General features: G+C 43.3%; 5 protein-coding genes across 16 annotated transcripts; 1 reads left to right on the plus strand and 4 right to left on the minus strand.

Annotated features, from left to right (window-relative positions):
• Positions 1-30,077: 30,077 nt before the first annotated feature.
• On the minus strand, positions 30,078-32,859 carry LOC103703021 (cytochrome P450 710A11-like). Its single transcript, XM_008785714.6, has one exon. It carries the CDS (start codon positions 31,944-31,946, stop codon positions 30,423-30,425), a length of 1,524 nt encoding a protein of 507 aa, XP_008783936.2. The 5' UTR covers positions 31,947-32,859; the 3' UTR covers positions 30,078-30,422.
• Positions 32,860-39,150: 6,291 nt separating this feature from the next.
• LOC103703022 (phospho-N-acetylmuramoyl-pentapeptide-transferase homolog) lies at positions 39,151-61,239 on the minus strand. 3 transcript variants are annotated; one of them, XR_015987409.2, is made up of 9 exons: positions 60,910-61,239; positions 60,717-60,791; positions 60,273-60,505; positions 58,153-58,603; positions 57,957-58,021; positions 56,161-56,354; positions 55,775-55,823; positions 42,603-42,811; positions 39,151-39,465 (listed from the first exon to the last, which is right to left on the minus strand). XR_015987409.2 is itself a non-coding variant. In XM_008785715.6 (8 exons), exons 1-8 carry the CDS (start codon positions 61,036-61,038, stop codon positions 39,286-39,288), a joined length of 1,536 nt encoding a protein of 511 aa, XP_008783937.1. In that variant the 5' UTR covers positions 61,039-61,239; the 3' UTR covers positions 39,151-39,285. The 3 variants fall into 3 exon arrangements, 2 of the variants coding, with proteins under 2 accessions (XP_008783937.1, XP_088578619.1); XM_008785715.6 differs by lacking the exon at positions 55,775-55,823; XM_088722493.2 differs by lacking the exons at positions 55,775-55,823; positions 60,717-60,791 and having other exon boundaries at positions 60,910-61,178.
• Positions 61,240-64,912: 3,673 nt separating this feature from the next.
• LOC103703023 (prefoldin subunit 6) lies at positions 64,913-82,598 on the minus strand. Its single transcript, XM_008785719.6, has 5 exons — positions 82,383-82,598; positions 82,215-82,285; positions 82,009-82,133; positions 81,806-81,866; positions 64,913-65,364 (listed from the first exon to the last, which is right to left on the minus strand). Exons 1-5 carry the CDS (start codon positions 82,459-82,461, stop codon positions 65,308-65,310), a joined length of 393 nt encoding a protein of 130 aa, XP_008783941.1. The 5' UTR covers positions 82,462-82,598; the 3' UTR covers positions 64,913-65,307.
• Positions 82,599-88,475: 5,877 nt separating this feature from the next.
• LOC103703025 (potassium channel KAT3) lies at positions 88,476-93,684 on the plus strand. Of its 10 annotated transcripts, none has more exons than XM_008785724.6 (11): positions 88,476-89,554; positions 89,656-89,871; positions 89,977-90,132; positions 90,208-90,265; positions 90,354-90,671; positions 91,370-91,609; positions 91,728-91,826; positions 91,951-91,983; positions 92,062-92,247; positions 92,353-93,064; positions 93,371-93,684. In XM_008785724.6, exons 1-11 carry the CDS (start codon positions 89,382-89,384, stop codon positions 93,481-93,483), a joined length of 2,304 nt encoding a protein of 767 aa, XP_008783946.4. In that variant the 5' UTR covers positions 88,476-89,381; the 3' UTR covers positions 93,484-93,684. The 10 variants fall into 10 exon arrangements, with proteins under 10 accessions (XP_008783946.4, XP_088578624.2, XP_008783945.4 ...); XM_088722502.2 differs by having other exon boundaries at positions 89,349-89,554; positions 89,656-89,683; positions 89,823-89,871; positions 91,951-92,247; XM_088722498.2 differs by having other exon boundaries at positions 91,951-92,247.
• Positions 93,685-93,822: 138 nt separating this feature from the next.
• On the minus strand, positions 93,823-108,435 carry LOC103703024 (mannosyl-oligosaccharide 1,2-alpha-mannosidase MNS3). Its single transcript, XM_089930926.1, is given in 9 exon segments — positions 93,823-94,113; positions 94,115-94,322; positions 94,400-94,580; positions 94,694-94,883; positions 98,194-98,454; position 100,372; positions 100,832-101,529; positions 101,532-101,801; positions 108,034-108,435. Coding segments are annotated over 9 exon segments (2,034 nt in total). The 5' UTR covers positions 108,115-108,435; the 3' UTR covers positions 93,823-93,969.
• Between the last annotated feature and the right edge of the window lie 9,900 nt (positions 108,436-118,335).

Below are 118,335 nucleotides of genomic sequence, written 5' to 3' on the forward strand. Positions count from 1 at the left end.
TTCGCGGAAAGCATTTTTCCTCCTGGGAATATGATTTCTGGGAAGAGGATGCCTAGAAAAGTACTTTTGGCATGTTTGGTTGACCATGGGAAAGTGACAAATTTACAAAGTACTTATGTTTGGTTGACCATCCACTTTTCTGGGAAAGTTATGTAAAATTTCTATTATGTCCTTAATAAAAATTAGGTCTTTAATACCTCTTTAATGATTATTTAATGCTGAAGAGCCTTTTTGGAAAAAAAATAAAAATGGAGTAATTCTCGCCTCATGGGAAAGTAACTTTCACATGTTTCTCATGAGAAAGATTTTTTCATGAAATGTAGGAATCATATTCCCATAGGAATACAACTTTTCCGTCTCTTTCCTTTGAAAACTCCAACCAAACAAGAGACGTCTTATTACTTTTCCGTCGACCACATTTTTCCTCCTCCTTTTTCTGCGAACCAAACGAGCCCTAAGGTTTTAGCCACCTAGGGAACATTTTAGGAATTAACATAGAAGGTTGAGGGGTTTAACCAGGCAATCAAAGTTACTCCTGCCCTCTCTCTCTCTCTCTCTCTCACAATAGCTTTATCACCGTTAGGTAGCTACAGTGCGTTGATTGGCTAAAGTTGATCATGCAAAATATGGGATCTTTTGCACGATCAATAATAAAGCGCGACCTAAAAGTTGACCCCTCAAAGCAGCAAGTCGCAAATGTCCTGCATGACCTTGCATTCCAGTCGCAATAATGTGGTATCGCCGGAGCTGTCACCCAAGTAGTGAAGCAGTCCAGGTACATGGATCTTCCTTCGGTATTGGTTGATTTGAATGCCTTGGTTTCACAGTTGCGTCGACAAGCGTACGTACCGCCTTTTCGCTTTATCTTTTGAAAAGTAACACTGGTGCTTGGAACACTTCCAAGTTTTGGCTTTACTTGACCCACCTTATTGCATAACGTGGCCACGAGGATTACATCAACATTTTTTTGAAGATCGAGTGAAAAAAAGGGGGAAAAATGGATTCTTATTTCCTTGGACATCTTGTGGAGGAGGCTGGCAGGCGGCACATGATGCAGCTATAAAGGGTCTGTCGGTCCAAGCGGGAGGCGAGCTCCGTTTCCTTTCATATGCATGGGGCTGCAACGTTAGACCCTCTGGTCCCATGTCTCTTCGTCTTTTCGTAGGACCTTTTCACGGGAGAAGCCCACTACGGCACTACTACTGCTTCCTTAGGGACCAAGTCTTCGTTATCCAAGGGCTCGGCCACGCTTTTTTTTTTTTTTTTTATTTGCTAAAAACGGGTTTTCATACAAAACGTGTACGAATACACCCAATAAAGTCAAAAAATACTAACTCACGAAGAGCCAGAGGCAGCTCCCCCTCCCCCACCCACAGGGTGTATCCTGAATGATGAGCCGCAAAGACAGCCACCCAGTCGGCTGCTCCATTGGCTTCTCGAAATACATGCTTGGCCTAAATGGCCACCCCAACCCCACACATCATCCCTATGTCCCGAACCAAGGGGTGGTCTGAGCCCTCACCCCTCAGCCCCTTTTGAATCCAGCTGATGACTGTGGTTGAGTCGCCCTCCAAAACAATCGAGCCAGCCTGCAAAGCCTGCCTCGCATATCGAAGACCGGCCCAGGCAGCTCGTAACTCTGCCCCGGGGACCGACGTGCCAAACAGCTGACGGCCCCCTACTGCCACGACTCTGGAGTGCGGGTCCCGTATCACAAAGCCCGCACCACCTCGCGCGCCTCCATCCAAAACCGATCCATCGAAATTGACCTTGAGGAAACTCGGGGGTGGGGGTTCCCAGGTGAAGAACACCATCTGAGAAGCTGCCGAAACAGAAAGAGAACCCCAGGTGTCCCGAGCTATCAGAGGTCCATCTGAAGAGGATCTGATCTTCAATGCCTGTACGCGCGCTAGCTCCACCACGAACCTCGGTGACACCCTGCGCTCACCGAGGGTACGAGCGTTCCTTACCAGCCAGATCTGATGTGCTGTGCAAGTCGCTCGAATAGCCTCCTGACATGTCCGAGGGCGGACCAACCACTGCTGCATCGTCTGTAAAAACTGAGGCCTCCCATGCCAAACCTCCTGCGGGAACCCTGCCCACTGCCATGCCGACCTCGCCCACGTACACTAGAAAAGCACGTGGTCGACCGACTCCTCCATACTGCATGTCCCGCACTCCGCAGGGATCTCACATCCTCGCCTACTCAGCGCTGCTCTCGTCGGGAGACGGTCCCACGCCACGCTCGACCACGCTTTGCTTGGCTTCCAACTATTTCAGTTTGACGGTGAATTTGAAATCTACTAAACCTGTTAGCTTTTCTGCACGTATTCAGAATAGGAAGCCCTTTCTTGCAGCATGGGTTCCCTCTAAATTATCTCTGAACCCCGCATATTATTTAAGGGGGGTATGCTGGGTTCCCTTTTAAAATTATATCCCATGCAATGTCCAATGTACTGGCTCAACGGTACAATGGGTCAATTTATTTCTGCCATTTGGACATTCTGAACTCGGAAAAAAGAAAAGGAAGTGAATTCGGCCAAGCATGCTACCCTCCTCTTCTGAGTGAACGAAGCTTTCCACCAAGCAATCCAACCCCTTCTTCCAAGCGAACGAAACCCTCCACAAGTTTCGCCTGACACGTCTCAATCCTGAGGAGAGGGGCTCCACCCAATATAGTGTAAAATATTCTTTCCTTTTAGTACATTTTTAGTTTTGATGGGGTTTCACATGATCAGCTACTCTCATGTTGAGAAACCTACTCCCAATTACACCTCCTCCTGCCCCGCCGCCGCCATCAAGACCAAGCCATCCGCACCCAACTCCTCCCCCTTGACCTCACCGCGATTATTCTTTAGATAGGTTTTGAATATTTATATAGGATCAAGAAACTCAAATAACAACTTTTGGATAGCCTTTTTGGATGAGAAACTAGATTGTTACACATAGTATCAAAGTGGATCCGATCGATTATGGCGTTTATGATTAGATTTGAATGGATTTGGACTTTTAACCTGACGAGGACGTCAGAGCTCAAATGAGGGAATATGCGATGACCCGTGCATGCATATATTTAGTTCCACATCAATTATTGGTTGGGTAAATCTTATATAGAATCAAGAAACCAAAATAATAACTTCCGGCTAGCTATCCCCCTCGTCGCTAGCATTGACCTCACCAAAAAAGACTAGCTGGAAGATATTATTTAGGCTCCTTGACCTTATATAAGTATTCAAAATCTATCCAGTATATAGTTTATGGGAATTAAATACATACCCATATGGAGCCATCTCAAAGGATGTGCATAAACTGATCCATTACCCGTTTAGAAGTAGGTTAGATAATATAGTCATCAGCCCATCTGAAGGTCTAATGCAGCATGGACCCTTTGATATGCATAATGCATATCGCGTGCAGTGCGCATGAACATCACATCGAAACCTGTGCTTCACATAGGCCTTATTGATGCAGATCCAATAATCAAATGGACTAAGAAACATCAGTCCTAACCCTTTTTTCATCAGTAGTGCCCGAGATGATTTAACCAGGCAGTCGATCACCATAATGGAATGTATCTATTCCATATTAACATATTCATCTCCAAATTGGTTAGCTCCACTGAACCCCACCTGACTTCCAATAGATTGATATGTGCCAGAAACGAGAAAAAACTTCTAAGTCCATGCTAAGTCAGTGAAATTTGGACGGGGATGCATAGTGTTGCTGGAAATTGGACCCGGGGGCAATCTTCGGTCGAGTGAGAGGGAGCAGCGGGTCACCACGGCGGGGCGGCGACCAGTCGGCGGGCGGCGTCCTCCGCTTGGGATGGCCGGAGAGAGGGAGCTGGGGGTCCTCACGGCGGGGCGGCGATCCGTCGGCGAGCGGCGTCCTCCGTCAGGTGTGCCTGCAAACAAGCCGGTGGCCGGGTCTTCCGGCGCCGGCCCTCCGACGCTCAAGTCAGGGAGGGGGCAAATAGTGTTGAAGAGGAGATAAAGTGTTTGTAGAGCGTGTAATTTCCCCCCCCCCCCGCCTGAGAAGCCAAGGTTCCCTTTTATAGGCGGGGGTCGGTGTACCTGTGATGTAACGAGGCGAGGCCGTAGTACGACTCGGCATGTTGTCCAGGTCGGCGCACGGTCAGGCGAATTATTACATCGATGTCGGCGGTGAGGTCGTCGTACGACCTAAATTGGGGCGCTGCCAGGCGAATTATTGCATCGGTGTCGGAGGTATGGCCGAGATCGGGGACTTATCATGGTTGACTAGACTCTGCTGGGCTAACTTGCCGTGGAGAGCCGAGGATCCGTAGATGTCAAGAGCCATGCGCATTAATTGTGGAGTAAGCCGGAGATCCGCATTAATTGTCGAGTAAGCCGGAGATCCGCATTAATGGTGGAGTAAGCCGGAGATCCACATTAATTGTAGAGTGAACCGGAGGGTTACAGCGGCCATGCGCAATAAATGCTGAAGCAGTGGCAGGGTATGATCCTCAGTTGGACCTCGGAGGAGTACGGCCGTAGTAGGTGGCTGACAAGGGGAGACCTTGAGCATCAAGATTTTCCTAGGTCGGATGTCTTGAGGTCGGGCGTTTCGAGGTCGGACGCCGACTTCGGCTGTTCAGGGTCGGCGATTGTGCGGCTTCTTGGGGGCATTCGTGTCACTTGGGGGAAAAATCTTATTCCCCCAACACTACCCCCCGACTTCCGAGTTCGAGCGGCTTGCGGGCTCGGACGTGGGAAGTAAAGTCTGTCATTAGAGTTAGGGGGCGAATCTCGTCCGCGCCCTCGTGTTTCTCGGAGTGTTTATGGCGAGACCCGCGCCCTTGGGCGTTTCGAGGTTGCTTTATTCAGCGAACTTATGGTGGAGCCCGTATCCTTACGTTTCTCGGAGTGGATGTAACGGAGGTGGCGTCTCTTGGATCGCCAAGACCGCTTCGTGCGGCGGACCCATGATGAGGGTCCTCGGGCTCAACGAGGCGACGCCTCGATCCCGTAATCGGAATTCCCCGCTCATCAATGAGTGTGCCGTTACGGGGTTCAAAACGGACACGCGGCATGACCTAGGATCGGACGCTTCCGATCTCGTATTACTGGATCATGGATCCGGCGAGGTGAAGGCTACGTCGGGGCTCCACGTGCCCCAGGGCCTTATTAAATGAGGGGAGCGGAGGTGCCGTCCGTTCGTTCTTCAAGGCGATTCGATTCTGCGGACCCATAATGAGGCCCCGAGATCCGATGGGATAGGGCTTCGATTTCGTACCTGATTTATTGATCCGGAGTGAATACGGTGCCTCGGTCTCCGAGGTCAACACGTGGCGCAATCTGATCGGGGGATGGGAACCGACCCTGCCGATCTGGACCGCCGAGGGGGTCTATATAAACCCCTCGAGTTTGCCCTAAAGGTTTTACTTGGCTGCTTCTTATTTTTGTTGTCTTTCTCCCTCGCTTCCTTCCTCAACCGAACCTCGCCGTCGGTGCCCGGAGCGATTTCCGGCGATGTCTAGTAGGTTCCTACCCTGCAACTGCTAGGGTTCCCCTTCCTTTTCCTTCCCCAGTTTTCATTCTCTGTTTTCGATTTCACTTCGCTCCTGTAAAATGGGTCTTGGTCCGGAGGAGGTAGGGTCCAGCCTGTCAGGGGAGGAGTTGGAGTTAATCCGCTCCCAGTTTTTCTTCCAGCCCGGGTTTCGTCTCGAAACTGCGGGGCCGGAAGACAGGGTGACGCGGCCGCCCCCAGGTCGGATCGCGATTCACCGCGAGACCCTCTGGGCCGGCCTGCGGTTCCCTGTCCACAGGTTTGTGAACGACTTGCTGGTCGAGTACCAACTTGTCCCAGCACAGCTCGCTCCGAACCCGTGGAGAACCATCATCGGGTTCCTGTCTCTGTGCCTTGGGCATGGGGTCCCGATTTCAGTGAGTATTTTCCGCCGGTGTTTTCTGTTGAAGAAGAACCCGGCGGACGCGGAGTGGCTATACTTTGCCTTCCGAGGCGGTATGTCGCTCTTCCGCGGGGCCCCTTCCTCTATACACGAGTGGAAGAGAAAATTTTTCTTTCTGGCGTCTGAGGCGCCGTGGGGGTTTAATCCGAGGTGGGGACACCCTCGGTTGAAGGCCCTCAACAAGCTCTCCGAGCCCTCGGGGAGGGAGCAGAGGACCCTGGATTCTCTCCGAGCCCTCGGGAAGGGCTACGACCTGACCGAGCTCCTACGGGAGGACGCCCTGGCGAGCGTGGGTCTGAGCTCGGCGCGCCCCGAGGGCAAGGGTAGTTACATTACTTTTTTTCCTTGTCCTTTGTTTTTACTGCTAATGGTCTAACACTTGATGATATTTTTGATTTCAGATATTCCCCATATGCCGACCAGCAACACGTCGCTTTTTTCCCGCCTGAGGAGGCGGGAGGCCGAGGCCGGGGGTGCTATGCCCCAGCCTCGGAAGAAGGCGAGGTTGGCCGGCGCTTCTACGTCGGCCGAGACGAGCGGCCCCGAGGCGGGGGCCTCCACAGCCGACCCGAGGCGGGCGCGGGTCGTCGACGACGCGGGCCCGTCGGCCCCTCCTTGCCCTGCCCCCGTTTCCCAGCGGGAGGGCCCGGCTTCGGGTTCCTCACAGCGCCCAGGGCCCGAGCCGACCAGGGGCCCTGAGGCAAGCGGCCCCAGGGTCCCGAGGCCGGACGCGCCGAGCTCCTCAAGGTACTTCGAAGAGGAGTCGGATGAGCCGGACTCCCCTATCCCTGTGGGGAGTTCGGCTATTCATGATGCTGAGGTCGCACGCGTCGTGTTTCGGCGTGCGATGCTTCCGGCGGACCGGGCCGAGTTCCGGAACATTCCGTTGGAGGACATTGTTGACAGTGCCTACTGCAACACTGCCCGGGTAAGTCCTTTTCTTGATTTCCTTAAAGTTATTAGCGAGTCCAGATGTTTTTAACTCACGATCATTTTGTCTCTTTCTTTACAGCATATTCACGAGCTCGATTCCCTGGTGTTCATCGCCCGGGGATGTCAGGAAGAGACCCGGCGGGTCAGCCGGCAATTGGAGCCGGCTAAGAAAAGGATCGCCGAGCTGGAGGCGGCGTTGGCCGAGGCCGAGGCTCGGAGGGCGGCCACCGAGGCCGAGCGCCTCGCTATGGCGGAGGGGCTCAAGGAGGAGAAGGCTGCTCATGCCCTAACCAGGTCGGCCTTGCGCGCCTCGGAGGCGCGCTTGGGGGAGGTCCAATCCGAGGTTGCGGGCCTCAAGTATGAGGACGGGGTTTCCCGCCTCCGAATCGAGCAGCTCGAGGCCCGAGAGAGGAGGGCACTCGAGCGAGCTGATCATGCCGTGGAGCTCTTCAAGGGGTCGCAGGAGTTCCGTGACATGTTAGAGGAGGAGACGGTCGACGGGTTTCTCCGGAGTTTCGAGAACTTCCAGCTGCAGGTGATCCGGTATTGCCCCCAGTACGACTTTTCGACGATCCGTCCGAAGATGAACCTGGGCTACGGGTCCGACACGGAAGACATTCCTGCCGTTTTGACATCCGAGGCGGGATTGTACGAACAAGACCCCGCCGAGCCTTCGACGAGGGCGGCCGAGGCGGACGGCGTCCCGGAGGCGGCACCGGCGGCCGAGACGGACGGCGTCCTGGAGGCGGCACCTGAGGCCCCTGCCCCCGACCCCGAGCCTGTGCCGGCTGAAGATCCCGAGGTCATCACAGTGCCAGACGATCCCCCGGATGTTGCTGCCGCCGCTTAAGGCTTGGCGCATTTTTTCATGTCAGCGGATGAGATCGTGGAGGCACAGGTGGAGAAGATGGATCCTTCCCTGATAGAGATGCTAAAGAAGCGTGGGCAAGACAAGTCAGGGAGAAAGAAAGGTGCTGACTTGAAACGGGAAGGGGGATGGCATGATCTGGGAAGTGCTAAGCCAGTTGGAGAAAACCCCGAGCCTGTGCCGGCTGAAGGTTCCGAGGCTATTGCCACGGACGACCCCGCGGATGTTACTGCCGCCGCTTAAGACTTGGCGTATTTTTTCTTTTTCATTGTATCCGAGGTCGGCTCTTGAACGGCCGACCTCCAATTTTGTAATTGGCCTTCCGGCCCTTTGTCAATGAAAAATACTTTTGTCATTTTGTGCTCGTCTTTTCCTTTCTTGTCGTGAATGAGGCTAGAGTCTTAGCTAACCGCCTCGACGACCTCTAACTCTGTATTTTAGTTCTCGGGCTACTTAACGAAGTTGCCCTTTTTCTGAGTTATATCTTAGCCTCCTCGGATCTTAGTCATTCCGAGCAAAGGGAGCTCCAAGCTTAGGTTTCCAGAAAATTTTCCTAAGTCCTATAACTCGGATCTTAGAATCGCAAAAGTCGTCACGTTCGGCCTTTAGGGAAATCCCAAGACATTGAGGTCGGGCCTTAGCCCTTCGAGTAGGACCGGGCTAGGTCTGTTCGTGCCGCTATTCGGGGGAGTCTAGTCGGGTTTCCGAACTTGACTTCCGGGTCCTTTGTAGGGAGCGCGGGCTAATAGTCGAATTATCGCCGAAGATTTTCATAGTTATTGTTCTCGGACTCTGCCGAGATTTTAGTGAGTAAGGCTGGAATCTCTGAAGATCGCCTTAGTATTTGTGTTCGGCTGGTGCACTTGCGGCCGGGACCGCTTTCTCAGCTAGACATCGGAGTCTATGTATGGGGGCCGAGTTGGGCCCTAACTTACGAAGACTTTGTTCAAGTTGAGACTTGACGAGTGGAGACTTGTCGAACGGAGCATGCGTAATGTAGTTAGGAGATCGGTCTTAAGCCGACCCATTGGAGTAGCCCGACTTTGGGGCGAGATAGGACTCCAACATTAGATGATTAGCGGTATATAGATAAAATTTGACAAGGAGGGCATCGAATTAGATGTACCTCTTGCATTCTCGGAGTTGTGTTTCACATGGCGGAGTAGGTTGCTTCCCTTCCTCGTCGTCCTCCGGAGTCATTTTTGACTTGTAAGGGGGCTCGGGCTTCTCACGGACCCGACGACACCCACCGAAGTTGAGAGGATCTGGGGAGGCTTTATTGATCTACAGTTCTTTTCGAGGTCGAGGGAGCTTGAGACCCTCTGGTCGGACCCCGGGGCGCCCCAACCTTAGTCGAGGAGTCTTGTGTCAGGTCGGTGGGCCCGTGGGCGCTCTACCGAAGTAGGGTGCGCGCTAGCTCAATGGCAGAGCTCTGCTTCAGAAAGTATTGTCCGCTTCGGGGATCGGGGATCGTCGACCGCTCCCGGGGGTCCACTTTGTGGCGCCCCGGGTGGAACCACCCTTTCCACCCCTCACGGCTTCGTCCCGAGGTCGAGGGAGTTTGGAACTCAGCGGTCGACCCTCGGGGCATCCCGACCTTAGTCGAGGGATCGTTCGTCAGGTCGGTGGGTCTGGGCACGCTCTACCGACCTGCGACGCTTTCCGAGGTCGAGGGAGTCTGGTTCTCTACGGTCGACACTCGGGGCATCCCGACCTTAGTCGAGGAATCGTTTGTCAGGGGATCGGGGATCGTCGACCGCTCCCGGGGGTCCACTTTGCGGCGCCCCGGGTGGAACCACCCTTTCCACCCCTCACGGCTTCGTCCCGAGGTCAAGGGAGTTTGAGACTCTACGGTCGACCCTCGGGGCATCCCGACTTTAGTCGAGGGATCGTTCGTCAGGTCGGTGGGTCTGGGCACGCTCTACCGACCTGCGACGCTTTCCGAGGTCGAGGGAGTCTGGTTCTCTACGGTCGACACTCGGGGCACCCCGACCTTAGTCGAGGAACCGTTCGCCAGGGGATCGGGGATCGTCGACCGCTCCCGGGGGTCCACTTTGTGGCGCCCCGGGTGGAACCTCCCTTTCCACCCCTCACGGCTTCGTCCCGAGGTCGAGGGAGTTTGAGACTCTACGGTCGACCCTCGGGGCATCCCGACCTTAGTCGAGGGAATCTTGCGCCGGTCGACGTTTCGTCGTCCTGCGATACTTCTCGAGATCGAGGGAGTTTGGGACTCTACGGTCGAGCCTCGGGGTATCCCGATTTTGGCCGGAGAATCTGAGGATCACAGACGACCCAACATTAGAAGAGAATTACAGTCATCAAAATGAGAGAATTATTTGCAAAAAGGAAGCTGAATCCATTGTCCTAATTGTCTTGAACCCCTAGGGGTTTCATTGGTGGTACATTCATAGATTCTCGGAGTTCCAGCTTCGCGGGATCAGAGTCCCCTCCAGGGACTTCAATTTGTACGCCCCTGGTCGTTGTACCCGGGCGATTCTATACGGCCCTTCCCAATTCGGGGCGAGCTTTTCTTGCTCGGTCGGTTGAGAAGCCTCGGCTCTCCTGAGGACGAGGTCCCCTACTTTGAAGAGCTTGGGCTTGACTCTGGAGTTGTAGTATTGGGCCGTTCGCTGTTGGTATCTTGCCATGCGGACCCGGGCGACCTCTCGTGTCTCTTCGACGAGGTCCAAGTTGCTCCTGAGCTGGGAGGAATTGGTGTCGGGGTCATAATGCTCCACCCTTGGAGAAGGCAGGCCGATCTCCAACGGAATGACGGCCTCAGTGCCGTATGCTAGGTTGAAGGGGGTCTCTCCCGTGGGCAGTCGGAACGTGGTCCGGTACGCCCAAAGGACATTGTACAAGTCCTCGACCCACTGTCCTTTGGACCGATCAAGCCTAGCCTTGAGTCCCTGCAAAATAGTGCGGTTAGTTACCTCAGTTTCCCCGTTTGTCTGGGGGTGAGCAACCGAGGTGAAGCGGTGATCAATGCCGAGCTCGGAGGAAAATTTTTTGAAATGAACATTGTCAAATTGTCGACCATTGTCGGATATAAGGATACGGGGTAGTCCGAATCTGCAGATTATGGACTTCCACACGAAGTTCCGCATCTTTTGCTCGGTGATCCGGGCGACGGGTTCGGCCTCGACCCATTTGGTGAAGTAGTCGATGGAGACGACCAGGAACTTTCTTTGTCCGGAGGCTAGGGGAAAGGGCCCCAGGATGTCGATCCCCCATTGGACAAATGGCCAGGGGGCGATGATAGAAGTCAGCAGGGCCGAAGGTCGGCGCTGGATATTGGCGTTTCGCTGGCACCGATCGCATTTCCGGACGAAATCCGTCGCATCCTTCTGGAGTGTGGGCCAGTAATATCCTTGCCGCAGGATCTTGTGGGCCAGTGCCCGACTCCCCATGTGATTTCCGCAAATCCCTTCATGGACCTCTCGGAGGGCATAGTCCGCCTCGGAGGGGCGGAGGCATCTGAGAAGGGGAGAAGTGAATGATCGACGATAAAGTCTATTCTCGTACAGGACATACCGGGGGGCTTGGCGCTTGATTCGGCGAGCCTCCGTCTCGTCATGAGGTAGGGTCCCGTCTTGGAGGTAGCAGACGAGCCCATCGATCCAGCTTGGCTCGGAGTCGATGCACATGGTGGGCTCGGGTTCCTCCGTGCTGGGGATCTGAAGATACTCGAGCGTTGTTCCCTTGGGAAGCTCGCTCATGCGGGAGGTTGCCAATTTGGACAGCTGGTCTGCCCTGAAGTTTTTCGCCCTGGGAATGTACTGAATATTGAAAGAATTCAGGGCAGATGTAAGTTTCCGCACCTTTTGGAGATACTTTTGCATGGATGGCTCTTTAGCTTCAAAGTCTCCTTGGATCTGGTTCACTACCAGCTGGGAGTCGCTGAAGGCCGTCAGGTCTTCCACTTTCAGTTCTTTCGCCAGCTTGAGCCCGGCGATGAGAGCCTCATACTCGGCCTCATTGTTCGAGGCCGGGAATTCGAGGCGCAAGGCTTGCTCGGCCACTACTCCGTCTGGACTGGTGAGGATGAGTCCGGCTCCGCTACCCCCCGAGGTTGAAGACCCGTCCGAGTGCAGGACCCATGGCTGCCTCGGGGCTTCCTCCGCGGATACGGGTGGCAACTCGGGGTCGTCCGGCAGAGTGCACTCCACGATGAAGTCGGCGAGTATTTGGGCCTTGATAGCCGGCCTGGGCCGATACTCGAGGTCAAATTCTCCGAGCTCAACCGCCCATTTGGCGATCCTCCCCGCACGATCCGACCTTTACAATATTTGCTTCATAGGCTGGTCGGTCAATATAGCTATTGTGTGGGCTTGGAAGTAAGGCCTGAGTCTCCGAGCCGAGATGATGAGAGCGAAGATGGTCTTCTCAAGTTTAGAATATCGGGTCTCAGCATCCCTGAGAACCCGGCTGGTGTAATAGACCGGCTTTTGGAGCTTGTCCTCTTCCCGGACGAGGACTGAGCTCACTGCAGCTGGGGAGACGGACAAGTATAAATAAAGGACCTCGCCCTTCTGGGGCTTGGTGAGCAGCGGGGGAGAGGCCAGAAGGCTCCGGAGCTCTTCAAAGGCTCGCTGGCATTCTTCTGACCACCGGAAGTCTTTCGGCCGTTTGAGGCTCTTGAAGAAAGGAAGGCAGCGCTCGGCTGATCGAGAGACGAACCTTCCCAAGGCGGCAACTCGCCCTACGAGCCGCTGCACCTCCTTAACTGTCTTCGGAGGCGACATCTCTTGCAGTGCCCGGATTTTCTCCGGGTTGGCTTCAATTCCGCGCTGGGTCACTATGAAACCCAGGAACTTGCCCGAGGTGACCCCGAACGCACATTTCGCCGGGTTGAGCTTCATTTTGTATCTTCTGAGCTTGACGAATATCTCGTCGAGATCGGCTATGTGGTGTTCCGCCGCTCGGCTTTTCACCAGCATGTCGTCCACGTAGACTTCCATATTTCGGCCGATCTGGTCTTTGAAAATTTGGCTGACCAGTCTCTGATAGGTGGCCCCAGCATTTTTCAGGCCAAAGGGCATCACCTTGTAGCAGTAGGTGCCCTTGTCGGTGATGAAGGCCGTCTTCTCCTCGTCTTCTGGCGCCATTCGGATTTGATTGTACCCTGAAAAGGCGTCCATAAAAGTTAGCAGTTGGTGCCCTGAAGTAGAGTCGACGAGCTGGTCGATGCTTGGAAGGGGAAAGCTGTCTTTCGGGCAGGCCTTGTTCAGGTCGGTGTAGTCCACGCACATACGCCATTTTCCGTTGGCCTTCTTTACGAGGACTACGTTGGTGAGCCAGTCCGGGTAGGAGACCTCCCGGATGAAGCCGGCTCTGAGGAGTTTGTCCACCTCCTCGGCCGCAGCACGTTGCCGTTCCGGGGCGGAACCCCTTTTCTTCTGCTTTACAGGCCTGCTGGTTGGCCTCACCTGGAGTCGGTGAACCATGACCTCAGGGTCAATTCCCGGCACGTCCGCAGGCGACTAGGCGAAGACGTCAGCATTGTCCCGCAGGAAGCTGACGAGGCGATCCCTCTCGCGGGCGCCGAGGCCGGAGCCGACCTGCACGGTTAGCTCGGGAAAATTTTCTTTTAGTGGAACTTGAACAAGAAGCTCACCGGGCTCTACTTGCTTCTTCCAGAGGGTGTCCCTCGCATCGAGGGTTTCTATGGGCAATGAAGGGCCCGTTGGCTGAATTGTCGCCTCGGTCGGTTGCTTTACTCCGTGGGCCGCCGTGTAGCATTGCTTGGCGACCAGCTGGTCTCCTCGGACCTCGCCTACTCCTTGGCCGGTGGGGAGCCGCATGAGCAGATGGTGGGTTGAAACTACGGCTCGAAGGGTATTCAGCCCTGGCCGCCCAAGGATGGCGTTGTAGACCGAGGGCAGTCGGACCACCAGGAAGTCCGTCCTCACAGTGCTCTCCCGGGGGGCGAGGCCAACTGTGACAAGGAAGCTGGTCTCACCTTCGATCGGGACCGAATCTCCGGTGAACCCGACCAGTGGGGCGTTGATCCTCCGGAGATGTCCTTCTGTCAACCCCATTTTTTGGTAGGCATGATAATACAAAATGTTGGCTGAGCTTCCATTGTCAACTAGGACACGCTTTACATCAAACTTATTTACAATCATTGAGATGACTACAGCGTCATCGTGAGGGGTCTCGACCCCTTCTAAGTCCTCGTCCGAGAACGAGATGACTTCATCAGTGCGTGGGCATTTCGGGGGTGCTCCCGGGGCGGCTGCTCCTGCTGAGGCCCCTCCAATCATGTTGATGGTGCCAGCAATGGGCCTGTTGTCGTCCGGATTTTCGGTTGGTACGACATCCTTCGCCGGCCTCCTTTCCTCGCGCCGGTTTCTCACGAACCGGTTGAGTACTCCTCGACGGATGAGTGCTTCTATCTCGTCCCGGAGCTGGAAGCAGTCCTCCGTGTCGTGCCCACGGTCTCGGTGGAAGCGACAGTACTTCCTGGGATTACGGAGAAATCCCGTGTCTCGCATAGGCGGCGGGGGTCGGAAGAAGTCCCGACCCTCGATTTCCATCAGGATCTCGGCCCGGGGGGCGTTGACGGGTGTATAGTTCTCGTACCTCCCCGGGTACGTCCGAGGCCGTGGTGGGGACCTCGGTCGAGGAGGGGTCCTCTGCTGAGGTCGCCCCTGCTGACGGGGCGGGCTCCTCAGTCTGGGGAGATTCTTCTTTCGACGGGGGGATCAGCTCCTTTGTCGGTCGCGCTCCTCGCGGCGCTTCTTCTGCTTCTTAGAGGCGGGCTCAATTGCTCCCCGCCTAGAGGCAACTGCCTCCTCGGTCTTGGCATACTTCCGGGCCCGGGCCAACATTTCGGTGAAGTCGGCCGGGAAGCTCTTCTCGATGGAGAAGAGGAATCGGTAGGAGCGAACCCCAGTCTTCAGAGCCGACATGGCTATCGACTGGTCTAGCTCGCGAACCTCCCATGTGGCGGCGGTGAAGCGGTCCAGGTATTCCTTGAGGGACTCTCCCTCTTTCTGTTTGATGTCGAGGAGGGAGTCTGACGTCCGTCGCTGGCGCCGGCTGGCAGCAAAGTTGGTGGCGAACTGCCTGCCGAGTTGCTCAAAAGAGGACACCGTGTTCGGCTTCAGTCCAGAAAACCAAAACCGAGCGGTCCCTCGGAGGGTTGCTGGGAAGGCCTTGCAAAGTATGGCCTCCGAGGACCCTTGTAGGGCCATGAGGGCCCGATAGCTCTCCAAGTGGTCGAGAGGGTCGGTGATTCCGCTGTAGGGCTCCATCTGAGGCATTTTGAACCTCGCGGGAACCGGCTCATCCTCGATCCGGCTGGAAAAGGGGGACTTGGTAGTGAACTCAAAGTCTCCCTCTTGCCTCGCCTTCTTGCTGTGGAGTGCCGCGATCTGGCGCTCCAGATGCTCAACTTTTCGGTCGAGCTCCCCTGCCTGCGGAATTGTTGCCGTGGTTTGCACCGGCTCACGGCGGTCCGGAGCTGACTCAGCCTCAGAAGGCTGGAGCCTTCTGTCGAGATCTTCCCCCGGCAACTCTCTCTGGGGGGAAGTTCGCTCCTCGTTATTGGCTCTGGAGGAGCCATGTAAATTCTGGCCGGGGAGAACCGGGCCGTTGGGAGGAAATTCCGGCGGGAACTGGGCCCGCGGGGGAAGCGTCGGTAAAGCTTCCTCGCGTCGCAGGCCCTGAACGGCGGCGGCCAGGGCCTGGACTTGCTGTACTAAGGCGTTGAACTGTTCCGGCTGGACCTGAGGAATTGGATCAGCCGGAGTTGGAGAATTCTGGACGGAGCGTCCAGGACTTTGCGGGGGACGCCGGGAGACGTTGGAGGCTCCCTTACTTCTCAACTTCATGACTGCTACTCGGGCCCTTCCTCTAGCGCCAACTGTTGCTGGAAATTGGACCCGGGGGCAATCTTCGGTCGAGTGAGAGGGAGCAGCGGGTCACCACGGCGGGGCGGCGACCAGTCGGCGGGCGGCGTCCTCCGCTTGGGGTGGCCGGAGAGAGGGAGCTGGGGGTTCTCACGGCGGGGCGGCGATCCGTCGGCGAGCGGCGTCCTCCGTCAGGTGTGCCTGCAAACAAGCCGGTGGCCGGGTCTTCCGGCGCCGGCCCTCCGACGCTCAAGTCAGGGAGGGGGCAAATAGTGTTGAAGAGGAGATAAAGTGTTTGTAGAGCGTGTAATTTTTTTCCCCCCAGCCTGAGAAGCCAAGGTTCCCTTTTATAGGCGGGGGTCGGTGTACCTGTGATGTAACGGGGCGAGGCCGTAGTACGGCTCGGCATGTTGTCCAGGTCGGCGCACGGTCAGGCGAATTATTACATCGATGTCGGCGGTGAGGTCGTCGTACGACCTGAATTGGGGCGCTGCTAGGCGAATTATTGCATCGGTGTCGGAGGTATGGCCGAGATCGGGGACTTATCATGGTTGACTAGACTCTGCTGGGCTAACTTGCCGTGGAGAGCCGAGGATCCATAGATGTCAGGAGCCATGCGCATTAATTGTGGAGTAAGCCGGAGATCCGCATTAATTGTCGAGTAAGCCGGAGATCCGCATTAATGGTGGAGTAAGCCGGAGATCCACATTAATTGTAGAGTGAACCGGAGGGTTACAGCGGCCATGCGCAATAAATGCTGAAGCAGTGGCAGGGTATGATCCTCAGTTGGACCTCGGAGGAGTACGGCCGTAGTAGGTGGCTGACAAGGGTAGACCTTGAGCATCAAGATTTTCCTAGGTCGGATGTCTTGAGGTCGGGCGTTCCGAGGTCGGACGCCGACTTCGGCTGTTCAGGGTCGGCGATTGTGCGGCTTCTTGGGGGCATTCGTGTCACTTGGGAGAAAAATCTTATTCCCCCAACACATAGTATTGCGGGCCTTCCGACCCGACAACAGCACAGTCCCAACCAACTGATGACAGAGAACGGTTCGCGTCCCCCACGAGGTATTGTCCGCTCTGGCTCCGGCCCGCGCGTCCAGCACTACAGGGGGAATTTTTTCCGGCCCGTGCGTCCAGCGCTGACGGGGGATACCCGCACGGTTTTGCCCTTCAAAGGGCGCCTTGTGAGGAAAGAGGTTTCCCCTCCTTATAAGGCGCAGATCTTTCCGCTGCCTAGTCGGTATGGGACTAAATTCAGGCCCTTCCTACGTCATAGCCCCCCCAGCGGAAAGGTCCTGTGCCGATTTTATCCGTGACAGCCCCCCAGGCCTAGGGAGAGTTTCTATGTGCGGGCAAGCCCTCCTTCTAGCGCCATCTGTTACGGGCCTTCTGATCCGATAACAGCACAGTCCCAACCAACTGACGACAGAGAACGACCCGCGTCCCCCATGAGGTATTGTTCGCTCTGGGACTCCGGCCCGCGCGTCAAGCGCTACAGGGGGATTTTTTTCCGGCCCGCGCGTCCAGCGCTGACGGGGGATACCCGCACGATTTTGCCCTTCAAAAGGCGCCTCGTGAGGAAAGAAGTTTTCCCTCCTTATAAGGCGTAGACCTTTCCGCTGCCTAGTCGGTATGAGACTAAATTCGGGCCCTTCCCACATCACATAGCATAACACAAACCTAGCTTGAGCTGAAATTTGCATGACCTCGGGGTGCCTCGACCCATACTAGCTTGCTCGAATTAATATCTAGCTAACCCTAGCCCATAATTGCGAGCTAACCATGCTCAAAGCGAGAAGGAAATCCGGCTAGGCCCATTCACGCTTAGCCTAGTAATTTCGTATGGTAAGTGAAGCCTGTTGATTGTTTGTCCCCGAAAAGGCCTTTGTAACTAACAAGCACAAGCCGAGGCCGTTCCGGGAGGAGGGAATTTGACTTTGTTCCATACACTTCACAATTAAGATAGACTAGCTCGTTAGAACTAAAAGTTTTCATAGATTTATATGAAGTTCTATCCTCTCTGATTCATTTGTGTTTGTCCAGTTCTATCCAATTATATAGATTAGCTTCTCTTCCAGACAACAAAGATCAGTAGTTTTTTAGGTTACTGTATTCAACAGTAAAGAACTCAAGCATAGCATTAAATTTTGGGATGCCTCGGCAATTGCGGCCAACATCCAATATTTGTTGTCGATAAGCTTCGGAGCATTCTTTTATCAAGCATATGAGTCCGTTGCAAGGCGACGAAGCCAATCATTTCTTTAGTCGATGGAACGGAGAGATTGGCCACAGAAAGCACGTCAGGCTTTAAAAAAACCGGCGGAAAACATGGCGGATTAACATGTAAAGCACCACCTCTTCCTCCACAAGCAAAAGGTACCGGACTTCTTCGTCTCCAAACAAATTCAAATTCAAATTCAACTACGGACCATGGAATGTACGGAATTATTCTTGTTTGGGGTCGGACAGAGTGGTCCAATTTTTGGATCATAATCACCTAGAGATTAAAGTGGATCAGATAATATCCATTTGGATTCATTTTCATATCTGAAACTATCCGGATATAGATAGAAATTTAATTAATATCCAAATTTGTATCCGTATTTTTTTTAAAAAAATATAATTATGGATAGACAACTGTCTGTTCCGTATCCAAATATTCGATTTTATTTATAACCATATTTAATATTATACATCACTCATAAATTTTTTTTAAAAAAATGATCATATTAATATGCAATTAACTTGATTTATCATCCACTTAGTAATATCTTTGATTTTGTGGTCATAAAGTTTAATTATCTGATTTTTATTTGTATTTATATTCATATTTTTGCTATCCGATTTGTATCAGTATTTATATCTGTACTTTCGGTATCCCATTTATATTCATATTTATTTAAAGCAAATATGAATATGAATTTTTATATCTAACCAACATCTGTATCCATATGAATTTTTGGATTATGACCCGTTTAATAAATGGGTCATATTCGGTAACAATTTTTTTTTTAATAGCTATGTCTTATTCCAACACATTGCGGCTTCCAAAGGCCGGTTAGATTTGCTCAGCTCGCTAATCAATTGTCACCATGTCCGTAAGGGGAGGTCCCAAGTTTGGTTCACTGGTGGCGACCCAACAAAATTTCAAGAAAAGTATCAACCAGCGACTGTGCCCTACGAGGCTCGTTTGGTTCGCGGAAAAAAAAGGGAGAAAAAAAATGTGATCAACGAAAAAATAACGACATACCTCTTGTTTGATTGAAGTTTTAAAAAAAAAGAGACGGAAAAGTTGTATTTTTATAAAAATATGATTTCCACATTTTATAGGAAAGTCTTTCCCATAAGCAACATTGAAAAGTTACTTTTCCATGAGGCGGGAATCACTCTATTTTTATTTTTTCTCAAAAAAATACTTCAGCATTAAAGAAGCATTAAAGAAGCATTAAAAACCTAATTTTAATTAAGGGCAAAATAAAAATTATACATAATTTTTTACAGAAAAGTGGATGGTCAACCAAACATAAGCACTTTGCAAATTTGTCACTTTCCCATTGTCAACCAACCATGCCAAAAGTACTTTCCTTAGGCATCCTCTTTCTAGGAATCTGTTTTTCAGAAATTATATTCTTAGAAGGGCAAATACTTACCGTGAACCAAACAAGCCCATAATAATTAAAAGATATTTTTATAAAAATTTAAAAAGCCGGGAAGGGCTATTCCATATCCCCTAGCTATTATATACCCATCTCATCTTCACTTTGGCCAAAATCAGGCACCGAGGCAAGTCAACTCATCGCTCGCATAACTGGGGATTTATTTATGCAACAGTCAAGGTGATCCGAGCTAAGATTTAATGATTATAATACAAAAAATCTTAAGACAAGTGTTTTTATTTGGAGTCGAGGATCGTGTTATCTTCAGGATACGAGATCACAGCAGCTGCCACCCTTCTGTTTGTTTTTTTTTTTTTTTTTTTTTGATGGAATGTGGAGGAAGTAAGGTACTTCTCCGACTCAATTTAATTAATTTGAAGTAAGTATGTATACAAAAAGAAAAAAGATTTGAAGAGATATAAAGAAAGGGAAAAAAAATTAAGGTGAAGCTAACGAGGAGATGCAACTTTAAATTTAACAGTATTCTTCAATCATTTTCTCCAGCCCAAGTGCTCCCAAAGATGAAAAGAGTAGAGGATCATTTGAAGAACAGAAAAAAGGAATGTTCTTAGACGTTTTTTCTTTCTTTTTTTCTCCAGATATGAGCTGTTCTTTCTAACATGACATTACTGATGCTTTGGCAGTTCTTGTGTCAAAAATTGTGACATATTCATTATAGTCTCAAAAATCTGGTACACAAATCTATCCTTCTTCTTTTTTTATTTTTGAGTGGGCAAAATTATGAATAAATTATCTATTAATAATTCAAGGCTTTGATCATCTGGTAACTCGGACCTAATTTAATTTGAAACAATGTTTTGAAGACAAGGTAACAACTCTATATGCTTGGGCCTAATAATTTTACTTGGAATAAGTATGTCTTGAAATTTATAGCAATTTACAGTGAACTGTTTGCGCTCATATCGTCTAGAATCTTGAGGCGTTCAACAAATTCTTGTTCATGCAATTGATTAAAACATGAAAATCGATATATTTCATCATAAAATTGAGGACTTATGATCGCTGAATTTGAGAAGTACATATAACAAGCTATTTTTGGGAATCAGATCCCACAAGCATCTGACTTTCCCGTTCCTATCCAACCACAAGATTAAATTCAATGCCATAAAGGACCATAGACTTGCTCCACAGTGCCCTCCCCAAAGTCAAAGCCGCCATACTGTCCTGGCTCTCCATACCCAACCATTCCACCCTCCCCCGCCCCAGCCTCCATGCACCAACCAATTACCCCCATGCCATCACCCACCTCCATGTCCACCAAATCAAACGGGTCATCCACAAGGCACGCTGGCGATCTCGAACCATCGCAGCTATCGAAATCCGACAGCATATCCTCCAATCCACCATCTTCGCTGTCGTCATGAGGACCGGCGGCGGAGTCGCCGCCACTGATCATCGTCGGATCGACATGGCCGATCTCCGCTTCCAGAGATCGCATGACGAATCTTAGCCGGTCATCCTCGGCCACGTCGGCGTCCGACTCCTCAAGCAATTCCCTGAGGAGGGTGCCATCGAACTCCGGCACCTCAAGCCTTTCTAGGACGTCCTTGTCCTCCAAGGTGCAGTCCCAGCTCTCATGAGACATGGATGCCATCTTGTTGGCTAAAGAAAAGAGGATATGAAACAATTGGTAGAAAGCTAAACAACTGGAATAGAGGAAGAGATGGGGGTCATGTTGCAAACGAGTCAAGGCTTGGCTTATATAGTGCGAGATGGGTCGTTATTCAAGCATCAAGGTGGCTTCCAGTTCAAACACCATGGCCATGTGCACCTAATATCCTCAAAACTCGCCTACTCACCTTCAATAACAAATAACCAAAAGGGACCCGCGTGGAATGGTGGCCAGGCTTAGGACCGTACTTTAGAGATAAGGCAATAAAAAGAAAGCATAGGAACACATGCGATGGCATTGGATGGCAAACAAAGACAAGGGAGCAGGGAGGGGGCAGCATCAGGCGACAACAGTGGATTCTACAAATGTTTTAGTGAGTGAGAGAAGGAAGGGATTGAGAGGAGAGGCAAGTGGAGCTGCCACTGTAGGAAGAAAAAGGGCACTCAAATCTGATAGGGATAATGGAGGAGTATGGTGATAGGATGGAAGGGTAGTAGTGAGTTAGAGGATTTGGTTTGTGTGGCTGCCCATGTTCTGACCAAGAGACAGCAACTCCGGGTGGTGGTGGTGGTGGTGCACTCCAAAGTTGCCCATTCTTATGTTGCGTCATAAAAGAGAGGGAAAAATCGGAAAGGGAGAAAAATTGACTACTAAACCCTTGGTTTTCATGAGAGTTTGCAACTAAGGATACAGATTAACTGTGGGAGTCCCATGGAAAATTTTTAGGGAGACTTCATGCTTGATTCTCTGTTTGACAACCACCGGGTCACTGATCTCTGCATAAGTGGCTGGCCATCTCACATCTAGTTCTTCACATGGTTAGGCCTGTTTTCACACCAGAGCTTGAAAATAAAAGAGTTCAGAGTGAATCACTGTGTATAGATGATAGAGAAATTAAGGTTTTATTTGTATGTAAACTGTATCTGACTTCTAAACGCATTCCGAAGGTTTGAGTACATTATTTTGCTTGCCAGTTAAAAGTAATCTTTTCTTTAATGTTTTCCCCATTTAGCCAGCTAGATGGAATCAACTAGTTTCTCCCCTCCCGACCACCAGTCTTTCCTTCTTTTAGTTTCTTCTTTGCTAGAAAAATTTGTGCTACTTGTTGATCCACTGCTTCCTTCCCCAAACACTGGATGATGGAGAGTTTTTCTTATAGAAAAAAGACAATCTTGATGAATCTAGCCTTTTTGCTTGAGAAATTATATCCTATACTACATGGCCATGGTGCGATGCACCACATCAATCACAAGCACTCTCGTTCTTGTGGACTAATCATCGAGATGAGTGCTTGATGCATAGGGCTCACAAGAACAAGCGCTTGTGATTAATGTGGTAGGATGATGCACTTGGTGCAGTATATAGTTTGCTGTTCTACTTAGGTCTGCATGTCCAAACGACAGTGTGCAAGGAATTAATGTTATTTTTTGTCATCTGAAGTTCTGAGATTAGCTGAGGTTCCCTCCCCACTCTTTTTTGATGCACAAGGTCCTCTCCTTGAGTCAATAAATTTATATATATCCCCATGAGCCAAATCACATGAAGATTTGGTACGTATCGTCTCCTTCCGGGGTCCAATAGGTGATAAAAGCGAGAAAGGCGCCGAACCCACGTTTGGTCACTGAAGCCACTAACCCCAAATAATTCCGAGTGGGGTCTCCAGGTTGGCCATGGCCATATACATCACGTCCCCATGTCTCGTGGGCATCAATTAGTAAAGAAGAGTATCATTACTATAATCAAATATTTGGTGCCGCTCACTTAACCCTTATGTTCCTTGAGCCAAGGTGGCATGAAGGAAGTGGTAGATTAGCAGGGTCGGCGCCACCCCGGCCATTTTTTCTAAAGAAAAAACCAATCATCAACTCCAAGCTATAAATGAAATCATGCACCGAATTAGAGTATAAATGAAATCAGACAAGATGAAGTAGAAAGAACGGATATGGAGAATGGTGACGAGAAATTGTCATTTTTTTTGTGCTGGAAACTTCTAAAAGTTCAAGCGAGCAATGCAAGACCAATTTAAAACTGAATGAGTAATTCTAAAGAGAACGAGGATTAGTGCCAGCCAACTGTTGTAAACAGCTTCTACTGTTGATTCCTAGGATTATTGCCAGTTTTCATTGAGTTTACTGGTTTATATTTTAATCCCGCTCATGGGATCTAGCTCCCTGCTTAAAGACTATTTAACACTTTGTTTCCTTCGACCGGGAGCACAATTCGAGGCAAAGATGACCTAGGAGGCAAGGCAAGTATTAGTGAATAAAATATTGGGGATAGGGAAGTCGATGAAAAATATTGTATATTAAATGCGTTCGACAGTTCAATTTGCAACTTTCTTTTGCTTGGAATCTTGTTCAGGTTAATAATTGAAGGCTTATATGAATGAATAATATATTAGAGGAGACACTTGTTGGGCAAAGGAGTGGTTAGTGGTGGGGATTGAGGTTGCATGAGAAAACCAATCCGCGTTTAAGGTGGAGGTGGTGGTCGAGATCCAAGGCATTCAAGGGAAAAAAAATTAAACTACCGACCTCTATGCATAAAATAATACGCCTGGTGTAGGATCCTGGAAGACAAAGTGGCTCGTTCAAGCATGAATATGCCTTGCTACGAGCCTGCATTAAATCTTTTATGGAGCTTCCACCTTGAAAGCCGAATTAATGCTGTCTCCGAGTTGTAATAAGAAATTGAAGTACCATAAAATGGCAAATGTTGCAAAAGTACTGTAGAAAAAGGTGGGAAAGGAGAGGAAGAGATGAAGAGAAGATGGAGATCTTTTCTTATTCAGTAGAAAACATTCATAGCCCACCTTTTATAAGGGGAAGGTGGCTATCGTATACAGCTCATGTACAGTTACAATGGCTATATTATCAGGTCATGCCACTAGCTAAGCTATTGTGCTAAAGCTAAGCTAACAAGTACGAAATAAGATAGGAAGGATTAACGGATACACCTGAGCTACTCTTTAGTAATGTTGTCCTCATTATCCAACATGTCATGTCAAAATTTAATTAAACAATGAAAACTTCGGCTGCAGTTGAATTTAGGTTCATGCACAGATGCTCCTATGAGTCGTAAATTGAATGCTATCCGAGAAAAGGTAATCTGTCGTTGGAATCATTGCTGGCAAATCGTGTTTGCATTTCCAACCATGCTATATAAATATATCTCTTTGAGGAAAGACTGGTGCAGCCTTGAATCCGTCATAACCTTCTAATTTATTCCATCCTAGTACTGTAGTGTTTGATGGACCACAACTTATCTCACTAGTCGTGTTGTATGTTACATGAAACATGTCTGAGTATCTTTTAAGACTTATTTGGCTCGTAGAAAGAATTTTTTCCTATAGAAAAAAAGCAGATAGGGACTTAGGACTTCAGTCTCACATCGGTCAAGTAGCAGAAAAGATTGTGTTTTATAAGAAGGGGCAAAATCTCTTTCCTTCGCGTGGCGCCCTCCTAAGAGGGACAAAACTATGCAGGATGGCGGCGCCCAAAGAACCTACTGAACCCTAGCGCAACTGAACCCTAGAGCGGACAATATCTCCAAGCTGAGCTGCTCCAGCAACCTTACTTGCGAGGCACCCTTCTAAGAGAGACAAAACCCTGCAGGGTGATGGCGCCTAAAGAGCCCACTGGGCCCGAGCGCGACCAAACCCTAGAGCGGATAATATTTCCAAGCTGAGCTGCTCTAGCAACCTCACTTGAGAGGTGCCTTTTGTGGGACAAAGTCGTGAGGGGTGACGGCGCCCAAAAAGCCCATTGGGCCCAAGCACGACCGAACCCTAAAGCGGACAATACCTCTCAAGAGGATGCGATCCATTTTCCTGCTCTAATAGAAACCTTGGGAAGTAAGTTGCAAGTTGAATTTAGGATCATGTGCTCCGATTAGGTGTAAGTTGAATGCTGTTTGAGAAAAGATAACCTGTTGTTGGATTCCTTGCTAGTAAATCATGTTTTGTTTCCATGGCTATATAAACATTTCTGCTGAAGGAAACACTGCAATACTATCATACAGCCATGCAACCATCACAACCGTCTAATTTATTAGATTCCAGTACAGTCATGTTTGATGGACTAGAACTCACCTCAGTGGTCTTGTCTCTTACTTCATAATAAGAGGTGTTGGATTTGAATCTTGAATGACGTATCCCTAAGTATCTTCAGGTTTTAGATCCTAAGTCTCTCTCCTCTCTCTCCACAAAAAGTTTTGTGGTGTCTGGTGTATCACAAAGGCAAAAGCATGCAACTCAGATCAAAACTTTTTATATAGTTTTTGGTGAGAAAAAAAATACAAAAGTAAAGCCATAAAATTTGCAGTTGCGGTTGAAATTTTGACCCATAGCCTGTTATTCCGGCTGATAACCATGTTACATTCAACCATAGATGGCCTTAGCGTTCAGTCTTGCTAAATTTCACAATGAACCTGAAACAAATACAAAATTGAACCAACTTGTCAAGAATCCATTTAGTAAATCTGTAGCCACAATTGTACAATCATTATATTGGCAAGATATTTACAATATCAGTAGCCATGGTTGTCAATCATTACATTGGCAAGAGATTTCCAATAATCCACCAAATTCAAATCAACATCAATTCGGTTGTCACAACTCATGGCTCGACCCCGTTAGGCCAAGTTCAACCCAATAAATTTGTTTTTTAGATCAATGTTTTGAGTTTTGGGTCTAAAATATGGCTCCTCCTTTGCTTATATTGGGGTTGCGGGTTGGGTTTTAAGATATCTGTTTTTATTAATGCTAATGGTGCCATTATATATATATATATTAAATAAAGAGAGAGAGATAAAGCCATCCGGTCTTTATTAGAAAAATAGAATTTACAGGAACTATTTATAAAAGAATTGCAAGAAAGAAAAAAATAAAAAATATTAATAAATTTTTTTTTATAAAAGATAGTGGTCCGTAAGCATTCCACATCAACATCATTTCTGTAAGGTCTACTTGGCATTGTTATTGGTTTTGTGTTTTTTCTAAGAAATGGTGAGATATCAACATAGTTTGATGTTGACCATAGTATTCGCCTGGGAACCCTGTCATTATATGCTTTTATTTTCTCCTTTTCGGAAGCAACAATGTTTTGCTTCCAAAAACTCTGAAGTTTTTACCACCAGTTTTTTTTTAAAAAAAAAAACATGGAAGGGTTTCATCATACATGCCATACAGTCTAGTCTATTTTTATTCCTGGTTTTTTGAAAACAAAAGCAGAAATCAAAAGAAATATCAAACGGGTCTTTAGCTATCTCCTCTTGCTTTTGTTTTCATATGGAGCACAAGACTGTACCCAACTACATGTCTTGGGTCAGATTAACTGACCCAATGGGTGTAAAGAATTCTATGGACCAACCGGCCCGATTCAGCTAGCCCAAATGGAAGTCGGGTGGGGCCCAGCCCGTTTGGAAGCCTGGTAAATTATCTCACATCTAAAGGCTTTTCACTAGGCTATGGCTACTCTTTGTTATTACTGGCCTGTAGCTGGTCAATCCAAAATTAGATTTTTGGCCTGTTCGGGGCTATCGCTTGCTGTAATCTTTAGGTGGGATTTTTTTTTTTAATCGTTTATCCTGAGAATCGAACCCGTGCCGCTGCCTCTAATACCACTGTTAGGACCGTTAGCGCTGCCATCTCACTAAAACCTGCAGCAGGTCATAGTGAAGGCTTAACCTTGGTCTTTAAACCGACCATCCCAAGCGCCTCTCCCGGCGTTCGATTGCGACTTGGCCCACACTAGCCTCCGCCAATAAAATTAAAGTGGGATATAGCCCTTGATCGGAAATGCTAGATTCATTGTAATCCTTTCAAGATGGATTTGTGTTTTCTTCCATCTTTTTTGTCAGTGTTTGGTGATACATTCACCATACAGTCATGCTCCATTCTGCTTCCGGAAATTCTAGAGTTCTCATTTTCGTTGATGAAGGATTTCTTATGTTTAACCATAGATGGAGAGTTTACCGCAGGACTAAGCTACAAAATAGTTACAACAGATGGAATCCCATCAAGTAATGTTGCTTCTCGCCTGTCCAACTTTAAAGGTTGTGTTAATTCAACATCACCACCTGAAACTGGCTAAAATACTTTGAAGGCTTGTGTAAGTATATATCAAACATATCAAAATGTATTTTGACTTTCATGATCCGCATTGACATATTTGACCTTCAACATGTACTTTATACAATTGGTTATTCTTATTTTGCCAATATACTAATTGATAAAATGAAGCTTGCATACATATAGATAGCATATACCCACATCAAAAAAGGGTGGCATATAAGCTTTATTCATCAATGTCTCCCATTGATTTTTGTAACACGATAGAAATTTAATTGCATGCAATCTTTATCAGACTACTTTCGCATAATGGGGGTCTAACATAGAGCAAACAATAAGCAAAACAATACCAATATTCCAGTCACTCCCACAAACATTAACATACAAAGAGGCCATCAACAACTAAAAGTAGAATTCATGGAATCCTACTATCAAAATCTGTTCATAAAACCAAAACAACAGATATATTTGATTTCAGAAACGTAAAGAACGGGGGGAAGAACCAAAAACTTAAATAGCTATAAGGATGGTAAGAAGGTGGACGCTGCTGCGGAAGTGATTGCGACGGCCAGTCGGAAGCAGCGGCCGGCGAATACGGCGGCAGCGGCCGCCGGCGGCCAAAGTGGCGGCACGTAAGGGTTCAAGAGTGATCGAGAAGGGTGTTCTGGACGTGAGAAGGGTGAAAACGTTGACCTGTGCTTTTGTTTGTGTGCGCGTGAGTACGGAGCGAAAAGTATAGCTGTCATTTCTACGCTTACTCAAGAATGAAGTAAAAGATTACTCACAATATGTATGGGGTCAAAGGTGGACTTATTACCATATCATCATCGTTATCATTTAAAGGATGTATATCAATAAATTATAATTAAATTTTTTATCCATAGGAAAAACATGACAACAAATTGATTGCAATTCAAAAGATCTTAATGTGTTTTGAGACTGTTGTAGGGCAAGACTTAAAACAGGGATTCAAGAGAATATCTCAAGGACCCCTAAGAAGAATAACATCTTAAAACAGCAGTGTTATCATTGAAAAACCTGAACACATAGAACTAATTTAGTAATCTAATTCACAATATATTGCAACTGCAATTTCTTTCTTGATGTCACATATGTGGTTGTGAAGGAAATCCAACATCCAACCAAACAAAGAGTAGTTGAATTCTAATCCACATTCTTATCTCACCAACTATCGTATATTGCAACTGCAGTATCCGACAGACCTAAATTAATAATAGATTGTAATCCCATTAGCACAGTTAACCTATTTGTTTCACCAAAAATATCCAATATTTATTCTTAAAAAATTAGTTTACATTATGTATTATTAAATTATAGGCTCGTGCGATATGATCATAATTCAAAAGCCACCTATGGGAATTTTTTGAGCCTAAGTGCTTGAGCCAAGCAATGAATTGTTAACTCTAGACTGTTCGGGCGAGCCAACTAATGAATTGAAGCTCTTCGTAGTCATCCATACTATTAAAAGTTCTAGTACGCGCTCAAATAAATTATATATGATAATTTGATGGAATTAACTTTGGACCAGATAAAATTTGAAAAAAGAAAAATACTCACTCAATTTCCAGATATATGCAGACTATCTCATCTTCTCAAAATTTCAATGGATTTTTCTCTCTCTTATCTCCGATCATCCTCGATTTCTTCATAAATTTATATTTTAGAAACAAAAATATGGAAGATATAAGTTACAGGCGCTCTTCCTGAACTTTCACGCGACGTGACAAGACCTGGTAGCTTCATAACCCTAATGCCTGCATCCTATGATTGCAAGGTCCAACTCCCACACAAAAGCCGATATTTTTGGGCTGCTCCATATATACAACTCTAACGCAGATTTTCAGAAGGTTTCTAAGTCAACCTTATTTGGACTTTTATTTTATGGAATAGATCAAAATTTGGGAATTGGGATGCTCAACCCAAACTAGCTCATCGAGAGCCCTAGTAATCGCAAACAAACAGTATCATTCATCAGCAACTTCTATTCAAACGATGAACATATCAACATGAATAGTTTTGAAAACAATGATGTAGGTATAACTGCTCTCATTCCTTTCTCTCGCATTCAAATTTCAAAAAAAATTTCTAATACGCCGAATTGCTTTTTCTCTATCTTGATTAATTTCTCTCTCTAAAATATTTATTTTTCTTAAACTTCTAATTTCCTCTTTAACAACCTTACACACCTCCCAACTCTATTTTCATATTAACTTATCAATTTTATTTCATAGATTTGGCAATATATTGTATTTCTTATCTAATCTAAATTTTTACTAATAAGCACACAGTTTGCACTTGTATGCATGCTAGCTTTAAAAAAAAAAATTATTGTATAATCATTAAAAATATGAAAATTTTGAAAATTAAGTTTGACATAATGTTGGCAACCAATTCAACTCTGATGGTGTATCATGCTTCATAATCTTTCTTTATCTCTTGTCTTCATTATTTTTGTTAAATTATACCAATTCTTATTTACTAAACCTGGGGAGCATGTGCATACATGCAGGGTGTTTTAAAAGAACATTGCCACAGGTAACTGAGCGTTCAATGCAGGTAAAGGCACATTTTTATCTTTTTGTCTTGTTTGATAATTGGATAGCATACAACTGTTTATACACCCATCAATATTAACTGCCAAAAGAAAACGATATCATGTATAAATACAAAAGAAAAAAAAATGATCCGGTACCTGTTTGGATGTTTCAATAAGATTAGACTGAAAATTCTGTAGAAATTGAATCTGCTGATCAATCTATCTTATATTTTCTAAAAATTTGTTCAAACTTAGTCTATATCCTAGCTTTTGGACTTGTGGTAAGAAAGAAATCATAGAAATTGAATTGGATAGTCTTTGATTGATACAAGGGTGTGTTTCGATGGATGGTCCAATTTATAAATTTTTATAGAATTTTTAGCTTAATAGTACAGAAATATCTAAATAGACCGTAAGTATTTATCGTTATGGAAATTGGTCCTTATTTAGGTAGAAGCATAAGCAACTCTATTTTAAAGATTTCTGATAGTAGAATATATTATTAGCTTTACAGTTCTTATCTTGGGGTCCAACTAGCCTTCCTTCTTAATGTGAACCAGCACGCACTCAGAATTTTCAAAAAGAAAAGAATCCACTAAAAGTCACAGAGAAATAAACATGGAATCAACAGTTGGTCAAGACAAAGGAAACCACAACGAAAGGACACCTCCCACTTCAGCAATCCTCCATTTGTTTGTTATCTGGATCAAACTGACTCCCTATGTACTTCTGGCAGACAGCGGAGCAACGGTACCGCTGCACGGCCGTCCTTCATTACCAGCAAACATCGGACCACCGAAGGTCTCAAAGAAATAAATAAATGGACCATCAAAACAACCCACCATTACACACACTGTGAGAAGAGAGCGACGGAGAACGAGACGAAGGAAATCCAATCTGGCCTGCAAGAAGAACGGCTCACATCAGGAGGGAGGGAAAGCGGGTGCAACGTTGGGAAAGGTACACCTGGCATTCATCCTTGGGGACTATGGTAGGAACGTAGGCGATGTCATCGCAGCCGTCCGTCCGGTGGCGCTTGAAGTCGATCAGCGAGACGAACATGGCGATGAAGAGGACGAGGTGGTTGATGGCGTAGCGCTGGCCCACGCATTGGTGGGGGCCGGCACCGAAGGCCAAAAAGTTGCGCTTGTAGACCCGGTCCTCCTGCCGCTCCTCCGAGAACCGATCCGGGTCGAACCGGTCAGGCTCGGTGAACCCCTGGAACGACGACTCGTATGCCGACGGAAACACGATCGCGCCCTTGGGGATCGTATACCATTCGGTCAGCGGGAATGGCTCTCCGGCGATGTGCGGCACCATCGTCGCCGGCGGCCGGAACCGCACCACCTCCCGCGCCACCGCCTCTGTGTACCGCATCTCGCGGAGCTGCTCGGCGCCGATGGGCTTCCCGGACTCCGGCGACCACAGCGCCGCCACCTCCGCCCGGACCTTCTCGAGCACCTCCGGGTGGGACTCCAGCAGCGCCACCGCCCACAGCAGCGACGAGGTCGATGCGTCCTGAGCGGCGAAGAGGAAGTCGAACAGGTGGCCGCCGATCTCGAGGTCGCCGGTCTCCGGCGGCGGGGGCGCGCCGGAGTCCGCTGCCTCGGCGATCTCACGGAGGCTGTCGTGCATCCAGAAGTCGACGAGGCAGGAGGGCTCCTCGCCGGCGCGCATCCGATCTTTGCTCTGGGAGACGCAGCCGGAGAGGGTCTGGATGAGGCGGGTGACGGCGAGGCGCGCGCGGCGGAAGGCGAAGCCGGGGAAGTCGAAGGGGATGGCCATGAGGCCGACATTGAAGAGATTGTAGTCCCGGTTGAACTGGTCGCGGGCGGCGGGGGTGAGGTAGGGGCCCGCGAAGACGGTCTGGGAGGTCTCGAGGTTGAGATCGCGGCAGAGGAGGCGGAGGCGGAGGGGCTTGGAGGGAGAGGAGAGTTCGAGCCAGCGGCGGAGGTGGGAAAGGATGACGCGCTGCTGGATGGCGAGGTATATGGAGAGGGCGCGGGGGGTGAAGTTGGGGGCGATGCGGCGGCGGAGGTCCTTGTGCCGCTGCTCGAACATGTAGATGAGGTTGTGCTCGCCGAAGAGCTTCTTGCCGAAGGGGTGGCCGATCAGGTGGAAGGCGTCGGGCCGGACGTTGGAGAACACCTTGTGGGAGAGCTCTGTGGAGCGGATGAAGAGGATGAAGCGGCCGACGAGGTAGTCGGCCGAGAAGCCGAGGCCGGAGGACTTGGCGAGGGCGGCCTGCCGCTCCCAGAAGCGGGTGGGGTGGCGGATCATGGGGACGGCGCTGCCGATGAAGGGGACGATGAGGTGGGGGCCGGGGAGGGGCCCTTTTTTCCGGAGGTAAGAGAGCTGCTCCAAGAGAACCAAGAGGATGACGCAGCAGAGGAGGTAGGGGCCCGAGGCCGCCAGGGCTCGCCGGATAGTGTCCCCGTCCATCGCCTCCTTCTCTCCTCCGATCTCTCTCTTTGTCCGACTTCTTAAATTGAACTACACTGGTATGGAAGGTTTGGGCTTGTCGTGTCCTTCTAGGCTCACTGCTGACGCCCACCGCTCCTCTCGTACGGGGAAAGGGCGAAAGGAGGGAGGAGACGTGGTTGGGTGCTCTGCGTGGAATGGCTTTTTGGTATCTCACGCGCGCTTTTCCAGCGCCCGGATTTTAAACATGCAAAAGGTGAGACTGGCTAGGGAAATCAAATCAAATCAAATTAGCGGAATTCAGTTTGAACATGTAACTTTTGTCCTCGTCAAACTTTAATAAAATTTGTGCCGGGTGGCTTTCAGCCTCCCTTCACAGTTCCCATCTAAAGAAAAGAAAAAGGGAATGAAAGAATGAGACGGCTACGCACAAAGAACGCCCACGGTCAGATTCTGGAATCGTTGAACCGTCTGTCCTCGCAGCGAGAGCTTAACCTCTCCTAGTCGAATTTCTCAATCTCCGACGGCGTCGCTATGCGGGAGTTGAGTTCAACCGTGAGTGGTGGATTTTCCGGAGCCAAGAGGGTTGAATTCCGGTCAATGTTCAAAGGACAGCAGCGCAGCAGCTTTTGGATCGTTGCGTCAGACGAAAACACAAGCTCGAGAAAAGAAATTTCAGGTGGGGTGGGTGGGCGCAACCACTGATACACGGACGCAGAGAGAGCGAATGGAGAGGCAGGAAACGAGAGGATCAGATAAAGGGCAGTGAAGAAGGGAGGAGGGGATCGAGAGAGAGAGGGCCAGGGGGTCGGTGGGGCAGCTGTGGGGAGAGGGCGTAAAACCCGACGGTGGCCGGGAGAGCGGACGAAGAAACGGACAAGTCACAAGGGCGAGCGCGTTTCAAGTTCCGGCTCCCTTCCTCGTCTGCTACGCCAAACCTAGCCCGCTGGGCTGTTCATGTGCCCGTGGGCCTGGCCAGCTGGCTTGGGCTTCGACCCTCCTGGCGGCACCGGCACGTGGGAAGCGGGCCTCCAGAAAAGAACTGGTTGTTGGCTTCACACAGCAAACAAAACGAAGTGGTGGCTGTAAGCCTGTAACGATGACAAGTGGTCGATTCTCGTGTTGTACGGAGCATCCGAGCGTGCACGGCATCGTGGCACGTGGAGGAAGTGCGGATCCATCCGTAAATAAATTGCTTGTAATGGGGAAGCGAATGGTGTACTGTCATACCCGCTTGGTTGGCGTAGCAGCTTCAACCTTTGACTGAAGCCTTTGCACGCTGAACTTAAATTAATGTCTACTGTTGGTGCAGTGGGTAGGCACCTCATCTCTCAGGAATCCAACCGTTGATAGGAACTCCGCGACAAATGAGACTTTTCAACTCAATTGGACATACGTCGGTATCCATATCTATCCTGCAATTGAAAACCTCATATCTATAATCGTCTATAGCCATTTTAGGGCAGACAGATCAGGTACACTTAGACGTAGTAGGTTACACCACGTCATGTCGAGTGGAACAATCTTCGCAAAAGTCTTACAATCAAGAAGAAGAACAGTATCTCCAAAAGAGAAAAATATGGCATAAAAAAAAAACAAGAAAAATGCAAAAAGGTTCGAGGAACCCTAACTTATAAGAGCTGATTTTAATGGAGATTATAATTTATATAAGAAAGAAAATTTAGCGAAATATATTGATTTGAGATATGCTAGAAGGGATACCTGAAGTGTGTGGATCTAGTGAACCCATGCAAAACTACAAGATAAGGAGATCGCAGAGGAGAAACTTTAACTAGTTAAAGGAACCCTAAAATACAAGTAAATGCTCAACCTCTTCCAAAAGGGAAGAAAAAGAAACCGTGATAGAATATGAAGTGTTTTGCATGACCCCTTATATACATTGCAACAAATCTAGTGACATTCACATTTAATCTAGTGAATATGTTAGTGAATCAGCAATAATAAACAAGATAAGAAGAGCTTAATGAGCATCAAGAGCTGATATATGGCAAGTGATGGTTCACCCACAAAACCTACCCCCCCGCTGCCTAATCATGGAGCATCAAAAGGAAGATTCATCTATACTTGAGTGTCAGCAAGGGATTCTAGGCATTGACATGAGAGTATCAAGGATGGTGACAATGCCGGCGAGGCATGAGGGCTCGACGAACGGATGAACGGGGGAGAGGGGAATGGATGAATGGATGAGTGACTTGGGTTATGAGGCAAGCTGGTGGGAAAGGAAAAGTGAAGGGCACTTTAAAAATTAAGGTTTTATTATATTGGATCGAGTTCAGGGCGCGCCTTACTTTTATAAAAATCCGTTACAGATTTTAGCATCAAAACCACATCTTTGTCACCTACTTTAAAAAGATTGGGTAAAACCTGTCCCATTAGAATTAGATTGGATTGAGCACTCGGTGGGTCAGCTTAACTTACCATCTCTATCCATGATCAAAAACTGTTAATATAATCAGTAGACACACATTTTTGAGAACTCTTTTTTCATAAGACTTTGGATGCAAATGTATTGCTCTAAAAAAAAAAACAACGGAACTGCTGGTAAGACATGACAACTATTTCTCAATTTTGTATCATCAGCAAGCACTTACCAACACTATGAACAAAAAGTTTTGACTCTTATCATTTTCATTGGTATAAATCACCAATTCACACCAAGATATCAGCCAATATAACACCGCACCGGAGAATTTTTAATCTTTCTTTTGTTGCCTTAAATATTTTCTAATAAATAAAGAATAAGTATCTACCATATTAGTTAATTCCAGTTTTATTATTTTGGATAAGATATAAATATCAAAATTCAACCTTCTATCTTGAACAACACAAATTGAGAGTTCAAATTATTTTGTTGTTGGTAATCTTGAGAAAATTAGCAGCTCATGATTTTAAAACATCTGAAGATAGGACTATCTTAGAAACAACACAGTTCATCAAACAATTGGCAATTTTGATATGATTTGTATTTTTTTTTTTTACGAGAATGTATATTATTTTTGATATGAAAATACTATTACCCCTCGCAGGCATGCTTGCCCCTATCTTACTGGCACGATATTATAGTAGAAATTAGCAGTTTTTGATTATTTTTTTTTTGGCACTAAACAAATATATTGATAAACCATCAAAGATCTATTTTAGCCGGCGCTTCTTGCGATGCTTACAACTAATCTCTCCAAGGAGCCGGATGATGCAAAATTAATTAATGCTTGTGAAAGTCTAATATAATTTTGTTACCTCTTTCTTTGATGTTACTTGTGGCTATCAATATCTTGGCATTAAAGTCATATAGTTAAGCTTTGGTAGACATCCCAAGAATGACCACTCTCCTTGCTTATCTTGGTCTATTTACTTCTCATACTTTAAAAATAAGTTTTAGTTATTCAAGTTTGTCAAACAAGACAGGGAGACAGAGATGTAATATTGTAATATTTCAATATCCGCAAAATTCATATGTACTGGCACCCAATTGTTTTTTTTTTAAGTTGCAACAGTAATAAGTATTGAAGCTAGAGGCTAAGCTAAGCTATTATCTAAACTTCCTTGGGTCTTTGTCATTTTCATAATCTTAAAATTCATGCGTTTTAGAACCTAGCCAATGTCTCTAAGTTGTCGTCCCATCGTCATGATTGCAAAGTTCCAAGTCGTCAGACAAACGAAAAATTAGGGTTTCTTTTGACAATATTTTATTATCTTGTTGTTATATAAATATATAATAGAACAATGGTATGACAAAAGAAAACTATTGATTCATAATGTGACGTGCTACCAAATTAATCAACAAAATTAGAGCTGCTCCAATCCCAAGCGGCCTATCCGGCTTAAATCGTTTTGAATAGATCTGAACCTTACTTTTAAGCTCGAAGAACTAGACTGGGTCCGAAATTCGTGCCTGTCCATTAAATAGGTCAGGCTTGAATATACATCAATCCGATTCAAACCTAATTTTACATAATATATAATATATACTATAATATAAATTATAAAATTATTTTTTTTGTTTTTGTTTATTTATTTTTGTTTAAGTTCTAATATTTTTATCCACACCAAAGATTCAAATCCACCCAAAAAAAAAAACATAAGCACTATAATTGGTCCGTGATTAATCAAATGAATTCGTATTGCAGTATCTTCTAGTTTATATAAGTTATGGGACATGTCCGCTTTAATATTATTTATAATAATTTATAACTTTGTCCAAAAAATATTATATAAATTTTTTAATTTATTTAAATATTTAACAAGCTAATAGCTAACGTAAACTAAACACACGCCCACACGGTTTTTACAGTAACGATTCCCCCATCCCCTCCCCCTCCCTGGCCTTCTCTTCCCACCTCCCTCTCCTCTTCCTCTTCCTCTTCCTCCTCGTCACCCATCCTAATCCCCCGTCGACCCCCTCCTACTACACCTCTGACCCCGAGTCCCAATCCCCGGTTGACCCCCTCTCCTCCTCCTCCCGTCCTCGCCCAACCTCTACCTCCTCCTCCTCCTTTCCCAATCCCACCACGCCCCACTCCGATCCCTCCCATCCCAATCACCTGCCGATCCCCTCCTCCTCCGACCCGCTCCCGTCCTCCCCCCACCTCCCTACCCTCCTCCTCCTCCTCCTCCACCGATCCCACCATGGCCCCCTCCCTCCTCCTCCCCCAGTTCATGCTCGTAGTTCCCGCCGGTGGCAGCGAGGCCGACCGCGTCGTCCGCGTCTCCTTTTCCACCGGCTGAGGCGAAGCTTGATAAGCAGCAGATTTGGGTCTGAAAAATAGGGCCGAATGCTAGGCCGGACCGGGGTCGAATCTCAATAAATAGCATGCTACTTTGGGTTGAGCTCAGTTCGAACCTGGCCCGACACGTTCATTGAGCAGGTCTAAATGCAGAATGAGCTAGCTGTCCAACAATAGCCCAGGTTACCAACGTGCAAGCACCACACGAGAAGAACAAATAGGAAGTCTAGAGGACTTCTAATATTTTTGTAAGGTATCATCCAATTGATGAATGCAACCACAGCCGGTATACAGATTTCTGTGGGAAGATTGATCCGACCAAAAAAATTAGTTGAGATTATGTGTATTTTTTAACGAATATTTATCTGTCAATGTACTATCCAGTTTGGATGTTGTTCAGTTGGTGTAATCAAACAAAACTCAATGACTGCTAGTCTCTTTGACTACGAGAGACTAACCGATGTTTAAAGCTTTATTTGAAAATGGACATTTCAACTACTCTTTTATTTTAAAGGCCTTTCTCCTGCAAGAAAAGTCGATAAGATGTGGACTCCTCTGAGACATCCGATTAAAAAAAAAAGCCGATATGATGTGATGTAGAAACCTATGTCATTTACTTTTGTGAATCATCTCAGACATAAGACCTGGACTTTCCACTGATAACTTCCGGCAGATGCACTTGGAACCGTTATGCGCAAGCTCCAGAAGAGGAATTACCCGAGACAAGGATGCCGACATTTGAAAACCAGCAAGCTGCATACGGAATCAAAGTCTAACATTTTGCAAATTTATGAGCTGTTTCGTTTCACTCATATAGCTATCTGATTTAGCTCATCCATTGATTAAAAGAAAATACCTATTCAATACATTCAACCTCTTTTCGTTATTTATTTTTTTAAAAAAGGTAAAAATTTATGTTCTAATGAATCACACACATAAATATTGTTATTGATATTTCATAATTAATAGATTAAACAGCAGTTGGACGGCCATCTGAATTTTTTTTTAATTCGATCCATATCGAAATCCAATGGAGGCAGTACTTACAATTTCGGCTCGAGTTCCAATTTCAGCTTGATAGCTATATATTTCCTTTCTTAACTGGATTTTTTAACTTCACATATAGCTCATCAGCTTGTGACTTCGCATTCTTAGTTTCGAGATTGAAAATCGACAGAACTGCCTTTTCTTAATCAGGAAGGTTGTCCACCTACAAAAAAACAAAATAGTAGGCAAGGCTAGCCTAACTCAGCGGCTGACTTTGATTATACTGTAGCAGACTTTCATCATCTTTTTCTTTATAACTCTTTCAAAATGGTGATCCATAAAGAAAAACTTATACCAAGATCACCTAAAACAAAATGGTACCCAAAAAACATTACTAAACAACTTAGAACAATTGATGTGACTGCTAATAAAATGAATATCTCCCCTAGAAGAAAGTAGGCCCTTACAAAAATAATTTAGTCCCACCTACCAGAACTTGAAGAGTTTCCCACGGACCAGCCCAAAACGTAGAGTGGAAAAACACAAAAAAAAAAAAACTGAGATAACCATCAGACATCAATACATTTGTGATGCCTCTATTTACAAAATGAGCACGTATGAGATGCTCATTTGCAAAGCTATTCAAACCGGCGCCAGCAGAGTTGCCATCACTCATCCACCGACTGCTTATTTATGATCAATGCACGACCATGGGCAACCAAAGCGATCAATTACTTCAAAGCGGGAGTCTGAAAAATAAAACCAATTCGATGATTTCCAGAGTTTAATGTTCCCCCATCCTTTGGAATCTAAACTATTCACAACGAAGAGAGACGCGTCGGTCATGACGTGTCAAGTATATGATTCTACTTGGCCCATGAGAAGGTCACAATAGACATGCATGTGTCCAACATAATGTCAACCGACTCAGAAACAATTCAGCATCAATCACAACTACAAGTCTACAATTTTTGTCAAAAATCTCGACATCTTTTTTTCTGTCAAAACAACTAAAACCATGCCAAAGAGCGCCCAGTTGCTTCTTTGGTTGATGTACTGATTGTCAAAACAACTGAACCATGCAAAGAGAGCTCTCAGCTGCTTCATAGGTTGATGTACTAGCATGGCAGTTGGAACCCGAAACACAGCAATTTACATTGCCCAATTATTTGGCAAAAACGAGTCTAGCCAAACATATCTTGAAATAAAAGACTGTTCTTGAAAGGAAAAAGGTTCAACATGGGAAACAAAAAACATGGCCCAAATCTGAGTGTGATGGATAAGGCGCATCTAAAGCTTGATTTGATACACTGCAGTACCAGAATCTATACGGTATGCTATCACAACCTAATAGCTAAAAGCTTCAAAAGCTACAATTCACGTCGTCTCGCATACTGTCACAATGCGAGGAAGTTTGCCTTTCAATATTCCAGGTGTCAAGCTTTTTAACTGAGAAAGCATGCATGGAAGTATGAATACAGCAAGAGTCACGATTTGATAACCCAACCAATGAATGATAATGGTGCAGTAAACAAAAAGCCATGTGTTGAATGCACTCAGATGAAATCATGAGATTCTGATAATAAGCAAAAGACACAAGAATAAGTAGATATGGAAGCTTTGCAAATTCAAGCTGAAATAAGACCAACATATCCAGCGAATAAAGCCAAGATGGATGATATCATGTATGCGCCAGCAACAATGAACGGTCCCTTTAGCCCAAATAATTTCAAGCGGTGATGCAAGGGTGCCATCCTAAAAAAACGTCTAGTTCCATACATGTGTCTTGTTGCCATCATGAAGAAAACCTAATAATATACAAAAACAGCATTCTCAGATTAAAGAAACAGAAAGGAACATGTTTAAAAACAGATGACTGAGATGATTAATGTACAGTAATGATAAAACAAACAAAAAAGGTATCAGAGGATGAAAGATAATCACAAGCAATTCCCATCATATTGTCAATTTTAAAATTCTAAAGGCAACAACTATTTCATTTATAAAATTATGACAAGTTTTTGTGAAGGGTCAATGGTATGCTACTAATACAACCTAGAAAAATAGTTAAACTCTGGTCTCCAAGACAGGCTTGCAGAACCAACAATATTTAACAATAACATCCATATGCCAGGCCTGCAGAGCAACAGCATATAAACCACAATTGCTTAACTTGTTATATTTTTAAATGGCTCCATCATGTGCAAATATTATAAAAAAAAAAACCTCCTGTACCGTTGACTGAACCAAAGAAAAAGAGGCCCCCTAGATGACTAAAACAACGATCACTATTCTCCAGTTTGACTAGAAAACACCTGATGTCTCTTGCATGAAAACCCTATCTAGCCCATATAATAAAAATGCCTTATGAAAGTAAGGAACACAGTTATATATATTTATTCTAGAAATTAGGGGGCACACCCTCAAACCACACAACTTAAGAAGTACGCGAAGTACACCATTTCTCCATAATTTGTCGGTCATTGCTATTTTTGAGTGCACTAAGGCTCAGTTTGGCATTGCTCTTGGTAGTAGAGCTTTTTCTAATAGAGCTTTGAGTAGTAAAGCTTTTAATAGAAAGCTGGTTGCTGTCTACTAACCACATTTCTGCAATGCTATGAATCTTTTAAATTTGTTTGGTACCCAAATTGAGAAAATGCTTTTAGTAACAGAAAATAACTATAAAGAACATTGCATAGTGCTTTCAATTATTCAACTCTTTGTACTAACAAAACTGTTATTATAAAATATTCTTAATTTATAAATTATTTATTTTAATTTTTAAATCTAAACGATTTAATAAATAATAATATTATTTTCTATAAATTATTATAATATTTTAATTATTATTATATTAAATAATAATAATTAAAATATTATTATATACTATATTATATTACATTGTACTTTGATATTATACAATATTATAAATATAATATATTATATTACAAGAACATTATATTATAGTATTACAATATTACATTATATTAATTGTAATGTAGTTATACTAACATTTTACCATTACAAATTACAATATAATATAATATTTATTATATTATATCATGATACATTATAACATTATTATAAAATATAATGTACTGTATTATACTAAATTGCTAATCATATCATTTTTGAGGGATCCCTCATCTTGATGATTCCAGGCTTCCCGGACTTGTAACAGACGGCTAGGAACAAGAAGAGGAGCTATAATAATATTTTATTATAATATTATTATAACAATATTATAACATTTTTAATATAATATTAATATAATATAATAATAATATATCACATTATATTATATTATTGTATAGTGTAGTATATCATCATATTTATTATGAATTATCATGGATATTTTCACCTTGCAAAATATTTATTAAAATGGAAACAACTTCTCCACGCATCTCAACTAGAGTTTTTGCCCAAAATCCCCAAATCAGAGCTTTTCCTAAAAATTTTTGCAGTTTTTAGAGGAGCAAGAAAGTTATTTCAAAATTTTTACCAAACACTTCAAAATCATCCAAAAGAGCTTTTAGCCCTTCAAGAAGCCCTTTTTGGCTAATGCTAAAAGAGACTTAAGTTACAACAATTGGAACATGATAATTCCGTCATTAGCTATGGCCATAGTTCCTTTTTAACTTTGTTTTCCTTTCTCCTCCTGACACAAAGGCAATGAAGGACAAACCCATGAAAACTACATACTCCAATAATAGCGGAAGAAGGCATCACAAATTGTAACTCTTGGCCCACCACATCAATGTAGAGGACCCACTCAAATACCAGTGCTTCTAACCATAACCACTTAAATACGAGGGTAGCAGATGCTGTTGCCACATGATGCACCTTGACCAATTGATGCAAACCATCCATTGCAATTATTAATCTTAATCAAATGGGAAGATATACCAAACAAACTTCAAGGAGACATGACTGCCTCAATATCTGAATTATTTGGACAAATCCGATGCTTATATGTTCATATACCAAATCCATTGTTATTACAGTTTTCCAATTTTGCATGACAAATGTGATAGAAAGAACACATAGATATCTGTGAATTATGTCCTATCAACATGTCATCATTCATAGATCTATGTAGGTATGTATGTCTGGGTGCTGTCATCATTCATAGAACATTGCAAACATTACACCCATTGTCAAATCCAGTGAACAAAATTGTTATAAACCATTTGATACGATCTATAATATCTAAAATGGCTATACAAAAAAAATCCCGCAAGTTTTGAACACTTCTTGCTTATACATCAAGGCATCCAAAAACCAACACATGCTATTGTGCCACTGTAACCATGAATTTGGGAGTCGATGTATAGGCAAGATATCTCCAAAACATGTAATTGAGTTTGTAATCATATCTAATGATTCTACTTTTATAGTCACTAAATTTGATTGTGAATGTAAAGTCCTCTCTTTACACCCTATACACCCATATACACTTTCCTGAAAATTAGATAACATGATGTGAAATATACACTTCTTTAGCAACAGCACATATTTTGAGGTACAAGAGAACTAACATGCTGATAATACCATAACTGTGAAGTTGCAAATCTCCCCAACCTCCTTGATAGGAGCCCCATGATGGTGCATGCTAGTCTAGAAACAAACACTACATTGTCCATAGTTGTAAAATTGCCGGTATGAACGTTGGTTATGAACGTGTGAGGTGTTATGCAGGTACTAAACAATGGACCATAAAACCTCTTCCAGTCAATGTACACCTTAAAGAAACGACAGTGGAGTTAAAAGTCTGGGAAATCACTTTTAAATCATTTTCCTTCCACAATTGTGACAATTATTGATGAACCAAATGAAATCAACACAATGGAGCCCAATGAAACCCAAAGATTCAGGTCTTAATCCAACATATTGAAAGAATCTACTGGTAACTAAGAAATAAAAAATTTGGGATAGGGGATCATACCTGCACCATGACCAACAACAATTCCAGGACAAAAACACCGGATGATATAAGCAAAGGGAAAAACATTCCTGTGCAAGCAGCAATTGCAGCAAGTGCTCCACCAAGAGCCAAGGATCCAATTCCACCCATATATACGGAAGCCTTATACCTGTTGTGGACAAGAAAGCCAATGCAGGCTCCTGCCATTGATGCTCCAAAAATAGCCAGTTCTGTTCCAATTCGGAAGGGGAAAAAAAGCCAAAGAATCAGACGCTAGAACATAGTTTTAAAAAGTCCAAATTCTTAGCTATAGCATACACTAGATTAAATGATATAATATTAGATAATGCTGGAGGCAGTAATGACAAGCATAAACTCTAACCATGGTTTCCAAATATCAGATTTGACAACTTACTCTGCAATACAAGATAAAACTCTTGTACTGCAACATGAGAAAATCTTTAAACTCCATTATTATCATTGTACTTGTACATGTGACCATACATGCAAATTGGCTTTTCTTCAATTCAAAGCAGGCTTTTCTTTTGTAAGTAAAAAAAATAAAAATAAACAAATAAACACCCCTCAGAGTCATGGTATGCTGTACCGATCGGTACCGGTCGGTACCGAACGTACCGTACCCATACCGATGGGTACCGGTATTGGTACGCCAATGTCGGTACGCCTAGCGTACCGCATACCGTACCGTACCGACACTCGGTATGCCTATACTAGTGCGGCACCGGTACAAGGTTCGGTACCGGTACGGCGAACCTTGCCTCAGACCGTATATCATTGCTTAGGCTCTGATGACTTATTCATGAAGGCCAAATTAAAGCATAGAAAAAATCATCACACAAGATCATGGACCAACAGGTTATTAAACAAGCATTCATGAATGAAAAAGAAAATTCAGATAGCAGTTTCTAAATCTCAAGGAAGCTGCATTATGTAGGGGCATTATCATCTTCATAGCATGTCTATCATAACAGGAGACATTTTCTCAACATTTGCCCTCTCTCTCTCTACGTGCGCACGCGACTCATTATTTGCATGAGCATATTTTATTATCGTAGAAATAAGATCTTCAATATAATCTAATCTGAGGTTGTGGATCTTTGATCATCCACTATAGAAAAATCATCCCCTTCACAAAAAGTCTATTCCAAGGTTTGTCGTCTCGGTACTGGATCCTGTACCAATGCCCCACTGGCACAGTGTCGGTACGGTGCGGTACGATACAAATATTTTTTACCGTACTGAATGTTGGTACGCCATCCGTACAGAATATCGGTACCGAACCGGTACGGTACGATACGCTCAGTACCGTCCAGTTCGGGCCAATACGGCATACCATGCTCTGGCTGATAATACAACTATGGAGGGGGCATCCGAATATGCCGGCAGCAAAATCTAACCTGTAAGATTCTCCAGACTGCATAGGGTAGTAGCCACCAAAAAATGCCTCATACGCACCATATCCATATCTGTATCCGTATGGATCAAAGGTTGCCTGTGGTTGCGGCTAATAGGATCCGGTATATGTCAGAACTTAATACGTCTATAAATCTTTCTCCACGTGCAAGGTCATCTGCAGCTACATCGTATCCTCTTGAATGACTTCAAAGAGTCTGTCTCCTATATGTAAATGTATCCTCACGGGCTCTACCAGATCGTGCACCATAATCCCTATTCTGTGTAGCATGCGTAAACTGAAACTCGTCGGTGAATTGAAGACCACCCTACGACTGTTTCAAAAATGATGGTCTCCTGTCCTCCACTTTCTCTCTGGCCGATAGATCCATGACCACCAGAACTGCTGCTCCTGATCTCTGAATGAGTGAACTGACTCCTCGATACTCTCTATTAGGGTTGCAAGTGCTTTTTGTTTTTCTTTTTTGGCGTGCCGGGCAGCTATCTTCTTATCCTTCGTGCCCCTCTCTGTCTGGCTGTGGGGATGATGTATGTCGCCCTCCTGACTGAGTTGATTGGGTAGCGTAGTGAGCTCGTCTAAGAATCTCTCGATCATATCTCTGAGAGAATATTTTGGGCAAGGAGTCATATGATGATTGGCTCTCCTGTGATTGTGGCTGATCAGCTGAAAGAATGCGTAGAATATTGCTCTCAGCCTATTGTCCTGCATCAACCCTAGCCTCACTGGCTATGAAACCGGCCGGTTATAGAGGCGATTCTCGCTAATCAAGCTCAGACTCCTGCTGCTGGCTCCTAAGCCATTCGACCATAATATTATCCTCATCATCTATGAAAGCACTATGGATCGGATCTGTATACTTGAGCTTCACTTTCTCCTAAATGAACTTCAGCCTCAACCTCAGATTGTAGTGAACATATACTAGTTGCGCTCCCAACCACTCGAGGAGACCGTTTGAAAGAGAATTCAGATAGCTAGCCGCTTAAAATTTTTCGCGGATAGCCCAAAATAAATCCACCATTGAGCTAAAAAATATTGAAAAAATTACATACAAAATAATACCATATTAGTAACCATCTAAAGCCAGATAAATGTCCTCCTGATATGTAACATACTTGGATTCATACTTTTCTTACTTACGATAGTTGACGAGACTCCAAAGTTGTCGTCCTCTCTAAATATTTTAGTCCGTAAAAAAGAGTTGTATTGTATTATGTTAATAATAAAAGATGTCAGTTAACTTACACATGTCACTTAAGTTAACTTACCTCTTCTAGACATAGGATCGTGACTTTTGGATCCGGCTCCATCTTTGTAATCACATTATGTAGAACGGCCAAAAGTTCGTCATCCATATCGATTCCAGATACGCTGTACTAAAGCCGAGGGTTTAGATAGTATGCCACACATAGAGTTCATTATTGTCTTAGTAAAATTGTACAAATACAAGAGCAATTTAATTTTTAATGTTTTTGCTTACATGCTAGATGCAAGTTCCTATCCATCTGGTAGTCTCACCACCGCTCAATGATATCGATATACTCGTGGGGATGCGTCGGATCTGCCTCCATGATCTGAGTCTTTGCCTTCTCTATCATGTGACAGTCTATCTAAAGGTACCTCTCGCTGTCCACTGCTCAAGCACTTCATACAATGGTCTGATAGCCTTTACTATCGCAGTGGCCCGCTGCCAGAATATCTGCTTAGTCACCAAATCCTCAACGCTGCTTCCTTCAGTGCCGGTCCTTGCATATCTACTTTTCTGCCGCTCGAGATTGGCAAACATTTGACGTAGGATTGCTTCTTCTCAAGAAGGCTATTAAGTGTAATGGAATTGGTAGCAAGCTGTGTGACTCCTGCTCTCAAGATCTCTCCCTGCATACCTCCTCATTAGTGAAAGAGCCTACATATGGTTATAAAAATACTTAGTGATGGTTTGGGTTGACTTTACTGTCTGTTGCATCCTACAAATCTTCGCAATGTCCATCAATATGAGGTCGATAATATATGCAGCACAGTCCAGAAAATGTGGTCGTCGCTCCATCAAGATCTCTCCAGTGGCTTTATATTGTGGCCTATCATCAATGATGACCTGCATGGCATTCTCCTCTCCTATCTGATCAATCACTTTCTTTATCAGTTTGAGGATATACGCGGCGGCGTCTACCTGATCAGAAGCATTACCAATTTGTGAAAGAAAGCCTTTGTATCACAATGTCACAAAGTTGAGCTCCGCCTGGTAGAACCAGTTCAACCATCACACAACACCATCAGTTCATATGTGGGCCACTTATTCTTGTAGGAGGCAATTCATTTCTCTACCTCCTTATTACTATCAAGAAGTTCACTGTAAATGTCTTTCGGGCTTGAAGGATCTATACCGAGATTAACAGCCTGTATGGCAGAAATGACAGATCTATAGTACGTATTATCTGCCACATTCATTGGAATGTGGCTGAAGTGAAATCATGATTCAATAGCTCGCTACATATCCTTCTTCTTATCCTTTTTCAGCATTGAGTCAACCTTCTGCTTCTTCGAATCTTTGTCAGAAAAGGCATGTGAATCTAAATCATGGATTGCTCCTCCAGGTGAAATATCTTTGGATGACTTCTTTTTACTACCAAAAGCCTCCAACATAGATGCAATCCGGCCACTGCCTTTGCTAACGACCTTCCTGACTAAGAAGGTCCTTCTGAACTTTGGATCTGCCCTGCTGCTCGCAGAACCGGAGCCTGACTCGTAGTACGAAGGCCCAAATCGAGCCCTATACCTAGCTACCTCATCCTGTTGTCACTAATCATTCAGGCTCACATGCATAGCAGCTTGGATCTGTGCCTCGTCATCTGTAATATATGCCTCCTCTGACTTTTTAGAGTGATAGAAAGATGGCTCTGCCGCTCGACAGTCCACCTCCGCCTTTTCATGGCAACCCTCTCCTTCGCTGGTTTGAAATAAGTGAAATGCTTCTTCATCAGCTGTCGAGCCTCCTCTAGGCATTTTCGGCGCATAGATACATCGAAATAACCACCATCTAATTGTTGCTTCAACCTGATTATTCCTTCTTTCTTAAACTCTGTATTGCACCAGTTGCACTTTTAATAGTACCGACCCGAGAGCATTTGCCTATGATTGCAGCTAATGTCATGCTCTAGCTTCTTTTTTTTATGGCTCTATTCTTGCATGTTTATCAAATACGTCATTTTATCAATTATTTAAAAATAGCAAAATTTTGTTATGACGAAGATAATTTTTTTACCTTAAAAAAATACATCCAATTTATATAATACATAATACTAATTTTTATATTTCTTTATTTATTTTTAATAATTTTTAAATTAAAAAAATATATTTAAATTTTATAAATTTAGAAAATATGATTTTTAGCTCAAAAATTGCTTCTGAATTATGTAATACATACTACTAATTTGTCATAATTTTTGAATTATTTATATATATTTAATTATTTTTAAATTTAAAATAATTTTTAAATATTAATATTTCAAAAAATTAATTTCAGCTCAGATCCATGTGGAACTCAAAAATGGCTGCTATATATATTTTTTCTAGGTTCTTGAGTATGCATCAAAGGCTACTTATTTCTCAATTTTTTCTAAATTTAGGCCTAGGCCATTATGCGAATAATCCTGTCGAAACTTGAATGAATAGACCAAATTTTTATGGGGAGTAGGTTGCATGCCCCTAAATATGTTTCTGATTTTACATTTTTTTTAATTTTTATTTATTTTAAAAAATTCTATTTTTTCATCCAAAAATATATTTTTAATTTTTTAAAATTATATATAATCCAAAAATTAAAATTTTTTATGTCATTGTGTAAATTGTCCATAGATCTACAACATATAATAAAATCAAGCCCAAATCAAAATTTTGGCCTGACCTTCCCATATTTTGCAATTTTCGAGCTATTTTTCCATGCCCTCAAAAAAAGAAGAGGGAATAAGATAGAGTGGGAAGCACACTCTGTTTTGGCTTGAATTGAATTTTTCTTTTGAATTGCTGAAGCGGCATGTTTTTTGAGTGGTTGGGATGTGGAAGCGGTAGAAATCTCTCCGCCGCTTTCATTTGCTGTTGGAAAGGCCTTCTCGGGCCTTTTTTTTTGCTAAAATAATAATAAAAAAAGGTTAGAGATAATAACGAAACCCTACTCCAAGCTGGAATATCTCATGTTGATAAGATGGACAATTTGGGCTTTATACTGGAGCCCAATTCTACAGGAGCTTCATCAGTCACAAGCCCTAAATATCCACATTCTCTTCGTCCCTACAATGCTACTGAACCATTAGCTAGGTAGTGTCACTCTGAAACTTTCCACAGTTATAACTACAACAATTATCTTATTTCTTGGCAGTTCTCGGGCCTTTCCAACTTCAATTAAAGCATCAGACAAGTCCATAGTGAGAGGCCCAGTTCGGAACCGAGTTGACTCGGTGCGCACTGGCTGGTTTGCACCGAGTTTGAACTGAACTGGCCGATTCTGGTCGGTTCCAGGCCATTTCGCACCGGTTTCGGTCGGTTCGGGAACAATTCTAGCCGGTTTTGGTACAAATTCCGGCCTGTTCGGGGCCAAAAACAAAAATAAGCGAACCGACCCGGTTTCACACCAAGTCGGCTAGGCACTTTCCGAACCGAGCTGAACGACCTTGTGACATTGACACTGAATTGGGCCATATACAGTGTGAATTTCACTAAAATCTAGTCCAGTTCTTAAAACATTGATCCACATAACATGTTCTAATTTATCTAAATCTAATCTCCATAAGAGATCTCATGTTACATCATGATTCTGGGTTTTCACGACACAAGCACAAACATAGATGGTCACCTCTATAAACCTTGAGTACGCACATCAATATCCTTATTGCCATTTTTAAGCTGAACATCCATTACTGTACATAATCAATTAATAATATTAACTTCATCTCTTCACACATAAAGCGCACCACCTAGTCATATGGTCTCCTTTACAGATAAAATCTGCCTACATTTACAGATAGTCACTAGAAAAATTAGTCATCCATAGCCATGGAGCAATCTTACAATGTCATAAGATTGAATTCATCATAAATATCAACCACACAGATCTAATTCTTCTGGTCTCTTGGACCAAGGCCTCCTCTTAGAGCCTGCTGCATAGTCTCCAATGCATCACCGACACAATATCACAACAGGCATACTGTAAGGTAGTAGTTTAGACAACGGTAGGGTGACATGGAACCAAATAGCTGCAGAGCTAATTTATGTTCAAATATGAAGTAAATGTGTCAAAGTTTCAACATGATACGGATCTTGACAGAATAGACAGCAAAAGATTGTTATAATCTCTTTAACCGAATGAAGAGAAAGTTGAGGAAAAAACTGAGACAAGAAGCAAAATAGTTTTAATTCTGCATCAATGTCTGAGCTAAAGCAGTAATCCTCATTTAAAAACATTAGTAGACTTTTTATCTTTCCCAAATAATGCTAATAGAAGCCAGCCCTATCTGCGATACATGAAGAAGAGAAGGCCCCAACCCAGAAGGACACATGAATGTCCTAAAGGACATAAAGAGGCATGGACATCCTTTCCTTCATTCTCTCTTGTCAAATAGTCTGTCCTTTAGTAAGCCTCAGTCACCAATAAGAGGCTGATGTGGCATAAGTTCTGATCCTATAACTTTAAACTCAATGAAACAGTACAAATGAAGCCATATATTCGTATACCATCATCTAAACAAGAAAACTGATGCATACACCCCTACAACTCGTAAACAATAGCCTCGAAACCCTATGAACATTGGTTACAGCAAAACATGACTCAAAACTAAAATACGGATGCACCCAGAGTTTTTTGCTTCACCTTTTACACATGATATTCCCTCTTCACCAACCTTAAGCATAAAAAAGTAAAAACCAGAATAAATCACCTACCTGCTTCTCTTCTTCCCAATCAATACCTCATGATATAGCTCTTTCATGTGCCCTACCAACTTCGTTAAGACTTATCTACAAGTCAACCCTATGAGACAACATGATCAAAGAGTCTTCCTCGCCAAAGATGCAACTTGTTCAGACATCAAATTTTAATGCAGACAAGGCAAGCATCCTCCCATGATGATAAGAATTTCCTTTGATATCACACATTAAACAATATATTGGAAGCAAATAAGAAAATAGAATTAGTGAAAGGGCTGGGCTCTCACCTCCATCTCAATCAATTATATGGAGTAAGAGAATCTCAACTGAGCCTCGCCATAGAGAAGAAACCTAGAATCTAAGCAAGCTATGGAGTCCCTATAGTAAAAGTTAATTAATTCATTTCTAACTCCAAACCTAACATTTCTAACAGCAGACATGCTAAATGCATATAAGGGGGCGTTTGGTATGGGGTGATCAGCCCAAGATCAAGGGTGATGGAGGTGGAGGTGATGAGATCACCGCGTTTGGTTGCACCACGGTGATCCTACGTGGCGGTGATCCTAAATCACCTCTACTTCTCAAATCACCCCCCAACCCAGTGATGGGATACCCGTCCTTGAGGTCGGGAATCCAAGATCACCCTATGGGGGTGATCCTAAGTTGATAATTATAGACCAAAATACCCCTCAACCAATTTTTATCTTGAGTCGTTACCTCTTCCCTATCTTTGCTCCGATCTCTTCCATCTCTCTGCCCTCCTTTCCAGCGAGCGTCAAAGGAGTCGGAAGGCATTCAGTGGCGACTTCCGGCGGAGATCCGAGAGGCCTCAAAGATTCAGGCATATACTCTCTGCTCTCCATCGTGTTCTTGTTTTTTTTTTTTTGACTGAATTGATCTGTAAAAAAGAAAGGAAGCTCCCCCTTGATGGAAGGGAGGTGGAGAGTTTCCTGGCCTGTAGAGGGGAGGGGGGGAGGAGAGGGAGGCTTTCTAAGCCTGACCAAAAGGAAGCAAAGGCCCCATATAAAACGAGAACAAGAGCTGCCTACGGGTCTTCCCCCTTGATGGAAGGGAGGTGGAGAGTTTCCTGGCCTGCAGAGGGGAGGGGGGAGGGGGGGTGGAGGAGAGGGAGGCTTTCAAAGCCTGACCAAAAGGAAGCAAAGGCCCCACATAAAACGGGAACAGGAGCTGCCTACAAGTCTTCCCCCTTAATGGAAGGGAGGTGGAGAGTTTCCTGGCCTGCAGGGGGGGAGAGGAGAGGGAGGCTCCTTACCTGATCCAGTGTGAGGCAAAGGCCCCATATAAAATGGGAATAGGAGCTGGCTACGAGTCTTCCCCCTTGATGGAAGGGAGGTGGAGAGTTTCCTGGCCTGCAGAGGGGTTGAATAGTTGTTGTGCTGTGATGTTGCAGTTGCTGCTTGAGTACTCGAAGGGGAGATGGTGGGACGAGATTTTTATTAGTTAGATGGAGTAAATTTCTCATAATGCCCTTGCCAGTGAATAGTTGTGCTATGAATTTATGCTAACCTTTGATTCATAAAATCGTTGTAAGGGATCTACTTAATTCCCAGCCTTGTCTTGACTATGATGATGTCCATTTATAAAATATGAACTGATTTATAATTTCATCTAATAGTTGAACATGTCAAAAAATTATGTAGATAGTTAAAGACATGAAAAAAGCTGACAAGAATATAAACTTGTAGGTATATATGCTTTACTACATAGCCGCATTTTTTTTAAGTGGTCAATGTTTCATTATAGTTCTGTATTATTAGAGAATTTGTGTCTGGATCCTTTTTTTCCTCCTCTCTATGGCTACTTGTTGGTTATTGTACCATGCCTGTGAATTTGTCCCTTTCCGGACAAATTCTTTCCTTCACCTTGACCATGAAGTGCCATGGGATAACCTATTCCTATTCTGGTCTTGCTTGACATGGTAAAGATAAGTTCATAGATAAGTTCCTTATGTGGTTTTCTTTTGAGATTAAAAGAAAGCTTGCCATGTAAAATTAAATTGTTTGCATTATTGTTTGTAGTAATGGCTCGATTTCCAAAGTCAAGGCATTTGCAGTTACTTGGTGTCTTACTTTTTCGAATGAAAATGATGGAGCACATATACTTCAGCATACAATTTCTTACTACTCTCATATTTAGGAATCAATATAATTTGAGATTAAGATGGAAAATGGATTTAGTTAAAAGGCAGGACATAAGTTCTATGAATTTGGGTAAAATTGTGTTTGATAGTGACTTAGCCTCTGTTGAAAATATACGGATGGATAAGAGAGCCTTTCACAAATTGTCATTTACTAAAAACACAAGGAAGACTCAAATTCTCTAAAAACATGGATGTAGAGGAAATGGTTGCCATAATTTTACATATAATTTCACATGATGTGAAGAATAGGATAATTAAGAGACAAGTCGCCCGTTCTAGCGAGACAATAAGTAGACAATTTCATGTTGTTCTCAACTCTGTGCTACGTCTCCATTCCATGTTGTTACCAAAACCCGAAGCTGTGATGGAGAACTGTACAGATGAGAGGTGGAAGTGGTTCAACGTACTCTTTACCACTACTTTTAGTTGTATCAATTAAATTATACTACTAAACTAAATAAACTATCTTATAAATGTAGAACTGCCTCAGAGCACTTGATGGAACATACATAAAGGTCAATGTAGAGGAGATCGACAAGCCTAGGTATCGAAGCCGCAAGGGTGAGATTGCTACTAATGTCCTTAGTGTTTGTACTCGAGACATCCAATTCATTTATGTATTGCCTAGGTGGGAGGGATCAGCTACTGATTCTCGAGTGCTTCGAGATGCCATTTTGAGGAGAAATGGCTTAAAGGTGCCCCAAGGTAAGTAAAAAAATGATAAATAGAATAGCCAAATTCTCATACCAAGTGATGCATTACTTATTTTGAAAGTAATTATCATATTTTACAATATACAGGTATTATTATCTATGTGATGCTGGATACGCAAATGCTGAAGGCCTTTTGGCTCCTTATAGAGGACAAAGATACCATTTGAATGAGTGGAGACAGAGTCAACAACCCACAAATGCTCATGAGAACTTTAACATGAAACACTCTCGGGCTAGGAATGTTATAGAGAGGTGCTTTGGGTTGCTAAAAGGAAGATGGGCAATTCTAAGGTCTAAGTCATTTTACTCTGTAAAAACCCAATGTAGAATCATTAGTGCTTGTCTTCTTCACAACTTTATCAGAGAAGAAATGCCTATTGACCCAATGGACATCGAGGTTGTTGAGAATGTCACTAGCTCACAAGAGGAAGAAGTTAGTGATAGGATAACCTATGTAAAGACAAGTGATGCTTGGGCTGCTTTCAGGGAGAATTTGGCGAATGATATGTTCGAGCAATGGATGAATAGTCGAAATGCATAGGCTAATATGTTTAATAAAATTTTTATTTGTACTTGAACAATTTTTTTCTGTTATTTTTGTAATGTCATCATCTATTTTGCTGTTGTTTTATCTATTATGTACAATTACTTGTGTCCAATGTGTGCAATATATTATTCTTTCTGTCTAATTTTTAGGATGGAAGAACAACTTTTTTAAGAAAATAAAAAAGCAAATACAAGAGCAGACAGAACTACTTCCTTGAAAAGAATTTGGACAAAGACTGAAGATGCAAAGCTGGTTGAGTGCCTTATTGAGGTAGTGAATGCTGGTGGTTGGAAGGGTGATAATGGCACATTTAAGCCACGATTTCACTAGCATTTGGAGAGAATGATGAAAAAAAGCTTTCTGGTTGTGGACTGAGAAGAAATCCACACATTGAAAATTATGTGAAGTTACTAAAAAAGCAATACAATGCAATTGCAGAAATGTTAGGACCAAACTGCTCGGGATTTGGATGAAATGATAGAGAGAAATGTGTGGTGGCAGACAAAGATGTTTATGACCTATGGATGAAGGTATTATATAAATATATGCTTTCTAAGTTTGCTTTCAACTTATGCATTTTCAATATAATTCTTCACTTGTTTGTATCTCTAAAATTGTTTAATAATTTTTGTTTTGTGTTGACAGAGTCATCCCCATGCAGCTGGCCTGAGAAACAAGCCTTTCCCTTATTATGAAGACTTGTCAATTGTGTTTGGTAAGGATAGAGCAAATGGGGAGGGTGCAGAGGATCCAGCTGATGCTTGTGAACAAATTGAGAAAGAGGAGGAAGCTTTAGGTGATATTATGAGTTTGGGAGATGATATGGATGCTGAGGGAGGTTCTCCGAATGCAATAGATTCACCGCCATCTATTTGCCAACCTACAGGCGTTGGTACTAGTACTGCAACAATTGGCAAGAAAAAAGGAGGCTTAGCAAGTAAAAAGAGAAAGCACAATGATACTATCATAGAGAACTTGGTCACTGACGTGGGAAAGATAAGCAGTGCATGTGAAGGGAGTAAGGAAGACTTCAAGAAAATTGCAAACTTTTTTGAGAAGGGGCAAAGTGATGAGAGGCGTATGGCTTTGTTTGAGGAGATTATGAAGATTGAAGATTTGAGTGAGGATGATATGTAGATTGCTGGCGAGGTCATTAGCAAAGATAAGATCAAAATTGACTTCTTTTTTACCCTGCCTCAACAGTTCAAGAAAAGATATGTGCTAAAGCAATTAGAGGGCGGTCCATATAAACCCTCATTTGACTTTGATCCAGTGTGATGCTACCTAGACCTCCTCACAGTTATACTTTAGATGTTTGTGGATTTGGTGGAGTTTTGATGTTTATGGCTTTTTATTGATTTGGGTGTTACAATTCTTAGTGTTATCAGTATATATGCTGCTGTTTTGCCTTTTCTATCTAAATTATATCGAGGACATTGAACCATTCCCCTTTCTTTTCTCATGATCAAATGGAAATTATGTGCTGCAACAGCTCATCTTGGAATTTTGCAATACCAAAATTGGCAGCATATTGCATTAAGGATAATTGGTCACACTGGAAATATGTGGCATTTCGCTAGATCGCTTGGATATTGCTGATTGTCCATAAGTAATTTGTCTCTTTTGGTCATTGCCGATTCTGCATTCTTAGTGTTAGCAGTATATATGCTGCTGTTTTGCCTTTTCTATCTAAATTATATCCAGGACATTGAACCATTCCCCTCTCTTTTCTCATGATCAAATGGAAATTATGTGTTGCAACAGCTCATCTTGGAATTTTGCAGTACCAAAATTGGCGGCATATTGCATTAAGGATAATTGGTCACACAGAAAATATGTGGCATTTCGCTAGATCGCTTGGTCATTGTCTCTATAGTAAAATTTATTAGCATGAATGGTCGTTAAAGAATCAAAAAGTTTTATAGGGGAATAAGCAGAAGAAACTTATTAAGGGCTACTAAAAGTAGAATATGTGACAAAATTACGGAGCTATTATAGGAATTAGCATATTGACTTACATTTTTAATTTATGAGAATTAAAAACACATAAAAAATCTAACTAAGATATATCAAGGGTATTTGTGGTATTATGTGGTCGGTGATCTTGGATCCCCGTACCATACCAAATAAGTTACTCATGGATCCCCAGGGATTTTTAATCACTGGACCATGGCCAACCAAACACAGTAATCTTAGATCACTGGGGATCAAATCACCCCAATATTCGGATCACTGGGGATCTTAGATCACCGTGGTGATCCTGTTGGGGTTACCAAACGCCCCCTAAAGGTTTCCCATAGCCATCATGAATTGAACTTGGAAAAATGGCCTAATGTAAGTTATATACAAGCATAAAACTTTGACGCAACTCCAATGATAAAATAAGTCAAAATTAATATCAAAAAAGGCACATGCAATTTATACCCATCTTTCTGTATAGGTGTTTTCCTTTTTTCATGACTTGTGACAGTACCTACACAATTAATGCTCTGTTAAGATAGAGTGCATCAGTTTCCCAGAAGATTCCTAAAAATTTCCATAATTTATTGCAAGAACAAAAAGAATAATGGAATGATTGACCACTTGAAGTAGTTAGCTAAAAAAACATTTATAAAGATGTAGTTGAAATTCCATCTCTCAAAAAAAATCCATGACAAAGGACCCAATATCTAGAAAACAGATAAGCTGATAATACAACGATTGGCAAGATAAGATGAAAATACAATCAATTTTAAAGCATGTTTTGGTCTTCCAAATATCATATCAAATGCTAGTCAAATAAATAATACGGACAAGTTAACAATACTGACTTGGACAAATTGGGAGAACAGCAATAGACATCCCTATAAATGCCAAGGCAGCAACCCCTCCAGCCAAGCCATCCAGTCCATCAATTGACTTCACTCCACTCCCCATAGCAACAAAACTAAATGCCGTCAAGACTATATAGAACTTCTCCATACAGACAAGGCCATGTGGTGGAGGAAGAGGAACCAACAATTTCCTTTATGGCCAATTGGGAAGCAGTAAATAAATAAATAAATAAGTCCATATGAAAACTTTCACATAATAACTTGCAAGTTGGAATATCATTACATCCACCATCAATAGGAATGGCAACGGGTAGGGTTGGGTCATGTTCAAGCAACATTATCATCCTATATCAAGCCCATATGAATCTAACCGAACTCGACCAATTTTCCAATAGGTCAAGTATGGCTGATGCAAAATCGATCAGGGATCAACTCGGCTAAGTTGAACCCAACCTTTTTGTCCAGCTTTTAGGAAGTGGTTGCCAATGCAATAAGAAAACCAAGCGGTGAGAGACGAGGATTGGTGGTGTGGCAACCACAACAACAACTGGCAGTCGGCGGTCATAAATGACATCAAGGAGGCTAATTAAGCATGAGATGGCTGAATCAAGTAATGGGTAAGCCAAATGTGCATCAGGGTGGTCAGATGATATGTATCAAACTAGTTGAATTTGGTGATGAGGTGGCTAGATATGAGTTGGTGGGTTGGATCCAATGATGGGGTAGCTAGATTTCAACTGAGGTGGCAATATTTGGTGAGGAAGATCCATTGGCACATTACATACTTAGATTATGGCTCTTACACTTTTACATATGATTCAGATATATACCCTCAGCCATCATATCCTTAGAGGTAGACTCCTACAAAGTATCCATCTTTATATGGATATGTTCCAGAGTTGCAGTATGGTGATGCCTCACATTACCCTAAGTAAGGATGGCTAGTCTTTTATCTGACATACTATCAGGAGATTTATCCTGACAGTACCAAGAGTAACAGGGATGAGCTTAATATCCAAGTTGGCATCATAATCAAGGACCTAATCATGAACAAGACCAAGAGGTGTACAAGCGCAAATAGATATTCCACATGGAATTAGTAGAGAGTTTGATATATTAATTTTAAACTCGTGAATGTATTTTGTGTAATATTGAAATATGGTTTATAAAACAGTCTTCCGATAAATATATTTCTATTTACATAGTTTTTGATCTTAGAGTGTGCTAGGGCCAACTTACCTTAAATATATTACTTTTGGAGTTCAAATGTGTTTTAAAAAATAGTATAACTTCTTAGATAAATTAAGGAAAAAAAACAAAAAGGGGCATCCCAAGCAATTTTCAAGATTTTTGACTAGGAGAGCTACTAGGACGAGGCAAGATGCCAAGCATTCCTATTTCTTAAGTAAAAAAATTGAAAAAAAGGCATCCCAAGCAAGTATTAAGATGCTTGACTAGGATGGCCATCAGGACAGGCAGGAAGCAGGGCGTCCCATTCAGTGGGAAAACTGAGATGCCCCATCCGGCAGTATTTAAATCCTTTTTTGTTACCATTATCATATTTGCAATAGATATTAACCCTTAAGTTTCTCAAGCCCATGCCTCAACATTATGTGCTTGAGATAATTAAAGCATGTTGTGAAAGACTATTTTATTTGTAAAAGCTGATTTACTTCCGTAAATTGTATATATTGATAATTAATAAGACCAAAGACAATGACATGTTCAGACCATTAATCAGTAGCACGTTACCAGCCACAAGTGTTGATCAGATTGGTTATGAGAAGCTATACATGCTGTATGGTGTTGATATGTTTGCTGAATCCAACCAAATTGAAAACCATGTCCCAACAGCTACCTGTTAACAACACCATAGAAACTATTGACAGTTTTTATTTGCATGTATAAATTTATGCAAAGGGCATCAACTAGTTCGACAGTGTGAATGTGTGTGTGTGTGTGTGTGAGAGAGAGAGAGAGATGCCTTACCTGTAAAAAGAATTTAAGCCATTGTGGCAGTCCATAATTGGGATTCTTGATCCAACTCAAAGTGTCTTCAAGCAACCCAATTACTGCACATGCAACAGTTGCTACCACTGCTCCATTTATTGGAGTGGAGTTGAGACCAGCAATGCCTCTTGCAACTACAATGCCTATTGGAAGAAAAAATAAGCCACCCATTGTTGGAGTAGCCCTCTTATAGAAATCTGTCATACGCCTTTCTTTCCTAAGTATCAGACGAATCTTCATGCTCTCAGCTATAGGGACATATAAACATCCAGCACATGCGGATAAAACTGCTGATAATGAAAAAGGGTGCGTCAAATAAAAGGGTTTCAGAGGAAGTCTAACAATCTTCCAAGAACACCAGTCGACGAATAAAAGAAATGAGATTAAGAAGGCTATTAATCCCATCGTAATCATGACTCCTAGCTGAGTCCTGGCATCAAAAGTACAAAATCAAGTCAGTAATCATTTAATAGATATGTCACTATTTGCCTTAATTATTCCCGATGACAGTACAGTGAATGTAAAATGTGTTCCAAATATTGGTGCTTGCATAGTGCTCTATTCACCAAAATATGGAGCATGGTTCCAAAAGGCAATAGAGCAATCACTATTTAGACTAGCACCAAAATACTAGTATTTGTTCCATGTAGCAAATTCTGGTTACTTGGTCATAAAAATACTGAATTGGGTACCGTGATTTAACAACTCTGATAGACTAATAATATTTCAACAAAAGAGAGAAAAGAAATAAAAAAATGTGTCCAGATTATCCTACCAAAACACATGTTAAAAGAAGCCCAGATGCATGAAATGAAAACAAGAGTATAGTTACTGGCAAATATTCCATGTATGCCTATCTTCTTTCTCTAAATATTAACCATAACATAGTCTTATCTTTAACAATAAATCATTACGTCTGATTCTGGCCTGTTTTAGCAAATTAATTAAAAAATACACCTAAATGATGAGCTAAAATAGTTCAAACGGAAGCAAATAGAAAAGCCATTACATTTTTGTTTAGGGCCAAGTTGGCACTATACCCAGTAAATCTAAATTTCAGTCACTGAGGAATCGGATCTTTTTTCAATGGAAATGCTCTATTAACAGATTATTTTCCCTTTCAATTTTACATTATTGGAAGCTATTGATTGGGGCGCATGCAGCTTAATTGATCAAGCGATTTGGACTTTATTTCAAAAAGTAATGTGCCATTACATTTTTGTTTAGGGCCAAGTTGGCACTGTACCCTGTAAATCTGAATCTCAGTCACTGAGGAATCGGATCTCTTTTCAATGGAAATGTTCTATTAACAGATTATTTTCCCTTTCAATTTTATATTATTGGAAGCTATTGATTGGGCCATATGCAGCTTAATTGATCAAGCGATTTGGACTTTATTTCAAAAAGTAATGTGCTGGGATATGTGGAAAAGGAAAGACACAGGATATGGCTGAGGACAAATGGGTTTGGGTGGAAAGAACTCTCACAAAAATAAAAAGTGCTCAGAATTATCACTTCTCAAAGCTGGAAAAATGATATTCCAAGAATCTCTTCTAATGAAAGTTCAAATAATTAGAGATAATTTAGCATTATACGACTGCTTAAAGACGATAGAAGAGTATTTCTACACCTACATGCACAATACGGAACCAATGGAAGAACTAATAAGCAGAGGCAAAGAACTCAAGATGTTAAGAGCGGTAAGTTAATATTTTCAAATTTTAAAATGACTTCATGAACATACCCATCAAACTTCTTATAAATTTCATCATGTTTGTTGGGTTGCTTGGAAAATGGCATATCTCTTGCTAGAGAGGAAACAGAGAGTTCTTTGAGGGGTCATCTTCACCTTGACTAATAATTTCTTTCCATAAGGGAACAGAGGCTCCATTACATTATTTTTGTTACATAAATACCAAAACTTAACCTAACATAAATATTTTTACACAAATAGTCTACAGTGTGAGCAATAAATCCAAACAGGAGATCCTATTTCATGGTCAGCAGAGCACGGCAGCCAAACTTTGAAAAACTCTAAACATTTAAACCAAAACAAAGCTCAAAATACACCAAGGAGCTATAAACTGCCAGGTTTTCACCTTTTCTTCCTCCGTCCTTTATGAATGGTAGCAAACCGGTGGGCAGCAACTGTCAGTGCACCATCAGATGTTTCCAAATGATCCCTGCTCGTCGGCAAGTCAATATCCCCAGTGAGGTTCAGAAAAAGATCGGTATCACTATCCTCACCCTCGCTCGAAGACAACATGTAAGAAGAAGATCCTTCAGAAATATCATCACCCTCTTCGAAAAGTGAGGGAATCGCCACAGAATCCTGCGCCATAAAACAGAATACGAACGAACCATGTCAAGGGGAAAATGCGCCCTGGATTTAGTTTCTAAACAGTTGGTGTTTGTTCAAACACCAAAAGAAAAGGATTTTTCTTAAACCATCAGGTAACAGTCACTTCAAGAAAGATCCAAGAAAGATGAAACCAAATAGAAAAGGAAAACAATCACGAAATTATCAAGAAAATGGCAAGAACCTCATCCATGGCCGCGACGGAAAGGAAAAAATGTCTGGGATCGCATCTCCATCTAACAACTCCAAATCGAGATGACTACATACACGAAAAAATTAACAGTTCCCGCATCAAGAACGCAACCTTCTCACCGATATCAACGAAAACCAATCGAAGATCACGAAAGAAACATATACGGGACGCAAAAGATGCGGACCTTCACATGGGAAGCGGATCGAAGAGCGATGGCAGAGTAGATCAGTGTTCTCGTCGCGGCTGGAAAAGAGGGCTTCAAGGCTCGTTGAAACCCTAGACAGACAAGATAGGGGCTCGCAGAAGAAGACATGACAGCGAGTGAGGAGGAGGAGGAGGAGGAGGAGGAGACGAGGCTTTTGGGAACGGAAAAGCGGTCACATGTTTCGTCGTAGGAGAGGGACTCCCGTCGCTCGGGACGTCCAAAAGTTCATTCTTGGAGACGAATACCAACCGATGGGCTCTGTTCCGACGAACCGTCCCGTCTCATTCTATGACGATGGGGGAGAGGGACATCGTTCCTGGCTCGGCTCACCACGTAGTAAAGCTTAGGACATCTTTACCGTGGCCCGCGGCACACGAAGGATTTCGATTCGATGGCTAATGACGTGAGCCGGCCGTTGGTTCCAGCGGGTCGGCCCGTCTTGACCGGGTCGTGATCGGGGGCGTTTGTTTTCAGATAAGTGTCAGAATATACTTAATAGAGGGGGTCACTACCGTATTCCTGATACAATGTAATGGATGGCAGATGTATCTTGACTTATGATTTTATTTTTTTTTGGCTGGGATTTTGACATGTGAGTTAAAAAATTATAGGTGTCCATTGACGCTTGAAAGTTGACGTAAATTAACCGAAGGATATCAGCTCGATGGCTTATGATGTGAGCCGGCCATTAGTTCTAGTGAATCGGCATGTTTTGCATGTGTCCCTGAAACGAAACTCGGGACAGCGTGGGAGGAGATCATCTATGCCAGACAAGTGCTCGAGACAGGGAACATCATTCTAGAGGGCGATTCAGTAGAGATCATTGAGTGGATTTTACAGGTGGGGCCGAGGAAGGCAGACCATTCCCTTCTAGTCGACATCTGGAGGCTATTGAGAGAGTGTGATACCTTATAGATTACGCATGTCTACCGAAAGACGAACAGAGCTGAAAATTGGATCGTCTTCTTTACTGCTCACCACTGTGGTGAGATTTTCTGGATTCGCTATGTATCTGTTCTTCTACATCTGTGGTGTATTCTTTCTCTGAATTCTCATGATAATATTCATACGAAATTAGTGTGAGCCGCCGATGTACCAAAAAATAAATCGGCATTTTTTTGACCAGGTTGTGATCAAAGTTGACATGCTGGGCGGTGAAAAGACTATTACCACTATCGTGCACGACACATTGACGGATTTGAGATTCCTGTTTAGAAATTTGTATCAGAATACAATTAATGGATGAGAGTTGCAACTGAATTAGAGATGGCCAGGTTCATGACATAATGTAATGGATGGAAGATATATCAAATTGCCCTGAGAGTTTTGACTTATGATTTTTCTTTGGCTGAGATTTTGACATTTGAGTTATAAAAAAAAAAACAGATGTGTATATTGACACTTAAAAGTTGATGTAATTCACCAAAGGGTTTCAATTCGATGGCTTATGACGTGGACCAGCAATTGGGTTTGGCACATCGGCACGTTTTAACCGGGTCGTGATCGGATTCGGTGTGCCGAGCGGTGGGAAGACTATTTCTGCTATCTTGCAAGTGCGGCGCACCAACAGGTTTGAGATTGATGTTTAGAGATCAGTTTCAGCATATAATTAATAGATGGGGATGACAATTGTATTAGAGATGGTAATATAATGGATGGCAAATGTATCAAATTACCCTGAGAGTTTTGACTTATGATTTTTTTTTTTTTTATTTAGCTGGGATTTTGACATTTGAGTTAAAAACCGGAGGCGTAGAATCTGTAGATCGACACTAGAAAGTTGATGTAATTGTAAGATTAGACCAACACATGCATACACACACACACACACACACACACACACATACACACACATACACCAACACATGCATACATACATACATACACACATACATATACACGTACACACATACATACATACACACATACACACATACATACATAAGGAAAAGCTTACAAACATGCCCATTACTACCTCCTGTAAGGTCCTAGATGTAAATGGTTTCCCAATCCATTCTTTGTATCTCATGCTTGCATGGCAAAATAAAAGAAAATGAAAGGAAAAGAAGGGAAGAAAGAGGAGAGAGGTATGTAGGAGCCTGATGCTCCTTTGAAACTCCATATTTCTTTCTTGATGAGTGTCTAGTGATGGATTAGGCTTTAAGGCAAAGGTAGCAAGAGGAGAATGTGAGTGATGAGGGAGATGGCCAACGTTGTTACCGCATCGAACATTCTCCTAGCGAGGTGGGGGTCCAGTGGGGGCTGCTACGCGGGGGTGGGCTCGTCCCTTCCTCCCTCCTTCCCCTTTTCTTTAACAAAAAAAAAAAAGAGCTTGTTAAAAGAGTACATATAGGGAGAGGAGACTTATTGTTTATAAGGAGAGAGAAGGGATTCTAGGGCATTTCAGTGAGCAGCGATTCCAAGCCATATCAGGTATCATGTTGCAATATTTAATAGTGCAACAACTTAATACTTGATTATTTCTTTTTCCTTAGGAAATATTGCTCTATTACGATTTTCTATTATAAGCTTTCTAATCTTTGCCATTTTCCAAGAGGCTTTAAAGGTTTTGCTCTCTTCTAGAATATGTGTTTTACAAAATTATGATTTTCAACTAATCTAAAACTACTTTTTCTAAAAAAAACCTTCTCCACCATTGATGTGGCCTAGATTCGTCAACTTGTGATCGATCAGACTAATCGACTGAACTAGTTGACTGGACCGACCGACCGATCAATAATGATGACCAAATGAGACGACCAACAATAATAGGCCACGTGCCTATGATTCAAAGCATATTAAAGGAGATCAAAACCCATTAAGAGGGGCGGTTACAGTCCCATGCACTTAGGAGGCACGAAGATGGTTACAACTTGTTCTGCACGTTAAAAAGTTATTGCACATATAGTATAGTTACAACCTACCCATTTTTTTTTAGCAATGGCTTTATGCCCGCTCTCCTATATATACAAGACATGGAGGACCTCCACGTACCTTTTTCTCTCTCTCTCTCTCTTACTCTATTCTACATAGCTTTCTCAGATCTTCAATGTTTTCCAAAAGCTTTACTAGACTTAAGTATCAGAGGATCCCTCGCCGATCAAATCAGGCAACTACGCACCAGAGGATCCCTCGCCGATTAAGTCAAGCAACTTTCGATGTTTTTTTCCTTATTTGCCAAGCAAAACTAACCACTCGTTGTTCGCTGGCTCATCCAACTCTATTAGGTCGAATTTTGCAGCCACAACCACTGATCTAATTTAGCATTTAATTGCAACAATATCCTCCAAATGGTTGCAAAAATCTTAAACCATTCCAAATTTCTCCATGGCTAGAGGATTTTCAATATTTTAGTAGTGTTTATGCAATATTTTAGTTGATTTTACATGAAAAAACCATATATATTAAGATTATCATATGTTCTTTATTCTACATTTGTTTATTGTCCATTTCGAAGTATCCAACTACTCTCCAACTTCTGGCATCCACATTCTTATTGAAATTTTTAATCTCCTCTAATTATAGAACTTGTGACAATACATATATTTCAATCACTGGTGGGCATTGCACGACTTCTATCACTGTTGAAAAATAGGGTACCCAATCATGCCTTGAGCACGCGAACTAGGACTCTTGGCAACCAGTGCTTAAACAGGGGTACCGCCCCTAGCTACAAGCATGAACCAAGTATTGGGCCTTTAATCCTGGTAAATGCTGTAATGAGCCATTCAAAATACATATGATTACAATGATGATGACATAACCATATGATACCATATGACAGACATCAATACAAGGAACAATTTAATACTCCCCAGTTACAGCTGTTACGCCCACAGACAAAATTTTCTTTCAAACAAAGGAAAAATCTTATCCCTCTGTGCATCCTATATTTTGGACATTACTTATCTATGGGCATGAGAACATGCAAGAACGCAAGATAACTTTTTTACATGGTAATGATGATGATGGCAAATCCAGCTTCGCACTGAAATTCTTTTTACATGTCAAAGCAATAGCACTGTCCTCATGACTGTTATACAAGATCAATTATTGTAACAAATCAATATGCCATCATAGCCATCATAGCCATCATAACTATTACAAATCGCGAAGCCCACAAAACCAAAATGCAGCATATTGTCATTTGTTGTCCCTAGTTTGGACTGCCCCCGGTGTTGAGTAACATATCAAGAGCAAGAAAGAGAAAAATCAAAACTGAATATGCACACCCACATATCAGCCCTAAAAGCTTTCCTACTGCAGTAGCTGATCTAATAGAACTTAATACAGACGGATAAGGCACTTTAACAAACAAAAACAAAACGGAGACTGAGATGAGACAAATGCCAACTAGTCATAACATAGAATAGCAAGCTAGGACTTGGATTTTCCAGCCTGAAGAGCTTGAATCTTCTGCTGTAATTTTAAAATCTGTGACAAAATAATTGACATTTGTTAGGGTACTACTCAATGATACAGGCACAAACAAAAAAAAAATGTAAGGTTGCTATTTCTTGTTCTTCCATTCATAGACTTGGTCAGAAGTTTGGCATTCAGAGAGTATCAAGGTAGGGGCATCCAAAATTCAGGAAAGATTTAAATTATCCAAAAAGTTTACTAAGAATTTGAATGTTTAAAAATTAGAAATTAAAAGCATATGCAGGTTTGCTGGTAAAGTTATATGTATTAGTTCACTCTAAAAACAAAAATGGAGTCAAAAAGTGCACGAAACAGCAAGAGTACCACCTCAAACAACAGCATATGGAATAGATGATTCATAATTCGTTGGAGGGGTGCCTAAATCACAAGATATTAATTTTTTATACTACAACTAAATCAAGAATAATTCAAAGAATTGTCCAGCAATATAAAATTCTAATAATTAGAAAAAAGTTTCTCTAAGCAATTTGTGAGACAATGTTACTGTTTCATGGTATCGGGACAGGAATTAGGACAAAAAGTTTAGCATTCAGCACTGTTCTCGAAATAAAAGATGAGAATTACAAAAACAAATAAGTCAATATTACATCCATATTTCCTAAAATCCTATTTTTGTCTCACAAATTCCCCATTTCAGGTCTCACAGTCCTTCAAAGAATCGTTCAGCAATATAAATTTTGTAAAAATTAGAAAAAGTTTCTCTAAACAATTTGTGAGACATTGTTACTGCTTCATGGTACCGGGATAGAAATTAGGACAAAAAGTTTGGCATTCAGCATTGTTGTCGAAATAATAGATGAGAATTACAAAAACAAATAAGTCAACCTTACATCCAAATTTCCTAAAATGCTTTTTTTGTCTCGCAAATTCCCCATTTCAGGTGTCATGGTCGTTCAGCCCTTACCTGTAAAAATATCAGACCCTGCCTGTACCATGGCAACTTTTGGGCTTATGAAACACACAAAATCATCTCATTTAATTTCTTTGAGGTACTTAATTTAAACTTCATAACAAAAAGTTCTCCACTCATTCAAGCAAGACTTCCCATAGACTTCCCATAGAAGACACCAGAAGGCACCATCAAGATTCAAGAAACTAGACAACAAACTTAAACAGAATCATTCCTCAATCTTAACGTAAACGTATACTGAAGGGCCTCAGATCTTACTTTTGACAAACTTGTGCAGCAAGATTTCAAGAAGGTCAAATACCCTCATGAGCTCAAAGATTAGTCAGTGATGCTGTGACACCTAATAGATGTTGGATGTCATTGAACAAATCGTTCAAACTTTCTTGCAGAGAAGCAGAAGGATAACAGGATTATTAGCTCTTCTATGTACTTGGGACTAGGTTAATCTCCCATTGGATACAAGATGTTAATAATCTGAGGCCAAGTAACTTATCATGCTTTGCTAGGAAATCTGGCTTTAAAACTGATAACTTCCAACCTCACTTGTACTGTACATCATGAGTTTCAACTACTGCAGCGGAAAGGTTGCTAACATTGGCTGTACACTGAAGGTGTTTAATACAAGGGAAAGCTGGTCAAAGTGAACCAAATAATAAACTCCAGTGAAGAGTGGAGCATCAGGCTGACTTGGATCATTTGCCAACCATGTACTGCAGATCCTATCGTTACCCTCATATAGGTAACTAATTCTGAACCACTCTTATAGCTCCAATCCCATGATGGCCTGGACCACAAAACCTAAATATAATGCTTCAAAACTTTCATGCTGTTGTAAAAAGCCATCCACTCCACCCCATACATGCACACATACATATACATATACATACATACATATATATAAAGCTTCTTGCACCTTTAGAGATCATGATTTAGACCTTTAGAAGATTTTGTTAAAAAATATATATGTTTGTTGGAGTGCTAAGTTCTTAGACATTTAATATCAAGAGTTGAATCAAAGACCCGTAACCTAAAACATGTCAACAGAAATATCATCAACAATTTTTCCAAAGGAGCCCCTTGTATTTTGAAAGGGAAATTTGATTTAATTCAAAGACATATTCCTTGGGGCAAAAAGTGAGATATCTCTTTTTAATTAGTTATCCATATGGTGTTGTGCCGCATTTACTGGCTTATGCTTAGATACCAATAGGTTTAGCTAAAAGCTTGAAACACATTGGACAACTAATTTACATTGCTATGCCTATAAATGTGTTAAACTAAATCATCCGCAGTTGAGATGCAAAAAAGATTTAATTTCCATTTTTAATTTAATTCAATATGTAAATGCACAATACTCATTTAACATCCTATGGGAAGAAAAATCTCTTCAATCTTTTGGTATTCCATCACATATGTACCTTTTCTTTAATGTGCAAAAATATGACAAAAAAACAGAGTTCAGTGAGGTGATATCATAGTCTTGCTTAAAGCTTCATGCTAATCAAACTAAACAATAGAGATGAAGCATGCCTTGTCAAGAGGGCATGAATGAAATCCCCAAGCGTGGCTCAACCCAAAACCAAGCAGGCCTAGTATGAAGTGACTGAACCAAGCCAAAGCCTAGGTCTACGTTCAATTGGATCCACAAACTTGATGAACTTCCCACCAATGCAATGATTCCCATCCTTCACATCTTTATTCCTGAAAATTCAGTTGTTTTGCAATAAAAAGGTATTCAACCTTCTTATTCTATCCTTGGATGATGTGATCTAAGACCTCACAAGCAATAACAATTTAAATTAACTACCCATTTGTTTCAATATTTAAGCCAAACAAACTTAAGACAAGCACAAATTAGCACACATAGCACCACAACCAGAACATATATCAAGAAGGGGCAAGCAAATCTTTCGAACCAAATCAATACTTGCCTTTAAAAGCATTCAAGGAAATCCTTTCAAGAAGTTGTTGATATTTTTTCAGCATCTCCTAGATGAACATTTTCTTCAGCCCTTGAAATTGGGTTTCCCATAAAATAGTACACCAACTCCTTATCATCCCCTTGTTGTCATTTCTGATCTCAACAACCCCCCATGAGTCAACTAATGTAACACTCAATTTCAAGTTAGACCTTTAAAGTCAAGCACAACTTAGAAACTGGCTCCAACAAGGCCACTTGAATGCAAATTAGAAGACAAATTGATAGTTTCTATTGCACTTCAAAACTTTCCTTTGGTTGTATAGTACTCCAAACTTTCCATGGGCTATATAAAACTCACCAACATCATCTCTATTCCTTTAAAAAGATCACTTTTTCCACCATTACAGATTCTGATTGAAGAGTTTCTGATTCAGACTCTTTTGAAAATTTCAGCAAAAATTGTGCTCAGCAAATTGTAGCCAAGGGGATGATAAATTGAGACATTATTTTCTTGGGGTATCAATCCAAAAAACTAATGCAAGGAGCAGTAACTTGAGCAATGACAAAAGAAGCATTATCAGCAATTTCTCTAAAGGATGGCCATGATACTTCAAAAGGCATATGTCAACATGAATCTGAGGCATCATCCTCGAGGCAAAAGGATGAAATCTCTTCTTGATTTCCAGATATGGTGCTATGTGAATCAGTTTATGCTCTGGTACCAAAATTTTGGCTTAGAACTCGAAACACACTGGGCAATTGATTTAAATTGCTATGCTTGTGAATGTCTATGGACTGTGCATGGAAATGTTTTTGAAAGATCCACTTTCCCAAGCCTTGCTCTAATCCACTCACAGTTGAAGGAAAACCAAAATCTAATAATCGGATGAGACAGTCTCATTGCCTTCCACATAAAATACGCTTTTAGGTGCACTTTTGTACCACTGTCAAAATCTAGCAACCTAAATAGGGACAACCATAGGAAAAAGTGGATTAAGAAAATTCCAAATTTGTGGTCTAACGAAAATTGACAGTGACCAGAATTCCAATTTCTAGCCAATCTCCTTGATCCAAGTTCAACCACATCAATCCACTGTAATTTTTGGTGGTTTTTAGATACTAACACCAACCCTTACCAAGTATCCCACTACAAGCCACTTAAATGTATTTTCATCCCATGTCATGAAATAAATGCTGGGTCCCTTTCCAACCTTTTTGTGGTTCCACCTCTTTTTTGCTCTGATTTCACTATGAGGTTTGTTACGGGGGAACTTAGCCACCATGCCCCACGTGACCGGCACGCGCGCCCAGGAAGACTACGGCCGACCCCGAGTCGGCAATCTCTCGACAACAACAGACTGTTCCTCTGAGGCACGCCGCGGCCCCCTGCTCCACTACTCCCTGCAACGGCCGTATCCGGCGCTGCCCCACGATCCCCTGTAACAGCCGTACAAAGCGGAGCTCCACTATGCCCTGCCATGGCTGTACCCAGCGCTGCCCCACGACGCCCTGTAACGGCCATGTCAGTGGCAGCCCCATCGTGCCACACGATGACGAATTCCCGGAAAAACCCCCCAGCCTGATATATATGAGGCTGGGGGGGAAGGGGGAGGGTAAGATATATCTTCCAGAGTATCATCTCACCTGCTACCTTCTCTTTCTCCTCCTCCTTCGATCTCCTCTGACTTGATCGTCGGAGGGCCCCCACTACCCCGGTGGTGGTGCGAGGCTTGCTTGCAGGTTTCACGGCGGAGGGCGGAGCGCAACCAAAGCAACTCAAAGGGAACCCCGTTCACACCGCTGTGCCAATCGTTCTCGGTTTGGACCACCAGCAACAGTTGGCGCTAGAGGAAGGGACGGATCTTAGAGCGATCGTAATGGCACGGCGAGGTGGTCGTGGAGCTTCCAATGCTTCTGGTCGCGGGGCCTCTCGCGCCTCCGGCCGGGAGGCCGCTGCATCTCCAACACACTCTCAGCAACACTCCACCACCCCACCGCCCATTCAGACGGTCGAAGCCGCCCAGTTCGACCAGCTAGCCCAGCAGGTTCGCACCCTCGCGGAGGCGGTGCAGAATCTGCAGGGTGCGATGTCCCGGGCGCCGCAGCGGGCTCAGGAGCCACTGCTCCCTGAGCGCTCGCCTGTCCTCCTCAACCCGCGCTCCTTCCTCTCCCATGGGGAGGAGCGCCGGCGCGAGGAGGATTCTCGAGCACGGTCTATTCTGCCGGGACCTTCCCATCGGAGCTGCGCGGGGTACGAGAGGCGGGCCCGGGCGCGTTCCCAGACCCCCCAGTCCTCGAGGAACCCGCGCTCCAGTCGGTCCCCCACTCGCCGCTCCTTGTCTCCCACCCACCGGTCGCGCTCCCTGGACCGGCGGGTGGAGGATCTCCACCGACAACTCCAGGTCCTGAAGGGCCATTCCAAAGATCCCTTCGCCGACTTAGAGATCTCCTCCCAGCCGGCGCTTGCCTCGAGGATCCTGCGGACCCCGAATCCCCCGGGGTTCAAAATGCCGGCGATCGAGCCCTATGACGGGGCGGCAGACCCGCGGGATCACGTCGAGAGTTTCAGGACCCTTATGCTCCTCCACGGAGCATCAGATCCCCTTCTCTGCAAGGCCTTCCCGGCAACCCTCCGTGGCCCGGCGAGGGCGTGGTTCGCCGGGCTGGAGGCTGACTCAATCCGGTCTTTCGACCAGTTCACTCGCCTCTTCATCACTCATTTCGCCGTCAGTAGCCGGCGGCGACTGGTCTCCGACTCCCTCTTTGACGTCCGGCAAAACGAGGGAGAAAGCCTGCGGGATTATCTTATCCGCTTCAACAGGGCTACGCTGGAGGTCCGGAACCTGAGTCAGGAGGTAGCTCTTTCAGCCCTGAAGCGTGGCTTCCGGAAGGGCAGGCTCACCTTCTCCCTGGACAAACGCCTGCCGCGGAGCTTCCCAGAGCTGTTGTCCCGGGCGAACCAGTATGCGGACGCCGAGGAGGCGGCCGCCCACCGGAGCAAGGAGGCTGCCGAGATCCCTCCAAAGCTTGGGAAGAAAAGGCGGAAAGAGGCACGCCAGAGGAGGAGCCCGACGCCCCAGCGTCGGCGCAGAAGCCCGTCGCCGGCGAAGAACCACGGCGCCCCACGCCCTCGTTCTCCGCCCCGACGTTTCAACCGGTACACCCCTCTCCTGACTCCCCGGGCCCAGATCCTTATGGAGATCAAGGAGCGGGAGGACCTCCCGGCCCCGAGACAGATACGAAGGATCCCTGGAAAGAGGCCCTCCCGGGCGTACTGTGAGTACCACCGAGACCACGGCCACGACACAGAGGACTGCTTCCAGCTTCGGGACGAAATCGAGGCTCTTATCCGTCGGGGGCGTCTCGGTCGATATGTGAGCGACCGACGTCCCCCCGCAGACCCACGTCCGGCCGACCCGGCTCCTCCGGAGCCTCGGGAGCAGAATCGACCCGTTGCGGGCGTGATCCACACTATCACTGGGGGCTGCTCTCGGCCCATGAGGAACGCAGGGGGCTCGACGGAAGCGTCAGGGACGGCCGTCGTAAAGAGGCAGAGGGTCGGCAATGTAATCACCTTTTCTGATGAGGATGTAAAGGGGGTTCAGACTCCCCACGATGACGCCATGGTGATCTCCCTCACTATGGCAAACTATGATGTAAGGCGTGTTCTTGTGGATAGTGGAAGCTCAGCTGATATTTTGTTTTACGAGGCCTTCCAAAAGATGAGCTTGTCCAGACAGTTGTTGCACAAAATATCCACCCCCCTCGTAGGATTCACCGGTGACGCTGTCCCGGCGGAAGGTGTCGTTGAGCTGCCTGTGACTGCGGGCGTCGCACCCGCAGAAGCCACGGTGCGACTCGGGTTCTTGGTCGTCCGTGTTCCCTCGGCCTACAACGCTATCCTCGGGCGACCCGGGCTGAACGCCCTTCGCGCGGTGGTCTCCACGTACCACTTGCTCATGCGGTTCCCCACGGCGGTCGGGATCGGAGAGGTCCGAGGTGACCAACCGACCGCACGGCAATGTTTTCTAGCAACCCTCAAAGGGAAGAAGCCCGTGGAAGCCCTAAGCGTCGAGTCCCTTGATGCCAGAGACGAGGTGGCCTTGCGGCAGGGGGAGCCGGCCGAGGGTGTGGTCGAAGTCCCCCTCGAGGAAGGCCGCCCCGACCGGGCGGTCCGGGTCGGCGCCAATCTCGATCCGGGAGCTCGGGCCCGGTTGGTGGAATTCCTCCGAGCCAATACCGATGTATTTGCCTGGTCGGCGGCCGATGTACCTGGGATCGACCCGGAGGTCATTTCTCACGCCCTCAACGTCGACCCGACCCACCGACCAATAAAGCAGAAGAAGAGACACTGTGCCCCGGATCGAATCCGGGTGGTCGACCAGGAGGTAGACAAGCTCTTGGAGGCAGGATTCATAAGGGAGGTAAGCTACCCCGAGTGGCTGGCAAATGTTGTACTTGTCCGGAAGGCGAGCGGGAAGTGGAGGATGTGCGTCGACTATACCGACCTGAACAAGGCGTGCCCTAAGGATAGCTTTCCGCTTCCGCGAATAGACCAACTGGTCGACGCGACTTCCGGATATCAGCTGCTGTCTTTCATGGACGCCTTCTCCGGTTACAACCAGATAATGATGGCCCCACAGGACGAGGAGAAAACTGCTTTTATAACAGACCGGGGGCTGTACTGCTATAAGGTAATGCCCTTCAGTCTGAAGAATGCTGGCGCTACTTACCAGCGCCTCGTCAACAAAATCTTCAAAGAGCAAATCGGCCGGAACATGGAGGTGTACGTGGACGATATGCTGGTGAAGAGCCGCCATGCAGACCAGCACATCGCGGATTTGGAGGAGACTTTCACCACCTTGCGGAAGTTTCCCATGAAGCTGAACCCAGCGAAGTGCGCCTTCGGCGCTTCGGCCGGGAGGTTCCTCGGTTTCATTGTCAACCAGCGGGGTATCGAAGCCAACCCGAACAAAATCAAGGCCATCCAAGGTATGTCCCCTCCGACCAAAGTAAAGGAGGTTCAGGAGCTCGCTGGAAGGGTCGCCGCGCTTGGACGATTTGTGGCAAAATCGGCCGAACGCTGCCAACCATTCTTCAAGGTGTTAAAACGCCCGAAAGACTTCCTCTGGACGGCCGAATGTCAAGCAGCATTCGACCAGCTCAAGGAATACCTGGCGTCTCCTCCCCTACTGTCCAAGCCGCAAGAAGGGGAGATGCTCTACCTCTATCTGGCGGTCTCCCCAACCGCGGTCAGTGCGGTGCTGGTTCGGGAAGAGGCAAAGCTCCAGAAGCCCGTGTACTACATCAGCCGGGTCCTACGGGATGCCGAGACGCGGTATACGAAGGCTGAGAAGATCGCCTTCGCGCTGCTGACCGCGACCAGGAGACTCCGCCCCTATTTCCAGGCCCATTCTGTCACCCTCTTAACTGATCAACCACTACGACAGATCCTCAGCAACCCCGGGAATGCGGGACGGCTGGTGAAGTGGGCAATAGAACTCGGTGAGTTCGACATCCGCTACCAGCCTCGACCCGCCATCAAGGCCCAGGTGCTCGCGGATTTCCTCGCTGAGTGCACGGTGCAGGAGGCGGAACCTAGACCGCCGGAAACGCCCAGCCTCGACCTCCCGACCTGGACGCTTCACATCGATGGGTCGTCGAACCCCGAGGGTGGAGGAGCCGGGCTGGTCCTTACCAGTCCTGATGGAGTGATAGCCGAGTATGCCTTGAGATTTGGATTTTCAGTGACCAACAACGAGGCGGAGTACGAGGCCCTAGTCACGGGACTCAAACTCACCAGGGAGCTCGGCATCCGGCGTTTGAAGGTCTTCACCGACTCCCAGCTGGTGGTCGGGCAGGTCCGTGGAAAGTTCGAGGCCCGGAGCCCGACCATGCAGAACTACGTCCGGAAGGTGCAAGCACTCATTCCCGATCTCGGCAGTGTCGACATCCAGCAGGTCCCCAGAAGCGAAAATGCTAGGGCCGACAGGTTGTCCCGCTTGGTGAGCGCAGAGGCGCACAACTTGTCGAGGGCAATCTACCTGGAGACCCTGGAGGCCCCGAGCATCGGCGAGGCTGGAGCGGTGATGGCGATTGATCCGGAGCCGTCTTGGAGGGACCCGCTCGTCGCCTACCTCGCCGAAGGGATCCTCCCTGAAGACGAAGATCAAGCTCGGCGACTTGTCAAGAAGTCCGCCCACTACGTACTCTATGAAGGGAGGCTGTATCGGGCCTCGTTTACCGCCCCCCTCTTAAGGTGCCTCCGCCCCTCGGAGGCGGCCTACGTCCTCGGCGAAGTCCACGAGGGCGTTTGCGGATCGCACTTGGGGGCTAGGTCCTTGGCGCACAAGATCATGAGGCAAGGCTATTATTGGCCTACCTTGTTGGAGGACTCAAAGGATCATGTACGGAAATGCGACGCCTGCCAGCGCCACGCCAACGTCCAGAGAGTCCCTCCTGTCCCCTTGGCACCAATCACCGCACCCTGGCCCTTCGCACAGTGGGGAATGGATATCCTCGGACCATTCCCCGTCGCTTCAGCCCAGCGGAAATTCTTGATTGTTGCAATCGACTACTTCACCAAGTGGGTGGAGGCAGAGCCGCTGGCCACTATCACGGAGGCGCAAGTCCGGAAGTTCGTGAAGAAAAACATCATTGTCCGATTTGGGGTACCCCGAGTCCTCATCTCGGATAATGGTCGACAGTTCGACAACAAGCATTTCCGTGATTTCTGCGAGGAGTTCGGGATCGAACATCGGTTCACATCTGTGTCGCATCCCCAAACCAACGGTGAGGCCGAGGTCACAAATCGGACAATCCTCCAAGGAATTAAGGCGCGAATCGGTCGGACGGGGCAAGCTTGGGTCGAAGAACTCGAGAATGTCCTTTGGGCGTATCGGACCACGCATCGGACCCCTACCGGGGAGACACCTTTCAGCCTAACCTATGGCACGGAAGCGGTTGTTCCCGTGGAGCTCGGACTCCCCTCGCCCCGGGTGGCCGCGCACCGACCCGAGGCCAATTCGGAGCAACTCCGAGGGAACCTGGACCTCTTGGAAGAAGCAAGAGAAATGGCGCAGGTTCGGATGGCGATGTATCAGCGGAGGGTGGCCCGATATTATAACTCCAAGGTCCGACCGAAACTTTTCAGAATCGGAGATCTGGTGCTAAGGCGAGCCAAAGCATCTCAACCCGCGGAAGGTGGGAAGCTGGCGCCAAATTGGGAAGGCCCGTATAGGGTTCGCTGGGTAAACCGACCTGGCTCCTACCAGTTGGAGGTCCTAGATGGTCGAGAAATTCCGAGGAGCTGGAATTCCGCTAACCTGCGGGCGTATTACCAGTAGAACGACAAAGCCAGGAAGACAGTTCGAAAAATGTACAATTCTTTTCATTTCAATAATTCCTGGTTACAACGGTGTGTTCGTGTGATTACAAAGAATTCCCAGAGGGGAATTGGGGAGTAAAGAAAACAAGGAAGAGGTGGAGACTCCGTGGAGCTGAAGATCTGGGATCCCGAACCCTCCATCCGAAGCAGCTGCAATCCCACCGGGCGTGGGTGCTTCCCCCCGGAGGCGCCATCGACGCCTCACGAAAAAGATGAGGAGCCGCCGCAGAAGAAGTTCCCGCTGCCTCCAGAGGAACGCCACCTCCAAGGGATATTCCGGTCCTCCCCAGGAGAAGGGGAGGGAAGGAATACAAGAGAGAAGAGCGCGAGGAGGCGCGATCCCGGATGAAGCGTCTGGCGCAGAGCTCAATCGGGAGGCGGGGCTGAAAGGAGGGGGGATGTGATTCCGGATGAAACGCCTAGAGCGGAGTTCCGCCGGGGAGAACCTCCTTGTTGATCCCAGATGAAACGGCTAGTTGGCGGAAGTCGCGAGGGGCGCGCCTCCCGTTCCTCCGGCAGGGGTTTCCCAGCCACACGCCGGAGAGGAGGTCCACGATCCATGGCAACCTGAATAGCTCCGGCTTGGGAGGCTCCACCGCACCTGCACTTATATTTATAGCCAAACTGTGGCCCCCCGGTCGTTCCGATGCGGGTGGCTCCAATAAAGGCGGGCGCACCGAATCCGGAGCCGTTCCAGCTCTCGAGGCGTATCCTCCCACGATCTCCTAAGCGTCGTTCTCCTTAATTGCATTCTTCATGCAGGACACTCCGGGCGGTGTGTATCCCACGGCCCACGTATCTCCGCTCGTGCCCAGGCCGCATCCGCCTCGAAGAGCGCGCGTATCGCGGCCGCTTAACTGACACTCCTTGCAAGCAGCAACTGGCGATCCGATTTCCCAGGTAACGCCTCAATTAGCATTTAATACCCTTCTGGTGTTCCCCAGGCGACGCTTGGAGAATAGGAGAAACACGATCGTAGCTGGCCACGGAGAAATCCCGTCGAGCGGCAAGCGACAGGCGCGTGGCCAACGAGCGGAATTTCCCGAGGCTCGGCCCTCGGATGCCAGGCTAACCCGATGATCATCCCGGGAGCAGACTAGCCTGAAGCCCCGACCGGTCACCTCGGCTTGCGCCAGCCTTGGCCGACCAACGAGCGGAATTTTCCGAGGCTCAGCCCTCGGATGCCAGGCTAACCCGATGATCATCCCGGGAGCAGACTAGCCTGAAGCCCCGACCGGTCGCCTCGGCTTGCGCCAGCCTTGGCCGACCAACGAGCGGAATTTCCCGAGGCTCGGCTCTCAGATGCCAGGCTAACCCGATGATCATCCCGGGAGCAGACTAGCCTGAAGCCCCGACCGGTCACCTCGGCTTGCGTCAGCCTTGGCCGACCAACGAGCGGAATTTTCCGAGGCTCAGCCCTCGGATGCCAGGCTAACCCGATGATCATCCCGGGAGCAGACTAGCCTGAAGCCCCGACCGGTCGCCTCGGCTTGCGCCAGCCTTGGCCGACCAACGAGCGGAATTTTCCGAGGCTCGGCCCTCGGATGCCAGGCTAACCCGATGATCATCCCGGGAGCAGACTAGCCTGAAGCCCCGACCGGTCACCTCGGCTTGCGCCAGCCTTGGCAGACCAACGAGCGGAATTTTCCGAGGCTCGGCCCTCGGATGCCAGGCTAACCCGATGATCATCCCGAGAGCAGACTAGCCTGAAGCCCCGACCGGTCACCTCGGCTTGCGCCAGCCTTGGCCGACCAACGAGCGGAATTTCCCGAGGCTCAGCCCTCGGATGCCAGGCTAACCCGATGATCATCCCGGGAGCAGACTAGCCTGAAGCCCCGACCGATCGCCTCGGCTTGCGCCAGCCTTGGCCGACCAACGAGCGGAATTTCCCAAGGCTCGGCCCTCGGATGCCAGGCTAACCCGATGATCATCCCGGGAGCAGACTAGCCTGAAGCCCCGACCGGTCACCTCGGCTTGCGCCAGCCTTGGCCGACCAACGAGCGGAATTTTCCGAGGCTCGGCCCTCGGATGCCAGGCTAACCCGATGATCATCCCGGGAGCAGACTAGCCTGAAGCCCCGACCGGTCGCCTCGGCTTGCGCCAGCCTTGGCCGACCAATGAGCGGAATTCTCCGAGGCTCGGCCCTCGGATGCCAGGCTAACCCGATGACCATCTCGGGGGCAGACTAGCCTGAAGCCCCGACCGGTCGCCTCGGCTTGCGCCAGCCTTGGCCGACCAACGAGCGGAATTTCCTGAGGCCTAACCCTCGGATGCCTAGCCTAGCGCCGGAAGAATTTTCTGAGGCCTAACCCTCGGATGCCTGGCCTAGTGCCGGAAGAATTTCCTGAGGCCTAACCCTCGGATGCCTGGCCTAGCGCCGGAAGAATTTTCTGAGGCCTAACCCTCGGATGCCTGGCCTAGTGCCGGAAGAATTTCCTAAGGCCTAATCCTCGGATGCCTGGCCTAGCGCCGGATGAATTTTCTGAGGCCTAACCCTCGGATGCCTGGCCTAGTGCCGGAAGAATTTCCTGAGGCCTAATCCTCGGATGCCTGGCCTAGCGCCGGATGAATTTCCTGAGGCCTAACCCTCGGATGCCTGGCCTAGCGCCGGAAGAATTTTCTGAGGCCTAACCCTCGGATGCCTGGCCTAGCGCCGGATGAATTTCCTGAGGCCTAACCCTCGGATGCCTGGCCTAGCGCCGGAAGAATTTCCTGAGGCCTAATCCTCGGATGCCTGGCCTAGTGCCGGAAGAATTTCCTGAGGCCTAATCCTCGGATGCCTGGCCTAGCGCCGGATGAATTTCCTGAGGCCTAACCCTCGGATGCCTGGCCTAGCGCCGGAAGAATTTCCTGAGGCCTAACCCTCGGATGCCTGGCCTAGCGCCGGATGAATTTCCTGAGGCCTAACCCTCGGATGCCTGGCCTAGCGCCGGAGGAACTTCAAGAGTCAGGAGTCGGCGAGGCGCTACCGAGAGTTAAAAAGAGGAAGGATGAAAGTGAAATGAGGAAACACTCTGTTTGCATTAACTTTCGTTGCACCAGGACCGAGCTCAGACCGACGTTCACCAAGGCATCCTCGAAAATAAGGCGGGCCACCGGGGGAAGCCGGCCCTCGGCAACCAGCCCCCTCAAGACGGCAACGTCATCGGACTCCTCCCTCGACAACCTCGATAAGCCGATCGGGGACTTCATCGGCGTCTTCCAGGTTGTCCCGATTCCCCAAGAGGGATCTACGTCAATGAAAAAGAAATGCTCCTTCCAGCCGTGAATGGAGGAAGGAGCATCCTTGACGAGGCCGCACCCTCGCCGCGCCGCGAAGCACCACCACTCTCTGTCCCGGGGGTGGCCGTTCAGGCCGTAGCATTCCCAAAAGACATTCAGGGTGGCGGGAACCTCATGCATGCGGCAGAGAACCTGGAAGGCCGTCAGGGTGCGCCATGAGTTCGGCACCAGTTGCGTCGGCGCCACTCTTAAACCCCGAAGCACCTGCACGACTAAGTCCGAGGGGGGAAAGCGGAACCCAGCCCGAAGGATGTCCTCATTGATGGCGACCTTCCCTGGAGGAGGATGGGACATCCTCTCCTCAGGCCCCGGGAGCGTAATGTTGCAGGCTTCGGGAAGGTAGTACCGGGCCACGAACCTATCTAGGTCTTCAGGGACCAGCTCCGACTGAATGCGGTCCGCCCTTACTTCGTCCATCCCTAATGGCCAGTGAACCTACGGTCAGGACAGGGTCAAGAGGGGGGAAGGCACCGGAACGACTGGAGTACACTAACACGAAAGGAGAAAGTACGGAGAGCCCTAAATTGAAGAGTGGGGCAACTCACCGGAAAGGAAGGAAGAACGGCTCCGAGAGCGTCAAAGGAGGAGCGAACGAACAGTTCGGCGGCAACGGCAGCGGCACAAGGGAGAAACTTGAAGATGCCTGTGAAGAGAAAGGCGGACGGGGGAGGGCCCCCGGTTAAATAGGCGGAAAGGCGGGTGACGCCAGAGGACGCCTGGCTGCCGAAAGTTTGTTCGCGCCCCAAAGGCGAATCGACGCCATTAAGGAAGGATGTCCGCCGAAATCCGCAGACCGCCAGATCAGCGACAACTGCCATACGCCATAAAGAAGGCGGGAAGCTCGGAGCGCGCGCGCCTTTCCGAGGGATGGCGGCAATCTCGAAGCATCACTCCCTTCACCCGTTCCCCTCCTGGTTCCAGGCTCGGGAGTGGGGGGCTACTGTTACGGGGGAACTTAGCCACCATGCCCCACGTGACCGGCACGCGCGCCCAGGAAGACTACGGCTGCCCCTTGATCCAGCAATCCGACCTCGGGTCGGATATCTTCGGCTCCGCAGCCCGACCCCGAGTCGGCTGCCCCTTGATCCAGCAATCCGACCTCGGGTCGGATATCTTCGGCTCCGCAGCCCGACCCCGAGTCGGCTGCCCCTTGATCCAGCAATCCGACCTCGGGTCGGATATCCTCGGCTCCGCAGCCCGACCCCGAGTCGGCTGCCCCTTGATCCAGCAATCCGACCTCGGGTCGGATATCTTCGGCTCCGCAGCCCGACCCCGAGTCGGCTGCCCTTTGATCCAGCAATCCGACCCCGAGTCGGCAATCTCTCGACAACAACAGACTGTTCCTCTGAGGCACGCCGCGGCCCCCTGCTCCACTACTCCCTGCAACGGCCGTATCCGGCGCTGCCCCACGATCCCCTGTAACAGCCGTACCAAGCGGAGCTCCACTATGCCCTGCCATGGCTGTACCCAGCGCTGCCCCACGACGCCCTGTAACGGCCATGTCAGTGGCAGCCCCATCGTGCCACACGATGACGAATCCCCGGAAAAACCCCCCAGCCTGATATATATGAGGCTGGGGGGGAAGGGGGAGGGTAAGATATATCTTCCAGAGTATCATCTCACCTGCTACCTTCTCTTTCTCCTTCTCCTTCGATCTCCTCTGACTTGATCGTCGGAGGGCCCCCACTACCCCGGTGGTGGTGCGAGGCTTGCTTGCAGGTTTCACGGCGGAGGGCGGAGCGCAACCAAAGCAACTCAAAGGGAACCCCGTTCACACCGCTGTGCCAATCGTTCTCGGTTTGGACCACCAGCAACAAGGTTATTTTGGTAATAATGGTGTTGCTTGAGTCACTTTATTCTGATACCATTCAAAACTGAGATTTGCTTGTTACTCCAAATTTCAACTTAATACCCCATTTTTCATGATTTTACAATGAGATTTCAACAATCTTAGTAATTTTTATTCTTTCTTGTTGGCTCAACGCTACATTAATCTTGTTAGTTTACAGTTTTGCTCCAAAGTTTGGAGCAAAAAAATAAGGAAAAAAAATTGAAAAAAAGGAAAAAAATAAAAGAAGCCAAGAAAAATTATTAGACAGCATTTTAAAGCATTTTGTGTTATCTAAGTTCATGTAGTTTTGCCAACTCCATATACGACGGCATCGTCCTTTATCCTATAAGATGGGAAGAAGCAATATATGTAGCACATTGGTTAGCAAAAGGAAAGCATTAATAAGAGATCATTGGCCCATTTCTGTGATTGATTTGCTTGTATTTCATTTTCTTAATAGGATGTTTTATCACAAACACAACATTGTTTCAAGACTTCCAAGTCTTTTGTCCAAAATTCATCTTTTTAACATCAGAAATAGAAAATTGACACAGTAGGTTTTGCCAGAAACCAATACTTTGATGATTTGCCTGCATAAAAAATGGATCAATCCCCATTTTGAATTAAAATCAGGACACTTTTATAATGCTTAGGTTAACGATAGTTATCAGGGAAATACAAATAATAGCAAAGGATCCATTTGATCTAGAAATGTGATGAAATTGATGCCACGCGCAGTTTCACAAGCTGTGGCCTACATGGCATCTAAATGAATGAGAAAACCAAACTTGCAGACATCAGATGACACTCAACACGTGTAATTAAAAAAAAAATGCTTTGGGACCATGCATGGAGAAATTGCCAGTAATACTAGCAATTAACGATGATAAAGAATTTGATCATTGACAGTGTTAATTACCAAAGCAAGCCACTGAATTTGAACAAGAAAAAATAATTTCGCTTTGACATAATTCAGATAAAGTTGATACTATAAGAAGAACTTTCCTCCAAAGAAATAGGGAAACAAATTTGATTACTGAATCAAAAACTACAGGCATAAATGATGTAAAAGTAAAAAAAGGAACTAAGATAGGTACAAACCGAATCCCTCTTGCTGTTCTGCTTGTCTTCCAAATCTTGGAGGGTCCCATCGAGACGCTTCCTGTAAATTATCCAAACAAGCAAAAATGACATCCCATCATCAAGAAAAAAAAAAAAGAAACAACATGGCAACTGAAAAAGAAACAAATTGACCGAACCACTAAGGCCAGAGAAAAGGTTTAGGGTAAGGCAGGGAAACCCACAGTTCAGCAGAGATGTATTCTATCCTCTTGCGGACGTTGGCATTGGCCTCCGCCAGGTCCTGCTTCACGAGCACCGGCCCTATCAGCTTATACACATTGGCATTCTCATTCAACAACTCCAGTTCCTGCAAAATATAGGCATCAAATCGATTCTTGATGCATAAACCAAAATATCTTTTAAAGAAAAGAAGGGTAAAAGGGAACACCTTGAGGACGAGCTCGTTCTCGCCGAGCTGGATGGTATACTGCTTCCTTACCTGGTGGTTCTTGGCGATGTCTGCAGTGGATTTGGAAAGATAGATGAGATTAAGATCGGGGAAAGAGAATTCTAGAATTAGGGCTTGAGGGAAGGGAGGAGGGAAAGGATTGCTGGCCTTTCTGGAGCTTGCTGAGGGCATTCGCTTGGGTTTCGAGGTCGCGCTGGACTTCTCTGAGAGCCGGCGACGATGCCATAAATTGCAGCAGCGACGAACGATCGCTGGGACGAGATTTGTCTTTCTCCTCGTAAGCTTCTCTCTGAGTTGCCCTGCGGCTGCGATGGGCAGAGAGGATGTTAGGGTTTTTGTTTTTAGCGAGGTTAACTTTGAAAAAAGAAAAAGTAGGTCCATTCTCAGATTTAACAAACCATCCACCAATAATTTATTTATTTATTTATTTATTTTAAGGCAGAAGAATCATAAATGCGTCTAATAAAGCTTCAAAACAAAACATCATTTATGCAGTAAGAATGGCAGAATGGCCATAAGGCCACCCAGTTTATCGGCGTTATTTGCCACACGATAGACATGCTTCGCAACCTAATATGCAAATGCGCTTATGCTCTTCCGAATGTTAAGCAACAGCAGATGGGCAACAACTCTCTCAGTCTGACTACTGATCCAGTCGATCACTATACTGAATCACCCTCGATCATAGGTGGTCAGCCTTTAAAAACTGCCTCATATAGGTGATCCCGGCCTAAGCCGCTTTTAATTTAGCTTCCGGAACTAAGGTGTTGAAGATCAGTGATCCACCTCCAGCGATCAATCTAGAGTCTGGCCCCTGGATCACGAAACTCGTGCCACCTCTATTGCCACCATCCGTCATACTAGTGTCGAAATTGATCTTAAAAAAACTCGGAGGTGAAAGTTCCTAAGTGATATAAACCACTGGGCTACTGCATGAGCAAAAAGGAAGCCCAAGATGTCACAAGCTATCTCAATCACTCTAGTGGGAGGGAGGGGGAAATCTCCTAAACCTATGCCCCTCTCTACTACAAACCTCGCAGCATGCATCATGCTTTCGAAGATTTGGGTGTTCTTGGTGAGCTAGATGTTATAGGCAACGTAAGCAGCATTAATACCACACAGCTCAGTATACTCTCTATCAGAACTCCCCTAAAGGAACTCCATGAAGCTACAGGTAGATGAAATGTGGAGATGCCGGCAAGGCTCCACATCACCTTTTGGCACTAAAACAAGGCATGATCCACCGACTCCTCTAGATCACAAAAGGGGCAAGTCAAGGGCATGCTCAAGCCCCAGACACTCAACACACTCTTGGTGGGCAGGCGACCCTAAGCCATCTTTTAGATGAAGAGGTTGACCTTGGGGCGGCACCCCTGGTCTCCATATCCAAGTACCATTTAGACTCCTAGTAGGTCATCCACTAGCTAAGCCATAAGAGGTCCTTCGCCCTCACCCTTGGGCAACTTGGCTAACTTTCCTTCGAAAAGGCGGGTGACCAGCTCGTTGTTCCATCTCCTCTCCTCATGGTGGAGCAGGTCTCAGACGAGCAGGCTCGCCGCAACCTTCGAACTAGCCATAGTGGGCTATGAACTAAGAGAAAAGTTCGCTAACCAGACATCCTCCATCACATCCATGAACCGACCGACTATCCCTAATCAACCATCGGATACCGGCTATCACCCCCAGAGCATGGGAGCGTATTGTCTTCCACAAGTAAGAACATTTTTTATTAACTCAAACCTTGGCACCACCACTCCATGGGCCATACTTGGCTCTCATCACAAAGCTCCACAAGCACTTTGGATTAGGAGTGGCAATCGAGTCTGGTTGAGTCAGATATGTTGTTAGGTTGGATGCAGGCCAGGTCAAAAATTCATCAACCCAAACTCGACCTATTTATTAAACATGTCAAAATTTTAAATTTAAATCCGACTTGTTTATTAAACAGGTAACCTGACTCGACCCACATAACCTATTTATTAAATAAGTTCAATGGGTTAAACAGATTAGATGGTTTAAATTGATTTAAACAGATTAAACAGGTTAAGTGGGGTAGATTAAATAGGTCAAGCAGGGTAGATTAAACAGGTCAAAAGTAGGTTAAGCATGTTTTAAATATGTTAAATATATTTTAAACAGATTAAACAGGTCGGATCATAATTCGATCCAATTATTAAACGGGTCAAAATGAGTTTAATGGGTCAAAGGTTTAAATCTGAACCCAACCTATTTAATAAATAAGTTTAAATAAATTGGCCCACTTACAACCTAAATCCATTTATGTCAAATCCAAACTTTCTTACGTCGGGTCAGGTTGACGGGCTGGGTTATAAATTGCACCCCTACTCCGGATCAAGAATGAATCTTGTAGCGTATTTGGCCGTCATCACCTCGCTCTTCATAGTCAGGGGCTAAATGCCCAGCCTCCATCGTCAAGAGGCTAGCACAGGATGTCCCATGCAATGAGGTGCAACCCTCCCCAACAACCCCTATAGGAATCTTCTGAACATCTGCTCTAGGTTGAGAAGAAGGGCTCTCGGCAAGATAGTGTTAAATATGAGGTAAATCGGCATAGAGTGGACCAACACCAAGAAGGGTGTGTTATCCATTAAAGATGGGAGTATGTTTATAATTGACCTGGGCCAAGATCAACAAGTTTTGGGCCGTTCATTTGATACTTAAAAGTCTAGGAATGAATCGGACAAGAGAGCGATGTTTGGAGATATATATGGCGGCCCAGGAAAGAAAGAACCGGGGGAAAGCCCGTGAATGTGACCAGTATTAACCAATACGGCCCATATTGGTTTCAGGGTTTACTCTACAATTCGATTTGCCAATTAATAACCTTATTGACCATTTCGACAAATTAAAGGCTGACGTTGTTCTCAACTTCTTCAAGAAAGATCCGACCTAGATAACTATTATTATTTGCCCTCCAGGAGAAGGTTAACTCGTCGCCTTGCAGTGTCTGCCATAAGTCTTTATGGTAGGTCATGCGAAACGCTAAAGCTAAATATTTATGATGTCAGCTTAGGACAAGCCAAGCCATTTGAGCCTAAAAGACCAGCACCAGCACGCTTCCAAGTTCGAAGACCCATCGTCTCCGAAGAACTATAGTACGTAGTAATTTTAGGGCCATTAATTTTGGGAAAGAAAGCTATGAGTAAGTGAATTAATTCTGCATTTATAGTTCCCCGATATAATATCTATCTAGTACAGGCTTGCTTCAAGGCAAAACGAAACCAGTTCGGTGCACAATGGAGCCGAGTTTGAAAGCTAGCAAAGAGATCAGCAGGATGGTCAAACTTTAAGAATAGCGCCACCTTGGCTGCTTCATGTTTCAATATCATAAAATACGTACCTATTTATAAGCTTAAGTGTTTGCATCTTATAGGTGGCATGAGTGTGTGAAAGGGATTGCCTCTGTCAATGGCATCGCACCCCACGCGTAGCTCGTTGTTTTCGGAAGATGGTGGGATTCCCACTCCATGCTCCCTCCCGATTATTCTTGCATGAAGACCTCTCTTTCTCTCTCTCTTTTTAGGGTACAAAGACAAGCCTATTTTTAAAAAGAAGTCTCGAGAGAACGAAATGCCAGCTGCTCATGCAAACTTGGAGAGCACTCTTGCCATTTTTTTTTCGAGAGATTCTACCAAAAGCAATTGGGCCAGCAACTATCACTGATCGTGAAGAAAAGATCATATTCCGATGGTTGAGAGCTTTCATGCAATGGTGATTCGAAAGAGTAGTCAACAAAGCTCCAAACTGGGGTTCCCAGAGGCCGGTAGCTGAGAAGCTAAACACACTTTCCCACGGAATCTCTGACAAATTAATCTTGTGACTTCTGTTGAAAAGAACGCAAATCTTAGCTTTTATGGAGCTAGTACTACAGAAAATAATAAAAATTAATTTAAAGAACGAAAAAAAAAAAACGATGAAGGGCTGAGGATCCGTTCCTCCTCCCCTCCAAATCGTTGCTTCTCATATCAATCGTCACTCAAGCTTACACGAGGCAAAATTTCTATTCCATGCTTTTGTCTTCTTCTGTGAAAGCTGCGGTTGATATGTGAAGCTCCCCGAGCCAAACAAAAGGGGAATGTCTTTTTAGATAAATAAAAAGGGGAATGTTTTACTTGTAGTCTTCGTCTCCGCCACGGCCTTTTCTCTCTCCGCGTTTTATTCCCCATTGCAATGTTCGCGAACGCCGGCGCGAGGATAAAGCCCCGAGTCCGGCGGCCCACCACCGAGGAAATTAATAGTCTTCGATTGGGAGTCACGCCCAATTCATCGAGCGAAGGCGACATGTAATTACCACGGGTACCATGACGCAATGAGCGAAGGCGAGCAATTGGCCACACGGAGAGGAGGGCGAGCAGGGTCTTGACTCTTGAGTCATTGCTCTGCGGTTAACTAAGAAGAACACGGAGCCATCATTGGGTGGTCACTTTTGAATTCACCACAAACTAACAAGGCCGTCGGTTTCGAAAACAGGGACGTTCTACGGCTAGAGACGTGAAAAAATAATCAATTGAGTTCAACGATCCGGCTGCATGAAGCGCCCCAATCATTGTGTTGCTATTAAAGCCTAGCCTGTCATATTCGATCATTGCAGCCCACATGATTTTGGACTGTGAGAGCTTGACACGGATTCGTGGATGGAATTAATGGACACACGAGTCGCGCACATGTCTTCAAATGATATTATCTGTCATGCCTCTCAAATCAGATGAGACCACGTGTATTGTTGAACATGGTCTCCATGTGCTGACAAAGCAAGTGACCCCGACCGAAATCTTAGCTCGGACGGTATAACTATTGCCCTCTATGGCAAGGACGCGGGATTCAATACTCACCCCCTGCATATGCAAGTCCTTCACAGTGGGGAGCCAAGTGGAGAGGGGTTGATATGGGGTAAAGGGTGAGGATTAGCCCTCTCAATTCTCTAATACAAGTGATTTGGTTGGATCCAATGAATATAGTTTATATATACCTAGTAACACCTAGTAACCATGAGCCAGATTATCATGCACTTAGTGCACCTATTATTGTTGTTCTACATTGTTCGAGAAGACCGACCCCAGGATACCTCCTCCATGATTGATCAAGAGAAGATGAGAGGGAATCTACAAGTTTGGACCGTTGACGTAAGTGTGAACCAAATCCCAAAATAATTGATGATTAAGAAATGAGAGGGGCCGTCTGGTGCATTTTTCCGAGAGAGAGAGAGAGAGAAGGACCACTGCAACTAAAGTTGGGGATGAGCCTTCAAGGGAGCCGCCACCCCCATCCCCGACCTTTCCCCCAACCCCCATGAGAAATTATTGCCTACCGCGTGCACCAAGTGGCCGAGCACGCTGCCAATAACGACGGCGCAAAAGCCGCACGGCACCACAGCAGCATATGGACCAGCTAACGAGCGTGACCAGCCTCCTCAGTATGCCAGAAAGAGATAAGAATAAGCTTCCACCGTGAAGGGCCAACCCAGCTCTGGGGCTGTGGCTCTCTAATTGGAGGCAATCAAGTCGGTCTGAATTTCTTCCCCATAAAATAATTTGTCGAAATAGTTAACGAATGGCCACGGGACAAAACGCTTAACAAGAAGGGATCGTTTCCCATTATCTCATGACCTCTCCAGTCGTAGCCTACCGGCAAGCCCATCTATTTATTGATTCTGATATAAGTGAAAGCTTCCTTGCACTACGACAAGGAGGTGAACTCACCGCAGACTAATTATACCAGAGTCATTGTATTTGAGGAAGGAACCGAGGAAGCTTCCTCACACTTTGTTGAACATAACGATAAAGAAACCAGCTCTTGATCACGGGGAAGGTGGTCCCAACCAGCAGCCCGCTAGACCCATCTATTGGCCAGAAGACGATTACATTCTACATGGCAATAATTAATTGGATCCTGATTTATGATCCTTCGCATGCATTCCCGGCTCTTCCTTCAGCTGCCACAATTCTCCAGAGGCACGGCTTGCCCGTTAAACACGCAACCGGAGCCTATTCAAAATTGACTACCATTTCTAGAATACGATATCATAATGCTTCTTTGATGAGCTGATTCATGCTAAAAAGCACCACACATGGTTCGTTATTAAGTTTTTCTATCCCAGGTTTTCGCACAGCGTATCAGAATCTTCTAGACCACTGAAATCTAGCGAAAGATTGAACTGCTTTCCACACCGACCCACATGGTTTTGGGTTAAGAAGGCATCTAAGACCGGAGTGGCAGGCTGTGTCGAATTTACCTGCCGACATCCAAGTTTGATTTGCACGACTCTTCCATTCCACCTGACTCATAAACCCTACAGTTTCTTACATCTTACCTATAGCTCTGAAGTTTCCATCCGACTGTTTCAACTGAAAAACAAAACCATTGCTGCCAATTCCTGAACAATTCCTTCAGAAATCAAATGCAATTCCTGAGCCAATGCAAATTTAGTCATCCTTCAGAAATCAAGCCACATCTGAAAGGAAAACCAAAAACCCACCTTCTAAGAAAGCAAAAGAGAGATGGAGTTTTAATCACAACCATTCAATCAATATTGGAGAGCTAACCATCAGGATCATCTGGCCCACTTCCTTACCATGGGAAGAGCGAACACCAGAGAAAGAAGCTAAGGTGCCTGAAGTTGCAGAGCTGGATTTCTCCCACGCGGTTATCGTGGAACCTGGCCAAGGAGACTATTTTCAATATAAGCTGGCATTTTCGGGGAACCAATCAATAGCGCCCAATCCAGCAATCTTTGTTCTAGGTTAGCTTTGCTCGAGACACTTGACTTCAAAATGTAAACAACTAATTTCCTTCACACCCAGTACATCCACTAATAGGTTAGGGAGCTCCCACCGCCCTAAATTAACCAATCTTTGCCTACTAACCATTGCCAGCCAAAAGATTCGTGTCTGCCACTTCCAAGAACCTCACATAAAAGATGTACTCGGCAGTTATCCTTGCTCTTTTGATAGGATCAAAACTAACCCTTCTTTTCCTTCTTCCATCTCCTTTTACTCTAATTGACCAAATATTTGGATTTGCTCTCCGATCCTGCTGACGTCAAGTATTCATTGCCTTCACTATATAAAGCCACACGACCACCCCTCACTCAACAAATTCAGCTACCTAAATAATCAGAAAGCAAATATGACTCTCTTCCGCACAAAATCCTATTTTCAGCGCTTCTGTGATGACGGGTTCCAAATGGAATGCAACGGCTACAGCTTCGCCAGCGACCTATTGCCATCTTTGGGAGCAACCATAAACCAGTCCGTCAAGCTGAGAAAGTTTATAATTTCTCCTTATGACCCCCGATACAGGTGAACCGTCCACTTCATGCTTCCTATATCACAACATGAGATAGAATTTAAAGAAATAGCTAATTGATTTTCTTTTTACCTTTTCTTTGTTTTCTCCTCAGAGTTTGGGAGATGTTCCTCATTATCCTGGTAATTTATTCAGCCTGGATCTGTCCATTTGAACTAGCGTTTCTGAGATACCTGCCCACGAAGCTTTTTCTGGCAGAAAATATTGTCAACAGCTTTTTTGCGGTTGATATTGTTCTCACCTTCTTTGTCGCATATCTAGATCGAAAATCCTATCTCTTAATTGATGATCCGAAGAGAATTGCAACCAGGTTGGTACGAGGATAACAATTATTCTGTTGCTGCTTTAAAAGTCGCAAATCCATCAAGGGGTTAAAATCCAAGCTCTGTGATGTTAACACAACATGAACCCACAGGTACCTATCCACCTGGTTCATCTTCGATGTCTGTTCAACAGCTCCATTTCAACCACTCAGCCTCCTCTTCACAAGTCATGGGAATGGCCTTGTTTTCAAAATACTCAATATGCTCCGACTGTGGCGCCTCCGTCGGGTCAGTTCACTGTTTGCAAGGTCAGAATATCATCCTGTTTCTTTAAAATTGAATGGCTATAGGATGGATGCTCATCAGACTATTTCTTTAATTAGGCTTGAGAAGGATATTCGGTTCAATTATTTCTGGACACGATGCACAAAGCTTGTCTTAGTAAGTTTTCAGCATTTGTTAGCTTTCTTTTTAGGTATCGGTAATGGCACTAGGCCTTGATGCATGCAACCATACTTTGACTCTGCAGGTCACTCTTTTTGCAGTACACTGTGCTGGATGCTTCAACTATTTAATTGCTGACAGATACCATGATGCAAAGAGAACCTGGATAGGTGCAGCAATGCCAAATTTCAGATCAGAAAGCCTGTGGATCAGATATGTAACGGCAACTTACTGGTCCATTACAACACTGACAACAACTGGTTATGGTGACTTACATGCCGAGAACACGAGAGAAATGTTGTTTGATATCTTCTACATGCTGTTTAATTTGGGACTGACTGCTTACCTCATTGGAAACATGACGAACCTTGTTGTTCATGGAACCAGCCGCACCAGAAACTTTGTATGTTTCCTTCCCTCACCACAGTCGACAATAAATTTTGAAGTCCACTTTCTTACGCTTACCTGATGATGAGTTGGAAAGATAAAGAAATAATTGTTACAAATTACAAGTAATCACTCAAAAATAAAATCTTAGATTAAGTTCATCAATATTAATCTAACACAGAATTATTTTCAATAAACAAATAATTGTTGCAAATTACAAGTAATCACACAATAGCGAATTCTTAGTTAAGTTCATCAATATTAATTTAACATAGACAATTATATTCAATCATTATCAGATAGAAGATTAATAAATGTATTCTTCAGGTAATTTTTATCCCGTAGAAAACAAATAGCAACCTCCATATCATTTTGAAATTGTCAGCAATACATGCTCTCTTTTTCAATGGTGTCTCACTAAATTGATCAGTCTTCCCAGTAAATTACAGTCTTTTTCTTCTAATCTGTAAGCGGAAACCTTAAAAATTTATCGAATAACGTATGCGCGCGCACGCCTGTATATATGTGGCGTTCTCCACCATCTGAAGAGACCATGGAATTGATCTCTCCAGCTAGTTGAACATCAGCCGTTACAGTTTGCCAACAGTTGAAAATAAATCAGCTATTAGAGAGCATAGATGTCACACGTTTCTATTAAGACGGTTCATGTAATTTTCTCTCTTTCCTGCTGATGTTTCTCTTTTGATGCTACAGAGGGAAACGATTCAAGCTGCTTCTGAATTTGCAGCACGAAATCAGTTGCCTCAGCACATAAAGGATCAAATGCTATCTCACATATGCCTAAGGTTCAGGACAGAGGGGCTGAAACAGCAAGAAACTTTGAACGGCCTCCCGAAGGGCCTTCGTTCGAGCATAGCATACTATTTATTTTTTCCCATTGTTAAGAGAGTCTATCTTTTCCATGGAGTTTCCTCTGATTTCATTTTCCAACTGGTACGGTATCAAAATTTTAACAGAATAAATGCAGCAATTGCCAAAATCCCTAACATATGCATGGTCCAAAGCATTGCCTGCATACTGATGCGACTTTCCTCCTGTAAAATGTAAATAGGTTACAGAAATGCAGGCTGAATACTTTCCGCCCAAGGAAGATGTAATACTGCAGAATGAAACTCCAACAGATCTTTATATATTAGTATCAGGAGCAGTGGTTAGTTTTAGTAAAATTATATGCTCTACACCTCTGTAACAATAACCTCGATGCCTTAATTCTTAGAGTTGTCTGCAATTGTTGCCACTAAGTTGTAATTGTGTGTGCATTGACTTTGTTGCAGGAGCTAAGAGCAAACTTTAACGGAATAGAGCAAGTAAGAGTTTTCTTCTGCGCACAAAAACATGTTCTCAAATACATGCATCTAATAGATGGATTGCTAACCTTTATCCAGGTTCATGGAAGGGTATTTTCTGGGGAAATATTTGGGGAGAGTGGGGTTCTATGTTACACACCACAACCATTTACTGTTCGTACAATTGAGCTCTCCCAAATACTGAGGCTGAGTAGCATTAGACTCATGAACTTGATTAGAGAAAACATGGAAGATGGGACTATTGTAATGAACAACCTATTCCAGGTATATCTTGGATTTGACTTGCCTAATTGCACCATGCAGAGTTCTTAAATAATTCTCTTATTTTGACAGAAATAGGAGCTGATGCTTCTGTGCATCATTTTACAGAAGCTGAAGCTACACGAAAGCTTATCTGATGTTATGCAACATAAAGATCCAATATTAGTCAATGAAAGCTTTGATGGAGGACCAATCAGAGAATATGAGAACTTCCCTACTCGACACCAAGAAAATCAGGTCCAGAAACAGCCAATTATGGACACAGGAATCCTATTAAGCAAGGAAGCAGAGAATAACGATCTCGACTCCATAAAAGAGCTTCTAAGTTTGGGGGCTGATGCAAATTCAACAGATGCAGATGGCCAAAGAGCCCTTCATAGGGCTATTCAAGACAGCGATTTTGAAATGGTCAAGCTGTTGCTTGAACAAGGAGCAAACATAGATATCCCAGATGCTAATTGTTGGACATCAAAGGATCTGGCTGGGAAAGCAGGAGAGAAGGACATCTATCAACTTTTATTAAATCACAAAAAGAGGACAAGATTCACAACAGAAGATCATCAAATTGAAATCAGATCAACTAACAGAAGCAGAAACAATACAATCCAAGGCAATTGTGAAAGGAGCCAACAATTCATACACTCAACATTTCCTGCATGTTCAACAAGAGGCAGCCATTTAGTTGATAGCAATCACATAAAAATGAGCACCAAAAGAGTTACCATTCATATGTATTCTCAAAGGTCACGAAGTTCAAGGGAACAATTTGGAAAGCTGATAAGCCTACCTGGTACTCTGGATGAGCTCTTCAGAATCGCCGGTAAGTATCATTTATTTGGCAAGAATATATGGTGAAAAACCTGTCAACTAAACTGGATGATTATGTTTCCATTCAGTTCAATGCTAAATTGACAATCGCATGAAAAATAGATTATCTAATAAAAGAACCAAGCAGATAAATAGATTATCTAATAAAAGAACCAAGCAGATAAATAATCTCACCCCCCAAAAGGAATCCAAACCTTAAACTAGGACTTACAACTGTATGTGAACCAAAATCCCATCTCATCCAGAGTTATCCTCAATTATCCTTAATTGGTCGTCTCACTGTCTTGCAAAATTGCAGGTCAGAAGTTCGCTGGTCATCATCTTACAGAAGTTGTCAATCAAGATAATGCAGAAATAGATGACATTACGGTAATCCGAGATGGGGATCATCTGTTTTTTCTTGAGATATGAGAACAATACAAGCTCTGCATGGTGGACTGACATGGCTATTCAAGAAATGTAACAGCAACACCCACAGGCATAAGATACATTGTAAGCCCCATGCATAAGATATAGTCAGAATATAACATACTTGCCAACTGATTTTTGTCATCACGTCCCAAAGTAAACAAGATATATAAATTTCAATACCTCCAGCAATTAAACTGCCAATCTATATTGTGGTTACATCTGACTACTTGGTTCACAATAAAAAGAGAAAATCCAGCACCTAATAAACAATGATTTTGTCAGCTTTGACTGGATGCAGTGATAACCCAGATTTAATGAATAATGTTGTATGGAACTCTGAGTGTGGATAATCACTTCCTTGATGTCCACTTTTAACACGTATTCATGTGAGGAATCTTGATGTCAGTATATTCTACAACCTGTCCACTGCCAGAAATCCCATGAAACTAATCTGATAACCATATAGATGTCAATCATTTTGGCAAGTCAATAAGACAATGGCTGACTTTCCTCAGGTCCCGAGATAACAGAGTATCCCCAAGCTTGCATTGTCAAGATATACTTAGAAGGTTTGCTGGAGTATTGAGGCTAGCCAGATCAGTTAACTGGAAAAGAATGGGCTTCTGTGTTTGAATACAAACTTATCAAGAGGAAGAACATTATTATCTCCAAACAATAAATATAAATACTTCAATGTTTCCCCCAAGAAGAAAGTCTCCATCTTGTCTCTTTTTCGAGGGACCATAGCTGTGACATCATCCAAAGAAGTATAACCTCCAGAATCCACCTTTGTATATTTTTCAAAGGCCTCAAAGATCTGCCAGCTCCATTCACGTTACCTGTTGATGTCGCATATGCAGAACTACACAAATATAAAAACAAGACATGTTGCAATGGAAAGAGCTGTAAACCTTACTTTGGATCTTCAATAATACTATACAACACAAACAATGATTCCACAGTTTCTGGGCACAAAAGATTATGGCGATCATTGGGTTTGATGATTATATCATTTACATACTCGGAGCTCTTGTTACCTCCACCAGGTCCTCCATCAGAACCACCCTGATTTAAAAATGAAACACTCAATTGACCATCTGCATGGCCAAAAACAGTAATGCAAAAGAATATGCAACATGAAAGGAACTGACCATTCATTTTCAAATACCAATAACATCCCTTCAATTTGGCAGCAAGTTCACCTTAATACGGAAATAAACAATTTCAGGAGCAAGACCAGTAGAAGTCACAGAATACATTTCAAAGCATGTTTTTGCCAGATCTTCAGCAAGCTTTAAATTTTCCATGTCTTCTGCAGTTAACAAATTACCTTCAATTGCCTTTTTCTTTGTGATACCATTGGTTGCACCAAGTGCTAGGGTACCTGGAAAGAAACAGACCTGCAAAACAGCAGCAGATGCATCTCCACGTAAAAGATGAAATAAAAATATACATTGTGATCATGGAAGCTTGACAAAATCCTGATAAAGCAGTTTCCTGATGCCAAAAGTTCTGGGCAAACATATGCTAAAGGCATTGAAAAAATTGACTTCCAAAGTCCCAACAACACAACTTTTTGCATTATACAGGGTTGCATATAATCAGACTCAGTACAAGTTAATTGCGAACTGAATTGAGTGTGCATTTTGGAGCCTATTCTGTAGTTTCTTAAATGCTTCTCACTATATGCTGTATACCATATGAATAGAAATATCAAACTTTGATGAATTGACTTTTCAACAGACCTGACAATTCTTAAACAGCATTTGCTTACATAAACTACAAGTGACAACTAAAAATATATGAAACCACAGACTGCACATAACAGCTAGAATTTGTTAGTCCAGGCATTTCCATCCACTTATTCTCTTCAACTATATTCAACCAGATCTAGCAATTTAATGAAACCCACTGTAATATAATTTAATTGTAAAACAATAATTTTTCTAATAGAGATGGTTGAAAATGGAAGCTGCGAGCTTTGGAATGTCTAGAACAATGCTACCATGATCAAAGTTAAATGTGCATCTGGTCATATTCTATAGGGTCTCCTACAAAGGTCACCGAACTGATACCAGAGGTTGTACCGGCCAGTGACCAGTTCGGCACGGTATGGGTCTGTACCTTATCATTCTGTGACGTATCGAAATAAGGACAGCTGGAGAGGGTGGGGAGAAATAGAAGGAGAGGAAAAGAGAGAGGGAGAGGGAAGAGAGGAGAGACTAAGAGGCCGTCATCATCATCGAGGGGGAGAGAGAGGGAGAGGGAGGGAGATGGGGGAGAGCGAGAGAGGCCGAGAGAGAGGTAGAGAGGGAGAGGTCGTCATTGTCATCAAGGGGGAGAGAGAGGGAGAAACTTATCTAGAGGACCTTGCCCGCGGCGGCGGTGATGTTTAGTGTCATCGTTCAGCCAACTGGAAAATGAAAGCCACTAGGGTTTCGAGGGAAGAGGCGCGAAGCTGCGAAATGAATGCGCAGGGGCTAGAGCAAGCATTTAATATACCGAATCGAATATATTGAACTATGCCAGTATTAGACGTGCAAATGAGCCGAGCAGCTCGTGAGTTGCTCAAACTTGACTCAAGCCCAAGCTCGACTCGATTTGACTACTTTTATCGAGCTCTAGTTTGAACAGTTTTTCGAGTTGAGCTTGAATAGCAAAATATTTGACTCGAAAACTTACGAGCCAAATCGAGTATATATATATTCAATAATATTCTATTTTATTTATAATATATTATTAATTTAATATTTAAAATACAATATTTTTTATTGTTTAATCTAACCTAACTCCTATCTTCTAACCATATTCTTTAATTATGACCAAGGCTTGAATTCGAGCTCCAACTCAAGCTCAAGTATAACGCAGTTGATATTCGAGTCAAGCCGATCTCAAGTATCACTTTTTTTTATTGAGTTGAGTTCGAGCTTGAATATTAAGGTTCGATCAATCTCGAGTCAAGTTTCAAACTCGAGCATTTTGAATTGAGTCGAGCTCAAGCCTCTAGCCACTCAACTAAGCTCGGTTTAATTGCACTCCTATTGGTAGTTGACCAGCCTGGTTCGGTATGCCCTGAACCGGCCAGTTCAGCATGATTTGGCTAACAATTGCTCCTACCTTGACACATGAATAATATATCTACAATCTAGTGGCAACAATAGCATGCATGTTTGCATAGGTGGGAAGAGAGGGGGAGGGGGCATCACATACATCTGATAACCTATCACTAGCCACTGATCAAATTCTTTAGAACCATACAAAAATAGCAATTGATACGGCTGTAGTTTATTTTTCCTCAAAGGAGTTCAGATCAGATGGGTGATCCTCCATTGGAGCCTGGAATTCGACAAATATTGCATCTTTTTGTCATGGGAAAGAGTGCCAGAATCAATTTTCCAGCTTCCCCTCCATGGCAAAAGGCCAAAGCAGACAAGAAAAGCTATTTTGGTTTGATCATTACCCTCCACATCATCTTCTAGAAGCCTGAGGCTTTCATTTAGCATTCTGTCCAGCAAGTCAATTCTCTATCAACTCAATGTGATTTTTTGGCACAATACAACTATTACTGTCTCTTTTTTTTGGTCAATAACTATTACTGTCTTAATTTCACAAGAAAATCAATGAGTAGCTTCCTTCAGGACTTCATAGATTCTTCCATTTTTTAACCTCCTGCCTTGAGTTTTTGAATTTATGCACATTCTAAGCAGTCACTCTAAGCACCTTATTTCACTTTGCTCTGTTCTATTTTTGGTACATTAGCTGCTGTAATCTCATCCCTTTCTAAATTCTATAGCTTGTTTCTCATCTTTGATTCTTTAGGTAAGTGGAAAGCACAACGACTCTCTTCACCATTCTATTTAGTCGGACATTCAACAGTCAGTCCGTTCCCCCTCCTATGCAATATGATTTTCACCCCTTGCTTCCTGCAACTTCGAATGCCTCAACCTATTTGCTTACAACCCCATCTCTCCTCTCTTGCAAATTCATGCCGTAACTAAGCATAAGCCTGGCCTTCTAATGCCGGTGTTTCCTTTGAGATTCTCATTCAATGATCTATATCTGAAGATTTCCACATCATTTGGGTGTCCTTAGAAATTGTGTGACTGGTCACAAAATCAGAGCCTTTTTACATATGACCCTTAAATGTCTGCAACATCAGAAACATGTTTGCATATGAAAAAGTATTCACAGAAGATGACATATCAAGAGAAGATGAACTTCATTCATCACACCTTGACACCAATAAGTATGCTTCATGCTTTCATCAAAGATTTGAAAATATTGCATTAATGAATCAAGTTTCCAGCACGGGTCACATGCAGCATGAGAAATAATCAATTTGCCTTTTCCTCATGTATATCCTTGACCATATTCAAGATCATGAAAGAGCAAAACATAGACTCCTTTGTAGTTCTCTCAGAATACCAGGACATGTTAACTACTTTCTCAAAAAAATGGAAAATAAATTGTATGTCTAGTGCCACATTTTAGCAAACGAACATGAAAGCTCTTAATATGGATGCAAGATCATAGCTCTCATGATCTTATAAACAATAGAATTAATTAATAAAAACTTTTTATACAGATTATCAAAAAGTTTGCAGCAACTGCAGCTGTCTACATGTAACCGCAAGATATAAAATATTCCCAGAGAAAGATAGGTTTCTTGTCAGTTTTGTAACCAGCAACATGCTAAGATGTGTTACATACCAGGTGATCCATTTTGGTGCTGAAGCCACCATTAGATCCATAGGGCAGCTCCCCAACCAAAACCAACCCTTTGGGTATTGACTCCCGCACAAGAAGATGTCTGACCCCTTTCATTGCTTCTGTATATATCTCATAAAGATACTTTAGCTGACTATTGCGACTGTTTTTTTGTTGAATCCACACGTTAATTAAGTACTCATAGTAACTGTCACCACGAGATCCCAGCCAAATGTTGTCTCCATTAAAATGACCAGATGGGGACTGTGGTCACAAAAGAATAAGGTCCATAATGTTTATGAAAAATTGCATATATTGGTAAGTCATAAAATACAGGGAAAAAAACGAAAAGAATAAGACATATAGGGAATAGAAATCTAACCAATAACTGTAGCTGCTAACTTAACTAAGCAATTCATGTGAGATATTAATCCTCACTCTCCCCCCACCCCCCACCCAAAGAGAGAGAGAGAGAGATGCTAATCCCCACTCCATGAAGCACAGATTTATTAGGACATTGAAAATCTGCCAAACCAATACCCAAACATTTGGTTAAAAGATTCAAGAAAAGGCAATCAAACATGTTCCTAGCATGCAGCAATAAGATTTATATGGACAATGAGATATATAAGAATTAGAAAATTCAACCAATAACTAAAAGAAGGGCGGCCTCGTGCACAAGGCTCCAGCCATTACAAGGTCTGGGGAGAGTCGAATGTACGCAGCCATACCCCCACATACGAAAAGGCCATTTCTATGTTTCAAACCCATGAGCTGCAGATCCAATAGAGCAACCTTACCATTATGCCAACGCTCGCGCTAAACCAAAAACTATATAAATAAAATCAATGTCATATTTATCCCCTTTAAGCTGATTGCGCTATCTTGCTGAAGTTTCATCCAACTTGCAATGGCTTAACCAAGTTTTGAAGCTTATATTCAAGAAGCATAGAATTACATCTAAAACAATATTTCTCCTTTGATAATTCATCAAATTCTTCAATTATCTTGCATGCTGTAAAGGGAAAACTCTCAGCACTAGTTCTTCTTAATATGATATCCATGTCAATTTCCTGAACTCCAGAAAATATGAGCTTCGTGCTTCTTTATGTAAGTCCTGCCTTGAACCATAACAGGTATTACTCAACTAACAAGTATCAGATATAACCTAAGTTTATAGGAAAAGTACTTTAATGGAGTCTCTGACATGGACAAACTTGATGGTGAGGTAGGGAATTGTAGCAACAGCACCTACTTTTGCCTCAAGTTGTTAGAGATTGCCCAAAGAATATAACGGAGTTTCATAAAGAATAACAATGATGGACGACGTGGACTTGAATAATGACTAAGTCATAGTGTTTGTGGATGCTAATGTTATTGTATGCAGTATGTGGACTTGAATATTGCAATTAGATTGTCATTGTAATAACCATCACATTTTGCAGCTGCTTTTTACATGACTACATGCTTTTCTACATGTAAATTATAGGAACACATGCACACGCACAAATTTTACTGCAATATCACTCGGCGGCAATGGTATGTCTTCAGGTCTGGTCAGGTTTAAACGTTCATATTAGGAAAAACCTGTCAACCAAAACCCGACCCACTTATTAAACAAGTCAGAAATCCAACCCAACCTGCTTATTAAACAGCTAATCCAACCTGACCCGCATAACCCATACAACAAATAGATTAGATTGTGTTGAACAAGTTAAATAGGTTTTATAAATGTGTTATTCGGGTTAAACAAGTCTTAAATGTGTCAGGTTCAAACTGTATCGACCTAACCTAATCACTAAGTGGGTAAAAATGGGTTAAACAGGTCAGGGCTCTAAACCTGAGAACCTGACCTATTAAATAAATAGGTTAAGTCTAGTGAACCCATTTACGACCCAGGCCTATTTATGCCAAACCCAAATCCATTTATCTTGCGTTCGTTGCTGGTCAGGTAGTCACAACAGGTTCATATTAAATGTCACAACAGGTTGACAAGCTGGATCATAAATACCCACCACTAGTATCACCGCCATATTTTATCATTTTTTTTAAGATTTCTGGTTTTGGTGTATCTAGATCATTTTGTATGCACATCGCACATTGCACATCGCATGCCTGCTTCAAGCTTCACAGCAGGAAATTCCATGGAAAAGGATTACAAGCAAACAAAGATTGATTCACACTTGTTGTGACATTTAATCTCAATTTTCTATGCTAGAAAGTTTTGAAACAAACAAAATGAAGCATTCAAACAAAGCATTAAATCATGTCTTAGAAGAACATACTCCTACCTCAAGAATTTAACTAAGAGCATGTGTTATTAGAAAAACATAGATGAAAAACAAGACTTTCTCCAATGAAGTTTTTCCAAGATGACTACAGAAACACCTACCAAAGACTGTTAGTGCATAGTCCTGAAGCACACAAGGACAGCTTAGTCAACTTGATTCTACTCTGAATTGCACTATAAAGCAATCCTGTGCATGACTGAATGACATAATTCTTAAAAGTCACTTGCTGATGCCGAGATAAAAACTTGTCAGGAATAAAATACAATGAATGCCACCATTTACTAAAAATAGGAAAGAAACTCAAAAGGAACAGAACTGCTAAATTACAAGTTGAAATAAAATCCTCGTACCTGATGTATATAGGCACCAGACCTTCCACCTTGGGAAGCGTCCTTAAATGTTTCAATACCTTCATTGCCTCTGAACCATATCTTCGATCACCTGAAATTTTACTGAGGTAGTTAAACTCAAGTTGTAAGGTTGAAACTTCAGAAGTACTGCTCAAGCTGTCTGGAGCAGGATGGGCTGTATTATCATGAAGAATGACATCACTGAAAGGAATGGATGTTGGACTTGAAGTAAAAGCAGCTAACAGCTTGTCAGACAAATTCTTTGCTATTTTCAGGAAGACCTCTGGTTTAGCTCCTTTAAGATTCACAGATATTCCACCTTCCAAGGTGCCATGTTCACCCCCGCTTAAATGATAAGCACTGAGAAGGCCCCCTAAAACACGAATGGTTGTTTCAAATAAGTTGTCCTTCCCTTTTGTATTGATTCTTTCCATAAGGTGTTCTTCTATCCACATTTCTGCTTCAGAAACAATTTCATCAGCACCTATTATCGTGGCTGTATCCAAGGAATCTATAATGGTGGAAACTAGACCTCCCAAACCATCAATTCCTCTATGACTCAAGGGCATTAGTTCTTCATAACCAATTGCATAGGATTTATAGCCAGACCAAGCATGGAGAAACGCCTCTTTAACCTTTTGTTGCCTAGATATCCATTCAGACATGGGATATAGTTTGTTTGGATCAAAATCAGAAGTACACTTACGCCCTTATCAGAAGGAAGCTGAGGAGGAAGCCTTGGAGGCTTTCTCCAAAATCTTCCAATTGTATGGACACCTCCCTTGCAAAGTTTATTTTCCCCAACCAAAGCATCATTTAAAAGAGCACTGGATGTTGAATGATTGGAAACCTTATGCATTACCATTAAGTATGCTAACCCAGCAATCATCAATAGCATTAAAAAAATTTCTATACTACATCTTCTGCAGTCATGTCTGATGCTACTAGGAATCAATGCCTGAGTAATCACCTACAGGGAAGAAACAGCACAGACAAAGAAACTCAGATTCAACTCATAATATGATAATTTTACCACTATAAATGTCATCTCAGATGTAACTAATAATCAATGACTCAGTTATCACCTAGAAGGAAAAGTTAGGTATAGAAGTTTATCATCAAAGCATAATTCTATAACCTATCACTATGAAAAGATCACAAATTTGATAGATAACAAAATTAGTTTGGATGCTCAAAGCAAATCAGAATCAAGATGGGAGAAAAAGACATCATTGCAAGGCAAACAATACGTTTCGTAGAGATTTTAAAGAGCCCAAAATTAATTTCTTATAAGAATAGAAAGAAGAATGGAAAAAACTTCTCAAAGATAGGACATCTTTACTTTCACTCAGTGACTAGTATCAGCTGAAAACTACAGATTTCTATGTGCTCAGTTAAGATGCAAGTTACCTACCTGTTTAGCATTCATAAAAAAATAGCAAGTCTGGCTAATACAAGAAGCAAGTATGAGGCACGGAGATGGATTCAAGCACAATTGGTTCAATCAACATAACGGTTGACAATTGAATCGTTATTGTAGAGATCATAAGTAAGGCCATAAATGGGCCCGGGCCCACCTGGTGTCCATTGGATCCGGCCAGCTTTACGTTTGCTCTGGGCCAAGCATGAGAATCCAAGGCCCAGTATGTTTTCAGCCAGGGTTTCTTCTATAACCTTAGCCTGGCTCCCAACCCAAAACCCCTAAATATCCCTGCTCCCCCTCATCCCTTCTCACCGCGCATCACTTTGCCCCTTCTTCCATTCTCTCCATCCATTCATTTCTTCAACATCTCCCTAATCTTTCTCCCTTTCTTTCCCTCACCCCCCTCAGCGCCTCCCTCTCTCTCATAGACACACACATGTGCCTCTATTCCCCTCCCCTCTCAGTGCCTCCCTCCGTGCCTCATGACGATCATCCCTCTCTCTATCCCTCTCCCTCTGATGTCCAATCTATGTCCCCCTCTTCCCCTCCTGCCCTCTCAACATCCCGACCCAAAACCTCCCTTCCTCTCTTCCCTCTAGCCCCCTCTCTTCCCCTTCACCTCTCTCAAGTGGGCAATAGTAGGTCAGAGGCTGACAAATCTACCAGTCAATTCAGGTTTTCAGATGGTTGAGCTTCATGCATGTCAGGCTCAGGACAAATCCTTAAAACAATTCAAGCTTCACCTAAGCCTGGCCAGAAGCCCGAAATTTTTTTCAGCCAGGCTCAGGTTGAAGGGAAGCCTGATCAGGCTAGCACAATGCTGGCTATAAGTAAATTTTTAAATCTCTTGTTTTTGGTATTCAAATCACAACTAATGAGGTAAAAAATTAACTACATAAGATTCTTATGACATCGTGAACCTTGGCCATGCCAAATCAGATTGGATTGAATAAGAAGGGAGAAAAATAATTAAATAGGGTGATGATATAGGAAGAAATTTGAACCATTGATAAATTACCATCTAACCTGCTAATTCTCTTAGCACATAGTAAAGTAAATAAATTGATAATGGGATGAGGATAGCTGGAGATTACTTACAAAGAGAACGCTCTATGGGAGAAGTTGGGTTTAAAAATGGGTAATAGCAGCAACAAAGTTGAGAGCAATTGGTGCAGCTTAAATTAATTGGAAAAGCACAGATGAAAAGAGAGGGATCGTGAAAGAAGCAAGAGAATAAAGGAGTACTAAGGTGGCATTCAGAGGTTAATTAAAATATTCTGGTTCAAGATATGAAGTTGGAATGGAATAATAATTAATAAAGGGACAGGGGGATGTTCATAATCACTAATTTTGTTTTTTCAAATGAAGAATATGTCCTTGCAGACAACTATATAACTGTTTTTGGTTCTCCAATACTCTATAAGTGACTTAATGCATATTTGTTTCCTGAAAAATGATTTGGGTGAGTTCAACCAGCATACGTAACCAACAGCTTTCATAATATAGGAGTGCAAAGGTGTCATTCAGCCACTACAAAAATCTGATGAGCATTGAGAAAGATCACACAATCTTGAATATTACTAACTAGAAGTTTATTAGTTTTATATACCAGCATAAATTCTTTAGTCCTATGCATATATTGTAGTACCTTCTTTGCTATTATTAAATGCTCCCAACCATAATTTTGTTGGTGATAACTAGAGGTGTGCAAAAAAGAGGCCAAACAGCAAACCCAATCCGAACCGGTCTCTTCGGTTTAGTATATATCAGTTTTTTTTTTTTTTTCAAATTCGGTTTAAAGAAGTCTTGAACCGAAAAAATTTGGTTTGGGTTTAGTTTGAGTTTTCAGAAAACCGATTCAAGCCAACCCGACCTGCCCCAACCTGACCCATGTATATGTATTCAAATTGTCTTGACCCGACCTGACCTATATGTGCCTATATATATATTTCAATTTTTTTTTTTATATCTTCTTTCATATATAAAATAGAATTTTTATGATTAAACTTAGCCTGGCTCATTTAGTATAGTCTATATATAAAATATATTTTTTTATGTTTAGACTTAGCTCAAACCATTGAATATCAATCCGATAAATCAAACCGAACCGAACCGAACCGAATTTTTTGGATTGATTCTAAGCGGTTTTTGTAGATAGACGGTTCGGTTACCATTTCGATTTCAGAAAGCCGGTTAAATCGCTTCCATTCCGGGCTTAGCTCCAAACTGGCCCGACCTGACCCATACACACCCCTAGCGATATCCCAACAACCCTCCATGAAGATTAATGTAAGAAACACGCACATGCATCATAAAAACCAATTAATGATTCATACATTTGGGTGGGGTTTATCAACTGGGGCCATGCCCCCCATACAAAATTGGAAACTTCCTATTCGGCTATAGAGGGCAACAACCCAAAATCTTCAGCCAAACAAACCAGCCTCCCCTTCGATTCCATAAGCACTAGTCTCTCTACTCCCTAAAATCGTGACCTTATTTTAATCTACTCAAATAAAAAATGATGAAATAATAAGCATATTACCAAGCTTTCTACTCTCTTTAGTGTAACTAGACTGCCCATAACTCTATCCTTCCTCCCTCTTCAATCCATATCCATTTACTTCCACTAAAGCTAGCTCCCTGAAATAATTGAATTAACTCACATATCTTTTACCCAGCCTCTATCTCTCTGTCCTACTAAATAAAGAAAGAGATAATTGAAGTTTCTACCAATATACTACTTCAGCAAACTCAAACAATATCATTTCTAGCTAATAGCATATGATGTGATTAGGACATACCTTATTGCCAGACAGCAGATCTAGTCATGATACGCTAAAACTTAAGGAACAAATAACTTGAAGCTCTCGCAGGTCTAGCCTACCTATGCATAAGTTTGCATTCAACATGGTAGTTACCTAAGGCTTTAAACACCAATACGTTCCTTAATTTTTTTTATAAGATATGTGGCAATTTTTAGGTATAATTCGTGGACTACTTGTCTCCTTGTTACCAGATCAGTCTTTATGAAACTGTGTTTTCCTGCTCCAATTGATATTAGATATACACCCTGTGCTATATGAAAGTAAGTGTCCAATATAATGTGCTGTCAGGACAACCTGCTCAAATTAAATTATTTTGCTTAAGGATGTCGGTGACAAATCATGAACCAAACTCCAACCATCATTTTCACAAGATTAGAATTGAATATACATAATTTGAAGCAGCACAGATTTTGAATCAACAAACAGTGATGAGTTCAGGATTAGGCTATGGTATTATCCTACAATAGGCGTACAAAGTACATGGTTAAACAATAAATCTTTTTTTCTGCCGATGATGATGGGCTACTTAAAAGGGGATAGCCTCCCTCAAGCCCCCAAAATATCCCACCATCCCAGACAAAGTTGTGATCATTCCAAGGCCTCTCAATATATCATCTCTTAACTCATATTATAGGCTTCAGTATTGACTTCTTATAAAATATATCAAGATCAAAAGGTAAATATTGTTTTTAATAACTTATAACAAAAAAACAAGAAATTATTTTTTATTCATGACTCTACTCAAGAAAACAATATAGTAGTTGCAATATATTTCACACAAGCTCATCTTCCGCTGATGATTATGAAACAAGCATGTGAATATGGATACGCATAGCAACAGAGTCTCAATTATCCAGACAAGTAATATGGAAAAAGACCATATCTTGTGATATATCTACTTGATGCTTGATACAAAAAAAGGGAATAAGACTAAGCATGAGTACATGGTACCATGCCACTAAAAGGTGCAAGCACATATTTTACCACATTTGGTGCAATTAAGTAAAAACAGCCACTCTTTTGATATGATTAATGTCGAGGATGCCAGTGTTTCAAGTTATGACAGAAACAGCATAACCACAAAAAAGAGAAGGTTTTGATCTTGAAAAATCATTGAGGAGAAAGAAAAAAGGGATTGATCATATAGATTCAACCTCCTCGAATAGAAAACTTGCGAGATTTGCATTTTAGTTTGTGAGACTTGAGCTCAAATCACCTTTGTAGAGTTTCAAGTTCAAAACCACAATGAGTTCTAGTAATCTTTCTCCTACAGATTTGTGCATCAATCATCATTGCGTAAATGTAGTTTATCCACAATTAAACTCTGAAAAGAGAAAAATCACACAATTATTCATGAAAATATAGATTATTTTATTTATCCCTGTTTCTTTATGGAGAAGATTTACAATCCATACCTCAAAGACTTGTATATTCATTGACATTAAGATTGTCAATGTTGCAAGCTATTATCAAACAATTTAACAATATTTGCGCTTTGAAATGGTGTGAAACATGAGGCATGCAAATGCTTTCTCTTGCCAGAAAAAGTGAATATAAAGAAACAATACATCCTATCTAGAACACTATGTGATATATACACATTCTTGAATTGTTTTTGCTTACCTTTATTCTTTGTACCTGTCCTAATGCTTTAAACATTTTGAGTTCTTTATATTCTCAGCTGAAACTCCAGAGCTCAAACCAAAAATGTTGAAAGTGCAAAAATTACTAAAACTAAAGCTTAATGGGCCCATTCAAGGATGCAGAACTGAGTTTTCAAACCCAAAAGGATTCGACCGATACAATGTCGTCCTCAATTCTCATGCATGACAAGACCAACGTTCAAAATCTGCACTTTGCAAATGTGGTTTAGAAGCCATTTGATCATATGTACATAATAAAAACCTCTTCAAGAATGGAGCACAACAGAGCAGCTTTCCCTCCACTTCTCAAAAAAAGAGAATGGAGCACAACCCAATTTAACAAAGATTTAAAAATTATCTGGTTGGTGCTATTTTAAATAGTCAACATTTCCTTTAAATTAGGAGAGAGTACATAAGTTGTAGATTTGAAAAGCAAATTAAATAATTTTTCAAACAAAAACCAGGAAATGGTGCATATCATCTTGATCGAGAACACTGATGAGGAGGGATGACAGGACTTGCTGTTTTGTATCAACTTATTTTAAACATTAACGCCCTGTCTGTGTGTTTAGATGCCACATCCAAAACACAGCTTCGATGAAGTAGAGATTATCTAAGTTAAGGAAACATAAGGAAACATTTGGAGGATTCCTTGGCTTGCTTAAAGATCCAACAAAAGAAGAACTCTTTAATTTTGAAAAAGCAATAAGGAGACCCACTCAGCCTCCGGCAAGACCTACTTTCAGATACTGTTAAACCGAGCAATTTTGAAATCATATAGCCTAGTAATTTTGAAATCATAAAGCAGAGTGCATAACGACATAAGTAGACATAACACCAAGATGTGATTGTTCGCCTTTCCCAGATCAAGAACTAACATGGAGGGTCAGAGAAACAAGAAAAATTGCTAACTTGATCCCCATTTTCTTTTCTTTTCTTCCTGGATCAAGAACGACATGAGCTTGCAAAGCCAATGTCAATCAGCTCTTGAAACGGAAAAGAAATCGAGATAGAGAATCAGACCCACCACCAGGTCACGTACATCTCGATCAAGAATAACAACAACAAATAAACTAAAAGCGAGACTGCTTTTTGACGAGAAAATGACCTGACTTCGAAATGAAACACCAGAACCAGGTCATCAAGCCGCAAAAATCCGCAGAATTACCAACCAAGAACACGCAAAACCATTTAACAGACATGAAATTTATCAGCTCCCAGAGATCGGATTACGAAAAGAAGAAAGAAAAAGGAATCAAAAATAAGAGCGGGAATCAATATCTTGAGAAAAGAGGAGGGCGATGGAACCTTGAATCGGGATCGGTGGCGGAACTTGGCATTGTCGTAATCGACGTCTTGCATCGAATAAGGTAACGGCCTGGCCGACATGACCGCCACTGCGAGGAATTAGGGTTTCTACTCGTCGTCTTTTCTTCCTCCCTGGTTCGCTCGTCGACGAGACCTAGAGGGGCCAAGAACGGGACACCGGGAGGGAGAAGCATAGAAAAGGGGGAGGAGAGGGTCGGCAACCCGGGAAGAAGACCGCGTAACGAAGCACGATGGTTATCGCTCCGTACTGCGATCGCGGCCAGAGCGAAAGGAGGAGGGAGGGAGAGGGAGAGGGTTGGCCGTCGAGGCTTTTTGTACGGAACTCTGTACGGACTTAATGGGGTGGCGGCCTGCAAGCTGGCGTGCATTTTACGATCGCTCGTCAGGCGCGCACAAGACCACCTGATGGAATAGTTTGGGACAGATCAGCCGCTGGAGAGCGACTCGGCCCCACCTAATCTGATTGTTCTCTTCTTTAGGAAAACCGTGGCCTATCCCACCTCAAATTTGATTGATTAATGAATAAGATCTTATCTGATCCTTCTCAGGTCACATTGCCCTTTTTCTTTTTTTTCTTTTTTTTTCTTTTTCCTTTTTTTTTTTTGCGAGAAGAGGGAGGTGAGGAGAACCTCGTCCCCATAGCAATTCTCACTAGATCTCTTCTCTGCTGGAGAGTGTTCGATACGGATAAAATATTTTTTACTTATACCCTCCCCATCCATGGCAGAGCCCCACCAGCATGGCAGCTCCATCCACATGTGAGTATGGATCATAAACGGTTCAGGTCACATGCAAGTCGGATCAGAAAATCATAAATCTGAGCCCGACTTGTTTATTAAACAGGTCAGAAATTACAATATAAACCTGTCATGTTTAATAAAAATGCAACCCAACCCAACCCGTTTAGCCTATTTAATAAACAGGCAAGCTGTTTGCCCAACCTGACCCGACCTGTTTAACCTGTTTAATAAATAAGTAACCTCTTAGGCTCTTAGCCTTAGGCCTTAGCCCAATCCGACCCGACCCAACCTATTTTATATATTAAGCAACATAAGAAAAAAAAAAGAAAGTAAATGTAGAAATATTACAAAAATTTTGTCCCAACATCATTGACATTAAAAAAGTATTCAACCTTTACAAAAAGCTGAATATAAGGAATACAAGTTATTTGTTCATTCATCTAATACCAGCAATATTAAAAAAGCATTTAATCTTTACACAGATAAGAAATACAAATCAAATCATCCAAATTTACAAGCATGACATCTCCGGCATTTCTTGGAAGAGAAATCAGCCAGAATCGCATCCTTACGTCATGTTCCATGAAGATGCATCACACCATACACTGGATCTTAAACAAGAAATCACATTTTGATCAGTTATTGAAACCGCCCTTGCCGGCTTGAAAGGTCCACCAAGGTTTTACTCACAATAGGTGGTTCCTCATAGACTTGAATTTGTAGGAGTCGCCGATCTTTGCTATTTATTCTTCAGCTGATTCAGAAAAACTGTGTTATAGTCTTGGTGCAAGTGATAACAATAGCTATGAAGCATCTTCCCTATTCAGTGCAGGTGATTTGATAATACTATAACAATCTAGCCACATTCTAACTTACATTATAAATGCAGTTATAGGTGAGTGATGAGTCGCCTTACCTTTGTTCCAAGAATGCTTGTTGAATTTGAGCTCTGGCAAACCTTTTTGCATTAAGCAAGGTCCAAGTTCCTCTGCCTCTCCATAGCCAATAAAAGAAAGATGCTTATTCCTCGATTTTCTACAACATCTTCTACACATGATATGCTAATTGCACGTGCGAGCAAGAGGCAATATTAACAAAGATATAAGGCATGATTCAAGCTTGGAAGTATAAAGTTGCATTCTCATATTTTTGGAAGTATTTAAAAGACAAAAGGATAAAAAAATAAAGAATGGACCAGCCGATTCAAATGGCACAGCAGTTCTCAGATAATTATCAAAGTAAATTAAGCATGATACTTAAATAAATAAAGAGGCCATTGATTCAGGAATACTTGATTCTCTCATAACTGAACTATTGCAAGTTATTCCGGGAAACATAAGCAGACTACAAGAACAGAGTAATATAATCGATGGTTATCAAGTTGGCAATAAGAGAGCTCAAACAATGGTGTCCAGAAGTTACTGGAATATATGAAATACCAAAATATTGTGCAGAGGAAGACAGCAAGTTGACTCTATGAACTGAAGAAGCACCTAAACTTTTCACAAGACCCATAACTCTGTAGGACCTGCACCATTAGCAGACTAAAGATTCCTGATGCTATTAAGCCACAAAGATTTCTTTGAATCCAAAAATGAACATTTATAACTTTGAAATATCAATTAGCAAACAAGTCCGATTCACAATTGGTGGGCCCAAGCTTTACCAACAAGGTTCCTGGAAACTAGTCAATCAAACATCTTTTTCAGATAACTTTCTTCCCAAATTTGAGTTCCCTCTCTTCTATACCATTCGCAAAAGTAATATCCTATCAGCTACTAATGGTAACAACTGGCCATATAGTTTTTTTTATCCCAGTTTTTTGATTCTGTCGGTGGTGTAACAACTAGTCAACGCTACATTACTTTGTCGGTGCTGTAACAACTAGTCAATGGCCATATGGTTTCCATTAGTCACGAATAAGAGATACATCTGGGCGAGGAAGAAGACGGATGAACAAAAGTTTGACGAGAAAAAAGAGACGCCGGCTTCTTTTATTTATTTTTTTTTTGATTTTTTTTAATATTATGAAATTGATGGATTCCATTAATGGTAGGAGTTTCATTTCGATTTAACTTTTATTGTTTAAAAAAAATAAATGTTAGAGAAAACAGGTCAAAATAGGAAGGTTGTCTATACAATATCTTTTGGTTCATTCATCAGACGGTGTCGGTTAACCGTTTATCAGTAGTCTTTTTCCATATCCATCACCACCGCCATCAGCATTGAAGGCAAAAAAAAAAACTATAATGTAGCATGGTCCCAAGAATGAACCCGTATCCCAGTTTTTTTTCTTCAAATAGCTGTGAGAAAAAGTTTCAAGACAAATATTTTTATGCTATTTTTAGAAAATAGAATCATATACGACTATATAATAATATTAATAAATTTTTATATTTGAAACCAATTTAATGGTGACTCCAACAAATTCTAGATACTTGGGAGGAAAAGTAGAGGTGGTGACCAAAAAACTATCAATTTATAAATGATCTATTTATTGAATGAGTTAATAATCCAAACCCGAACTCAAACCTTTTTATTTAATGGATAATTTGATCTGGCTTGCATAACTTATTTAATAAGCGGATCAAATCAACTTAAATGGGCTAATTGTCAAACCTAAATATGACCTATCTAACAAAAGGTATTTTGATAGGTCAACTGTTGTTTATGCCAAATATCAGCATGTTTAAAGTATCTTAGTTGCAAAAGGTCATAAATTGACATGCTTGTCTCTATGTTTATTTTAACTTCGAATTCTCTATAAATCATATGAAATAAATCCAAAATATAGTTTGCTCAAAGTAATATAATTTTTTTACTAAGTAATAGATTATTAAACTTCACTTTTGAGAGCTTTACACTTGGATGATATTCAATATCTTACTGGAAAAAGGGTGATGCCGCCAGCTTATAGTATTTCAATCTCACCTTTTATTCAATTCCATACAAATGTCAATGAGAGGAGCACAAGGAAAAAATACTTCCAATTTTTTGATTAGATTTTTGTCACATCATTTATACCTTCAGATGAAAATGCTTCGCAAAATACACATGCATCATTAATAGATTTTTGTCCATATATCGATACCATCATGTTCTCACTCAAAATTTGGCCCACAGACCGATTAGGCTGCAGGTTTCAACGTCTGGGCTTCAAGTCTCTTACAAACTTACTCGAACCAACATGGGTCTGCACGAGCCCAAAAAGTATTCAGGGTCGGGTTGGGTCGAAGCTGAGACTCAAAACCGCTGGCTCAACCGAATGCAAGATGTTTAAACATACTTCAAGCCCGACTCCTCGTGAACAAGTGCACCGATGAGAGAATCATGAGATGGAAATAAACGCGCTTTCTTTTTTTTGCTTTTTTTTTTTTTTTTTTTTTTTTGCCAAGACGGGCAAGTCAGACTATCCGAATCCGAACACAGCCAATAAAATGAAAAAAATAGAATATCACAAAATGCCTTAGGCAAATCCTCTCCCCGGATCTACAGAGTGCTACCAAAGTGATTGGCCGCTACCTAGTTCGCAGCACTGTTGGTCTTCCGAAAAACGTGCTTGGCCTCAAAGGTCATTCCATCCTCGCTTATCGACCAAATGTCTCGAAGTAGGGGGTAGTCCCTACTCCAGCCACGTGGACCCTTCTAGATCTAACCGATCACTGAATAAACGCGCCTTCCGTCAGCACGAGCATGTGTAGTTCGGGTCCTGGAGATTTGGTTCCTTTTTTTTTTTTGAACCAACCAAGATGAATAATGCCCTGGCTCAAACAAGCCTGCCCCAATGCAGCCTTTGTATGTTTAAGGCCCTGTTTGGGGGAGCTTTTGGAGGGCTAAAAAGCACTTTCTAGCCCTCCAAAAGTACTTTTAGATAAAAAAATGGTGTTTGGTAAAATTTTCGGAAAGCTGTTTCAGTTTTTGCGGGAAGCTGAAAACAGCTTTGGGGGAGAAGCTCCAATTTGGAGCTTTCCGAAAATGCTGTTTTCAGCTTTGTCGGGAAGCTATTTTTTGGACCAAAATACCCCCATTTAAATCATACTTTTTCCTCTAAAACTCTCATCCCGCTTCTTCCTCTCTCACCCATCCTCTCCCTCTACCTCTCTATCTTCTTCTTCCTCTCAACGTCGCCGCCTATGTTCCTTTTTCCTCTTCTCTTTTTTTTTTTTGTTTTGGGAGCTCGTGGCTACCCACGGTGGCAGCCACCATGCCGGCTACCACCCATGGCCGGCAACCCCTCTATATTTCAATGAAATAAAATAATAAATAAATAAATAAAAATATTAGTAAATATTTAACCAATTTTATCATCCAGCTAGAAAATTTGTGAGAGAGATAAATGGTCATTAGAATGATGAAAAATTAATTTACACTAATAATTATAATATTTTATATATTTATTATTGTATTATACTATAAGTATAATATTATATTACATTATATCATAATACATTGATATGTTATATTAAATAATTTAATATTATATTAAATTATTATTCTATAATATATAATGTTATAGTACTATATTATAATAATATTATATTACATTACATTAATATTATACTATATCATATATTTATGTATTAATATATATTATATTTTATTATGCTCTATTATATAATACTGGTAATGTCCTTTATGGTCATTTTGTCACACAAAAGTACTTTCTCAGTTTGTTTACCAAACATATGTTAAAGTGCCACAGCACTTTACAAATGTAGTTACCAAATAGCAAACAGCTTTTTATAAACGCTCTGCTTCAGGCAGTTCTACTTCTAACAGCTTCTCCAAACAGGACCTAAGCCTGTTTGGATACTTTGCATCGCATATCCATCAATAAGTTAAACATCTGACTGAAAGTGAGAGGAATGGGAGGAGAGCAGAAACTAGTGCACCATGCGGCGGTGCACCGCACCAATCACATGTGTTTGTTTGTGTAGACTCCATTTATCAAATATAAAATCAGTCTTTCTTTTTTTTTTTTTTCTTTTTTCTTGGTGCTCGCCTCACATAATTTTTGTTCTTCTTCCTACCATCCATGGCTGGTGAAATTTGTGTGACATAGCGAAAAGGTAAGCATTCTGTAACCGCTTGCACTTCCACAGGAAGAGGGGTGCAATCATTGATGGAGTCGCAAGGTCGGCAACGGGGTTGGAGAGTGCCAGCTTCGCGATTGGGCTCGGTCATCTCTGAACATGAAAAGCGTTTTGGTTGATGGCGCTGGATACAGTTTTAAATGAATGCAACCGCATAGGTCTCCGTCCCTTCTCCTTGGAAAATTAAGAAAAAAAGCGACCTGTAACAACTGGGACAATGCTACATTATAGTTTTTTTTTTTTTTTTTTGCTTTCAATGCTGATGGCGGTGGTGATAGATATGGAAAAAGACTACTGATAAACGGTTAACCGACAAGAATCAAAAACACCGTCTGATGAATGAACCAAAAGATATTGTATAGACAAACTTCCTATTTTGACATGTTTTCTCTGACATTTATTTTTTTAAAACAATAAAAATTAAATCAAAATGAAACTCTTACTATTAATGGAATCCATCAAGTTCATAATATTTAAAAAAATCAAAAAAAAATAAAAGAAGCCATCATCTCTTTTTTCTCGTCAAACCTTTATTCATCCACCTTCTTCCTCGTCAAGATGTATCTCTTATTCGTGAGTCCTTCCTTTTCTTTTTTGAGTCATTTTCTCCTCTAATTTTTTTTCTTTCTCACAAGATCAAAAAAACTTATGGCACGTATCAAAAAATCGATGAATGTGTATTATCTGGCCATATACCGTATACTAGTGAACACCACATTTTAAAAACTATATGCCGATTTATTTAAAGGTGTATATTGGGATACTAAATAACTTTTTTGCTAGGTGTGTAACACCTAAGCTATATAGTGTATACTAGTGAATATCATGTTCTAAAAATTTTATGTTGATTTACTTAAAGGTATGCACAAGAATTCTAGATAACTATTTTGTTATGTGTGTATTATCTAGTAATGTACTATGTATTGATGAATACTATATTCTAAAAATTGTGTATCAATTTATCTATATATTTGTTTTGAGTCATTGTTGGGTATATATCAAAGAAGCTTATGGTATATATCTAGAAGTCGACAAGTATGTATCATCTGACTATATACTGTCTGCTGATAAACACCATATTCTAACAATGGTATATTGATTTAACTAGAGCTGCATATTGGGATGCTAGATGACTATTTTGCTAGATAAGTATCATATGGCCATGTAGCACGTACTGGTGAATATCACGTTCTAGAAATTATGTATCGATTTATCCAAAGATGTATATTGGGACGCTGGATGACTATTTTGCTATAGGTGTATTACCTAGTCATATAATATATATTGGTAAATATCATGTCCTGAAAATTGTGTATCAATTTATCCGAATATATATATTAGGAAACTAAATGACTATTTTGCTAGGTATGTATTACCTGACTGTGCACTATGTATTAGCGAATACCATGTTTTGGATATCTTCACGAAGAAGTTTCGCAGAAGGAGAAAAGGACTCGAGGAGGAAGAGAAAAAATTCCTGAGGAAGAAGAAAGTATGCAAGCAGATGATCTTTCTTCATGCGTGCAATTTTCTTTCTTTTTTATTTTTTTAAGTTACAAGACCAACGAATCTTGTTAATAGAAGAAATTTCATCGGGATTTGACTTTTTGATTTTTTTTTTAACATAGGCGCTAAAGAAAATAAGGTAAAATATGAAGCCTGTCCTATATGGTATTAAGAGAATCTTGTTCGAGACAAATACCTCTAAAATCTCTTCTTCCAAGTAAATCAGTTAATTGCTGCATCTTTAAATATTAAGTAGAGTATGCATGGAGAGGTTAATGCTTCTCGTGTAGTCTCTCTAAAGGGGATGTTTCCTTTTCTTCTTCTCCCTCTTCCATTTTTTTTCTTTTTTTTTTAATTTTTTTCTAATAGATAAGAGATGCATGGCCAACCAAAATTTAATGAGATTGCAAATTTTAAAACAAAGATAGAACTTGAACCTAGGTCATTGATATTCAACTCCCACTTTACCAACCGAATCAATTGACATATATATATATATATATATATATATATATATATATATATATATATATATATATATATATATATATATATATATATATATATATATTTTAATGTTTAAAATTAAATTTACAGTTAAATCAATTTTGAATTGATTCTTTAAACCTTGTACCAAAAGTTCGAACTCACATCTCTATTTCCATTTTTCATATATTTTCTCTTACCCCCTCTTTTCTCCCATCATGCAATGCACATGCCCGCAAGCGTGCGAAGCCCAACTACAGGTCAGGAAAGAAAAAAACTACTGGGCAATGAGTAATGAATTCTACTTGAATTGCTTGAACAAAACCAAGCAAACAGTTCACAAGCAAAACCTAGGTGTGAAAGTATGTAAGAACCTTTAAATGGAGATAATTGTGCTGAGGAAACATAGTAAGAGTATATGTTCTTGCTCACTCAAGGTTGGCAAGCGCAGGCATATACATTTCCAATCTGATTGAAATTTTGAGCTTGATCATGTAGATCAAAGGGAAAACGCCCTCAAGTTTAGAATTGAATATAAAAGTCCATGCAATCCTTTCGAGATAGGCAGACAAGCAAAATAAAGCGTCAATGGGTGTAGAGAGAGTTTATCTTTCATAACTTGTCATATTTTAGACCAAATTTAAAATCAATGTCCAGGTGTTTAATCGCAGTTTAGTGATTGATAGTCAAACCAAACTGAACCATTTTTGCACAAATAAATGATGTCGATAGATTTGATCTTTTTACATTGTCATGAAGTTTTCTTCAAAAAAAATATATATCAGAGATTCATAAATGTATTAAATATTCTCTCAAGGCCTTCACTACCCTTTTGATTCTTTTTCTTTCTTCGAAAAACAAAAAGAAATCTAGATATGTGCAATGCACATTAAAAATAAATTAATAAAAAACTAAGAAATCGAGAGATAAAAAATATATGAAACATGTAAATTAAATAAAGAGTATTTTATTTATTTCTAAAATTTTACAAATCCGACTGGTTTTGGATGTGGATGTAGCTAAGAGATGGATTGAATATTTTTTTACAATCAAGTTTAATTTTTTAGGAATATCTAGAAGATACTGTATAAATGAGATATAGGATTTCAAGTGGTATATATATGTATATATATCTTTTTAATTGATTTTTTCATAAATATTTCTTGTCATAACATAAATTGATAAATAGAATCTAGTAAGAGATATACTCTCCTCCAGTAATATAATATAGATAGCTGCCCGCTAGTTTTTTTTTTGAGTAAAATAGAAACCTTACATCATGTTAGTGTAAACATTCGAAGACTATGTCTTCTTGCTCGAGCACTGCTTACTAATTGTCTTTAGCCAATTTTATCTTATTTGAACTTTCTCCCATCAAACTCATGCAAATTATTAACTAATTTGAATTTTTCATTCGCAAAATTGCTCACACGTGCTTAGCTTTTCTCTAATGGGTCAATAGAAAATAAACTACATGTGTCTTTTATAAAAGCAATTAACCTCCTCACACTATCTCTACCACTGCTGATATCTAATTTGGACTGCACGACCAGTTGAGCCTAAGTTTGCATCTCTCAGGAGGTAGATTTTTTTTTTTTTTAAAAAACAATTGATATAACTCTAACATAAATATATCCTGTTGAATTATGAGAAAGTAAAAAATATAAGAGAAGAGATACGTCAACTTGGGATGTCCAGAAAAATTCACTGGAATATCGGACGGTAAAAAAGACAATCCAGTTTGTTGTTCTATCCGTTTTCCTGTCTAAAATTTATCCGTCTTTTGTATCAATCTGCGAGAATATGTCCAGCGCTTTCCAAATTCAGTCAATGACTCCGAAACAATTTTTTAAAGGGTACTTCCAAATTGAAGTGCGAGTCCCAATAAAAACCCCGCCTTATCCCATCCGTGCACCCATGGCTAAGAACATTGCACGTGACCAGACCGGTGCTCCATTAATGCGAAGGGGTCGAGGATATAAATGGAAGCGGGCCAGGTCCGTGTTGCCCATAAAGGTCTCGCCACTGGTCCGGTACGGCTCTGATGCGCGCTGGCCATTTCACATGGGGTACTGCCCAGTGGCTCTCGAATAGCCCGGCACTGCCGCAAGGATGCAGCAGGAGCAGCGCTACGAGGCCCAACTTCGGTAACAAAAAAAAAAAAAAATTTCCCTCCACAGCCCCCCGGATGCCCAGGAATAAACTGCGCGCATGTTCTACCGGCGTTTGTGCATGTAAATGTCACCAATTTCATATGGAAGTCGGTGATTGGTTGAGTAATGAACTAAAATTTAATTGATACTATTTTGTTCTATGTGTGCCACACCAATCTCCAACCCCTTTATTAGATTCGCGAACGTAGCGTAATTTGGTGGGTGATCGATAGCCACACTCTGAATATAAATATATAATATTGCTCATGTCAAATTGAGTTACATTGGGTGCAGTGATTGATG

This window comes from Phoenix dactylifera, chromosome 5 (assembly GCF_051530095.1).
Source record: "Phoenix dactylifera cultivar Ajwa chromosome 5, Ajwa_hap1_PhDact_Kaust_v1.1, whole genome shotgun sequence".
NCBI classification, from domain to species: domain Eukaryota; kingdom Viridiplantae; phylum Streptophyta; class Magnoliopsida; order Arecales; family Arecaceae; genus Phoenix; species Phoenix dactylifera.

What these genes read in the sequence shown, in the direction of transcription:
- LOC103703021 (XM_008785714.6), bottom strand. Translation starts at nt 31,946, where the DNA reads ATGGACGGGGACACTATCCGGCGAGCCCTGGCGGCCTCGGGCCCCTAC.
- LOC103703022 (XM_008785715.6), bottom strand. Translation starts at nt 61,038, where the DNA reads ATGTCTTCTTCTGCGAGCCCCTATCTTGTCTGTCTAGGGTTTCAACGA. An exon ending in CCGTCGCGGCCATGGATGAG is followed by an intron (nt 60,506 to 60,716) that starts GTTCTTGCCATT and finishes TTTATGGCGCAG; the next exon opens with GATTCTGTGGCGATTCCCTC. An exon ending in TGTTGTTGGTCATGGTGCAG is followed by an intron (nt 39,466 to 42,602) that starts GTATGATCCCCT and finishes GTATATTATTAG; the next exon opens with GTTTTCTTCATGATGGCAAC.
- LOC103703023 (XM_008785719.6), bottom strand. Translation starts at nt 82,461, where the DNA reads ATGGCATCGTCGCCGGCTCTCAGAGAAGTCCAGCGCGACCTCGAAACC. An exon ending in GAATACATCTCTGCTGAACT is followed by an intron (nt 81,867 to 82,008) that starts GTGGGTTTCCCT and finishes GATAATTTACAG; the next exon opens with GAAGCGTCTCGATGGGACCC. An exon ending in AGAACAGCAAGAGGGATTCG is followed by an intron (nt 65,365 to 81,805) that starts GTTTGTACCTAT and finishes ATTTTGTCACAG; the next exon opens with ATTTTAAAATTACAGCAGAA.
- LOC103703025 (XM_088722497.2), top strand. Translation starts at nt 89,382, where the DNA reads ATGACTCTCTTCCGCACAAAATCCTATTTTCAGCGCTTCTGTGATGAC. An exon ending in GATGCACAAAGCTTGTCTTA is followed by an intron (nt 90,266 to 90,353) that starts GTAAGTTTTCAG and finishes TTGACTCTGCAG; the next exon opens with GTCACTCTTTTTGCAGTACA. An exon ending in CTGATTTCATTTTCCAACTG is followed by an intron (nt 91,610 to 91,727) that starts GTACGGTATCAA and finishes AAATGTAAATAG; the next exon opens with GTTACAGAAATGCAGGCTGA.